This window comes from Clinocottus analis, unplaced genomic scaffold, assembly GCF_023055335.1.
Source record: "Clinocottus analis isolate CAN_PGR_092001 unplaced genomic scaffold, fCliAna1.0.p SCAF_10, whole genome shotgun sequence".
In the NCBI taxonomy this organism is placed as follows: Eukaryota; Metazoa; Chordata; class Actinopteri; order Perciformes; family Cottidae; genus Clinocottus; species Clinocottus analis.
In genome coordinates, this window is record NW_027175821.1 from 5,529,811 (window position 1) to 5,673,989 (window position 144,179).

The window sequence follows — 144,179 nt, forward strand, 5'->3', positions numbered from 1 at the left end:
TATATACAAGATTTGGGGAAAAGAGAAGTTTAAAGACAAACACAGAGCGCTGTGAGACCGTGTGTATATATGAATCATTGCTATTGCACCCTAAAATATTTTCCATGTCAACATGCAGTAAACGTGGCGTTGTGAACAGGGCTTGGAGGTGAGGGAGGGAAATGAAGGATGCATTGGCTTCAAGGAGAATTGAACTTTGTCACAGTTTACCTAACAGGAGGCACAGACCGGACCAGGGTTTAGTTTTTTTCCAGCAGAATTAAGAATTAAGTCCAGAGATTCAGTCCTTTTCAGTCACGCTGTGAGGAGGTCCATCAGTTGGTGCACTGCTGTGGTCATGGCTGAAATATCTCAACAACTAGTGGATGCTTTGTCTTGTAAAAAGTGAATCATGAAGGAACATGCTTGGAAAATTATACATCAGGGTTGTCCTTTTATTTCGGCACTTCAGTTATTGCCTCTGATGATGTGTGTGTATCGCTCCCCAGTTTAAACCTGGCTGTCCAGATAAAAACAAAAAAGAGGAAATGTAATGTAAAATGTAAAAAAAAAGGGACTTCTTTTGGTCTTCTTCCCAGGAAGCATTGTCTGAAAATAATGAAAATCACTTCCAGCGAGTGAAGCCCGGCGGCCCATTGCATAGCAAGTCCTCTGCATTCCATCCGAATCACAGAGACTTTTACGAGGCTACGTTTTAGCATGCGGGGTGAAGGAAGGTATCTGTTCGGCAGGCAGCATGTGCACTAATGCACTCGCATTCATTTCCATTAACCAGCGCTGAAAGCGGAACAGACAGCACGGGCCAGACCCAAACTGTGTCCATTTAGAAGATAAATTGACTCAACTGAAAAACCAAACCAAAAAGGAGGAGGGGAAAACAAAACATTGGCTTGGTTTCCAGTCTGCAAATGTGGCCATTCACCTTCAGACATGGACTCCGACTGCAAATTCAGCCTCAGGCAGATGTCAACGGAAGGATTTTCCTTGCTCGGGCTTATTGTTGCTGATTTGGTTCAGAGCTGGAAGAAAGTTGTACATCGCGTCACCGCAAGATATTGATGCAGAGCTGTGGTGTCGGCGATGTAACCCACACCTCACTGTTTATTTAATTTAGTTTTCCATGTGGTTTCTTTTGTTTGTTTTAGTTTTTCGATCACTGATGCTTGTGGTGTTCATATAAACGGCTTAAGTGACAGCTTCCTCCTCCATTTGTTCAAGCATTAGTCAGTAATGCATGTGACACTGTACTTCTGACCAGATGGTTATCTACAGATTAAAAAAAAAAGCTTTTCTTAATACTGTACTTCATGCATGCTGCACATTTAAGGCGGGAGGAATCAATAACTTCTATAAAAATGGGTTTTAAGAAGTTATTTAAAAGAATTGCTTTAAATTGGTGTCGTCATTTTCAGTTTTTATTTTTATCATCTATTATGCAGTTCTTTTCTTCACACGTTTTTGTTTGTACATTTTATATTTCTTGGTTTTCTACTGTTCTTTTTGGCTATTTGTTTGGTTCGGTTGTGTTCAATGCTTCTATGGTATGGTCTTTTTTTGTTTGCCGCCATCTGTGTCGTGTTGATGCTTTGCATATCTGCGAAAGCACTTTGTAAACCCTGTTTTTTAAAAGTGCTACATAGATAACGTTATTATTATTTATTGGCTCAATCGGCCTCACACACACACGGAGAATTCAAAGCACCAAAATGCGTAGAGCTCAATGACTCTGCTTGAAACTCCTCACGCTCCATTATGTTGTAAACAAGCAGATAAGCTGCAGCGAAGGTAAGCGTCAACAACATCTTCTCACCTGGAGGCTTCCAGCAGCCGTCTGCACTGGAACCGGCCGAGGGAGAGAACATGGGTTTGTTTCGTGGCTGCATATCCAGCACACGTTTTTAATGCAACGTGTGAATAGCAAAGCATAGTGGACTCACAACTCCTGCCATGCATTGCGATTTCACAAGCAACACATGGCCACACGTGTCAGAAACAATACATCTCAGTGCAGAAGGCATCACGTTTAATAGAAAAGCTTTCAGTCTGGAGCCCTTCTGTGGGAGCCTGGAGGTCACCTCTGACGGATTAGATGTCACACCAACAGTAAACGTCTTGCTGAAACTGTCGGGCCTGTCATGGTTGGAGACATAGGACGTGGTAACGTCTTCCAAACCCTCATAAGCTGCGTGTTATGACACACTGCTGTGACTTCAGTGACAAAAACAAAGACCCTGGCTCCACTGGTTAGATGGGTCCCGATAGGGAATTCCCTATCGCTATTTAGAGTCTTTTTTTAAATTAAAAACGTTGAAAGTATATCTGCCCTTGATGCTCCAAAACTCAGTCGATAAGTTAGCAAGCCAGATGAAGATCTTGTTTGATACAATGAGAGATAATGCGGGTAATTTATTTAACGTCTGACGGCAGTTTGGCTCAGTTGGCAAATCATGAAATGAGTTTGACACAGATTTGATAGAGTGAGGGATTCTTCGTCCCCTTGTGCCATGAATGTTAACGTTCTTACGGATCGCGTTATGTGAGCTTGTTGGCTCGATATGTTTGATATATGTTTTGTGTATCCTATTCTATTTCGTTCGTATATTTTGCATTTTTATACTTAATATTGCTTTCTTGTATGTAAAAATGCTGCAGTAGCAAAACAATTTCCTCTTGCGGGACTAATAAAGTATCTATATATATATCTATTATGTCTGTATGAGTGTGTGTTCTGTAGATTATGAGTCTGACAGATAGTGAGGTGTAGCGTTAAAAAAAAAATCTTACGCAAGCCCCTCAATAACTGTAGTTCTTTTCTCGCGGCAGATTATTTAATAACACCCAATTTATGACTGCAGGGAACTATATGGACCTGTCTCAGGGGCCAAAAAACTAATATCTTGATACGGCTATTAGACGAAAGAGTTGTCAGGGAGCGGTTTATTGCCGACAGTAAATAGTTTGGAAGGATGCGGTGGTCGGTAGATCAGTTAAACTCCCCTGTGAGAAAACGTTTTTTTTTCTTCTATAATCCTGGTTTCTGTGAATGATTGGTGCACTTCCAGTGCTTTGCTCCAGCTCTGCTAAGCCTGTGGGTGTTGCACAACAGTACCAGACAGTTAGGGTACTGCAAATCCAAGCTACTTGTCTTTCCATGAGTGTGGTGCAACCTGCCCTGGAGTAACATGTAGGAACAGGTATCTTAAAAGGAAAGTCTGCTTGGTGGTCATTGAACCGTTACAGTTTACACAGAGCAAGTATACATATGCACTTATACAGTGGTGCAAGTGGGTGTGTGTTCATCATGTCATATTACCATAATGAAGACACAAAAGCTAGCATTTCTCTTTAAATATATAGTTTTTGTGTGGTTTTTGCACATGACTGAACTGGTAAAATACTCAATGTACTAGAAGACTGGACCATAAACACATGCAAGCTGGGGTTTTTTTTGGTACACTTTTGCAGTTTTGCGCTGGAAGATTGAATAATTGATTGCAGGCGTTTGGACCGGAGACGCAGGATTTGACTTTGAGCTTGAGCTGATTGATTTGAAAGTGAATTCCCAGCCAGCACCTGTGACTGCGACGGTGGACCTCAATGAGCATCACGTACACGACCATGCTGCACACGTCTGCATTACCAACACGGCAACCTGCACTGCCATCAGCATACACACACTTTCACGCCGGCTCATTTCCATATAGATAAGGCCCAGATTGAAATTTAGGCATCGTAGGGGAGGGCAGGCAGGAGGCCTAACGAACGTGGGCGGTGGACAGCGACTTACCCTCGAATGTTCGATAAGGCGCTTCGGAAAAGGAAATGTGGAGTCGGGGGCTCACGGAAAATAGAAAGGCAAACTCGATTTAAATACGAGAGAATCTGTATGGAAACAAAAGTAACTGGAGTGTGACCCCGCTCAGAAAACACCAGAGAATCTCCAAGAGCAATCATTAAAACAGAATAGATTTTCCTCCGAGAAGTCCAGTGCCCGCCGAAGGAGCGAGCCAGCCACTCTGCAAATAGAAATTCCCATCTGTCAGAGCGGACGCCGCCGAGAAAGTGGCTGCATCCATGTTGTTCATTTATTAGTCAGGTCTCATTTGCAGAGAGAAGACAACACAAATGATATAGGTCTGACAATAAATTGAGAGTGAAAGCTGCGAGTTGAGATTTCCTCACAGCGAAACCCAATCAAACCACATACGTGAATAGCCGTGAGAAAATAAGACTAGAAGTTAATCTCTGAAAAGCTTGTACACATTGTTCATGTATTGAAGTGTAATGCGTCGCGCATATGACATGTAATTTAAATAATTCAGCACATTGATGGGGGAGAACCGCGGTGCGGGGGAATTTATTTGTTCACGGCTTTATATAGGCGCCCATTCATCTCCATGCAAATGAGTTTGTGGCCGCAAAAAAAAAAGAGGACGAGAGCCGCGACGGCGACTGTGTGAGCTTTAACAGCCATAACCCAGTAATTGGATATGTGGCTGAAATTCCCTCAAAAGCCATTACACACATCCAAGAAACAACTGTGTGGCTAATTAATCGCACTGCAGTGCTATTCCTGACGTTTGTCCGGGCCCGGGCGCACCGGCGTGGCCTCCTGAACCTTCATCCCCCCCGCTGGGCTTTTCTCCTGTCCCTGAGTAAATCAACTGGTGCATGCTAATTGCTGTGTCTTCTGCCCTGTGGCAAAAGCAGGACCAGTATGTGTGTGCATGCATGTGCGTAAGTGTGTGTGTGTGTGTGTGTGTGTGGGGTTGGTGGGGGGGGGTAGTGAAGTCTTTAGTTTGACAGCTCACATCAGCACATCACACACGCGCACACCATATTCTTCCTGACGTGGATATGCTCAAACAAAATGCTTTTTCTCAAATACTCCCTATAAGGATGCGTTTGAAAATGACAGTATCGCACATTAGTTTAGGCAGGATTTTACTTTTTTTTTTTTTTTTAAATTGTATTTCATCAATTATTCACCAACGTTGCAGGAGGAGCTGTGCTTGTCTGTAGACACGAGTAACCATCTTTTAGTGGCGCTGAATAGTGTTTGGAGGCAGCGACATTACGCAGTTGTTGGGGTTTTAGGGTCAAATGAGCGTCACGTGCAGCAACCCATGAGTTATTACTGACCTCTGGGTGGTGTCACTTGTGATTCAAGCTGTTATCAGTCACTACATCTGTATCGGGTGAGCGGCTGGATTGAAAGTCAAGTGAAGCCATCACGGGAATCAAGAGGCCACAGACCTGGGCTTTCCCTCACAAACCGAGAAGAGTGCGTCAGCGGCCATGTTTGCCATTCAACTAGGCGAGCTGTTCCTCCCCTCCCCCCGTTTTCAGTCTCTGTGCAAAGCTAACGCCCTGTGTGTGTGTCTCGCATTTTACAGATAGATTGACATCAGATCTTGATCGTGGTGGAATCGCCACAAAATTAAAACAACCCTGCTTACAATTTATAATCATATGGCAACCCCAAAAGTAGACTTTCCACACATACGCAACATGAAGACACAGAATACAGAGCGGCCCTCTCGGCATTATTTCCTTTGCCCGGCGGAGGTGGCAGGATGAAGGTGACAAGTTCCCTGTTCACCTCTCCCTCCCGTGGAATTAAATGAGATGTCACCCCCAGGTCCAGACGATAACCACTCCTGACACTCCACTCATCTGAATTTCAAGTAAAAGGCAAAAGGGACAGGACTTGCTTCGGGGAGAACGAGTTATTCTGGAAGGAGAGAACACGGATCAGTAGACTGATTTGACAAAGGTGAGAAGTGCCACGTTAAACAAAATACAGTCAGGAAATTACACTTCAGATCTAAATGGAGGTCTGATGAAAAGGCAATTGGTGGAGAGGAAATTGGACATAATCAACGTTACAGTATAGGGGGAAGAATGAATACAAATAAGCACGATATCAACGGACATTTGAAGCACAAACTGAGAGTGTTTACACCCGTTGACTTGTCCTTTTTTCCTGGTTGCTGTCCGGCTTAAGGCTGATTAGATGACCTGAATCTGTGCGAGATCTCGGGGGGGATCCACAAGGCTGGTTGATGGATTCACACTTCGGTTACTCGATAAATACAGACCGGAGCACTCAGAGGAAGGGACATAACCTTTCACTTGACTGTCAAAAGCATGGCTGACTGATAGATGGACGGAGGCAACGGAGAAGAGGAGAGACAGAGACGGAGTGAGAAAGGAAGCTTTAAAGAGAGGTAACTGTGTTATATCTTGTTTGATTTATCCGTGCAAAAAAAAAAAAAAAAGAAAAGAAGCTTGGTGAAAATGTGACACACATTGACATTTCACAGGTTTTCCTGCATGTAAATTGGCGATGTGATGTTTTTGCACTTGTTTTGTTAATAGGAGAGTATTAGAGGTGCAGAAAGGTGAATTATAAAAACTTTGTCCAGAGCCAGGATGGCTGTTTCCAGTAGCCTTTTTATGTTAAGCTAACAATCTGCTAGCGGCAGCGTCATAGTTATCATATAGAAATAAGTGAGTCAATATTAAGAGAAAGAGTAATTTAATTGACCTTTAAAGAGAGTCGTCATGGATCGCACAGAGAAGAGGCAGAGTGGAAACAGGAAGAAGAATACAGCCAGTGACAGGAAGTCAGTGTTGGTGATGAGCTGGACTCCGCAGCATGGCTACTAAGGATGCAACTGGATTTCCTGAAGCGCCTGTATGTCTCCAGGAGGCTCGACCACCATCCTCGCACCATCTCATCTTCTACCCCTTTCCCTCCACGCGACATCCACCTGCAGTTCACGCGTCCCACTGGCGCCTTGTAGCTTAGCATTCGCACGCACACAGTTGCATCCTTGGGTTCCGTCATTCCACCGGGCTGACAGACGAGATTTATGGATTGAATGAAAGATTGAAAACTGCAGCCTGAGTGGCGCTGGAATGCTCAGATCCCAACAAGTGTCGGGCTAGTTTGATATAGTTTAGGGAAAAACACAGAAGTCCCACAGCGAGGGGAAGGTAGAACTGTGATTTCTGGTGTTATAGGACTTTCCTTCCAGGTAGGTCTTTGTAAATCCTGTTTACAGAGAGGAGCTTTCAGTCTTTTCTGCTGCTGACAGCCCTAATAAGAGCCTGAGTGGACCTGAGGGCACAGCGGGAGCTGCGTGACCAGGGGAATGTGGCACAAACTGTTTTTTTTACTAGCTGAACATTTCCGTTGGCCAAAAATGAGTGCAGTGTGAATTAATATATTACGGTGTAAAATCCCTGTTATTATTGTATCAACACAGAATTTGCCTATTACAGAATGTGAGTTTATCCCTGAGGATAAAGGGATGAATGTTAGTTTGATAAAAAAAAAATAATAAGATTGGAGACAGATGGGTAATGGTGTGTTATTATCTGTGATTAAAAGTCTGTTAAAATCATGCAAATTTTATCAGCCCTACTAGCTACATCTTGGATCAAAGAGTCAGCGACTCACTCACTCACTCAGGTAGATGTCTGACTTGTCCTAGAATCACAGTGTCAGTTTGCCCTTTCCGAAGATTATTATCTCACATCATTGGCTACAAAAGCAAACCATAAAATTAGCCGTGGTCGTTGAGTTCTCAGGATGCAACGATGTCTTCCAATTTGAGGGATACAAGGGTTTAGAGCTTGAATAACCTCCCATCCATGACAAGCGGCGGCCGGCTAAAGACAGAAAATAAGATGTTAACGTCTAGGGAGTAAGCAGCTTATTTCTCACAGGATTATTATATTTTTCACCTCCGCTGGGCTTCGGTACAAATTCTAAAGTACTCATGGGAAAGCGTTTTTTTATTTTTTTAGAAAAAACGACACCCAAGAATGACTGGCGTGTGGCTCTGACCGTTGTTTTTTACTCCACATTTTCGGCTCTACTTAATAGGTAACTTTTCAGTATGAATCCTGCTTCTAATATTACAGTAAGTAAAACAATGTTCATACAAGACATGAGAGAAAAAACATCAGGTGAGCTTTTATTAATCGACTCACAAGATTATTTGTCATTTTGCTGAATTATAGAGACGGTGAATGTTACCTGGAGCTATTAATGTATTAAGTGATGTGCAAGATTGCAGACTAATTCTTCCATAATAGCTTGTTTAAATGTTGGACTAATCAATTCAAACCACCAGGGGCCTTGTGAAACCTTCCTGAAAACCCAAGAAATTACAATCCGACCGGTTCTCTCGACAAAGCAGCCGATGAGATTTTTCCTCTGGATTTTGGATTGTTGCAGAACATAATGTTTCACGATACGTTTTGTTCAGCAAGACAATCTTCAGTCCTGACCAAGCGGCTGCACGAGACAACCTGGGAATGAGAACGGGTTGGTTGTGTCTAATCCTCTGAGGTTGTGTACTTTTAATAAGCTTTTTCACTGACGCACCAAATTCATTTGTGGTTAGTAGTCCTGCAGGTGGGCTTCTGCTCCCGGTCCCAAACAGAATGTGGTGCCATGCTCTGTGAACACCGTCTTCAAAGCATTTTAATTATACTTTTGAGAATACACTGTTCTTGAGGGACCATGCAGCTAATGTCACACGTAAAAAAAACTTCCCCAAAACTTTGACTGCAAAGGGATTATGCGGAAATATAGGGGACGATAACGAGACCGCCTGACGGGAACTTCAAACGCTACAGTGAGATAGAACGGAGATAGGACTGAAACCAGTTGATACTTTGGGATCAACAAGTGGAATGACAGGAGTAAAAAAGGAAAGTGAAAAGGAGAACGGCCTAAAGCTCTGCCTCAGATAAAGCCGAGGGCATAGAGACGGAGTAAGTAGACCTTCTGGGAAACAAAGAGTTGAGAGAGGAGCGCTGGATTACCGCTCCGTGCTCATTTTCTTCTGAATTAAGACAACAGAAAACACTTCACTTTATCGCAACAGTCACGAGGGAGTCAAGATGGCTCAGAGCGGAGGCTAGCGCACAGGGCCGAGACACGACGTCACATTAATTCATACGCCTTCCTCCTGGACATGGCAGCCGTCACAGTCATTTAGGGGAGATTTATCACTGTCCGTCTCATGAGCACTCCTGTGACATTTCCATTTGTCACATGACAGCGAATCTACGGGCCAGAGCGTGGGCCGCGGACACGGCCGTGGCGTGACGCGCTGTGTCTTAAAAATGCCTTTTCTTCCTTTATGATAGAGCGAGAGGCAAGGACAAGAGAAACAGAAACTGAGATGGAGACAGCGGGCCGGAGAGTTTCAGGGAAAGACGGTTACGCAACAGGGGGATTGATGGGAAAGCAACCAAAGTGTAGCACTAAGTGTTCTTGACTGGACAGAAGATGTGAGAGGAGGACGTGTGCATGCGAGGGTGAATGAATCGATACATGGATGGATGGATGAATCGATGAATGGGTGGATGGATGGATGAGAGAGCAAACTGAGTGACACAGAACGAGGAAGTCTGACTGCTGTCAACACATTCAGCGGAGAGCTGGTAGCCCCGGATAACTGATTGCATTTCAAATGAAAAATGAAATTAAGGGGGTGATCAAAAGGGACCCGTTACTGATATGTGGACCTTAATGAGCGAGGCGGAGACTGGAAGGCTCTCGCCCCGCCGTGCAGCATTATGCACGCATAAACAAGCCCACGCATTAGATGCAGAAGCGCGCGTCCTACGCAAATGATGATTCTAACGCTGCGGATCGGGCCCTTCATGAAACCACTAGGTTTTAATCAATGCATTTTGATCAACCGACCGGCGACAGTTGTGGCTGAGCTCGTGCCTCGTTAGCTTTTGGCACGAGCGGGCTAAGGAAAGAATTAAAGAAATGTGGACAGATATGTAGGATCTCACGGGCATTGAAGCAGTGAGACAAAAAGATAAAAAATTTTTTAAAAAAAGATATCACAGACAGATGTTGAAATGCAGGCAGGTAGGTGTGGTTAGAGGAGGCCGGCAGCTGGATGCTGACTAACATTGAGTTGTCTGCCACTCCGACGTCGCTGGTCCGACCATAATTATTCATTAGGCCCCTAACACACAGATCTGACATCCTCCCCCTCAGGTGCTTCTCAAACGTCTCCATTTGTTTCTGTCACTGTCAGAGACTGTGACTGTGAGTGTGTGTGTGTGTGTGCGCATATTCTGATTTACATTGCGGACGCAAATCAGTCTATGCTATGTTCATTCCACAGCACTCCTCACTAGTATCACTCAATGTACAAGAATTCAACCACCAGAGTGTGAAATTAAGAATAATAAGAGATTTCCCCAGTGAGGCGCTGATGCGCTTAATGGCCAGGAACATTTGAGGTTGTGAGCCTCCAGTTAACATGAGGAACACGCACATCAGTGCTGAGGAACGCGGGCTGAAGAAAGCAATAGTTTGCAGCGGGTCGATGGCGTGGGTTGAAAATCCTATCAGGCGCCATTAGGCTGAATACCCTCAAGGCCGCCTCACACACGCTGGGACTCCTCACCGACGGGGCCCTCCGAGGTCAGGCTTTATAATCAGAGATGAAACCCGGTGAATGGCGAGCACGTACAGATAAATCACACCGCGTCGACCCAGGCTGGAGCTGAGCGATTGACCGTCGGGCGCGAAAAACAAGTGCTTTGGCGTCTGTATGGGCTGCCGGGGACCGCCGGGTGCGGATAAGTCATCACCATTAGCGCCGTAATCACGAATGCCCGGGATTCTGCTCCTGGTTATTACTTGTAGAAACATCAAGAGGGATGTGCACAGCGGCCGATATTGTAGCGAGGGGTCGAAAAGGGGGGGGTCGCTTAAGCGGGGCGAAGAAGACAGAGATACCGTTTAATGAGGCAAATAGGGAAAAAGTAGTCGTGAACAGTCTTTTTTTATATCACACGGGAGCCACGTGGGCCGGAGCTGAGAGGAAACGAACTGGGACGATGACACTGATGCGAGGGAACAGAGTCGGAGGTGAGGAGGGAGCGAGGGCACGAGGGAACGAGACGGAGGAGAGCTTTGAAGCCCAGAAGGAGGTGCGGTGTCAGTGTATATTGGAGGGGAGGGAGGTAGAGACAGATTAAGGGCCCAAAAGAATACGAATGTGTGGGAGGAGGAGAGCTGAGGGAGGGAAAAGAAGTGATATGGCGGATCACTCTGGATGTTAATGTGTGCGCGTACAGTACATGCGTGTGTGTGTGTGTGTGTGTATGTGTGTGTGCATCTGTGTGCAGAGGGCAGTGAAAAATAAGGAGAGAGTTGCAGCACAAATGAGAGGGTGAGTGGCAAAAACGGAGAGAGGAGGAGAGAGAGAGAGAGAGAGAGAGAGAGAGAGAGAGAGAGAGAGAGAAGGAGGGGGTGCACAGAGGTGCATGTGGGGGGATGAATCCAGCTGTGCAGAGAGACAGAAGGGAGATGCACAAACAACAAAACAAGCAGCACTAGCCCACACACACCAGGACCAAATGATTGAGGCAACCGAGGTTCGTCTTTTAGGTCGCAGAAACGCCGGGATTTAAATTGATAACCGGAGGAGGGAAATCTCAGCCACTCACAACATTTGGGACAGAGTGGGGGAGGAAATAAAGAGAATTGGAGTGACCTGAGGTGGAGAGAAGAAACCAGAAGACGGAAACAGGTAGGAGAAACAGATCAAAGATAAGAATGAGAAAATATATATATATATATTTAGCAATACTTTATTGAAAGATTAAAAAAAAAACATTCTCTGGATGTTCACAGACTGCGGTAGACTGAGATAAAGAGAGGAAATGAATGAATTAATATATTACTCCATAGTGAGTCAATACATGCCTGAAGGGAAAGAGATGATGGGAAGTGTGGACTAAAAGAGTAATGAGAGAAGAGAGTGATGAATAAACCAACACAAATAATCGTCTGAAGCCGTGAAATGATAACAAGAAAATGAAAGACAAATATGGTGGCAGAAATTCATCAACAACTTGCGTGTGGAGAAAAACAACCCTAATGACGGTGTACGGCTCTTTAACTTCCATCCCGGTCATTAGAAAAGCGAAAATCGGGGCATCCGTCACAATGGTGGCGCTGTGTAAATAATACATTGCAATTTCAGTGCTGATTTTCAGCGGGGATTTAATGGGAATGTCTGGAAACACAAACACACAAGTGAGAGAATTCTGGTTATTAAATTAAAGTCAGACGCAAGCAGGGCTAAAGTCTACCGCTAGTCTATCGGGGAATCCTTGATGAGTTACGAGACAGAATTTGTTATAAGAGAGAGAGGGAGGGGTGGGGGAGGAGGGCTCTGTGAATAAACCATGAGGTCGCAACCACATAAATCAGCAGGTGACAGACTATAACACACACACACACACACACACACACACACACTTGGGTGCAACAAGTACACACACGCAAGCATGTTAACAGGTAGGTAGTCTTACGCCTGATGCTGCTGTGACTTCATGTACTTGGATATTGTAGCAATGCATAGTGCACTTTATACACTGAGCAATACTGTTATCATATGTGTGCGCCTTATTTTTGTGCAATATTGTTACTATATGTTGTGCCTTTTTTATTTTTTTTAAATTTTTTTTTACCTTAAGTGTATTGTAATTATGTGTGTTAGGAGGACACAGCAAAATAAGCTTTTCATTGTACAGAGTAACTCTGTTATCTGTGCATATGACAATAACAATATCTTGAATCTCTTGAATCTAAATACTACCTTCTTGTCTTTTTCTATTCTATAAGCTGCTATAGTAATGAATTCATGTAACAGAGAGAGGAAGGAGGAGGAGGAGGAGGAGATCGATAGGTGGTTGCCCCCCCCTACTACAGTTTCACAAGTAGGAGGCACCGTTTTAACACACCAAAGGGCGAGAATGGACATCTGCTGTGCTGCTACATTCCCCCCTGAGGGTTGGGAGCACGGTCGGTGAAGTGCTGCCCCCCCGTGGTGAAACGGTGCCGTCCCCCTGATATGTGATGTGATGTGATCTAACATGTCCACTTCTTTTCTTCTTCTTCTTCTTTTTTTCTCTCCGTTTGTCACAAGTCTCCCGCCGATCCACAATGTCTGTCCAGCTGCACACGCTGCTGACCTTCTGCCTGACCTTCACGCAGAGGTGAGAGACCTGAGGGGCGAAAGAAAAAACAATAAAACCTCCTCAAGCGCAGCGTTGAGAAGACATTGATATTTTTATGGATTGAAAATGCAATTCCCGCAGCTCGTGTTCTGCTCCGACTTGCATGGTTCCCTTTTCTGTCCCTCTTTGTTTTCCTCAGTGATTGTATGTACTCGAACAACCACTGGGGAGAATGGAACGACTCTCAGCTGCAGCCCACCATTCAGAAGCTGATGAAAGGATACAACCGGTACCTGAGACCCAATTTCAACGGTAGGCGGGAGCTGGATGCGCGAGCGTTTCGTTTCGTTAGAGTGGATGCAAATCCGTTAAATGTGTAGGCCCGTGGCTGAAAACAAACTTCATTCCCTCCCGTGTGTCTCCGTTTTTTGATAGAGGGCCCTGTGGAAATTGGAATGAGTCTCGACATCGCCAGCATCGATGCCATCTCTGAAATCAATATGGTACTCCACTCTTTTGACTGTGTTTTGTGTGAGCGGGTGACCAAGTGGGTGATGACAGAGATCAATGAATTTAAAATACATCTTCTTTCCATCAATATTTTAGGACTACACGGCAACCATCTTCCTCCGGCAGCGCTGGCGGGACTCGAGGCTCGTGTTCCCCGGGAACGAGAGCGTCAGCGTGGACGGCCGCCTCGTGTCACTGCTGTGGATCCCCGACACCTTCATCCCCGACTCCAAGCGCTCCTTCCTGCATGACGTCACGGTGGAAAACCGCCTCATACGCATTTTCAGCAACGGGACGGTGCTCTACGCCCTACGGTACAGCGTTCACCGATCATTCGATACGCGTGCAAGTTATCTTTGTGCGGAGGACAAAACTCAAAGTGTGGCTCGAACAGAAAGAAACAAAAAAAGGATGAAAAGAGTGAGAAGAGGACGTTTTTTTTTTGAAATCCCATGCGCTTTTCATGATTGTCGTGGTAATCAAGCATGAATTGGCCTTGGGTTGTACTAAAAAAAGAAAAGAAAAAAGGCACTTATGTATCATCACTCAGTCATGTAACTTGAGGGAAAAACACTGAATTTCGGGATTTTTCATGGCCTTCAAACTATTCAGCCTGTGTTAGGGACGATTCCTCTGGAGTCCCCTGTGGCCACAGTACGATCTGCCATGTCGCAATGATGCAGAACTTTATTATGACCGGGACGCTTTGTTGAGGACACAAAGGGCATTGTTGAGCAGGATACTCCCTGTTCAGTTTGAATAAAGTGTCTCTTTTCATGAAGCTTATTCTATAAATAGTTAAGTTTTACGGTAATATCCCAGTTGTCTTGGATTATCACTCAGAAATCTGCCCCGTTTCTTATGTTTTCTTAAGTATTTAGCATGTTTTGCGAGAACTACACGCAGACATAAAACCCTATGATATCTTGACGTGATTGCAACACCTTATACGCAATTAATGCACGTCTATGTTCTGATCGTTATTACCCGCCCGGTCGTCCATTGGTTTCTCACGATCTCGTTGTGATTACACAACAGCATCACGGCCACGATTGCCTGCAACATGGACCTGACCAAGTACCCCATGGACAGACAGGTGTGCACCCTGCAGCTGGAGAGCTGTGAGTACCTGTGAGCTCCATCGAGTGTGGACATTCATCACCATCATGTCATCCTATCACCACCATTTCCATCACCATCAGTGTAGTGAGTATCACACTGAAGAGACAATGTTAACATTAGCGAGTTAGATTCCTCCAACCTTAATTAGTGTGTGTGTTTGTGTGTGTGTGTGTGTGTGTGTGTGGCCAGGGGGCTACAACCTGCAGGATGTGGTGTTCTACTGGACCCGAGGGAACGATTCAGTGAAGGGTCTGGACATTCTGCGGCTGGCTCAGTACAGCGTAGAGAGCTACTACACGTCAGTGTCGGAGGCCGTGTACGAGACAGGTGGGACACTTCGACTCCCAGGATCCACCTCTGCACGTGGAGCTCCAATACACAGAATCTAATACACCACCTTTGAAATCTGGTCCGTTCCCGCAGGACAATACCCCAAGCTGGTGTTGCATTTCGCACTGCGTAGGAACGTGCTGTTCTTCATCTTGGAGACGTACGTTCCCTCCATCCTGCTGGTGGTTCTCTCCTGGGTCTCGTTCTGGATCAGTCAGTCCTCGGTCCCAGCGAGGACCTGCATCGGTCAGTACCAGCTCCCTCACTGTGATGCGCTGTAGATCAAAGTGTTACGACGTTGGTACTTTGGAGTGAATCTATTTGAATTAGCATCATGAAGAAGCTTCATTAAATATTGATTTGCTGTATGGCTTTATGTATGTCTCTATGACAGACTGATGCACGGACGTAACATGGTCAGACAGAAATGCACAAAGCAGATAAAAAGGATCTAATCTAAACATAATCCAGCAGTATGAAACACAAAACCAATATATTTTAAACATTGAATTGTATCAGTAGCTTAAAGCATTCCCTAAACAAAAATACATTAAAACAACATATTACATTTGATTTGTATAGAGGTAAAAGCTCAAATAAGACACATGTTGTGTTAACAGTATCTTAATTTAATATGAAAAACTTGACACCGATATAAAGTGTGAGCAAAGGAAAAAACTATTACAATACCAATACATGGATTTAGAGCAGAGGTTCTTAAATGTGGGTATGTGAAGGCCCTCCAGGGGGACACATTAATAGGAACACATAAAAAAATCCTTTGAAAACTGTTATTAAAAACATATTCAATCCAATATAAGTGGAAGGATCCAAGGGGATTAGAGGCTCCATCGCTATCTTACCTCACCAACCAGCAATGATGTACTTTCCAGGAGTAACGACGGTCCTGACGATGACCACACTGATGATGGGCGCCCGCACCTCCCTGCCCAATGCCAACTGCTTCATCAAGGCCATAGACGTGTACCTGGGAATCTGCTTCACCTTCATCTTTGGCGCCCTGGTGGAGTACGCCTGCGCTCACTTCTACACCATGAAGCACCACACCATCGAGGACCTACACAGGGTGAGGGGAAACGTTGCAGGGAACTCATTTGAAAACATGTTATGTGATTAGAAATAAAACATTGTGATCCGTCTCGTCTACCAGGAGCTTCAGAGGGAGTTCAATGAATCCAACGGGAACGGCTCCATCCCCATGTTCAGATCCACACAACCCCACCGGTCCGCGGAGATCGCCTCCACCGCGGAGGAGCCCGGCGAGCAGCCGGCCGGCAGCGACACCAGGAACAATGCCGGAGCCCTGGAGAAGGTGTCGGGGCGGGGCTGCGGCCTGTCTGCGGTGAAGGACGCGTCGCGCCGGGTGGTGTCCGTCTTCACTGTGGAAAACCCGCACGACATCGACCGCCGCGCTCGCACCGTTTTCCCCACGGCCTTCCTCTTTGTAAATATCCTCTACTGGCTTTACTATCTCTTTTTCTGAGCGCCGAGCGAAGCTGCTACACCTCCTCGTTTGAGACCCAGTACCGGTTGCCACTGCCAAAATCTAAACTGATCAGAAAAAGCGTTTTTGCAATTACAGAAATAAAAACCTCTTTGTCTCACAGACAGGGTGACGAAGCGCAAAGCAGTCGAGTTAGGAATTAGAAATAGTTCTTTGCCGCACACTGTACTGAAACCTCGAATTGATCATGTATGAATGGATGGCTTCCAACATTACAAACATGTAGGAGGCCTGTATCCGTCTATTTAATTACAGTTCCCCAGAACAAATGAGGACGAGTTAACTAGTTGTAAAGCATAGGCTGCCTGACCTGCGTTGAATTGCTGCTGTAGATGTGTGTTTTCCTTTTCCTTGTTTTGGCTGTCATACATTGTTTGTATGAAACCATATACTCTATATTTACTTCACAGCATATCATGTGAAAATTAAAGTAATAAGTCAGTGACGGAGAATGCAAAGTAGGTCTGTGATGTAACAATTGATTAAAGATCACCTGTGTGAGAATAAGACACGTTTATTATTCCCTTATCCAGGTAGGAGAACAGTAAAGTGCACTAGTCAACCACAGGTACGGCAGAAGAGTTGATCAAAAGGACGTGCGGTGGAGAGAAAGGTTGGTTCGTCTCACCGAGTAGCTCCACCCTGTGCTGCACCTTGTTAAGACACTCAATCATCTCCAGCAGGAGTATTTATTTTGTACGTGTGCTAAAAAGAGTCAAGTGGATGTAGGATTATACAGCAGATTTTTTTTGGGGATTTTTTTTTTCGTAGTGTAGCACAGCTTTAACCTGGGTGGAGAAGCTAATAAGTGCTTACACGTGATAACACACTCCATGGCACATAACTGAATACCTCTGACAGGTATGACTAATGATGATGATGAGAAACAAACATATAAAAGTATAAAACGTAGTAACAGTAGTCATTTCTCACTCTGTACAGGCAGAAGAAAAAAACAATACTATATCAAAAGGCACATTGTGGCTTAAATCTCCATCCATTATTTCTCGAACACATCACATTTCTCACACGGCACCTTAACAATCAAACATTTCACCTCATGCAACAGTTCCCTTGTTGCCTTTCCATTGCAACGACATGCAATGTGCTTTTCAATACATCTTTCTTGCGTCTTTCTTGCACAAATTATCTGCTCTTTCCTGTTTGCCACATTTTAATAAGTGTCAGAGACAATGGGAATACTTGGCAGACAGTGAGCAGTCCTTCCTCACGTTTGCCAAAGTCCTTTTTTTAGGAACAGAAGAGTAAATATTCAGTGAGCTGTACCTCCACCTAGTGGCTGATTCTTGTCATTACAGTAGAAGTCTGTGCTCTGGGATGTGATGGGATGTTTTCTTGGGTCGGGGCTGAATGTCACAATAGTCAGACGTCCATTCAATGTCCAGTCCTCTCCGTGACGCTGCTCTTAGGTCTCTTTCTTTGACTCCCATTCCTGTGAATTGTGGAACAGATGTAGGTGATTTGGTAACACGGTGGAAATAAGGTCTTTATTCCAAGAAATGTATCCGATATGATCGCAGGTGAAACGTGTGCGAGGATTCCCCAAAAAAAAGAAGATATATTTCAATTTGAAAGCAATAATGACAAATATTTTCCACAACTGGAGCAATATGTTGGACTGTCCAGCTATCAGTGCTTCATTGTGTTGATCAATCATTTTTTTTAAACTAATAAAATACAAATAAATCAAAATGAATTAGTAAATTTGGTTATGGCTGAATGGCTGTAGCACTGCAAGTTACTGTTATTGTCACTAACTTCATAAAAAAAAAAATACAGATTAGCCAATGATCAGAACATGGAACACTTCTATAAACTCTTTTTTTTACAGCTTCATCTCAAACAAACAATTTCTTTCTATTTATCTTCACTCATTTCCTAAAATCACAAATGCTGTTAAAGGCTACTAACTTCTTAAGACAATGTAAGTCTTGGTGGTCCAGTAGTGTACCAAACCTGCTTCTTTTACCTCAAAGTAAATCAATAACAAAGTGAAGGTGCATAAAAAGCAGTAAAATCTCCCTGAAAATGACAAACTCTGCATGCATGTTGTACTCATCGCCTTGCCCTAGCGGTATTATACGGACAAAAATGTTGTGAAAGGAGAAGTAGCTGACGAAAGTGATGTCAAACATCCTCGTGTCGCGACCAAATCCCATTTGATCATCACGTCCAACATGTGCCGGCACGTACCAGGCACGTCATTGTGAATGTCCAAAGTGACTGAGACGATATCGCCTGCTGTGATCCCATCAACCCCCGAAAAGCCTGAGAGAGAGAGCAATGTGTCCGTAATGGCGGGCAATCACAGCAAGCGTCTGCGAGGGTTACCTTCGCCTTCCTCATGACAGTTCCTGAAGAGGCGTAGACAGACAGAGGTCTCCGCCGCATCTCTGCCGCGCAGTTGACTGGTAAAGACTCACTGTAGATGTTCTGCGTCTTTTTGCTGGAGGCCTGCACGAAAAAGAAGAATAAGAAAGCAGATTAGCGACGTGTCCGAGGGCAGCCGTGCGTGTAAACACGCATCGGCGCAGCGCGTCTTTCCACGGCGAGCAACGAAGCGCACCTTCGCCGGGGCCTCAACAGGCGCGCCCAGCGCTCCACCGGCCAGACTGATCTTGAGGTTTTCTTGGACCCGAGTCAGCCGGAGCTCCAGGTCCACCCGCTCCGCCTCTTTGGCTCGACAGGCGTCCTCCAGCTGGGACACGCGCTTGTTCAGGGAGAACGTCCTCCTCTCTGAAACACAGAAACACACACACACACACACCACAATGAGACCAACAAGAAACAACAACTGAAAGGTTGATTTTGTATTTTCCAATTTTTTTTTTTACGATAATATATGAAGACTTTTAGTACTTTTACTTGACTATTTCAGAAAGACTATTGTACTTTTTTCTCTCCTCAAGCTATACATACTACTAACTTAAATTCAAACTTTAAATAAAAACCTGTGATGACTTCATAAATTGTAATGTATTGTTATAGATTAAACTAAACAATAGTTATGGAAGATAATCTAATTATTTGCTCCATGCTCCCCCTTAAGGCCTGATGAGCACTTGTGATACATTTTTCTGCCTCTACTTTTACAGTTTTAACTTGAAATGGAGTGTGTTTGCAATCTGGTGTGCTACTTTTCCTCTTCCACCTCAGCTAGCAGCATACTGTGTGAACCCTTATGGAAATAAATCCTATTCAGAAGGAATTTTCAGAACCATGTTTTGGGTTTTAATAATAAAAGCAATTAGATGTTATATTCGTCCCTGTGGGGATGTTGTCTCGTCACACGGCCCTCTAATGATGGAGGTCAGAGTGCAGGGTCACACACAGAGCAGCAAGACACAACAAACACTTGTGTATTGCTCAACAGATGCTCAACCATCAAGCTGGTGAAATAGGACATTCTAACTCATGGAAGTTACTCAACATGATCGTTAATCAAGGTGCCTACAGTCGTGTATCCTGGCTATGCGGATCATTTTGAGACAACAGTGACAAGTTTCACTTTCCGGATATTGCCGTCTGTCTGTCTGGCTCTGCGTCTCCTTACCGGAGGCCGTCTTCAGCTCCTCCTTCAGCTCCCTCTTCTCCTTCCGGAGGGTCACGAGTGTGTTTCGTATGCCGTCCCTCTCTTGTTCCAGCTCCTCCTTCTCGCTCAAGTAGCGCTTGGCGTCCTCCTCAGCTCGCGTTTTCCCATACCTTCCATATTGGTTGGCGTCTGGTTGGAGTTGAGGGCAAAGGTGAGTAGGGGGTCAAATGTGCAGGGGTCACGGGACGGAGACAAAACATCTCACGGTCATCTCGCCGTCCGTCCTCGTGAATGTCCCGAAAGGAGCAGGACGCCACTTCTACAACCTACACGACAGCGTGGCACGCCATTTTTTTAATCCTTTCATTCATAATTCAGAGAAAGAAATGATGGGAGAAAACCATGAATAAAATATAAACACACACACACACACACACACACACACTTCTGCAGAGGGAGAGGTCAGGAGGCAAGACAGCGGATCTAATGTGAGTGTCCAATAAATCTCAAGTTACATCCTGAAGCTCTCAGCCACGGAGAGCGCTGCCTCTTTGATGTGTCACAACGTCACAGTGACGGCCTGTGAAACAGCACCCAGACAGCCCGACACGCCGATATCACGTTCCTCTTACTCGGGACGCTCATCTCCTCTTTTTTCAAGAGATTATGGACCGAAAGGGAGAAGACGACGGAGAGGAAGAAGGGAAATATTGAGCCAGATAAAAGCTGCGTGTTAGCTACAGCCGACATTAAGCTTTGCAATCCAACTCCTATGTGACACACAACTATATTAAGAGATGCCATCTGTATTTTTTCTCATTTCCCTCGAAGGGCAGCAGGCTGCTCCCCTTATTCTTTATGTATCTTATTCTTGAGAGACAGATGGAAAGCGTGACGCTGAAAAGTTACTTCTAAAAAAATATTTGGCCCGACTGTGCATATAAATCTCAGCTGTCTGGTCTCGTTGAGCGTCATATTGTGAATATTTTAGTAACAATGTACATCTGATCATAACGCCTTCGACGCAGTACGGCTCATTGACGTGTCTCACACACACACACGTGTGTGTTCATAAACACTGTATCCTTTTGTGTGTAAGGAGCACTGATTCTACAATGCACAATAACCTTCTGAAGTATCACGATTGCTTTAAGAAATGCGTAGAATGAAGACCATCCCGGCAGAAACAGGCTCTTCATTTCTCTGCTCCCCTCTGTTTCCCACAGTTTGTCTCCATCCTTGAAACACCAGTTGATTGTGAATGATTTACTTGATAACCTCGCCCTTGCCATCGCTCAGTTGTCTCTTAAAAAAAGAGCGCCTGTTTGCATTGTGTAAATAAAGAGTTAAATCAATCCATCAGTATAGCATCTCATGAGAATAGGCTCACTGGGGGAACGACAATGCTACTTTGGCGAACACACTTACTAGAGCCCGTTCGTTTGAGGGAGACTGAAGGCTTGGTTCTGTCAGAGTCGCTGCTGGAGAAACTTGAGCGCCGCTTCCCTTGATTCCCAGACTGCTGCCTGCGGTTCTCCGCGGACTGGGTGGAGTAGAGAGGGGTGAGAGGGGACATGGCAGATGTGGGAGGAGGGGGGGAAAAAAGAAAGCAAAGTTTGTATATTAGGCTAAGCGATGGACTGATCTTCAAATGCATTGGTTTGAGACGTCTGAGGTGTGACATGTTTGTGGCTCTAGGTGCTAAGAGGCATGTGTTTAAGTGCATGTCAGTGGGGTTAAGAAAGGAGTTTACAGGCTGTAAAACTGCCATGACCTCTTGCCTTCCTGTCACCAGTTTGATCGCTTTGTCTTTTTTTGTTTTTTTGTCTTCTCTTCTCTCCCGTGCCCACACACTGCTATTTCTCTGGCCGGCAAAAAGCCGTCATTGATCGGCAAGTAACAGAGCACTGTCTGTCTGCCCGGGTGACTGATATGGAGTGTCATATTCAGACAGCGACAGTCCCCAACAGCTGAACACACACACAGACAACATCAACATAAAAAGGCACAACACATACGGTGTAACTGAATATAAAAACGTGTGCGAGCACAAGCATCCCACCTGCATGTCCTCATTGGGGACCTCATCATATGTTCTGGAGTCTGCGTAGGTACCGCTGGAGGATGTGGCCCACCTAGGACCCGAGAAGAAGGAGACATGAAATCTGCATCATGGCATTGCTTTGACCTCGTCTCCGTACTCCAACCCCTCCCCTCCGTCTCCGTCTCACTCACAGGAAGGAATGGCGCGCAGCGTCGCGGATGTTAGCGATGGTGTCCACGTCCACGTAGTCGTAATGCAGGGACTCTGGATCGGTCGCGGAGCCCGTCTCTGCCAGGAGGACGCCGAGCCACCTCCCGAGTTCCTCGGAGCTGCTGGCCTAAAAAGAGACATTTGCACATCAACTTCTCAATTACACGCGATCCATCTTGACCCATTGTTAAAAATAACAACGCGATTCGTGTTGTTTTAAAAACAGGGGACGCATTCTTCGTCGCTCACCTCCAGAGCGGCCACGGCGGCGCTGTTCCGGAGGATCCGGAAGGCAAAGGGATGTTTGGGTCCCAGCCCCGGGACCACCTCGCAGCCGTGGAGAGGGAGCGAAGAGAGGAAGGTCCGAGCGTCTCCTTTGTCGTGGTAGAAGTGCAGCGAGCCTCGGCTCACGCAGCACCAATGCTCCCGCCACACCTGATTCACCAGCACCGACACGTAGCCTGCACGGCGGGAAGGGACAATAGGCGAAGAATGAAGTGTCTGGAGATTTGAGAGAGTCGAGAGACCGAAGGATAGGTGGGTGGGGTTTGGACCTTGACGAGGGTTGGTGTAGGAAGTCCGGGGGTCTCCAGGCCGAGGGGGCTTCTTCTTGGAGAAGCTGATGATACGTGTGATTTTACGGCCCGCGGCGAAAGCCCCACGTTTCACCTTGCCTGCATCAGAAGAGGAAGGATTAGACAGTTAAGATATGCAACAAAACATTTCACTGCACAACTGGAAGTCACGCATGATGACATTTGGACAAATTTGTCTTGTGATGATGAGAAAAGTCATATTTGTATTCAACAAGCTGCTGTGTTGATTTGAGGCTGTCCCCCCCCCACCCCCTCCGTCTTACCATTTTCTCGGCAGTTCTCAAAGGTTGACACACCCACACTGTCCGAGTCCGACGTGTTCCTCTCTGCCGAAAGCCTCTGAGGAAGAAGCACAAAAACACACAGGTTCAACAGTGGAAGTTAAGTCCTACACAGGATCCGTCTGCCAGGATCAAACCACGGCTAATTTGTCTCAATTAATAGCTAAAGAACTATAATTGAGGGAATTGTTATTAAGCTTCCATGTAACTGCTTCTGCTTTCACATAATGGCGTAATGAGACAAATAGGCTGATCCTCTGCCTTTTTCTCCTCACAACGCTATAATGACTCCTTTCTCTTTCACCAGTGTTTTCCTTCCTTCATTTTGCAGTTTATGTTCTGACAGGTTGGTCGGCGTTAAAGAGGACGTGCCAGCTGCAACACTGAGTCACCACCACCCCTTATCATTGGTGCCGTAACACCCAATTACACAGCACATTTCCTCTTTGTTCTGCAAAGCAAACACAGGTATTACCGTGCACTGCGTCTCGCCAAGCAATTGTTTAGGATGAATTGATAGTGACAACACAATTGCCGCATGCCACCAACTTGTCCTCACCTCAGCTGTAAAGATTAATTATGTCTCGAGGCTAAAAAAAAAACAACTGAAAAAACCTGACAGGAGCGTTCCAACGCAAACATCCTCTCCTGATGCACTTACCTTGTCGAGTTCAATTTTTCTCGGAATGATGGGAGATGCAGATTCCTCGGGCCCGGCGCTCTGACCGCTCACCTCTCTCACAACCTGCGTGGGAGGTATTTTACATGTGTCACTCAGTACGTACGCTTCCTTCGTCAAACACGCTTCCGGCAGCTTTTTTTTTAAAAAGATTAATGGCTGTGTTGCGATGCGAGTCTGTGTCTCTGCATGCAAACATGCAATTTGCAAGTATCGCTCACCCTGAGCCACCTGTGGGCCTGCTCCTTGCTTTGCACAGCCAGCACCAGTGCATCTCCATTGGGTAGGGTGAAACGGAGTTCATGGTGCTTCCTCTTGCTGTCTTTGGGCGCGTACACCACGGTGCATTGGGGCAGGAGCAGGTCCACATAGGGGTTGGTGTCCTTCGAACTCTTATAGCACTGCAGAAAGGAGGAAAAGCAGGATATTGTCAGTTAAAGAAGGGAAGACGACGTTTTGCGCTTTCCTCAGGATTTGGTTTGGATGTTCGGCACCTTACCTGGAGTCGGTTCTCCCGTATGACCGTGAGCTGTTTCGCCCACTGGCCGAAGCGTTTCTTGCGCAGCAGGAAGGCACAGATGCGACAGTCCCTGGCGGGAGGCATGGAGCTCTCATCCGAGGGCCACTGGTGAGTGAGTCGGACGCCGGGGCTCCTCTCTTCCTCGTCCTCCTCGTAGGACTCGTAGGAACTGCTCAGAGCATCAGAGTCGTTGTCTGACGGAGAAGATAAAGTGCGTTATTTGTTGTAAAAATATAGCATGTTCAATCCTTTCATATCATTGATTTGGGTGGTAACAATGTTCTCAACTCACATGAGTTTTTGCGGTGCGTGTTTATGGAGGTAGTGGGGTAGTTGTTTTCAGCGTCTTCATACCCATCCTCTATGGAGTTGGGAGGGCTCGGCCTGACTGAAAATGAAAAGAAGAAGAAAAGAAATCCTAATGACTCCTTATGTTCCATCGTGCAACTTGAATGTTACTTGTGCTTTGTAATTACAGACTTGGGAGGTTGTTGACAGCTAAATGACACTAAGGAGGACAAGTTCAGCAGAAGGCGGGAAGATGCTGACCTCGTGTGATGATGTACTCGGGCAACTTGCCAGGACTGAGGGGCACTGCCTCCTCGTAATAGTCCTCGGGAGGAGGTGTTGTGGGCAGAGGGGGAGGAAAGTCTGCCGAGCGCGGGGCTGACGAGTCTGCACAGTTCTGCTCAGGGAAACACACAAACACAGCTCTCAGATTTCCCTCACAACCATAACACATTTATGTTTTCCCCACAGCCTATGAACTACACCATCAAAGAGATACTGAGTAAAACCCTCAAAATGATATACATAAAGTAGACACATGGGCTCTGGGCAGGCCCGTATACATCCCAACTCCTCCAGCAGCTTGCAGACTGATGAGCATGTGTGCACGGTAAAACCCCACAACATGGAGTACAAGCTCTCAATTCTCTTTGCTTTGTCATGAAGAGGTGCATCAGGCCTCTGCAAAGTTGGATTTGGATGGGGAGAACTGAAAAGAAGCAAACAGCATGCATCCCACTCACTGATATTTCTGTTAGGGACTGACTCTCGGCCACTTGCCTGTTTTAAAGTGTCAGTCTGCGTGTTCTTGTCTTCTTTCAGGTCATCTGTCACATCCTTTAGGTCTCCAAGCTCGCAGTCTTTAATGAACAACATTTAAACGGATAGTTATATACTGTATATGTAGAGAAAAGGACATTTGCAGCTCGGCTGCGGCTACGTGTTGGAGCTCAAACTCACCAAATGTCTCAAAGAGGGACTCTACGAAGCTGGTGCCATTTCTGTACACGGCTGAGTTCATGTAGATGTAGTCTGTCCCTGAAACTGGAGGCGAGGAAAGAGACACTTTTAGATGTCGAGTGTATTGCACGTTGTAAAAATCCCCCGGAGAGTCTACATTGAAGCCAGACAAAACAAGAGAATGAAAATAAAAAACAGACAGACAAGTCCTCTTTCCTCCTCCTCACTGACCTGCAGGCTGTATCTGCTGCAGGAGGTTCCACACGGAGGTCTTCTTCTCCTCCGTGGAGGAGCTGAGGCTCTCCTGGTCCAGCATCTTGAGCAGGACGCCCAGCTCACTCACCAACACCTCCATCGCTGCACAGAGCGGGGCATAGGTCAGGGGTGCACGGCTTCAGTTTATCAGTAGAGGGTAAAGGTCAGACGGACAAGTCTAAACAAACCAAAGGGCTAAATGTCACAGAGCCTCTCTCTCTCTCTCTCTCTCTCTCTCTCTCTCTCTCTCTCTCTCTCTCTCTCTCTCTGATTTGCTTTCTCTGCGTCTTTCTTTCATTTTCTGTCACTTTGCCTCGCAGTTCGTCAATGTCAATCTTCCACCTTATCACCTGGCCTCCCTCCTCTCCTGCCCGCCCCGGTCACAAGCCAGACGAAACAAGAGCAAAGGCCGGCTGTGACAGGAAACATGTTTGCTAATTGGTCATTAACCCAGAAAAAAAGGGGAAGTGAAGCTACACCCAAAATAACCAATCTTACACAGAATAAGAACAAACATCCTCTGACGCAGCTCTGAAATGTTGCTGCCTCGGGCTGATTTGGCACAAACCCAAACTTCAATCAACCGATGATAAGAAGGTAAATGAAGTGCCCTGCAAAGATTGTGCAGACGTCGGCAGGAATATGAGATTCTGACGAGACGAACTGCAGCACCTCTTTACGGAGACCAAAGCAGGCCAAATGTACCAGCAAGCAGAATCTCAGAGCACCTGATCTTTATCTAACAGAGGGGAGATTTAAAGTCCGGGCCTCACAAAAGCTCAAGGAGGCCTCAGGCAGGCCGACCTCCTGCGATCATACGCATTCTTCCCGGGGATCTCCAGGTTCTGGAACACTTTAAGGACTCGACATATAGGAATATATGATCCACATCCACATGTTGATCTGGTCCACTCCCTGTTTTCAGAACCAAAGTTAAATAAACCGTTCCACTCCCCCGGCTACTGGATGTCCTGGGAACAGGTCTGCAACCTGCTGATGGTGTGTGTGTGTGTGTGTGTGTGTGTGTGCATGCATGTCTGTCTTCTCCTGACTTTCTACCAGACACAAGCAAATGGTCAGCCAAAAATGTCCCCCCCCCCCCTCCCTTCTTTCTACAGTCTTCATAGATTATTTACTATTCCTTCTCTCTGCATTGTATCCTAACACACTTCTCTTCCCCACTCCCTCCTTCTCTTCCTCTCACCCTCATTCCACCCCCCCGCCCCCACTTCCACTCTCCACCACATTTTCACAGTTCAGACGCATTAGACCTGCTGAACCGTGCATCTTGCTGGGGTCATCCACGGGACAGCTGCTGAGCCAGAAAAGTCTTTTGTTCAGCGGGCGGTCATATGGCAGCACGTAAACACAAAATACACACACACACACACACACATATAGGCATGCTCGTATGATGTGTATTCAGTGGGGCGCGTTAAAAGCTGAACTTTGCTGCACCTGTCAACAAGTTTGAGCGGCATGTGATTTAGTTGAGGCAGAATGTTGCAATCCTGTACGTGATCACCAGTCGAGGTCTTGATCGTCTGGCAGATGGACGAGTTCGTAACTGAAGTTTGTTCTACATTTCAGACTGCTCCCATCCCTAAAGACAGACATACTTTCCTGAGGTGGGTCTTCCTATGGGCTTCGCAGTGCTCTGCCAAGGTTACAGTCAAGCGCAAACAGGGCCGGCCACAGTAGGTGTGTATGTGTGTGTGTGTGTGTGTGTGTGTGTGTTTGCCTGTGTCCTCTTTACTAGCGTGGTTTCCTTCTATTGTTACAAAACGCCCGCTCGCGCTCGGAGAAGTGGGCACGAGGATTTAATTCACGCGAGGGGGAAATGGAACGCCTCCTCATTAAGATCGGATTCACCCCGAGGGAAACGAGGAAGTGTGGGTCGCGGGACGGGAGGGGAAACTTATAAGAGTGGGATGTTTTGGCCCGGCGAGCGTCGTCCCTCCGCCAGAGGTTCCAGCTGTTTAGAATCTGTCCGGAGCGCACCGCTGGAGCTTCCTCTGACCCAGTGGAGGACTTATCCATAGCATGACTCATTCACCGCAGAGAGAAACTGAAATTCACACCAGTCAGCATTAAATCAACTCGAACTCCGAAAATCAAGGCGTCGCTTTCAAGGAGTTGGCGTGAAGCGGAGATCACAACACTCATGAACACTTCATTTTTATTGCATCCAATTTGACGATTACGGTATTTCGCTCGTGCCAGAACGAGCGAAGAGGAATTACCGCAGAGTATTTGGTGTGTGTGAGACCCATAAGACCACCCTTCAATCCTCAGCCATGCCTTGATAGTTGACACCACACTACTCAAGAGTGCTCGCACATCTAAAACAGCACATGATCCTTTAAATCTCTGCTGCAGCTCTGTGTGTGTGTGTGTGTGTGTGTGTGTGTGATGTGTGTCTTTGATGTCTTTAGAAGTCAGATAAAACAGATTGGGAGCCGAGCACCTGAGGGAAACTACACTACACAAGCTCGAATAAGATAATAACACCACATGAAAACGGGTTTATGCTTCAGGTGGAATTGGAATTTTGTGCGGCTACAAGCACATTACTTTACTTTTTCCATTCGTCAGTGAAAATGTAACGACATTTGAGACAACGCAAATGATGGGTGCGGGCGGCGCGCCGTGCGGGGAAGTGGCGGGGCGCTCAAAGCGCAAACATTCACCTCCTCGCACCAATCCGACAATTGCCGTTAAAGACTGGGCACATTCCTCACCTTGTTAATAGTGCGAGGCTGTGCAAAAATGTCTTTGTGCGAGGGGTGCAAATGTAGCGAGGCCGAGACAGAAGTTTGTTTCACAGTGCAGGCTCAGACTTTTGAAAAAGGGGCTTGCGTTAGCAGACCTTCTGTACAATCTGATGGAGGGAGCGAGGGAGAAGGGGAGGGGGCGAGGGAGAAGGGGGGCGGCGGTGGTGAGTAATGTCAGCGAGTTGAGCACCTGTGCCAACACGTCCGACTTAGCCCTGATATGAAGAATAATGTGACCTCAATCGGGAGCACAGGTTTGTTTTACTCCCTCTTTTTAATGCCGAGGGCTTTCTACATGCTGAGCTCACTTATCTTGTCTCACACACACACAAATAACTTCACAGTATGCAAAAAACAAAAGAGACAAAATACACTTATTCGGCAGGAACTCTGTTTCACAATGTCGTTGTAGGCAGACATTCCAGCTTATCACACAATTTGCATCCCACAAAGAGTCTCAAGTGACTTCATAAAAAAATAAAATAAAAATGCAACGTTTCTCTTTTGAGTGTGGGTGGCAGACTGCTGCTTTCAACATCTCAATTCAACATCGCTGCCTTTCTCGGAAATTCCAGCAAGCTTGCACAATGGCTTAAGGCACGGTGAAAACATCACCCGGCGGCTCCTCGCAGTCACACTCAGGTTTACGACACCTTTGACGCGCGCGTCCTGGCATTGTTTCCGTAATATTCACGCATCTTTGCAAATCCGTGGAGGTGCAAAGGCTCTCTCGCGCCTTCAACACTCACCCTCGACAGCAGTGGATGAGAGTCCCACCATTCTCCAGGGCTGTCGAAAGGAGACGAACCGGTGTGTCGGAGGTATTCCGGTGCTTGGTCCTCAGTCTTTGTGTTGAAGGTGAGCAGTAGTCCTGCCTACTGCTGAATTCACACTTCTTTGACCTCTCCCTTCCTCCCTCTGATCGGTTATCTCCTTTTACCTCCCTCCCACTCTGCCTGCCCTCCTCTCTTGTCTTTATTTTATGTGTGGGGGGGTGGGGTCGGCAGACTGTGGTGGTGGTGCTCTGTGTGTGTGTGTGTGTGTGTGTGTGTGTGTGTGTGTGTGTGTGTGTGTGTGTGTGTGTGTAAAGCCCCCTCCGCTGTAATCCTGAGGATCGTGTAGCACCTGGGAAAGGCTTGCTGTGTAAACACACACATGTCGACTAATGGCTAACCCGCATTCTTTATTCTTTCGCATTCTTTCCCTCGATACTTTATTAACCTTTAACTAGTTGCACATAAAGGCTGCCATCCAGATGATGCCAGTGAACCCATTCACATGGCAGACACAGCGAGGCATTGTACTTCCACTCTACATTAGAGTACAGGGTACATCTTTAACGGGGTTGCTTTCTCGTGAAGATGTCAGGAAATTGTTTTGTGGTGCAAGTAAACTTGATATTTCAAATGCATTGGTTTGAAAAAAATGTTAGTCAAAGACCCAGGAGGTTGAGTAAAAGCTTTGGAGTGGAGGTGGAGGCAAGTTGAGACTTTTCGGAGTTACACGAGGTTGACTTGTTGCCTCGAGGCGGACTCATGCGCCCCGACACGATGCGACACGCTGCCTTCAATCACAAGGGCACCAACGCCAACGCTGCACAAACAAAGCCATGAGCCCACGCAGACAGGTACGCGACCGTATGCACAGCGAGGCAGGAGCCCACACGCACAGACAAAACCACACCACAGCGAAGTGGAGGCTTTCACCGGAGATCAGCTGGAGAATGAAAACAGTGTCAGCTGGCCTGGTGCACAACATCGCACTGTGTCAGAGTAACACAGACAATGTAACGTATATGGAGAGAGTTGGGTGAGAAGATCAATGCCACTGTTTTAATGACTGCATTTCTTACAAAACAACTGTATTAACCCTTGTATGGTGTTCATTTTTTTTGTTATTCAGAAGGTGTTGTGGGTCTGTTGTATTTTGGGGTTTTTTAATGGGGCGGTCGATGACATTTTTGTCTGATATATGTTCGTCGCAGAACATGAGCCAAGGCCAATAAGTCTGAGTTTGTAAAAATAATGAATCATATTGTTTTTGCTTTGTTGAAAAAAAAACAACCATACACCATACAAGGGTTAAATACAGTATTTATAGATTAAGCATTAACATTTCCACAACCCATTTTTCAATTTTTTTCCCCCTCCATTTGACACAAGAAGCAAATATTCTCAAATGATGAATGTAACCAGAACACAAGCGAAGATCTGAAGGGAAAGATTTGGATTTAAATCAGATTAAAGACAAAGAAAACAAGATCACAAATAGGACTATGAGATTCATTTTCAGTCTTGGTACTTAAAGTCATAGTTGATGCATTTTGGTCACTGGCAAAAACTTGTTGAGGTTAGACACCCCATTGCCACATAACCTTCAAAAATGTGTAGAAAAGGTGACAGTGATGAAAAAAAAAGGGATGCCAATAGAGCTGAGATCTTGATGAGGCACACTGCCGAAATACCATTCAGACTATGAATGACGAATGAGTGAGTCATACCCTGCACACATACAGAGGATTATAAAACATCAAGTCAAAAAATAGAGAAGTAATTGCTTAACGGCGCAGACAGGAAGTGCCCCCGACCGTCTAATTTGATGCACAGGCCAGAAACATTCCCTGAGGCATCTCTAGCGTTCCCCAACTTTTTCCAAAATCCTCTCTTGCTGCGACAAATGCCCCGACTCACCGTGCTAGACTTAGTTATGGCCCGACAAACCCCTCCTCGCTGTGACTAAATGCGACCTCTGACCTCTTTGGTAAAGCTGTGAACTCACACTGGAAGGCCACGGATGCCGGAGGAGGAGGGACGGGAAAGCACACTGCGTTGTGAGAAACGTCCCCCATTCATTCACTTGATGACTGGGTACAACAGTGGGAGTGCGTTGGAGTAAAAGTGATGCGTTTAAGGACAGACATATTCAGGTGACGGCTAAAATACAATACAATATTAATCCGGGATCAGCAGTAATCAAGCCCACGACACAAATATATTAGTTTAAAGCACAAAAGGCGGTGAGGCCTGCTGGACAAAGCCGCTGTGAGGAAGTCAAAACGACTGTACCATCTGCGACTCCACGAGAGATCAGTATCTCATGAAAACTGCTGCGCTTTTCTTGGAAGTCTCCCCTTCCTTATTGTCTTTGGACATGTTGGATATACAGCCATTTCCCCAACCTGATCTGACATGAAAGAGACCTGCAGGTTGAGAACTTTAAGGTGTCCACACACACACACACACACACGCACACGCACACACACACACACACACACACACACACAGTGTGGGAGTCTTTCTTCAGGCCGGCTGAACAATATGACCCAGCAACTTTTGAAAGGAAATGAAAAACTTGTTTAGTATTTTTTTTTTTTGTGGTGAAAGAACAGAACTTTGTCTCATGTCAAGTGACTCAAAGAGGTTTTTTAGTTCAGAGACAGCACGGTTTGAATGTTACCTTCATGGCATGCGAAGGTTATCTATACATACCTCCATCCAAGCTGGGACGTGTGTCTTTGAATTAAAAAAAAAAAAAGAAGCTCAACATTTAGAAGACAGATGATCAGAATAAAATGGATGTCACATCTGTCTTATCCCGCACGTAAGCTCTACATAAATCACGAGGCGTGTGTAGACATCACATGCTAACAAAGGTGAGGTAAGCCAGATGACCAGATGTGCTTGAGGTTTTTTTTTTGTTTTAATTACATCAAGAGGTGTGCCAACAGTGTCGTATCCCACCGGCTTGTGCCCCATCATGAAGAAACCTCCTCGCACTCTGTGCTCCTCAGATTCCAGGCATTTCCCAAGTCTGACGCTTCTCCTCTCCCCGGCACCAAACAAGTCTGGGCATTGGCGAGCCGAGATCACCGGAGCTCACGACAGGTAAACAGAGACAGCACTGGTTTTATCGGGAAGATATCGCTGAGACGTGACCTGAGTCTTTTTGCTACCATTTGGCCAGCGCATTTGTCATTTCGGGAAAGATTTGAGGTGGATGAGCGCAGCCTGATACAAATTTGAGTTTACACTTCTAATTGGCGTAGATTTGAGAGTGATAATGTTGATCTGTATCTGCTGGATGTGTAAATAGTGAACTGTCTGCTAGCAAGTTATACGAAGGCCATGAGAGAGCGATTTGGATCTTATTCCGTATGAAGCCAACAAAACACGTTTCCTGTCCTACATCGGTGAATGGGCTGGCCAACTGCATGGGGATGCCCGACAAGCTCCCCATAGAGATGGACTTCCTCCCTCCTCTGATGACATCACTTATCACCTCCGGCCTTCTGTTTCCCGTTCCTGTCAGCTGACCCGCTCCCCCTTTTACTGTACTGTCTCTGGTGACCCCATTCTCAATGCACCGTCTAGATCCTCGGCCAGATAGAATACAACTGTATTTCAAAAGGGATGACAATATAATGGAGCTTTCAAATGGGCCATTATGACAAACCTTCATTTTTTTCCCGCTGCAGGTAGCCCCCTAGAGGGTGCGAATTCCTTTCACATGGCTTTGGCATGTACATTTATCATGTGGGTGGACATTTTGAGACGGACAAACAATGATAAACATACATACCAAACGCACAATGCAAAACCAAAAGTCGAGCAGCAGGTGAGGTGAGCATGTGGGAACACTTATTTGGTTTGGAGGAGTCGTAAAGGTGGACAAATTAAGGGGAGAAACATGTTCTCCCCACTGTTTTTAATGGCGCACGGGAAGATGCTCCGGGTTATCATAAAACACAGCGGGAAGCCCATCCACACCCCATGATACACAAGTGTAACGCACAATAAATACACTAGCGATGGAAACAGTCCAAGGAAATGGGCGCTTTTGAATTTCTTTGTTGGCACGTTTGGCAGTATTCTGTCCTCGTTGTTTGTTTTTACTTCAGAGAGAGTTGGCTGGTACTTTGACTTACCGACTGGCTGTAAGTCAAAGTACCAGCTGATTGCTGACTTGAAAACACCACTTCATAATCTTAAATTGGGCACAACCTAAAGCATTTGGAGCGCGCATTCCACAGCACAATTACTTCCAGGCTTACATCTAGTTTAAATCTTCCTAAAGTGAAGCAAGCTAAAGATTAAATTAACCCTAGCTTTGCACATATTTGCAGGCATCATTAAAGGGAGGGGTTGTGTGCACGTGTATCAAATGTCTACAACAAATTTCTAGCTTGAACGTGCATCCTCCCTCTCTCTCTCAGGCCCCTCTAATGAGCTCGTCACAGAGAGAGAAATGGACTCAAAGTCATTAGGCCATCTCCATGGAGATGGAGGGGGGAGAATTATGGGTTGTTGCACTCCCACTCACCTGTTTGAGCAATAACTGGCTTCTGAAGGGCAGCAGTGGAGCACAGAAGCTTTTGATGTTTAGATACACACACATACACACACACATTCACACGCACACACACACACACACACACGTGTGAGATAGCAGCAGCGAGAGAGTCAAGGGCCCCAGTTTACAGGTCAGGTTAGCGAAGCAATACTGCTCATTTTCCCACCTAACACCCACTATGTTTATTCACTGTGCTTTTGCATGATCTTAGAAGGCTTTAACATGGGATTACATGTTATTAGCCCAATAATGGTCAAATCTGACACACAAAGTTGTGAGCAACCTCCATTGTGTGTAGTGTAACACAGAGAACAGCAACAATGAGGAATATTTTACAGTGCATAACAACCTAACACATAACACATTGTTGTTCAATGCGGGACAGTGTTCCCTCCTCCTCTCAACAACATAGTTAAAGTCAGATTCATCCCTCCTGTAGTCTTTTACTCACCACTATAGTCTCAAATCTACTGTATCATCAAATGTGTGTGTTTTTTTAGCACTGTGATAACCATGTAACAGTCAGAAGGGAATTTCCCTGTCTTTTACAAATGCATTATGGGATACAAGCCAATCTCCCCAGCGACCATGAACAGAAGAAGTGCAGGTGTAGAAAGTGGACAGATGGGTAGAAGTCATACAACAGCAGCTATGGCCATGTGGTAACAGATGCATCTGGGTATTTCTCAATATGGACTCAGGTCAAAGGTCACAGAGCTGACCACGATGTAGGGGACGTCTGTCTGCTCAGCCTCCTTCCCCTCGTTCTCATTTCTTCATCTTCTGCTGCCTGATTTATTCAGGTCTGAGATGGCACAGAGGGCTTGACTCAGCCTGCTGCCAGACAAAGACCCCACAGTGCAGTGAGTACTCTGCAGATCCCAGATCTGCCCAGAGTCCTATGAGATCACCACAATGCTATGTCTCCCTCACACAGAAGTATTCACACACTGAGAAAGATGCTATTCGGCAAGTGGAAGCACTGCTTTACTGATGTTGCACAGACAAGGGTAATATACACAAAGCGCACATGCATGCCCGCACACACACACACACACACACACACACACACACACACACACACACGGGGAAAAGGAGCTGCTTTGTCTCCAGTTGGGACTTTTCGTGTTAATGTGATTTGGAGCGGGTCTTCAGTTGTTCACTAGAAAATGTGGACCCACTCAGTGGATTTCTTGCTGTTGACTGAATTTTATGAAACATTTTGCTCGGATTTTTTGAATTCCAGTGATTATGAAAACAAGTTCTGGGAAAAAGTTTAGATGGATTGTTTTTTACTTCCCCGGTAAGAGAGCAGACGATATATTATAACATATAAATATTACAATTATATACCTGTATATGACTCATATTTCAGTGCTAAATTATGGCGGTTCTTAAGTAACATTTAGTAAACCGAACTGACAACAGGTAAAGTAACTATTGAGTATCTTGAGTACCTGAGTATCTTGCTTGTACCTGTATGCACACACACCGCAGGCAGAGTCACTTTTCACCCGACGCATCAGGAGGAAACAGCATATTTCTAAGTGACACACACTCAACAGTCACCTGCTGTACTGTTGTGCAGCATATCTCCATGGAAACCCTATATAAACAGCTATGCAGAGAATGACCATTGCCTTTGCACAATGCACACAGACAGACACACACACACACATACACACACACACACACACGCGCACGCACACAGCACATCTCTCAGACATATGAATCATAGTGATCTCCTCATCACCCAAGGGTTAAAGAGGGGAATTCCACTTCTTATAGGGCTGGTCCTATCATTCATGATTTACAGCTCATGCATGATGGGGCATATCATACTCCTTATGTAATATAATGTATGTATAAGTGTTGCACACTAATTGCATGGCAAAAATAAACCTTGATCAAGTTTGATAGGGCAAACAAAACGAGGGAAAAACGTACATGGAAGGGAGATTCCCTCTCCTTTTATCTCCCTATTATTATAGCTGCTGTTTCTATTGTCAGCCAATTGTCAAGTCCAATCAAAAGACGTCCTTTGGATATTTAAATGAAGGTGAACATCGATGCCCAAACAATCTGTAACCTACTCAAAAGTACAGCGATGAAATCAAACTCAACCACAGGAAGAGCTTCCATTGTTGTGGCGGCGGCTGTTTGTTTTCAACTGAGCTTTTGAAAGTGTTATATTTTAGTTACATTAGTGTTACAGAGTAATGAGCAACATGAATGCCGACGCAGTGAGGTCACTGACCACTGGCTGGATGACGACAGCAGACTGCCTTTTAATTGTGCTCCGTGACCCTGCTAACCTGGAACCCCTGACGCCATGTTTTAATTAAACTTTTAACAATTCACATCCCTGTTGACTCCCAAAACACATTCTCCACAACTTCAACAAGCCTGAAGACTTAGATTTGTGTTATGAAAAAATGAATTGTGACAAATGTGAGAGGGGATACGGATTCCTATTGGCGTGCACACACACACACACACACACACACACACACACACACACACACACACACACACACACACTGACACAACACACAGGTTCTCTTTTCATAGATTTCTCAGTGGAATGTGAACATGCGTAGCAAACCATCTCATTAGAGGAACGACATGGACGGAGCAGAGGGACCTCATGCACATGCAGCAGACTTGTGCTTGCGTGAGCAGTTTTAGATTTATATGCATCATTGTGGGGGAGAATAGCGGATCACGGTTGGGTCCACAAGTTCTTCCATATGCTCCGAGACAACCTGACAATAGCCACGATTCATCAGGACTGCTGGGCTACATCACAGACAATCCCACCCCTGCAATGCATCCCTGTGGGGACGGCCTCTCCCCTCTCACACCCACCTGGTGCTGTGCCGAGGCGACCGTGGAAACAAAACCTTTATTACACTGCTGCTCCAGCTGGCCTGGAGAGCTCATGTCAAGAAGCTCCAACTATTCAAGCTTCAACCTGCCTCTCATCAATTGTACCAAGCTTCAATTCTGAATGAATTCTGAGCTCCACGCAGCAAGCTTTGAAGGATGAAACCCCCACGACTAAAACAAGCATTGAGAGTTGACTGATTAATTAAAAGCTGCGCTAATCAATAGTTTTGCATCAACAATGACTCATTTATATAAATGTTTAGACTGAACAATCAATTGGGAAAATGTTGTAGCCTTTATTTAGGACAACTGAAGGAAAAGTGATTGAGCAGAAGCCGATCCGGGGATTCAAAGACCTTGTAAACAGTAGAGTGCTCCCCAGGGGTCACCAGCCGTCACCGTGTGTTTTCTCCTGTGGTGTTTACACAAACACAAAGCTCAGATAGAAAGGCAGTCGAGCAAAAATTCCTGTGTGTTTGTACATGTGCGTGGTGTGTGTGTGCCTGTGTGTTGAGAGAGAAACACACACACACACAAAAAAAAACAAACAAATAAACAGGCAAGAATTTCTCCCAACCTGACCTAAAAATACTTCCTACTTTGGATTCTCTGTGACGCTATGCTAAGGCAAAGAGGCTGGTACAAGGTAGTGGGAATAACATTAAGGTGCCCTGTATCCAATTTGTCCCATTTCCTTTCACCTCTGGTTAGTTGAGTAAATATGTCCATTAAGTTTGATGTTCTAATCACTCTCTCGTGTTTACCTGCCTGGCGACTGGCAACAGGTTTGTGGAAAGCACGCTTTAAAGCCTCTACAGCTCTAAAAACAGTTACACGATACAGAAATATATCAAACTAACTTAAAGCAACAAACTGAAACCCTGACTTCATATTTGAAACCCTGGGTTGGGTCACCTTGCAACACAGCACACAGACAGGGGGTAAGTGTATTTGTTTTTAGTTACAATGTGGAAAAATGCTGTACTGTGCAGGGGGCCAACGGCACCGCTCCCAGAAAAACAACCACACACACGGGGTGGAAACACATGGTGCATTTCTTGCTATTCAACACAAAAGCACTGGTCCACTCCAAAGGTTTCCATGAAGAAGTCATGAAGTAATGCTGGGGGTGTCCAATATCAAACAATGACAGCCATGATCACTTAATCTCCAAGTATCTCATCTCCACGTCCAGATATTAGCCTCGACACAGGATGAGCGAGCTTCTCTTTCTATAAAAACAATCAAACTTTAGATGAGCCACTTGGTTCTCTGCCTGTGCAAGCAGAACAAAGCAACACTATTTATATGTTTAGAGTGCACTACCATTATGTATTAGATGTACAGGAGGGTGGGTGTCACACAGAAAGAAACAGAAATGGGCCGTGAGAACAAATTTAGTGCAAATGGGACATTTTATAAAAATCTCACAATGAGATGTAAACTTTTTCCAGCAAGTGTCTCATATGACCACAGTGAAGCGTTAGAAAGCTGCGGTCATAGAAGTGTGTGTGTGTGTGTGTGTGTGTGTGTGTGTCTCCCAATCTGGACCTAAAAATACTTCCTCCTTTGGAGGAAGTGTGTGTGCCGCTTTGACAGCCACAAAGAGGAGCAGTCAACACATAATAAAGAACATGCATGTATACAAGAGTTACCTTTGCAAACCGCACGAAGAAACGCAGACAAGTACTGAATACTTTGAGTGTGTGAGTTTTCTTTTGTGAGTACTGCATACTTTGAGTGCGCAAACTTACATTTGGTGCCGTTTGTTTCCATTCCTCGTTTGCCGCCGTCCATGTGAGACTGGGTTGTTGGTATTTAGTGCAGGCCCATGAGTGACTGACTGCCTTCCCTGACAGATACAGTCGGTTCACCACCGGCCCGCTTGTCGGGAGCTCGAGGCAGCTTCTCTGCTGGGTCCTAGCGCCAGCTCCCGCAGTGACGGGCCGCTGAAACTATTCTTGATTTTAATTAAGAGTATGCTTATTCGCTCCCATGCCGCTGGGAAGGGTACCATTTTACCGTCTGTAGAGTAAATTAGCAAATTAGCAAACTGTAGCTATCAGCCGGTTAGCTTAAAACATACTGAAACAACGAGGACGAGGCTCCGACCAAAGCAAAACGAAACGCGCTTAACAGCTTTTCATAAAGCTCTCCACTTGGCACGTCTCATCTAGTTAACTTAATTTATAGTCTACAAACATGACAAGTGATGTAAAAACTGGGCAATGCCCTGGTTTACGGGGGTTTCGTTCGGGATTCGTGATCCTGGCTGCAGTCTCTCTCCACTGGTTTTGTAGGCCGAAAAATGGCCGAAGTTCGTCAACTCTTTACGCTTCGGTTGTTTTCGTTTATCGGTGCTGGGCTAGCTTCCCCCTTCAACACAATACGCGTCGTGTTACTCGCAAAATGTCGAACAATTCCTTTAAAAAAAGATTCACAAGTGGTTCCTTACCACACATTATTATTATTATTGTAATAAAGAGACTGCATTTGTTTCAAGTTTAATTTTTAGTGACAAAATGAACAGTATTCAAAGGAAGTAAAGTCTTCAACAACCCTGGATCTTCACCAGTTTGTGTTAAATACCTTGCAGAGTGTTTCATTGTGAGTGAATATAATCTCTGTAGCTACAAAATTATTGGATTATCATTCTAAAAGAGAATCAATAAATGTCAGTAAATGTACGGATGACGAGTCCTTTTCCTAAAACATGTAGTCATCTTTCTATTGCAATGAGCTGGAACACATGGAGCAGAAGGAATCATGTGCGTCCGTTATCTATTTAATCTACTGAATTGCACATCCTTTTTACGAGACAGCTGCACAGTAAACTGCATCTATCGGTGACCTTTAACTATTTAACCAGAACATTACATGGAAGTGATCTGCTAATCTGTATATCTGCATTCTCACTTTGGTTTTAATTTGCACACAAATCAGCAAGGTCACGCATACAATTGGGAAAAAAAAAAGAAAAACAAGTTGTGTCCACCTCCGATTGTTACATGTTTTGTTCTATATGGGTGTAAACCAGAGGGAGATGGTATTTCAGGTGCCAGAGCAAAAACAGGGAACAGGTAAACAAAATGCATCCTTATAAACCAAAGCAAAGTGATGCTGTATGCTCACTCACTCATTTTTCTCATCTAATCATTCCCACTGATAAAGTGTCATAAATGATATACAGTATCTACATTCTACTCATTCAGATTGCTGGTGCTGCACACTCATAACTAAGAGAGCATAACAAATAAGGCAAAGCCAAAATTCTCCTCTTTATGTTTTAGTGCTGCGGCTCTGGTCACGGTCATCCCCACATGATGCCTTCCTCCGTCCGTCAGGCTTAAGAACAGCACATCACTAATGTACTACACTCTCTATTGCTTACACATCACTCCAGCAAACTGCCACAGTTGCACTGACAGCCACAGTTCTTCTGTCCATCTGTGCATAACGTCTGTGTGGCCTTTCCCTCTGTATCTCTGGTGGGACCAGAATTTGGTTCGTCATATGAGGAGATCTCAAACAGGTTCTCAGCCATGGCAGTGAAACGGAGCAGAAGTCTTAAGATCTCTTTCTTCACTTCCTACAGGTCTCTCGTTCCGTTGATGGTCGTTTTCAACGAACGTCCGTAAGTTACTAAAACAGTCGGGCCTGCTTCTTGAGGTCATTTCTCTTCCACAGAGCCAGCCGGTCAAAATCCTCCACAGTCATGCCAAACACTTGCAGGAACTCCTCTGGGGACAAGTGACGCTGAGAACAGAAGGACATAGAGATGACACACAGTTACCACTTTATACCTGTCATTTTTAAAGTGCCCATTCAACTAATTCCTATAATGTACTATTCTTTATAACTTGGCCTTAACTGCCATTGAGGACATCACGGGTATATTGACAAGAAGACATTCATTTTTAAACAAAAGTATTTTTTTTTAGGCAAAAAACACCTATATGAATAAATTTAAAAGAATGCATTTTGAAACAGAAATACACAACCGATACAATTGACACAAATTTTAAGTAAACATTTCAATTAATATATTGTTTAAAATCCTGAGAATAGATTTGCTCGTGTTTCACAGAGTCTCTTCTGCTGCATGCCCACCGCCACACACGCCTGTTTTTTAACTAGACCAGAGGCAACTTATTCCCAGCACAGCTGTCCTTATGGCCCATTCATAACTCACCTCCAGTCTGGCTCTGTCTGCATCTTTGGGCAGCCTGTTGCGACCCCTAGTGGTGACAATGAGCGCCTCATAGGGGTAAATCTGCAGAGGGCAAGAGGCAGCATGTGTCATCAAACTTTGGACGCTTAGTTTACAATAACTCTGGGATTATTCAACACACAGGCTAGCTCACATGGAGCAAATTATTCAAGTGATTTATTTAAAACCTTACCTTGTATTCTGCTGAGAGGGAAGAAATGAATGTAAGTCAGTGAAATAGAAAAAAAACAACAACATTAAAATGAATTGCTTCACTCTAATAAGTGGTCGGTGTTTTGCATTAAATTACCTCTGCTTCCCCAATTGACCTCACTGCCACTGTCATACTGATACTGGTAGCAGTCGGCACTCTGAGGCTGCAGGTGACGAGAGGAACAGCGACTTAAACATATAAAGATACTGGCATAGATTAAGTCTGAGACATGGACACAGTCCTGACCAAACTCAATTCCAGTGCCTCAAAGTTACTGTTAATTTTATAATTGTCAACAGATGCCTTATCAGATGTCAGACCCGTCAGACCCGTCCAAGATAAGCTAAATAATACAGCTAATCACAATGTTGTTCACTGTGGTCTCACCCTCTGGATGCCGTTGCGTCCGTATCCTGGTAGCGAGGCGGACTTACAAACAAAATCTAAAACAAAGAAAGCAGTAAAAAAAAATATTACTGTAGTTAAGCCAAACAGTTTCTTCAATTTCCTATTATTTTCTTCTTTTTATTTGAAACTTTGGAAGGGTACGATCGGTGCCAGGTCAGTGCCAGAAGATGGCGCTCCTGACTAACCACAAAGCAATCGTACAGTTCCAGATGTGTGCCCATAATACTGGAGCTTTGTTGCTGTAAGGTCACTGAATGCAGCGCAAACACATCATTTATGATCCATTGCAAATATTAATTCAAAATCTACATTCAAAAAAAACAACACTACTTTTTAAAAACCCAGAACTGAGGTGGTGTTGTTATTGAAAAACTCACCGTTATCAGCACTGTATTGAGATCTTGGAGCTGGGAACAAAAGAGATCACACAGTTACAAGGTGTCTCTATTATTGCACACAAAACGCTAATGCTGCAGCATGAATGTTGATTATTCTTCTCAAAAATATTCAGGGGGAATTGCTCTTGAGATTTGACAGCTATCTGTCTAGTTAGAGTTACAACATAAAAAAAAAGAGAAAAGGAGCAAGTTGGGTACCAATCAAGCCCTGGAAAGAACACACAACATCAAAGGGGCAATAAGGCAGAAATAGGCCAGGCAGGACTGGTTCCAAGAAGAAGGGGATAAATAAAAAATGTAAAAACAACATACGAGCACAAAGACACGCCGCACGCTTCACCGTCTAATCGCGAAACACAGCTTGTATGGTTACAAGCCTTTTGTTGCCTTTCAACCGGAGCCAGCAGAGTCCCGTTCAGTTGTGTCCCCTCCCATCGGAGAAAACGCTTTAATGAGAGATTTTACTGCTCATAAATAAACCAGGCTATGGGACACCAGCTGTGAGAGCGAGAGGCTGAGGGAGACACACGGAGAGATGGACCGATAGAGGGGTGGAGAGTTATGGAGAGTGATGGAGACAGACTGGTGTCTGAATGTCCCAATGCGCTGTGCGACCAGCAGAGCTAAAACAAACTCTTCCGGTCGCTTCAGATCCGGCTTTGTCACATCTGTCGCACCTGGTTGAACACTCGTCTCCCGGTAGCTTCAAATGTACAGGCTCGGTGCGATCAGGTATCCTCACAACAGTGACAGGCCACATCTGCTGAACCTGTGGCAGGCCGGCAGCAGCTGTTCCGTTATCTTTTCATCTCTGTATAACGCCTGCAGCAGCCATGACCCTCTCTGACCTGCAGCCGCAACCTCACTGCCGTCACTCCAAACCCAGATGACAGCGGATATCGAGGGCTCATAAAAAAAAAAAGCCGCCGCGGCAGCGCACACGGTAACGCTGGGAGGGACAAAGACGTGGCGTGCACAGGCTTGAACTTGCAGGAACAGAGAGACAAAGAGGGGGATGCATAGGGGTGTGTGAGGTGTTGGAGGGATGGGTGGGTGGGGTGTGGGGGGGCAGGGTGGATCCTTACATCCGTTGACAGTGTTGTTGTACGCCGTGGTGCCGTAGCCTGTAGTGTTGAGTGTTTCCTTGCTCCCACTACGAGAATTCCTCGCACTGCCCCAGGGGTCGTTGTCATAGGAACCAGATCTTGCTTTCATCTCCTCCTTTAGGATCAACCTCCCGATGCCACTCCCGATCTGAGGGGGAGCAACCAAAGAGTCAGGGGGGGGGGGGAAGAGGCGTCAGAGAAAACTGCTAATTTAATGTACAGTGAATGAAGCAAGTGAATAACAGGAGGACAGTGAACAGGCACCATACCATAAGAAGAGCATTATTCATGGGTGTTTCGTGAGGAGGAGACTTTCTTCAACCAAATGTTGAAGAAAGAGAGAAAGAAAAATAACGAAGCTCTTACTCTTTGAAGACCGGGACTCCAACTCTCTTCATCTCCTCCTGTCGAGAAGCGTCTTCTCGGTACCCGATAGGCTGCGAGACAAAAACAGATAAAAGAGATTCCCCTTACGTGTATAAAGAGCTCATTGTGGAGCGAAGTGGGTGAGTGAATAAATATGACAACACGGTTACCAAAGGAACCGCACTTCTATGTCTGTGTTTGGTCCAGCGGAAAAAAAATCAAAACAATGCAGCTTACTACGCCGCTTGCCATTCTGAACTCAGTGAAATGACAGCGTGCCGTACCCCTGGGGGAGCTGGTGTAAGGGTAGTAGTCAGCCTCGGACTGGCTGTATGGCTCAGGGGAGTAGGTGGACAGTCTGGAGGATCTGAGGATGTCCTCGCTGGTCCTGCTTTTGGTGGCTGCGTCCACATGATTGTCTGTGAAGGAATGGATCGGTTAGGAGAGAGAAAAACAGAACCACAGTAGGTGGTCTATATGTTAAAAGAAATAGTTTGACGTTTTGGGAAATAGGTTGATGACCCTTTTAATGCTGAGCCTATAGCGAAGTTAACCGTCTCCTGGCTCCAGCTTCAAATTGAATACAGGTTTTGAGAGTGGTGTCTCATTTTGACAAGACTGTGAGTAAACTATTTCCCAAAATGTTAAACTATCCCTTCAAGGTAGGAAAATGTCAACGAATGAATGGATAACACGAGGATTTACAGCCTGTGCACTTCACATTCGAGGTCATCATATCCTGCATCCCTGTCAGAGGAGATCCATATCCAGCATAAAATAACCAGCATTCAAGTGAGTTCAGTTACTGCTCAGCCTGCGGCACACAGCCGCTTCATTCATGGCGTGAGGCCATGATATCGATGCCACTCTGCACTAAGGCACAGTCAATGGGAGTCAATGGATGTGACATGCAGTGTAATGTCGGATACATCGCTCTTCACTCAGTTTGTCATTAGCCGTGCCGGCCCAGATCCATGATCCATTGAATTCCTATACACATGATGCATGTGACACTGATGGCAGACGTTCTCATCTTTTGGACACACACTTCCAGCTCCACGACACACACACACACACACACACACACACACGCACCCCCCCCCCCCCCCCCCCGCAGATTTGACCTTCTGTCAGAGGAAGTCTGGCTGTACAGAATTGACATGGGAGCACCAATACATGAAGACAGGAACTGGACACACACGACAGACATAATGCACTATCTATCTACCGACAGTGAGTGAAAGAGCGAGTGGAGAGTGGTACTTACAGTGGCAAGGTCACCGGGGAAAAGTGAAGCAGAAGGGTGGAGGGAAGTGAATAAAAAGGATTGGATGCAATAAAAAAAAAGAGGTGAAAGGAAAAGGGAAACATTATTGGAGGATCCCCATCGGAGGGAGGTGTGACAATGTGAGAGCTTTGCTAGCAATGTGGAGAACAGGCACAATGCCAAAAAACAGGGATCGTATATTTATATATATATATATATATATATATATATAGGTAGTACTGAGTAGTACATAACAGGCTTTTGATGCGCACAGCAACATCACATGTGTCTGTTGTGGCTATGAATATACGTCAATCCTGTTAAGTGCTGAAACAAGAGAGAATAATAATCAATAGCTGTTAAGGAAGACATAAAGTAGGAAAAGGATCAATGTGACAGATGAGTGTGCAGATTCTTCTGTATTCTAACAAGGCAAGCTTTACGTTTTTTTTTTCCTTTCTCTATCGGCAAACATGTGTTGTGGAAACATCATGGCCTGCGATGTACTGATTACGACTGAGAAACATAGAAGGGGGAAAGTGTCTAAACACGCAGGGGTCGACACAGTTTACTACGGATACCACCACACACAGTACGGAAGAACATGCAGGACGAAAAAGATCATCTATCCTCCATCAGGAGGTCTTAAGTCTTGTGATCGTCAGCTGAAAAGCATTTTCCAATGTGACGTGTGAAGGATGGCTGTCGTGCATTTCAGCGTAATGACTTGTAATAAAAGGCAAAAATAGCATCTTGAGCTAACCGCGTTGCTGCGTGACTTGATTGAATGACAACATTGAGCCACACTATTAAGAAATCAGACCTCCCTCTCACATACTCGTTGAGTTTTTCCACCATAAAAACAGCTGTCCTTGTATTCAACCCGTTTACAATTACAGCAACGCCTACTTAAATCACACACTGACCACCGGTTAACTAGGCCAGTCTGGGTCTCCGTGACAAATATAAATGAGTTATAATACAGTTTTTTTTCCTCTCTCTGTGCTTTATTCCATTGTTCCCTTCTATTCTGGTGACTTGTGTGTCCTCAGAGTCCCATGTACTCAACACTTGTCACGCCTGAGCAACCTTCACTTCATTCAGGGTCTATTCCAGCCCCTTAGCCGACAAGAACCAGTCGTGCTGCAGGAGCTGGCACGTGTTAGCGGCATGCACATGGAAAAACGTTGCTCTTCTGCTCTTCTGCATTCAGCCAATTACAAATGCAATGAGTCTAATTTTGAAAAAAAAAGAGCTATACAAGTCAAACTCTATTTCCGTTTGTGCATTTTGAAGCTCAGAGTCAATCTTTGTGTTACTGGTGGCTTTGTTCTGCGTGACGACCGGAGCATCAATATTAATCACTCATTAATAACATCAATACGTCAGCAAAAACATCTACATCGAGTACTCAAACACAGCAGGACTAAACTGACAGGAGGACAGGCAGGCTAAGGCGTGGCTAACTGCACTGTACCCGTTCTCGTATAGATGGGAGGCTTCTTGTAGAGGTTGGGGTCCCCTGTGGCTGAGGAGAGAAAGAGGAGATGGAGAGGTGAAACGTAGGGGAGTGAAGGAGGCGAGGATGTGAGTCCCTATCGGGGTGATCGGCGGGGACGAGGTGGAAGTACAAGGGGTGTTTTTTTTTTCAAATTGGTTACAAAATACGACTTGGGTCACATTTTCCACAAAATCTGGTCGGTGAACTTAAAATGAAGGACTTGCATCGGTGAGTAAAAGCTGATGAAATCTTCCCCCCGCGGAGTAAAACATCTATGAGATTGTGAGTAGTGCAATGAGGAGATGGGGAATCCTACCTGGTACATGAAAATGTTTAGGGGGCTGGTTTGTGGTGGGTGTGCTTGACCGCTCCTCTTGGCCGTAATAAGGTGAACTCCTGCCACTCTCAGAGCCTGCAGCCAGCCACAGCCAATCACAGCAAAGGAAACGTGAGAATGAAGGAAGGCCTCAACGCAAGTCTCATCCATGCAGAGGAAAACCAAACGGCGTTCATTCAAGTTACAAAGTGACATTGGATAACCATTCCACTTGTGTAATGACAAAGGTTATTGACTTGTCGTCCTATGACAGTAATTACAGTGTCAATGCACATGTGTAAGAGTTGAATGAAATGACAGCCAAGGAGCAACTGCAGCGTATGAGATAGTCAAACAACTATGCTGGAGTGAAGTGAAAGAGATTCTGCCCTAAGGCGGTGAATCTGTTTATCTTTTGACACCAGAAGTCGGTTAGCTTAACTTAGCCGTCGCTCCCTGAAGCTCCACTCATTACGCAGTGCTAAGCTAGGCTAACTGGCCGTTGACTGTGTCGACACGCTGGACCGACGCGCATGAGCGCGGCCTCGATCCTCTCGTATACTACTCCTTTAAACGAGATAACTTCAGGAGAATCCTACCCAAATGTTAAAAAACAAACAAACAGCATACTGATATCAAACTCTGAGTTTATAAGCAGACGACTAGGAGTGAATAGCATCTGACTCACCATAGCCATAGTGCTGCGGAGAGCGAGGCATGATGGGTGACATGCCTTGGCGACTGTACGTTGGCGAGTCAATATAACCTGGACTGGAGCACCGCCTCTGCTTTATATCCAGGCTGTCGTAGTCCTGAAAAGAGAGAGGGGATACGAGGTAGAGGTGAACAAAAAGAGCGAGGGGTCAACGAGGAGACAAGCAACTCAAAACGAGGACAGTCAACCTTTTTTTTAAACTGTTAAGTGCTCTGCTAGGAAGAGCGCTTACCTGAGAATAGGGAGAGAGTGTCCCGAGTGACTGGAGAATCAGTGGAGAGAGAAGAGTGAGCATTTATATTGTTGAAACCAGAACAAGATATCGTATATCATGTATTTGCAGGACCACACGTTCTCAAGTTCAATCTATGTGCTGTGTTTCATCCTACATGGGTGACTGGTGGGGGTTTCTGCATGGGACAAAGTGATGACCATTATTATTTATTACATTTCAATGTCAATTAAAGGAATAGTTTTAGGCATTTTTTGGATCTGAGCTTATTTGTATTCCTGTGACGTCGGATAAGAAGATGGATACCACTCTTGTGTCTGTTTAAAGCTCACTAATGAACTATTCATACATCTGTTGTTTTATTCATACACCAGCCGAAATGTAAAAATGTCAAGCTGTGGTTTGTCGGAACTAATTCTTGGTTTGGCTTGGTGAGTGAGCTTTATACGTGCTGTGAGGTTGATTGAATAAACTTTGGAAAGAGCCAGGCAAGTTGTAAAATATACCATAACTTCAAATAAGATGCTACAAACAAATACATTTTAATCAAATTTCACTGAACATTTCCAAGATTTTTAAAAGTTTGGTCCAAAAATATATTTTTTATCGTCATCTCAAAAAAAGAAACTGTTCTTCTAAGTAAAAAAAAGAAAGGAAAACCTAAATTCCAATGTTCAACTACAATTTCCAATTTCTGAATCACACTTTACCAAATAAAATTCATTTTTGGTGGTAAAAACGAGAAAAAAAAATATTGATGCCTATAAATAAATACTATATAAGTGCAATGAAGACATTTCTTATCAGCAAAGCTCAATTTAAAAGTGTTTCTCCTGAAAACAGACCGACGATGAGGCCAAAGCTAAGTTTGGCCCGGAGTGTGTGGCAGTAGTACCTCCCCATAGCTGTAAGTTTCTAGCCTGTCATCAGAGGTGTATCTGTGGTACGGCTGGTAAGAGGAGGATATGAGGTCTGGCTGTTGGACCTCGTATATGGCCTTGACCTTTGGCAGGGCAGCTAGGTCCTTATAATGTAGGAACTGATTCTCCACTCTGGCCTGGAGAGAGGACACACACACATACACCCACCAAAGACAGAGACAACAGCAACAAGACCCAACATCAACCACATGGACAAACGCACAGTTACAAAGTAGAATGGAAACTGCACCAGTGACGCACCAGTGAGCCGATCATGCAGGGGTGAGGTGGGTGAAAAAGAGCTGATGAAGCACACACATGCATGCACGCGCGCGCTCGCACGCGTGTGCACGCTCATCAAAAGCACACATGTACACTGCAGGACCTGACAGCGGTGTAAGTTGTTGACCTTCAGGAGCTCAGCATGTGAAAGAAAAAGAGAAGAGGGAGCAAGGACAGCTAGAGAGAGAGAGAGAAAGAGAGAGAGAGGAGACAGTATGGACGACAAGCGTGCTTACACTGCACTTCTCCCTCATCCATCACCTTAAACAGAAAGGTCATTGATTATGAGACGAGTGCAGGGCTTAGCAGAGAGAGCGGTGACTCTTGCTTGCATGCAGACATGTCTCGACATGCGAATACTACGGATATGCAGCAGCACCCGGCAGACTGCCATTCTCCACATAAACCTGGTAGGTCCACCAACTCGTCTCTCTCGCTCTATATAGCATAGAGGGAAGACTGATTTGGCGCATTCAAACCTGTGTTCAGTTCAAAACTGGGATGAATTTGCTTGAAATATATTCAATTATTTTAAATGCCTCGGTTACATTTAAGCATTTCTTTAACGTGGCTTGAGTTTTTGAGAATTTCCTTCCCTTTCTTGTGGACAATATTCTGCCTACAAGTGACTTGCTAAGCAACCTAGAGAGTCCACATGCTCGTGGCTCTGTGAGGTACATATAGGCACAGTACTGAGGTCAAATTTCCTGGTCATTTATCAAATAGTAGTTGTTTTGATATTTCAGTAAAACATATTGACCTCCTGTAGGCTCTGCAGAAAAGTTGGGAAATCACAATGTGACAGGATACATTATCTCGGGACCAGTCGTCTTCATAAAAATTGGACCCAATCCATCTTATTAATATATTTCACTTGATGTTTGATAACTAAATAGCTCTTGAGAATTAGATTTTGGACCAAAGTGCCGGATCACCTGACACTGCCGTCGCTGTGGTCACATGGCTGGGAAAGCAAAAAGTTTTTGGGGGTTTTCATTCAAATTCATCCCTGTTTGGACCTACTGAGCTTATTTCCTCTCTTCTTTTTTTTTTAAACTTCTGCCACATCACGAGGACACACACAAGCGAACAGGCCAAGGGAGTGAGCAGCCTCTCAGGTTGACGCTTAACCATTCAAGCCTGTGGGTATAGTGCTTGTGCTTCTAGTGTGTAAATTGTGCTTTCAGGGTAAGCTCGGGGGCGTTGGCAGCTGTAAAAGACTTAAAGCTTCAAAGTTTTAGGCTACTCACACATATAACCCTACTGGGAGAGCCTATGGAGGAGCCCGGTGGAGAGATGGAGGCCTCCGACAGACGTCTATGCTGTGAGTTACAAACAGACAAAGAACACACAAAAAAGGAGAAGTTGAGGAAATGGCAGTTTTCATTTCATCTTCACATTTCCATTTCAAACTCGGTCTCACCCTGAGTCTCCTCTCTGCCCTCGCTGCCTGCTTGCATAATGGGTGCCACACCTGACCTCCTGCAGAAGAGGGAGAGAAGAAGAAGAGAAGACAGATTGGCGCCGGGATGCTCCCGTACGCCACGCGGGGCAAGCGCTCCCCATGTGTCGGCATCGAGTTTCACCTGTCAGGTACATTTCCTCTCCCTCTTTGAACATCGTGTTACAGCGGGAGCATCGAGCGCAGGTCGGATGATAGTGCTTCCCTCCAGCCTGTGAGAGGGCGAGGAGGACAGGGAAGAAGAAGAAGAAGAAGAAGAAGAAGAAGAAGAAGAAGAAGAAGAAGAAGAAGAAGAAGAAGAAGAGGTGTGACTGGACATAAATGATCACCATAAGCGTTTCACGGCGCGAGGGCTAATCGATGAATGAGCAGGTCATTATCGCCATATGTTTTCTCCTGTACGTCACCCGACCACCAATATACCGCCATCATAATGTGCTGAGACATGGTAGCATAGCCTGCAGTTCATCATCAGCGTACACATCTCACATGATAGCCACCACCCATCATCCTCCATGCCATAATTAGAACAAAGATCCCTGTAGGTTAGTCACATGAAGTGTTGGAGTGTGTGTGTGTGTGTGTGTGTGTGTGTGTGTGTGTGTGTGTGTGAGCGAGACAGAGACACAGAGGGAAGTAGGTGGCCATGTAAGTGAAGGACATAAGAGTGGGATACATGTCCTTGGACGTAGAAAGCGCCCCGAGGGAAAACATCCCAACGTGGACACCTGAAAATGATGCAGTGTGATGTCACCGTGCCGTCTCCGTCCCTGACCATCAGGCCAGTTCACGGTCCTGATGGTCATCAAATGTGTCTCCACAGGGCCGACGGCCGAGGTGTGGCCCCCGTCCCGTCCCCTCTGACACACCGTTAAGAGCATTTCTATTTATAGAAGCACCCCTGACATGTGGCCGGTGTCGAGGAGACCTGGACTGTTTCATCGGAGCTCACCCAGCGTGTGTGGGTATTATGTCATTTTCTGCTGGATCGACTGCCCCCCCCCCCCCCCCACCCCCTCTTTTCAGTCTACTGATCGTATCTCAGAGGCGTTTTAACCAATCTCTGCTCTCCTTGTCTGTCTCAAGTTACTCTGAAAGGAAAGCCAGGAGACGATGCAGCATCGAGGTCCCGTGCTTTCCGAGCAACGGGGCGCTCACTGCCTCTGGTCGTACGGTATCAATTTAGAAACTGCTGTTTCCATTTCGAATGAGGCCCCCATTCTCTCCGGTGGCATTTACAGGCTGCTATATTTATTGGCAAACCGAAACACAGAGGACGGAAGGAAAAGGAAAGCGGTGAAACCAAAGAAAGGAGGTTTTATGTTCCTCTTTCTTCCGCTTCCTGTCTTTTTTTTCTTCCCTTCTCCATCTATTCTAAACGACTCATTAAAAGTAACAACCACTGGCTGTGGGAAGTGGGACTGAGAAGGGCTCTGTGGAACCAGCCTGATCTCAAAGATCCCTCAGACTCCAGCAACATTATAATGAAATGTTACTTTACTTACAGGTAAGTAGATCACTTATTGTTTCATGTCCAACGTTACTTTTCGTAGACGAGAACTAGAACCCTAACAAAAACCAGACAAAACATTGGGAGACCATTCACGGTGCGTATAACATTATTGGGGAAGAATTAAAAACTAAAATGAACATTACTGTTTAAATGTAAAGTCTTATTCAAACGTATCCGCATGCTAATTTCTGGCTTTTCCTTCAGTTGGATTCAGAGTCAAGCTTTCGATTTAATTCGTCTCCATCCATAGAGTCGCAGTGGCCACATTTTTGGTAAAAAAAAACCGGCTACCCCATTTTCCTTTAACATTTTCTTGACTTTTCCCCCCTTTAACTAACACTTTTCAAGATTTTGACTTAAATCATAATCTCGTGCGTTGGATTTTTGACTTTTTAACTGATCCTCCCGCTGGCTCCCCACAAGGATGTGTGGTTTTCCCCCTTTTATTCATCCTCTACACAAATATGTGTCAGAGCGGGTATGATAATAGGACCATTTTAAAGTACGCAGAGGATTCTGTTATTGTGAGTTGGCTCCAGGACAATGAGACCAGCCACGGTCCGGTCATCCGTGACATCTGTGAAGTGGCGTGAGGAGTCATATCTGCAACTAAACATATCTAAAACCAAAGACGTGATCATTGATTTTAGAATAGAAAACATGCACGCACACATGAAACATCTCCATTAAGGGTCAGACAGTAGAATGTGTGCAATCTTACAAATATCTCCAGACAATTATCGACTCAAAACTGAACTTTGAAGCAAACTGAAGCCGCCTGTGTGCAAGAAGGGTTTGTTTTTGCCAGAGTTTGTTTTGTTTAAGGAAACTGTCCTACTTCCACATGACCTTATTTTATCGTGCGTTTTTATTTAATCAATTTTATCTATTTCTTTGGTGTCATGGTTTGGAAATCCGCCTTTAAAGAACAGAAACTCTCTGCATCAGATTGTTAAATGGTCTAGCAGGCTGATTGATGAGTCACAGCCCAAAGTCCCTGCACCAAACAGTTACAACGGATAACCGGCTCCATTTTAAAGGGCGACTCCCATCCTTTGCACGGGGAGTTTCAGTTTCTCCCTTCGACAGAAGTATTTAGCGCCGCGGTGTAGAACAAAGCTTTGTTCCAGCAGCCATCACGCAGGTGAACAAATTATAATTACAACAATGCACCGATCTGTAGCTTTGTGTGTGATTATCATCATGTTTGTCTCGTTGTCTGCGTTGTGGTAATGTGTGTCGAGATGGATGCTTTCCTCCGGGTACAAGTAAAGTAGCCTAACCTTTTGTTTCAAAAACTAAAACACCATTTAAATTAGGGGCCACACTGACAGACAACCAGATGAAAAGCATCTGTAATTGGTGTCCTAAATAAAAAAAAAAACGGTTGCGTTTGGGGAGTTACTTCTTGGATCTGTGATTCTATATTATATGAGTCTAATCATTTCTTAATGAAGCAAATCATTAAGAAATCAAAATTTGACAGGAATGAATGTCATGCGTGCAGGCTGATCGAGCGGAGAGAGAGAGAGAGAGAGAGAGAGAGACAGAGAGAGAGAGACAGAGAGAGAGACTCACAGATAAAGGCTGACATGTCCCCGTGTCTATAAATAGCTCAGAGAGGCTGACAGTCAGGAACAAAACACTTTACACCAGCCAAACTGACAAGCAAAGGAGCACAGGGACAACAACGCCCCGTGTGTGTGTGTGTGTGTGTGTGTGCGTGTGTGTGTGTGTGTGTGTGCATTTGTCCGACAAAGTCTTGCTCCCTTTCCTTAGGTCCCGACAGACAAGAGACGCCCCCCGGAGACTCCAAAACCCTTAATTAGCATGTGCACATGATCACTTTCATTATTTTCCCATCACCTCTGTCTTGCTCTGTCCGCCTCGGCTCCTTCTCCTCTGCTCTTCTTTCCTTTCGCCCCGGTTGACTCCTTCCTGCATCTCTTTTGAAAAGTGCTCCAGCGTATAAGAGCGTGCGAAGCCCACATTTCTATCACTGCTGAATTTGCTGTCTGGGTCTTTCCTCCTCACCTCTTTTCACCTTCACTCTTTACCCTCTGATCTTTTTATGACTCCCTTTTTCTCTCTCAACGCCTGACACGTAGCTCACGACTCAATCGAGATTGTTGCTTCCCGTTAGCGCAGGTAGGCTTCCATAAGTAAACGTGAGAAAAGTGGATGTGCGCCGATGTTTGACCACGCTCACGCACTGCAGCTGAATTTGTTTTGGCTGAGGAGAGCAGCACAACATCGTTTATCACCCGCCGATCTTAAGTCGCTCACTCCCTAAAGCACAGCGGGGCTTAAACGGAGACGAGGATGAAATGCAACTGCTCGACTCTGATAACGCTCCCAATTTGGATTTCTATGTCACTGAAGAATTCTGCGCAAAAATCCCGCAATTCTGCCTCGACTCGCCGAACAACTGTGAACAACGTCCCGCGCTTGATCCTGGTCCCGTTCTCACCTCCAGAACCCTTCCGCTGATGTAGCGGCTGCAGGTCTCGCATTTCACCCCGTACTGGGCGTGGTAATCCGCCTCACAGTACGGCACTCCGTCCCTGCAACAGAAAGAGGATGAGAAAGGCAAACCCGCTGGAGAGTGTTAAATGCACAGTTTTGCCGCGAGAGATGCGAAAGAGCCAGCGTGTCCACTCGTATGTCTCAAAGCACAGGAATCACACGCTCAGGAGATCTTGAGGCTCTCTTCACACACACTCACTTGCTGATGTACTCTCCCGTGAGGACCATGTTGCAGGTCCGACATCTGAAGCAGCTGACGTGCCACTGTTTCTCCAAAGCCAGGAGGGACTGACCCTGCTTGATCTCGGCTCTACACCCAGCGCAGTCTGGAGAAGGGTAGTGTGTGAGAGTGGGGAAAAGGAGGAAGCAGACAGGAGGAAAGAAGTGGAGAGAGGGAGAGAGAGAGAGAGAGAGAGAGAGAGAGAGAGGAGAAGAATTAAAAGGAAGAGATAAAAGGAGCCACGGTTTAATTGCACGTCTTTAAACACACACTGTGCTCACGAGTGTATTTCTCTGCCCCTTTTTGCACAGCCACCTTCTTAATCAATAGCCGTATAAAAGGGTTATTGCGGAGCTCTGAGGCTTGTTCTCTCAACCGTAAGCACTGTTAAACATGATTGAATGCAGGAAGGCAGGAAGCAAGACTCACTGAAGTAGCCTCGGGGCCAAAACAGGTGCATAAACCACCCCCCTCACACAAGACATGTCTGTCCGTTTCTCCCTCTCACGCCAACACCGGCACACTGTGTGCCCGCAGACTGTAATATTGCAGTTAGGACTCCACAGCCAGTGGGTTTGACCACTGCTAACAGGGCGAGAGAGAAGCAGGGCAGCGCCGAGGATACAAACGACGCATTGGTTGCAGAGTGACAAAAAGCTGGAGGAAAAAAAAAGGTCAGCGCTCCATTTGTTTCCATTTGGAAGACGTTTGGCCAAGGGTAACTTTTTCTGACCCCGGTCTGCTGCCCCCCCCCCTCACCCGTCTATCCCTCCTCCCATGAGAGGAGTCAGGAGTCACATGGGAACCGCCCCACTCGGCCCTGTCAGCCAAGACAAACTGTGTTTCGCAGTCCCAAAAAAAAACTGCAGTGTATTGAGTTAGGATTCTGCAGTCCAAATTAATCTCGACTGTCATTAGGTGGCGACGGTGCCGAGTCCATACAGGGCCAGGAATCCAAACCCAGACAGTGACTGTGCACAGCTGAGTCATGATTCAGCTTTTCTTTCTATAGCCAAAGAATGAAATTGGTATTAAACGTCTAAAAATATAGGCACCGGAGCTTGTGACATGAAATCGTTATAGATTTAGAAATTCACCCTGAGTGACGGGTAAAGAAAACGGCCTCTTCACTGTTAATGCATTTCTGCAGTTTTTTTTGTGAAACAACTTTTACTTTCCATGTTTTAACGTCTTGGGGACTATAACTCACACTCTTTTATGATTCTATCTCACGGTCTGTAAATAGCTATTCAACAATTTGGGTGGCATCCTTCCTCTCCCTTTTCTACTCTCCTGAAATACTCCACACCTAAGTACTCCCTCTCTCTCAGTCACGGCACTCGTCGTTTTTCAGGTGATTTATTGTGAACGGCCGTGCATAACAAACAGCGCCAGCGATGACGCGGCTGTTCTCAGAGGCTGCAGATTCATGAGTCGCACATACAGTCGGTCCAACATTTGATCGTGCGGTCAGTTATAGTTGACAAATGTAGGTAAACTTACAACTCAACCCTCCACCCTTATGCCTGGAATCGGCCACAACGTTGCTTTCTGAGCATTTTTTTTCTCCTAAAATAACCATTGTGTCCTCTCTAAATGGATTTTTACCACTTTGGCACACGGAGCATATATTTGCATTTCTTAAATATCAAACTGATGGAGGAACAGGCTGTAAAAGGCAGTGCGTTACATTTAGTGCCTGCACTCTGTGTCCCGTCTCGTAGCCTGCCGCCTCATAAGACGGAGTGATGAACACGTACCTGGGGAGCCGTTTGGATTTCATTCTCCTGAATGGAGCGATGTGGGGAGGACAGTTATTCACTGCCTCTCCACCATCTGTTATTACTGCACAGCTAGAGAGCGGCAGCCTGCTGTCTGCGTGCCACACTTAACAAATGATTCACTATCAATCACTATTGCTCTGATGTGGCATCATAAGTTATCGTCTTTCCTGCTTCATTTTGAAAGGGTGAGGGCCATGCACTCCTCCCACATATACTGCTCTGACACCACGTGGAATCGGCACATTAAATGCTTATGTGGGAATGTGTGCCAAGTGCATGGTGACTGTAACATGAAATCCGCTATTCTCCGCCCGTTCAGCGTTGACAGTAATGAATGAATGATGTGTCTGTTTGTGTTGCATAATTCTCAGCTGGCGGATCAGCGCGACAGGTCGGACCACTGATTTGACAGATACTTGATTAGCTAAATGGGCTAAATGGGCCTCGTGGACACATCGCATTAGAGTCAGCGCTGAGCAGGGCCTGGTGGCCCCTAAACAGATCGGACAGAGCGAGGCGGACGCCGGACTTACGGCTGGGCCCGTGGATCTTGATCGGTTCATTTGGCTTGACGAGTGTGCGGGAGCACTGCTGGCACACGCAGTCCTTCCCGCTGAACGTCACTCTGTCTCCGATGGGGAAGGGTTTACTTCGAAGAGAGAGAGAGAGAGAGAATTAGAAAACAAGCACACAATAGGAGATGCAAATGCCTGCAGTGATTCTGTGTGTTTTACATTACACCCAAGAGCACGCCGGGGAAATAACAAATGAGTGTTGGCAGAGGCCTGATTGGGTGACAGACAGGCCGCAATCCCGCTGACGCGAGCGAAATACAGTCCGACATCCTCGATGAACCCGACAATACATTTCCCAACTGTTGAGGCGACGGGGTTAATAGGACGTTGATTGTTGCATGAGCACCTGGCTGCTCTGTGAATAAAGAGGCGCTAATGTGACGCTGCCACAGGCTTCTAAAGGGGAAACTGTCTCTCTCAGGGAGAATGAAAACTTATTAGGGGGACTGTGTGGAGTGCATACTGATCCCCACCGCCTCTTTCTCTCTCAAACTGTCCGCCCCGTTTGCGCTCTGCCTCGCTCCCTCCCTACACAGCTGGTGCCGCCAGGTCACAGTTTATTTCCACGCTTCAGCGCTAAACGGAGATTTGGAAGAGCGAATACAGGCAGGAGCAAACGAGCGGGGTACACGACAGCAAAGCAGCGTCTTGAAATGAAATTTACCACATCGTGATAGAGCTCTTTTCTTTTCCTCTCTCTTTTTCCTCCTATGTGGCATTTTTGTGGAGACAGATTGATTTCGTTATGACTGGAGAGGATATGAGGATGAATGGGGGGCTAAAAGGCTTAGGGAAGGCTGTTTAAAAGACATAGACGGCAGTAATCCTTTTACTCCCCCGCCGAAGCCTGGAGCTGGGGCCAAGACCCAGAGGGGAGGCTGGAGTCTCCACCCGAGCTCACACACACACACACACGCACACACACGCACACACACATCCAGAGTGTAGTACATCCATGTACGCACTTAGAGCTGTACAGAGCCAAGCATGTATTAATGCTTGTGCAACATGTACACACCGCTGTTGAGGATGTGAGCCCCAGAAAGTGTGGGAGCTATTTTACAATTGTAGCGGTCTAAATGTAAGTGTGTGTGTGTGTGTGAGAGAATACGGACAGAGGAGTTTGTATTTGGCACATGAAGCCGGTGTTCCATGTTTGTGTCTGTATCCACTTTCAAGTGCGACGGGCTAACTCGTGCATGTGTGTTAGATATGCCAGTCTACAGTCAAAGAAACGCAGCGATTGTGCAGTAGAGTGTGTAACTCTGTAGTTGACCTTGTCTTTACCTGTGAGTTGCTCTCAGTCCCTCAAGACACTCTTGCCTTGTCAGCCTTTCTCCGCGCTTTAAAAATGTACTCTGTTTACATATTTAATGCATGTTTTTTTTTTTCCTTCTCTTTTTTTCCCCCTAAAATTGGCCACAGAAGTAAAGCTATTTCTGGCTTTAGCAATATGCCCTCCGGCTTTGATCACGGCTGCTTTTTAAAAAAACATCAGGACGGAGCAGGGCAACTTGTAATCTGCCTTCATTAGCGCAGGGGCCGGGATGACCAAGAGAAAAGAGAGGGATAATGATGACGACATAAGGGAAGACGACGTGATAAGTATGGTGATTTAGAGCATGAAGATGAGGAGGAGGAGGAAGATGAGGAAGAGGAGAAGGAGGAGGAGGGGAAATGAGAAGGTACGAGAAAGAATTGTGAGCAATGTGACAGAGGGCAGACGGAGCAGGAAAGAAGAGAGTCACCCTTCGGCATCTTTCTGTCTCTTCCAGTTTACTCCAGTTGTACACACACACACACACACACACACACACACACACACACACACACACACACACACACATATTCCCGTCACTGCCAGAACTGCTCCACTGACTGTCTCCGGCCAGTTGGTGTCAGTTCAGTTGTGTTTTTTTTCCGCCCAGGGCTGCTGGGCATGACCGCATGTTGATCAGCCAATGTCAAGCAGATACACAACAACTGTCAAACACGACTCTCCTGGAGGGAGGTGGAGGAAGATCACACTTATGTAAGCATTGTAACGGAGCAAAATAGAGCAAAACAAACCATGAGAAGGGACTTTTTTAAGAATGGGGCATGGGAGAGCAAGAGAAAGGGAGAGGGACTGCGAAGAGTGAAACGGTGAAATAAAAAGGAGGAGAGTTACTTTGTTCTGGAGGAAGCTTGACACAAACGCTGATGGAGGTCAGACGAGAGATGACCTATTTTTACTTGAAACACCGGGTCAGCTTTTCGTGTCTCGACTACGCAAAACACAAGTCCGCTGGAGCTTTCCAATCAGACATTTATTGACATTCAGCAGCCGAGATACAACTGAATCATGAGCTGAATGGTATTAATCATAGCCCCCATAAAGAATTGAGTTACCTTATTATTTTATTATCGCGAAAGAGGCAACTTGTGTAGCACCTTTTAGGACAGATTGCATGGTCATAAGGCAGAAAACAGTCATACTTTTCCTGGAGTAACATGGGTAAATGAGTACTAGCAGTTAGCAATAAGGTCCTTTATCATACATCGTAATATCAATACGTATTGTGATGTCATCATTCTTTTGGAAAATATCACCGTGTCGGTTAATGGAGAAAATCACCAGATTTTTGTTTTTATAATCCTGCATCCTGAAGCTTTACTAATTGATAATGATGTAATAATGACGGATGGAATTACTGTATGATGTTTTGCATGTCATAAGAAAACAAACAGAATAATGAATCAACTCAGTGGAGCTTTTTGTTTTTACTTTTTTCAGCTCATTGTTCTGGATGTACGGTCTGTATTTTTACTCTCTCACTCTGTTTTAAGCACAACGCTCTAAAAAAACCCAGTTTGGCACCAAACTGCAGACAGACTAAGTTAACAAATTGCTGCTGAACACAGTGGTACATTTAGCAGCTAACGAGACATTCACTTTCCATGAGAAGTTGATGGAAATCTCAACAGAAGTATACGGAGAGTGAAAACTACACTTATACATTTGCTGGATGGCCATAGAAATGCTTAGGTTGCCAGATGGAAAAACAAACCAATTTTTTGCTTCCACATTCAACGATTCATTTCCCAAGTTGATAATATGAATAAAGTATTTAAAGCTCAGTACCATAAAGCAAAGATAGCTAATATCGCTTGACAAGTTCATATGGATTCATACTGACAGACAGCAGCTTTTTGGTGAACGTAGATGTTTTATGGATGGGGTTGGTGGAGACCAAAACAAAGCTAAACGTAGAATGAATATTAGACTTACTTTTGCCAGAAACACAACTCCAGGGCAATACTGTAGCTGTACTAAGTACGACTGTAAGCGTGTATACACAGCGTGTGGGCGGTGGTGTCCGCATGCGAGCGTGCATCTACCTGCAGACACTGCAGACAAAGCACTTGGGGTGGTACGTGCGTCCCAGAGCGGAGACCACCTCGCCGGTGATGAAGCTGTCGCAGCGGTCGCAGCGAGTGCCGTACAGACGCTGATAGTCTGCCGTGCAGATGTACTCGCCCTTCTTCTGGAAGAAGCCGGATCGTGCCAGATCACAGTTACACACTGTGGAGAGAGAGAGAGAGAGAGGGGGAAAATCAACACACTCAAAAGCACTATTGCATATCCACTAAGGTGTGGATGTCATGGGCTCTTTAGATCAGATGTTCAAACAAATGTTTCACAAGCGCTACTTGTCTATGTTTTTCCTTGTTTGTTTTTTTTTTGCGTTATATTCGATCACAATGAGAATGTGGTTCACTCCAAGCGACCCTCCTTTCTACCTGTTTGTGTGAGCATCTGTGCTCGTTTGTGGCCCGTGTATGTTTGTCTTCACACATGACTGCTCGGGAAGTTATTCCGCTCCAGACAGTGGTGAGCCAATTTGCTCTGATGGGAATATAATGATATAATCAGCTGAAAAGTCATTTTGTGCTAAACAACGTGAAGACGGAGACCAGGCTCGAGACCGCAAGCTCCTGGCATCATTAGAACTACTGCAGACTCATTAAATACCAATAGGGAAGGCACCGAAATCATTTGCTGTGTATGCACGAGGTGAGTGCTCAGTTTGCGTATGTGTGTATGTAAGTAGACAATGTAAGCTGCCATGTAAGTGAGAGTGAATTCCAGCGGATGTAATAGTATAGCTGAAAGGCGTTTTCTCAGATCAGTGGCTGTGGTCATGGTCTCTGGTTTCTCTTCTATGCGGTTCACCAACAGGAAGAGTTGCCGGTTATTGTAACCTCGAGCTGGGGGGAAAAAACTATGACCTGACATGGCCCTGATCAAGGTCATATACAAACAAATCCAGATTTACTCATGCATGATGTACTTACATTCTAAAAAATATAAGAAATCACCATTTTCAAAAAATTTTGTCATAAAAATTACCTGAAACTTACATCAAGATAATGTTGAGAGTGGTATCATCATGATGAGAGTGGTATCATCTCATCTAACGGCTGTAAGTGAGCTACCTGTGAGGTACCTGGTGAGCTATCTGGTGAGCAATCTGGTGAGCAACATTGTGCGCTACCTGGTGCGCTACCTAGTGAGCTAACTGGTGAGCTATCTGGGTGCTCTAAGCACCAAAGCTGAGTCCTTACTCCTACAGAAGGTCTGCTACAGGACAGTAGGAGGTCAAACACAATACTCTGTACCTGAATGGACTTCCTAAGACATGAGGAACAGATACAGGAAGTGTAGAAACAGCTGTCTAAGAAGTCTGCAGCTCATGGGAAACGGGTCATGAATTGGAAACAAGATTAGGGGCTTTAAGCACCAACTACTGGGAGACGCTCAAGACATTAAAAGCCAGACAGCAGAGAGAGGCGACTAACCTGGACACAGCCTCAACTACTGTTTGACCAAAATTATATGTATTTAAAAATATCTCAAATGCTTTGATCAAGTTCTTTCCTGAAATGTGCACTCGATTTGACTGTAGTAGGCTTTTTTTCTGTGGAAGAAATCCTATTTATTACCCATGAAGTCATGCTTTTTTTAGCCAAACCTTGACCATTATCACAGCATGAAAAAATTGAAAATGAATCCATGTGGAAAAACTGCAAATCGTGAGGTTGACGATATCAGGTCCAACTGACAATGCTGAAAACAGCTTGCAGCACAATGCCAGTGAATACAGATGGACTGTGCTGCAGTAAATAAAGCAGTTAACGCTGTAAACTCAACAAAGCATCACTGAATGAATTGCCTTGAATACCAACAGCATGCTGCTAATAAATGGCTAAATCTTAGCCATACCAGAGAGACGATAGCTGATACAGGCTAAATGTGGCTCCATATAGCCACCAGTTGTCAGTGTGTGCTGGCAGGCTGAAAGTTCACAGACACACACACGTGCACATAAACCCTTCAAAGGGGTTCATTTAATCTCAAGCTCTTTATGAGTGGAGCGTATTGACTTAATGGTGTAATAAAAGATCAATGGGCCCTCACTTAAAAACAAAACAATCTCGGCTCCCACAGGAGGATGGAAACACATAAATCCATCCCCGATGAGATGGCACCGTGCGTATGCCGTGATAGGATGATGAAATGGGACAATGTGTATTGGTGAGATAGGATGATGGATCTTTATCATTGCGACAGGCCATTGGTATGAAGGTAAGGCGTCCGCAGAAGTGCAGAGGAAGGGAGGAAAGGATGAAGGAAGGGGATGCATGGGCCAAACCAGAGCTACGTTTTTGAATAACCTGGTAAAACTATAAGTGTGTGAGTGTGTGTGTGTGTTTTGCATGTGCATGTGCAAACCACATTTCCAGAACCACTGAACAAGGCCTTCAAAAAGTAAACCAGACTTACCAGAAACCCAAATCACAGGCTATCTGATGCCTTCATGGAAAAGAGGGGAATGGGGGAGAAAATATTTCCACTCAATCGACTCAACTCTTCGCCGCGGAAAACATATCATTGTGTCTCGAAAATGGTCCATATTTTGAATCTTCTAAAATGAAATTGTAGTTAGGTTCAATGGCACTATTTTCTCTTTTTTTTTCTCCCTCCCTCCAGCTCTCTTTCAAAATGATTTGCTTTTCAATCTGCACCCGGATTGATTTTCAAACGACTGGAATTGGCTCAATTAGCCTAATGCACTACATTAGCATATGGACGCCTGACCAAATCACAGCCGGCAGACTGAATCTGCTCCGACTGGATTGGACGGTTCACCTGCTCCGGCTAATCATATTGTTTTCTTCTGACTGGACGATTGGCTGGATGCCTCGCAGAGGACATCCCCCTTCCTCAGTTGCCATAGGAGACGTAAACCTTCCACAGTTGCCCTAGAGACAGCTAGGTCCCCGAGTCTGAATGATGTGGTACTGGTGGTGGTGGCACATTTGTTTTTGTTGTGGTTGAACTGGTGGCTGCGAATGCCAAATGCTTTCAGTGACGATAACCTCAAATCAGTTTGAAAAACCTCCTGTGCTGGCGAAAAAATACTGACACATTACAAACAAGTTTTTGCTTAAACTTGACAAAAACGAAATGATTAAAGGCACCATACGTAAATAATAAAAGGATGTTAGTTCACATTCAGATTGTTGCTTTAACTACTGTCTTCCCTTCAATGGATCGTTCATACACACACACCTGTTTACAGGCACCTCGATGGACTCAAAGGAAAACGCAACTTTTAGACGTTGGACCATTTTTCAAACCACCGTATTAGAGCCTCCATGTTTACAGCCCACTTGACTGGCAGGCAGTCCCTTTACTTTTTGCGAGCTCTCTCATTTTATCCCTCAGTTTAACTGCTTGCATGTTGTAGTTGCCAGCACAGTGGGTGGAGTAAAGGCCAGAGCTTGGTGTCTCTGCTGCCGCAGAGACGTGGCTCAGCTTGGCTTTGGGGAAGAAAGGCTTTTGGTTACAAGCTCCACATGGTGGGGACACCAACCCATAAAATTAACAGCCCAACACAACCAACGCAGAAGCACCCTGGTCTGTCTCACTGTCCTACGAGTGGCCTTTGTGAACTCATACTGTTGCTACTTGTGGGAAAGCGCACGCACTGTGAGTGGAAAATCATAATCATGTCGAATTCCCGATTCCCAAGTGAATAAAACATTTTGTTCGTATGAAAACTTTGTATTATTTTACGGAGACACAGTCAGGTTTCTCATCAAACAGCTTCCTAAGCCAAACATAATCAGCTTTGCAAGACGACATCAAAGACTTAATTTCATCTAGTTGCCCATTTTATGATCTTTCCCTGAGTGGCGCTCTAATGAGGAAAAACCCAAAGATGCTGCTTCTCTCCATATTTCTCTTTTTGGCAATGCAGGAGGGTAGCATTCTAGATCATAAGTCTAGTGATTAGAGGCTAGCGTGTAGGCCGGCGTCTGCAGCTGTGGTCATTAGAACCACGCTGATTAGGCACCCACAGGGGGTCCGCGTGATTGGGTATTTATCTCCAGCCAACAGACGCAATTAAAATTCCCTTCTCAAAGTCGGCCCGGGCCGGAACCCGAAAATAGTGCCGACAACCCTGCCTCTTCCCCTCCTCTTTCTCCGTCTTTCTGTTTAAAGACTGCTTCCAAAGCTTTGTGGCACTGAGCACAAGGTCTCCACTTCATCTCAATTTGCACCCTCTTTTTCTCGCTACAGAACGACATGCACCCTTCCCTTTGTTTCACAGAGTCTCTCTTCTTTCCCTACTCCCCCCAAATTCTCTCACTGTGACTCTTCCCTGAGCTCATGATACTACTGTTAGGTCTTTATTATGTGCTATTATTAAAATGGACATGCCTTGAAAGTAGACACGCTGCACATTCAAATTGTTTTAGCTGTCAATTATGCTAAAATATGTTTTTTTTTCTTCTCCAAAATAGGACAGCAAAAGTGAAGCAGAGAGGCATATATGCAATGGGGCAGCTAGTGACAAGTTGGGAAGGGAGGTACTCACATATTCTCCCCCACATCTGTGCTACCAACGTGGGCCCCGGGCTCCTCTGCCCCTCTGACAGGAGGAAACACTTCAAGAGTAAATAACGCGTTTTTCTTAAGTTGTGCCAAATCCCAGGGTGGGAGAGGAGGCAGTCGGACGGACAGGAAGCAGAGTGAAACAAAAGTCGACAAACACACTAGCAGCTTTGTGAGGCTGTGCTCTGGCATAGCGCTTTCATCACAATGCCCACAATGATAATGTTAACCTCCTGGAGTTTACCATGGCACTATTTTATATTAGCAACCTAATGATGGCACAAGATGAAGAGTCAGGAGATGACAAAAGCGAGTATAATTGATCCTCTGGGGGCACATGAATGTCTGTACGAAAGACATTTCACTCCAGACCAAATGTCAACTTGCTGATGGTACTAGAAAAAAAGGTCAGGGATCACTAAAGAAAAGAAGTCAATCCAACAAGTTGATATATTTCACTGAATTAGAGAAATCATATACAGTAGCTGCTATAGTATCTGTACCAGATGACATGGCAGCCCACTTCACTGTTAGGATATTTCACCCATGACTGAAAATGTCAACCCCATGATGGCGCTAGAAGAAAAGTGAGGCCATCGCCAAAGTCAGTGGGCGTTATGCTGTGGGGACCACGAGTGTCTGTACACAATGTGATGGCTGTCCATCCAGTAGTCGCCGAGATCGCTCAGGCTGGACCAAAGTGGCCGACTGGCAGACTGACAAACTGACATTGCTATCCCAAAAGCCGCTAGCGTGGCTATAAAAAAAAGACAACCGGGTAACAGAAAACAGACGGCGATGTGGTCGTAGAGGAGGGCGAGAGGAGCAAGAGAGAGAGAGGCAGCTTAAGGCTAAAGCAGAAAGAAATCGTGCATGAATGACAGGGCCGCCCGAGCATTTGGCTGCGGTGGTTGATGGAGACAGATGGTTGCCCAGCGGAGTCCCTTCATACCAGCAGACCAGTCCCGCTGCTGAGGCCTTCAGCTTTTAACCCTCTGAGGGCTGATAAGACACTCAGCGGAGGGGAAAACAGGCGTGAACGAGATCTCTCTCACACACGCGTACACAAACTCAGCGATAACCAAACTGCTGCGAGAGATGGGGCCTTGTGACAAGCAATAAAATACTCTCAAGCTACAGCTCTGTGTATGTGTGTTTAGCGTGTGTGTGTCTGTGTGTGTGTGTGTGTGTGTGTGTGTGTGTGTGTGTGTGTGTGTGTAGGGTTTGTCGCCGAATGATCCTCTTTATTGTTCGGAAATCCCACTATCACTAAGCCAGACACTTGTACACTTGAGCAGCTCCACCTCACACATACACACACACACACACACACACACACACACACACACACACACACACACACACACGTAAAGACAATAGGCAGGGCATCAGTGTGTTAAAACCCCTCAGGACCAAAACGCTTGAGAGAGACAAGCGGGAGGAATAATCTCCGTCATCTATCCCAGATCCTGGAGAGTCAGAGGGGAGGAAGCGTTCCCGTCTCTCTCTCCGCCGGAATCTCTCCCTAGCAACCAGGCATTGGCGTGGTGATTGGACCAGCGTACCAGCGGTTGCTATAGCTACAGGAAGCTCCCCTTCCCTGTAACCCCCTACTTTTTTTTTCCCAGTGCTGTGTGTCTCTTTATCTATAACCTCTCTTTCTATTTCTCTTTTTGCTGTTTGTCTTCTCTCTCTCTCTCCTTGCCCTCGGCTCTGCTTCCCTCTATCTCGGCCTGTCCCTCGCCGTCAGAAAACAGAACGGAGGTACAGTCCAGTCGGTCGACGTTATTAACACCGGGGTTGAGTGATGAGGGGCTAGTGGCATCCAAAGCTCAACTCGACTGAACGAAAAGGGTCTGCCGAGAAAAAGACAAAGATGCTGCAATTTCACCACAGCCCTGGTGAGAATGCCAGCTACAAATGGAGCATTAGCAAAGCAGTCAAGTATTTATCTGACCTGTCTGTGTAAATCTGCTATTCCCTTTGGCGCTGTTTTATGAGAACAATCTGTTTTGTCTCTGAAAATAAACAACCACCGGGAGCAGCCCAGCGGTTTATGTTAGAATGTGTCTGTGTTTGCGTCGGTCTCTGTCTGCCGTTGTATATTTGTTTCTGTGCCTTCTGTTAGCACGTGAGTGGGCTGCGCGTCTTGCCATCGCGTGTGATTTATGTGTGTGTTTGCGTTGCGCCCGTGCCACTGACAGGCCCCGTTGTTACTGTTGGAATCCAAGAGTGACGATTATGCTTCAGAGGCAGAATAAATGTGGTCACTATGTCATTAGGCCAATATGCACCAGTCAGCCCGTCTGCCTGTAACACAACACCACATTATCCAATACTGTACAGCCCGCTGCCACATTGAGAAGTGCCACAGACACACACACACACACACACACACTCACACACTTATATGTCTGGAGTTGATGCATCAATCTGTGAGCAGGCTTCTGTCTTCAGCATTTTCCACAGACGTTTTTTTTTTTTCCTGAGCTGATTGCGTGGCGGCTTCTTTGCGCTATAATCAAAAGCTGTATAATGGATTTATAAAAGAGGTTAAACGCTCATGATTAGAGATCTTTTCTTCTTCTGGCTAATGCTTGAGCGAGGAATTATGATGATGTGTCATAAGCACGGTAATGTGGCTTAATAACATGTGGGGGAAAGATAAAATGATAGACAGGATGGATGTGTGTGTGTGAGTGTGCTCACAAGTCAGTGAAGAGTGTGTCTGTTTAACGCTGCGTTATCGTCATCTATTCACCGGGGCAGAGTCAGCCCATTCGAGAAAAAAGGAGACAAAAAACTAAAATTGGCTTTAAAATAAACAGCAGGAAAAAAACTCAGGTTTATATCATGAATTTACAGTGTAAATAAATGGACTAACGCAAATACAATATCATTGGTCAAGGTCAATACCCCAAGAACACAAGTTCACAATCTGCTCTGGGTCGAAACAATGAAATGAAATGTTTGAACAAACCCCAGTCAACGAGTTCATAAACACGTCCCACAGATCAGGCAATTTGGCAGCACGCAGTGGATTGTTACTCCGGCACAATGGCGTAATACAGTTTAGCCATTAGCCTCCGAATTGCTCGCCCCGCATGCCAATGTCATCCTGTCCCAAGATGAGGAGTTGATTTCATGCCTGGGTGACTGTCATCAGGAGAAAAAGGGAGAATACAAGAGAAAGAAACAGAGGGAGAGGGAGGAAAACGGAGGAAAAAAGGGCGACCGAGAGGTGGAAGGAAATATAGAAATGCGATCTTAAATCCCGCGTCTGCATTCACACTCATTCAGCCTCGGAAAGTATACAGCGGAACTAATGACAAGCAGAGAGCAGACGCACAAACAATAGGGAATTGAGTTTGTGAAGTTCAAAAGAACATGCAACATGTTTGTGTGTGAGCGGGGGGGATAGATAGTGAACAATAACTGCTTTAGAAAACTGCTGGCTCGGCAGAGGCCCATACAGGAGAGTATATTATAGACAGGGATGTGGTGGAGTCTGGGAGCACAATAGTGCCCCATTGCCTCATGGGATGAGGAGAGCTCTCTGGAACATGAGAGGGTAGGGCTGTCTGATGGGTGTATTTAACATGATGCTCATCAGTGACAGTTTTCCATTATTGCACCGCTGCTGCTAGAGAGGGGAATGAAAAGGAAGAAGAGAATCAGATTGGTATTACACTCAAGTGATGATGTAATGTTTAGGCGACACACACAGCACCCCCATCCCCCCTCTTTCTCTCTTTTTTTTTTTCTTCCCCTGCTTGCTTCCTGTGTTCACCCCCCTTTTTCTCTGGGGCACAGAATGGAGCCTTCCGATTGGTTGATAGCACCATAGAGATGCTGAGAATATCCACCAACCAGGGGCCGGGTGCCCCTTCACACCGTTACCACAGCAACCCCTCACAACCACCGCGAGCGTGCATGCACGTATGAGTGCATGTGTGCACGGTATAGTTCATATGTTTTTTGTGTATGTGTGTGTGTGTGTGTGTGAAGGCTACACATTGTGAACATGTAACAACAGCCCTCCAATGAATAGCCTGCAGTGAGTTTATCTCCTGGAACGGCTCTGGGCTGAACAAACAGTAGAGTGCAGCTCAAAGAGTGATGAACACAACTTACTCGGCTTCTTCGCCTGAAACTGAAAAGTCAGAAAAACTGCCGGTCTTGAGGACATATTTCACTTCATTTGTGTATTTATGAAAATGGGATTGCACGATTAATTAAGACATGTGTATGGGTGAAAACGCTAAAAGATATGAAAGGAAGGACGACTCAGGTGACACAGAAAATGTAAAAAATATCTAGTGTACAAAGGGAATAATACTTAATAAATCTGTAGAAATAAATTTCTTAAACAAATTCATCTGAATTTGAAATATGGCAAGACACATTTGAAATTGTGACACTTTCTGGAAAAATTCAATCCTAAATAGCCTCAATAACTGGTAAATTATATCAAAATAGAGGATTAAAGCTTTCGAATTTGAATTTTAAGTCTGCTTGTTTTTTTGTGTGGAAACTTTCATAAAGTCAATAAATCGGAGATATAGATCTCGTGTATTTTTAGTAGTGGTTCCGCATATACTGATGCATTTTTCATAACATACTTACATTTAACATACTGCCAAGTTTGATGTAAATCTCATAACTAGAATGCTTTGGCCCAATTCAACTAAGCATAACTCAGGCAAGCCCATTTTAAACATAGTGGCTGGTCAACAAAGTGGGGAGATATTTGTGTCAGGTGATAATTATGCCATACTATGCCAAAATGATGGATTAGATGATAATCTATCTGCTTGCTTGTTTCCAATTCATCTGCAAATGACTGAACGTAACCATGACTGAATTTAAGGCTTTAGAAATGTTATTAAGAGAAAACTGAGCACACTTGCTGCAGTCTGTAACAGCAGCATGACAAATACAATTCCTTGGCTCTTTGAATTCAAATTTGCACACGCACAACACACTTGACTGTCATAAACCCGTTTAGAGAAGTTGTTTTTGCAGTCTTGCTGAGCCAAAGAAAACAAATCAGCCCCCTTTCTGCTCAACAGCTGCCAAAATGTTACACTTTCATGCTGTGAACATGTGAAAAAAAAGGACTTAAAAAATATATTTTCGCCTACATTCTTAAAGTAATAATTTGACTTTTTTTCTTTTATTTTCCAATTTTTTTTTAATACATTACAAAATATAAACAGATGCCACTCTATTGCTGATGATGGGGATGTAAGAGATCACAATGTTTCTTCTGGGGGTCACCAGGTCTCACCTGAAGCAAAGCTAGTTGATATAGCGCGGGAAATCCTCTCCAAGTTGGCGGCGCAATAGCTAGTTAGCTTAGCAGGAGTCTAACTCCCCTGCAAGGCACCTCTGATCTATTCCAATACCCACCATGGGCTAATAGTATAGCACTCAGCATGAATGCTGTGGGATGGACGAGTGAGTGCTAGTTTGTCAATGTGTGTGTGTGTGTGTGTGTGTGTGTGTGTGTGGAGCGTATGAATGTGACCAAGACAGATGTCTCTGCTTCTAGTGTAGCAGTACATCTCTTATTTATCTTTAACAACATTTATGACCAGCACAACCCACGCCTGGAGACTTTGTAAGACAATCGGGGTTTCTGTGATCCCCACAGCTGTTTGTCTCCTCTATGCCTTACCGGTGCAGGTGAAACACTTTACGTGGAAGTGGGTTTCTTGTACTCGCACCACCTCGCCTTTACATACTTCCCGACATCGCTGGCACCGGATTAGTCCAGAACTCCGCTCACTTGCCGCAGAGCTTTGGTGATAAGCTGTGGGAGACAAAAACACACACATTTAACGTTACATTTATGTTTATGTAGCGGACTAGTTAGCTGGATATGCTAAGGTTTGCAGCTGGCGTTAGAGGAGAAAAACACTCTCTTTTCCATTTTCTATACATTTGCGCTTGTGTTATGTGGGTTTTAAAGTTTACCAAAGAAGGAAAAAACACTGTTCCAACTCTCTATACATGGAGTATTGTTCACTTGAGCCCCATTTACCCCGCCTCAACGTGCAGAGGAATACAAGGCTTGCCATGCCTCGTTATCGTTGCTAAGCTATGATTGGACACAAAGAGCTTCATCTCATAGTTACTGGTCCAGAATGGAAACATAATTGGTTTTTCATGTAGCCTGAAACCAGTATAGCTTATTGCCACTAATGAAATTAGACAATGACATTGTCGATCACACAGAAAACAATAATCATGTTTTTTGTGTTTCCAGCCACAACAAATGTCCACTTTAATTGATATAATAACATTGTAATTCAGCAAAATCATGATAGATTTTTTTCAACTAAGGTTTTTTCCCTCACAATGTATCGATGCATCGCTGGAAGTGGGGCTCTGATTCTCCTCCACTAGACTGTACTGTGGGCAGTTCACATAATAAGATCAGTGTGTAGCTCTGTCAACACTTGTTCTGAAGAAGTGAGGTCTGACACCTATGTAAGCTGGGTAAGCTCCAGGCTTTCTCTCCCACTGTCTATTTCTCACACACTCATACGGGCTGACACACACACGCACGCGCACACACACACACACACACACACACACACACACACGCAGAGCCGCGTCAGGTTGGAAAGTGGATGGATCTCCTTTCCTCATTATGCATTCGCTTACATGTCAGGCTCCTGCAAGCCCAATAGCTACTTCCCAAGAAAGCAAGTTCTCACATACAGCCATAACAGTAATGGAATAAATGCTCTCACAAAAAAAAAAAAAAAAAGAAAAAAGAGAGAGATTCATTTCATCTTAAATGAGTGAGGAAAATTAATTTATCTAAGACCACTTCAGCTGTTAGAGGCTCTTTAAAGGTCCATCCTCCCCTCCGGGCTTTACAGAGATTCTCCTGCATCCACATGCAGAGACAACCAGCCCAAGACTGTGCCAGAACAGCTGGGTTCACAGTCTCTTATTTTGCTCCATCTTCCTGAAGGAGCATTTGAGTGGTCCTGCACTCGGTGTGAGAGGTATAATGGCAGGGTAACCAGCTGGCCTTAATGTCTACCTGAGTAGCTGACTGGAGGACTTTGCTGCTTCAGTCAGAGCAGCATCAGCATATGGGCCGGCGTGACAGAACTGTCTGATTGCATTTCACTGGATGTATCCCGAAAGACTCGCAGCACTTAAAAAGTCTGACAGTCCAGCACGCTTCCTGAGCACTCTTGGCACGCTGTAAGTTGGACGGCGGTATATGCATATAGTGTGTAGGCTAAAGCACGAGTGAGGAGATACATCCATCCATGTGTGCGAGACAGATTGAATGCGTGACTTGTAGTTTATTTTCCTGTTCAGGGCAGGAGTGTGGGCACTGGAAATATGCAATTTATGATTAATTCCCACTCCCGATCCCCCACACTCAAGTCTCTGTTAGTTCATTGTCTCCCTCACAATGCTGGCAGCACCACCGGGACTCACTACTCTGCCTGATAAATGTCTAATGTGTGTGTGTGTGTGTGTGTGTGTGTGTGTGTGTGTGTGTGTGTGTGTGTGTGTGTGTGTGTGTGCGTGAGAGAGAGACCAGGCACAACACCATATGAGCAATACTGATCCCATCAGGTGTAAATGAGAGACAATGGGAACTAATGGCTGTACATGTAAGCCTGTGCCAACACCTATTGGAAACACACAGGACATCCATTTGCAATGCCGGCCTTCTGGAATAAGGCCAGAACAAACCTCTACCACAGTATAACCTTCTCTGTTTTTCACAGCTCAGCCCAATGACGCCATGCACCGGCCTTACCGTTTGGCTGTGAAACACTACATGATATCTGGTGAAATGTTGAACTAAAAGACACAACATAGTGGAAAAACTGAGCAAGATGCTGAATGAAGACAATCAACACAACAGCCTAAAGGAAACTGGCAGAGGCGTGGCAAAATCCTTCAAATTATCAACAAGTATGTGTCAGTGAATGAGATGCTTACTAGTTGAATGTGCTTGCCAAAATAAAGCGCCACCCACGCAAGGAATCCAGGTACACAAACAGCTCAGGAGCCGCCGCATTGCGTAACTCTATCTAATTGTGTCAGGGCGTTCATTCTCATTGAACACCGGGCATCCTCTCCCCGTCTTAACCCATTATCGAGCTCTCAAACAACCCTTCATCCTCTCCCATGCTGAGGTGTTGAGTCATTCTTCTAATGATAGCCACAGGACTACAGGTGTAATCCACTGACTCCAAATCAGTGGCGAGCGCCCCCGGGAGAAAACAGCCCGCGGCCGACAGGTGATGAGAACAGGGACCGGGGTCAGGCAGGCCCGACAGCATCCCCCCGGGGACGGAGAGGCTGCTGCTATTTCCGCCCCTGACCTGACAGCCCCGGGGAGGAACACGCTGGGAGCTCAGTCACAAGGGATGCTGGGAGATCAGTGGTGACGAGTGAGTGGAATGAAGAGCGTGACGAAGGAATCAGAGAGATGCAAGACGGAGACCATGTGGATTCAAGATGAATTATTAACAGAAAAATGTGTTGTTTCGCTTTTTATAGCATGGCTTTGTAGTTCGTAACACACCCAGGTTTATCAGCTGTATTAGCGTATCAGGGGCAAGTACAACTCAGCAGGTCGTGTAAAGAGACCGGTCAGCTTTAAAAGAAATCTTATTCAACCACACTAAGCCACTTACATTTTAAGGAGTGATATACCTACCTGTAGATTAAATGTTCATTAGCTCAAATATAGTAATTCAGCTGCAAAGGCTATTAATATAATTCGAAAGATCTGACTTTTTGTGAGGACTGATTTGTTATAACCAGCACCATAACTTAAAATAAGTTGTGTGCTATGTAGGTCATTAGCGTATTGAACAAACCTTATTAACAAGTCGTAATTGGTTGAAGGTGTGTCTCGCTAAGACACAAGTCGGATGTTTGTATTTTAGGGTGACATAATCAGCATTGTAAAGTAACACCATGTCTTCCCTGTCTGTAATTTAATGCAGCCAACGATCAGGTGTCTCCCCGACACCCACCATCCCGTCTCTTATCTCCCTTCGGCTATAGGACCTCGACCGAGAGCATTCATCAGAACAATGATGGCGTCCAGAGATATCACAAACACACCGGTCACTCCATTGGGAGAGAGAGAGAGAGAGAGAGAGAGAGAGAGAGAGAGAGAGAGAGAGAGAGAGAGAGAAAAGAGAGAGAGGTCAGACTGCTACTGACAGGCTGAATGATCACTCAATCCCACCAGAGGCCAAGGTCATGGAGACAGAAACCTTGAGGCAGCAACATATTCGAGCCACAGTACTGTGGCCTTGAGCTGAATGAGTCTTCTTTATATTCCAGTCATTCAAATGAAATTAAAAAAACAGCTTTGAGTTGAAAGATAAAAAGGCAACTGGATGTTTCCATGCGGCGCAGTCTCCAGTGTCCTTTCCACAAAGGTTTTGACTGTTCTACACAAATCAAACTGAGTGCCAGTGGGGCAACAATGACTCGAAAATGAACGAGAAAAACATGTGCCTCATTATGTGTAGAGCAGTAAATACATAGCAGTTGTACGTGACTGCCGACTATGAATATTCACGTGCGCGTCCCGGCGTCTGTGTTCGTGGCTAACCATCTCTGTCTCCCACCTTTGTTCTTTGTGTTATTGAACTAAGGCGTCTGGCAGGAGGAGTGATGAATGGTGTTCGGCTCTGGTTTCGACTGCTCACCAGATGAGGCCGGAGTGCAGGAACCGTATATGATGTTGCTCCGTTCCCTGTCTAACCTTGTTCTGACTCATTCCTCTCATCAAACAGAAAACACTCATCTGACAAGAAGCATCTATCATTTAATCTTGTACTGTCCTGTGTATCTATACATTTATGTGTCTTTCCCCTTCTAGGAGTGGGGCCATGGGAGGACACTGTCTGTCAGTGGGTCATTGGAGCAGTATGTCCCTTCATACACTGAGGTACAGACCAGGTTCAACGTGGGTATAAACGGTTCCCAGAGGAACATTTCTCATGATTTTATGAACTCGCTGGTATTTTACCATCATCAAAACAATATTTCCCTTTGAACAACACTTTGATCCATGACAAGGTATCTGGAAAACGCTGGATTTCATCCAACTTGACAGGTCGGCGGAGGATTCCTGCACTCACAGTGATCCACTCTTTTCTATTCTGTTGCTTCCATCAGTCATTAGTTTAGCAGGTATTTTGGTCATTTACCAGAATTAGAGTGTAATGCTGAAGCTAGTCTGGATTCTTTGTCTGGTAACCAATAAATCCATGTACCCAATTTAGAGCCAATCAATCCGTTTTATATGATTGAACCTTTATTTAACAAGGATAGTCCTATTGGGATTTTGAGTGTTCTGGCCAAGATGCCAGCGAGGAAGTTTCACCGCATAAAAACACAGGCAACGGAAACAAAACAGCAAAAAGTGGAATGACATAAACAGTTTAAAAAAAATAAAACAATTAAAAGAATTTACATACACGACAGACTTCAAACTCAAACTATTGAGATATTTCAAAAGAAAAGGAAAACCTTTGACCAGTTGATGGCGCTGTATTAGAAGTCAGAGGACGATCAAAGTCATTAAGATTCATCCTGTGCAATGAATATCTGGAGCTAATGACAAACCATCCCACCGTTACTGAGATGTTTCCGTCTAGATCACGACGGTGGGGGTGACCAACATTGCCAGTCATTGAAAGACAATACATGACTCTACTTAAGTTTAGCAAAAAGGACAAATCTTCCACAGAGATTCCACCCATAGCTGCCGTTAAATCCCATACTTCTCATGCATTCAAACCATAAGCCTGAATTATTCGGTGTCATGAGACGCAGACACCCCTTTATGAAGTTTGAGATGCATTTTGTCTGCCACTTGAGAACTCTCTGCTATACAGAGAGAACGAGAGGGAAGGAAGTGCTGCCTGCGATGCATGGCTCTGCAGATCCCCCTCAGGTCCCTGAGCTCAATGATGAGTGTATTGATCAACGTGTGTTTCATCGCTCCGCTTAAACACACATATTGTACAACTTTACTCCGCGAGGTTACTTCTTAGCAGACACGAAGTATATCTTAAGTGAAACCAACGTTCTTTCGGCCTGAAACTGACCTGCTGCACTCACAGTCCTGCCTCAAATGCCAGCCGGGCAGAAAAAAAAGGAGTCTGACCAGACACACACACACACACACACACACACACACACACACACACACGCACACACAGCCCACTGACCAGAAGTGACAGAAGGCCGAGAAGATGAAGACAGACAGTCGGAGGCTGAGCTGTGTGTAATTACTCTGTGTGTGTTGTTGGCCTCTGGGTTATCACATGCAGCGGAAAAGAACAGCGCACACGGCACAGCCCAACAGGCCCATTTCACCCTCGAGTGTGCTGAGAGTCAGAGGGCAGCATATGTTTGACTGACTGGAAGGGTGGGAACTGTGCTGTGTCCCTGTGCCTAAAAGGCCGGAGTACAAACACGGAACAGCATACAGTCTGCCAGGTGTGCCAGTGCTGACACACACACACACACACACACCTACACACACACACACACACACACTCTCAGTCAGACGGTATAAGCACAGGTTTGTGTGCATTTCCTGTTAAAGCACATGCCTTTAAATCACAAGCGCTTGTGACAGCTCCCCACACGCTGCACTGCACGCCCTCCTCTTCCTCCTCCCCCCTCCTCCTCCTCCTCCTCCTCCTCCTCCTTCTCAGTGTCAGCTGAGAAAAAGCATTTTTTGAAGCTTAACAAAAGAATTCTACACATTCCCTCGCGGAGCGTGTAGCTGCGACACCACTCCCGGCACGCAGGGCACGAGGAACTGGCAGCGCAGGCGAGCCCCCGGTACCAGAGGGTTAAGAGCAGCAGATGAATAATGTAGTGCCACACAATGACAGGCTGGATTATGAATGATGCAGTAATGCCAGCTCCTCCTGAAAGACACAGAGGGGCAGGGGAAGGGAGGACAGGATGCACATGACACCGTCACTTAACGGAGTACCCGGTGTTCATTAACTTCATGTGGCCTTGCTGACGGCCAAGGGTCACGGGAGGGTGTGCATTTCCTTAAAGGTCTTCCCTCGGAGATCCACCCGCGGTAACTCGCACACAACAACGTGGAGGCAAGCCACACAGACAGTGCACATGCTCACACAGCTGACCAGCCAGCCCTACAGGGGGAAAGCCCTGATTCAGCTGACAGAGGATCAGGGTCACAGTCAGCTGATACAAGGTCAGCTTAGCATCATGGCAGGCCCCGGGCCGGTCCAGGGCGAGCGAGAACGAAGCCCCTCGGGCTGTCAAGACTTTGTTTGTGATGTGCTGCATCACAGCGAACTGAACTCCACGCGGCCAGGTGAGGAAGCTCCAGCTCGAGGGTTTCTGCGCTCCTGCAAGGAGTCGGTGGGCTTTCGCAAAAGAGGCAACAGCTGAAAAAGCCTGGGAGGGCTCCCACGAGAGGGCAAAGAGGACCAGGAAGGAGAGGAGGAGATGAGAGAGGGTTGACAGAGGAGTGGGGCAGCCATTGGGAGGGACCAAGCAACAGCTGTTGGGATGAAGAATCCCAAAGATGCTCCTCTATGGATGATGGATACTTTGACCTCCAGATATACTTAGCTCTTGTCCTCTCTAAACCAGGTCCAAGTGCATACTAGAGGATTTGAACACAACATGTGTTTCACATTAGTTTCTATAATGGCTAATTACAATGGCATTACACGGGTGGTATATTGAGGTGGAGTGGAATTGCATCGGGTGAGCTTTTCTTCAGTTGTCACTTTCTCTTCCATCTCTTCTAGACTCGTGTTTCATGGTATAGTTGTGCGCGCACATAGAGGTATTGTCCTCGCGCTTCAAGTGCCGAGATAAAGCGCGCAGGAATGGACTTACCGCTGGAACTCATGATGCCCACTGTTGTTCTGATTCAAAACAAAGCGCCTCCGTCGAGAATAATCCCATGAAGCGAGAGGAGACCTTCACGGGGCAGTTTACTCCTTCCCGAAATGTGTCTTTTGAAAGAAATTGAGCATCCAGTGAACGTAAATGAGGCTCCTCATGCAGCGCAACACCGCTTCCAGGCTAATTTCTGACAAGGTGGACACAGCCAGAAAGAAGGGTAAAAAAAATGTATGATAAAATAAACGGAGGTTATTTCCAGTGATTAAAAAAAAAAAAATCCCAAACAGAGCTCCTGTTCTTGCTGTGTCGCCTGTGTTGTGTGTTTTTGTTCTTCTTCTTCTTTTTGTTCTTCTTCTTCTTCTTCTTCACACAAACAGGCGTCAGTTGCAACACAATGCTGCTCAGTCGGATTCCACCTTCACATTTTCGCTCCTGGATGGATCCAGCTCCGCCGCGCTCTCCCTGGCGGTGTGCTGCTGCTGCTGCTGCTGCTGTCACCGCGCGCCTCTCACACAGCGCCCAGGCAGCCGCAGCACACGTGTTCCGGCCTTACCTTTCAAAATAAAATGAACAAGGGGAGTTTCACGGCGCTGACCCTTTCTGTGTGCAACCGTTTAAATTACAACAATGACATAAAATACTCTGAAAAGATTAGGTGGAAACAAACGCACATCTTTTTAGAAGACATTCATTATTGTTGTTGTTGTTGTTGATGTTGTTGTTGAATGAATAAAAAACTCAAATAAACCTCTTTAAACACCCAGTTCACATTTAGTAGATTCGAACAAATGAGGATGTGATACCTTTACACATCGTCAGTATAATTATTATTATTATAGTGGATTGTGAGTTTTCACTTATTTTTTTTACATTTCTACAAAATTAAACCCACTAAAAAAAGCTTTAATCTGAAAAACAGAATTATGTACATTTTCAGTTTATATAATTTGTAGTTTAAAGAATCTGGCTATTCATTCATTAATATTTGATGCTGTTATCATAGATAAAAACAAATGAAACACTCAATTTACATTTTGTAGATTCGAACAGATGAGGTTGATGTGATTCCTTTACAAATCATCAGTGTACATTGTTATTAAAGGGATTGAACATGTGAAATAATCTATTTGATGTTGACAGTCATATGTTTTTTTTCTACATTTAATACCAGCTGTCTCCATTGGACAAGATGTCATTATGTAATGTAATGCAATCTCATTGTGAAATATAGCTTTAAACACACATCAAAGAACTATCAACCTACATTAGCACAATTCAAATAAACTGTACTTTTGTGTACATGTATCATACGTCACTGTTCCTGTCTTGAGCTGCGTCCTTTAATAAAAGTAACAATAAGCAGCCTACTTGATTAGAGAAGTGTTTTTCAAATGGTTTTATTGTGAAAGTAAAGTAGCCTTATTTCCGGTATCACTCTGCCTCTCTTTTGGGTGACTTGACTGCTTTCTCTATATGCTGCGTTCAGCGACGTCACTCTGAACGCTTTGGGGACACTGGAGCCAGAATCCCACTGCAAGAAGTGTTAAGTGTTAAAAAAAAAAAAAGTCACTAGTCTGAGTTTTAAATCATGTTTACACACGAGGTGAGACAGATCTTCTTTATGTCTGAAGCGTTTTTACATTAATTTAATCATTTGCCAAGCCATGTGTCATCTGAATATGCTCGGGAACAATAAGACTCAGAAAAAAACATTTTAAAACAACTACACAGACGACCTGAAACACACTGATTTCAAGAGCCTTGGTGAAACGGAGACTTGTTGGTGTGTGGAGCAGACGCGGGCTGGGCTTTGTTGCTAAAACTGTCAAGACACCGCCCTCTCCTGGAAAGTTGACGTAAGCAAATTCGTTAATTGGATTATCCACAGTGGAGCTGCTGTCGAGGAGTCGAGGTTAATTGCGAAGCTGTTGACGGATTTAATCTGCTGTGTGTGTGGTGTGGTGTGTGTGTGTGTGTGTGTGTGTGTGTGTGTGTGTGTGTGTGTGTGTGTGTGTGTGTGTTTGTACAATCTCAGACTGACCTCCTTAAAACTATGCCACACATTAGGACTTTGACTCAGTGGTGTGTTTGCATGCATGGGCTTTCAATCAATGTGGAGAGAGATCTCCATCTAAAAGGTGAAACACCCATCCGCTGTTTCACAGACAGCCATTGGCCAAGTCATGTCCTGTTTAAAGGCAGTTTAAGTCAAATGCAACAAAAGTTTAGAAAAAAAATAGACCAAACAGCAATATTACAATTTGAAGCAGGTATAAAAACAGTTGGACAAACTTGAATACTCATGTAAATTATATATATATAAACATAAAGTGCCTTGTCCTTTGACCTGAGGAAGCCATGGTTCAGAATCCTTTAGGAAACTGGACAATGGGGGGATGTGAGAGGCGCCTGCCTCTCGCTCTCTCTCTCTCTCTCTCTCTCTCTCTCTCTCTCTCTCTCTCTCTCTCTCTCTCTCTCTCTCTCTCTCTCTCTCTCTCTCTGCTGCCCTGCACAGTCTCTTAGCTCGTTGGTTCTGGAGCTCAATGGTTGTACAAGATGTTCTCTCTTTGTCCTTTAATCTGCTTTACTCACTCACTCAGTTCCAACAGAGAGCTTTGTAAAGCTAAAGTGTGGATTTCCGTGAAAGACAAATTCCTTCATTATAGGGCGGCAAGGAGAGCAAAAGTCTGTATCAAGTAAATTTCTTCTCCCATCCAGTCACTGTCCAGCAAACCGATAATGTTGCATACCATATTTCACATTGATGTAATGAGTTCTTAATGTTGCTCAGATGGAGCCCAGTTATTTATGTATACATGTTATTTTAGCTTACTGTCAAAGCCGATTGAGATCAGTATGGATAATGATTTACTTAAATGAGCCATCTTAATCAGGGTGTATGTGTGTGTGTGTGGGTGTGACAGTGTGTCGGTGGGTGCACCGTGCGTCCTGACGTGTGCCGGGTGCGGACTGTGCTTGTGTGTCAATCCTGCGTTGGGCTTTTGTCCTCCACACTGACGGGGCAGAAAAACAGGAAGCTGGCCTTCCTGTGCACTGAAGGCAGCGGGGCAGGAGGCCGCGAAGGCGCCACTGCCCCCTGATCGACAGTAAAGGCAAACATCTCCTGATGTGTGTTGTTACTGGAATGAACCTGCGCACGGTTGACATGACTTCTGACGGAAACTGTTTCCTGACATGACAGGCGGAGTAAAAGGGCAACACTGAGCACACATTATTCTCTTTATGAGCCGTAAACACAGGACTGAGTACATGCTTTGGTTGCAGGCCTCATGAATTGATCTACTCTGTGTTTTTCTATTGGCAGTAACATGTCTTTTGTTCGACACATACACACACACACACACACACACACATACCATGTGTCCACTATCAGCACTGATCAGCACTACGCTGCATTCTTTACAAACCCCTCACAATCCTTGCACTTTGTCCAACCACATGGACAGGGGAAAGTACACACACACACACACACACACACGCACACGCACACGCACACCCACACATATTGCTTTGCTGATATCTACCCATTCCCGTTTATTTCTGGTTTGTTGCTAGTAAATACACAAACTCTCTCTCATTGCTTACACGCGCACCCACACACACACACACACACACACACACACACACTCTCTCTCTCTCACACACACACACTCACACACACACACACACACACACACACATGCACACACCATTTGCAAAAGGAGCAGAGTAAATGGTCTGTGTCCTGCAGCCTTGCATAGCCAATTGCATGATCACATGGGCAGTGCAGGGCTGATATTCTGTGTTCAGGGTGACTTTGTCATGCTACACTGGGGGTTGGGGATACACAATCAGTTTATATTTAACTAAGCAGGCGAAAAAAAAACCCAAAAGGAAACCAAAGCAACTCTGGTCCGGGGAATCATATCTTCCCACACACAGATAGGGACTGGCGTGACCCAGAAACGTGAAAATAATATAATCAGTGGTAGTTGGGAGAGGTCACTGGTGAATGCTTGACATTTCCAACCATCACAGTACACTCAGAGGAATGTTGGCACTGTGTGTGTGTGTGTGGCTTGTGACGGTGATGCACCTCTGGAATGAAGATGAGGTGTGGACGCAGTTTTGCAAACCAGCTGATTGTATGTGACACTAACCTGTTGTGTGTGCGTGCGTCGTCCCAAACTGGTGCGACTGGTGTCGCAGAATGAGGAAATGAACTATAAATGGGAAGTGGTGACACATAATAGCCAGGGTTTTAATAACTTCTAAGATTATTAAAATGCAATTATAAACTGACCTCTTTTCACTGGTTGAGTCTCCTTTCTGGGTTTCCAAACTTTGATTGAGAGAGAGAGAGAGAGAGAGAGAGAGAGAGAGAGAGAGAGAGAGAGAGAGAGAGAGAGAGAGAGAGAGTGTGTGTGTGGGTGTGGGTGTGTGTGGGGTGAGAGAGAGGGGGCTGTGTCCTTGTTGTCCCACAGAAATCATGGGAGGAGTTAACAGCAAAACTTCCTCAGTCAGTGACATGCCGTCTGGGATAGCGTCTGTAGCGCTCAGAGGCACACACACACACGCACACCCACACACAAACACACACACACTCGCAGCCTCACTGACTTACACGCTTATTTCTCTGTTTCCCACCTCTGGCAACGGAGAATGACAGCAGTTGCGGCAGCTGTCGTGAGACGCAACTCACCAGTTAAATGGTGAGACAACATACACAAAGGCATAGAGACACACACATTCCGCAACGCACATGAGGAATGAAATGAGAGGGGAGAGCTGGAAGCAGCAGAGAGGTAAGCGTTGTCTTCTTTTTCTACTTTTAATACGTCTTTCTGTGTGCTAAACTCTTCTGTTTAGGAGGTACGACACTGCTGCACTTTGCACTTGTACAATAAAGTCGCTGCCGGTCAGGTCGAGGCTGGACAATACAGCTGTCATGCAGTGATTGCAATTCCTTATTCTGTCTACTCTTGGTAATGAATGTAAAAGCTTCCAAATCTCTTCTTATGGACGTGACCAATCTGAGTCTTCTTATGTCTTCATTACATTAATCATATTGGGATTATACTCCCTTAATGTTTGTTTTAGTGTTGTTGAAATGCCGCTATGCAACAGTGTGGGAATCTCCCTGCAGGGCTCTGTCCTAGACACACAGGCATGTGAGTGAGCTAACAGGGGGTTAGTCTAAACTTAGAGTCCATAACCCCCGTCTCATATTCCTCTCCACTAACTCCTGTACCACATTTTCCGAATCTACAAACCCAGATTGTACACATCCGCAGTCACCAACACCTCAAACATCCCCTTTTCGTCCTGTGTTTGAACACAGCCAGGCGCTGCTGACACCATATGTTTCTTATTAGGTTGAAAGCTATTGTCACGGACTGCTGAGTGTCACAATTGCAATCCAGGCGTTTGATGTGGTTTCAGACTATAAGGTCATTTGTGTTGTGTGGTCATTGCACTCGGCAGCCCCTGTTATTGCAGGCAGTGAACACTTTGTAGCTTTAATCATATGTTCGCAGCTTGTATGAGGCTTTAGTAACACTGTCCACCGTGCGCAGTCATGGTGTTGGACAGGGGGAAGGCTTTTGGCCTTCCAGCTGACAGGAAACAATAGCTAGATCAACAGGTGTTCAGTATTACAGAGTATTGACGCTAATGCTGCACAGCATCACAATGTTCTCACTGACAAGTCTTTGTATGTTTTAGTGTGGATGTCACTGGAGACTACGGTTGCCCCCCCCCCCCTCCCGAGCAGCGTTTGGAGCAAACAAAAGCCTGGCATGTGACCGCACATATCGGCCTTGAGCAGCGTTTATTAGATTAGACAGGGTCTGTTGCTCGATGCAAAACAAGCAGCGGAGTCTAAAGAGTGTCAGGATATGCCCCGACACGCATTCGGCCTGTTTACAGCTTTCTGCCTCACAAGATGCACACGCACAGATTCAATCACGACCAGTCAGCCGCCACGTAAACAAGATGAAGAGGCCGGTCTCGGACAAGGATATCAGCCTCTCCGGCGTGTCAAGCAGCCGAATGATTTGGTCACAAGGGAGGGAAAAAACTGTATGCATTTGTTTTCCTTGATAATGAATTACATGCAATGACTGAACTCACATGATGCATCATGCACAGAGCGTGGGCTTGTGTCACTTGTTAAAAATGTCTCCATCAACCCAGCATCCATTTAATAGATTTAGCTTGTAGCGACTCAGAGATCTGTGAGTTTTGTCTTTGTTTGCGAAGCATGACACAAGTCTGGCCGGCCTGCGTTGAGAAAATGGTAGCGTTAGATGATAAAGCAAGGTGTAGAGTTTGAAAGATGTGGGAATTTTATTCGGCAGGGAGGGCCTCACAAAAGATGATACATAGTTGCATTATTGGAAGTTTTGGGCCTATGACTCATACAAGGTGCTTACAGTTCAGGACACTGCCTCTTCAATTTGGATTATTCTTTCTTTAATCTGTTTTACACCAGCCCCTCCAATTTCACAGAAGTGCAATAATAAATCCCTGAAGGTTGTTCAGCCGTCAGGTCACCATTGAGAGCCAGGAGTCGTCACAAAAAAACATAAATCTGAACCCTCAGTTTACATTTAGCTGCGCATGCAGCTACAGTCTGACGTCATCCGAACAGAAAGCATTGTGGGTGGATGAAATGCCATTAAAAATTATTGTTGTTTTGCGGTCACATTTTTATGTTGCTTTCGAGACATTTAGTGGCGTATTATGTTGTAGCAATTGTGTTCTTCCTTTCTTGCCGTAGTAGTTCGTCCCTTTAGTTTCTCTCTTATGAAAAATGCAGCAGCTAGGCTAGTTTTCACTATTCATAGTTGTAGTTACTTTCTCTTGTCATCAGTGAGTTTATGATATTCCCAGTATTATATCATTAAAGATGTTTGATTGATTGATATATCATTTCAACTGATTCTTCTCATTTTCATCTTCAAATAAATAGAAGGAGATTGGTTTTCCTGTTGGCTGTTGCAGGTTGTTATACTTATCATTGTGACACACCCTCAAAAGGAACACCACGCCCGACATATCTTTATGGTCTGGCACTATCGGGGCATTACATTACTGCCTGGGTGAACACACTGCCGCATCATTACAGGCCAATTATAGTTTACCTCCATCAAACAAGAGGCCCCCATCTACACTCGGTTTGCTGTTGAGAACATTATAATCACACTCTGAAGGAAGCCTCTATTTCCTCCTTAGATAGTAAAAGGTCACACGAGGTCAACGATTCGGATCTTTCCTACACTTTCCTTTCCCCGCCGCACTCCTGTCTTCTCATGTCTGCAACCCATCTGACGGCGGAGAGTTGTGTTGAACTGATCCTCGATCCATGGCACTATAGGCTCCTGCCCCCCGCCCTCCTCCCCCACCCCCACCCCTTTCATTGTGACCTTGCGGCCTGTCCCTGTGTGGCATTGCCTTACAGCGGCTCAGCAATACGCTCTCCCAGCAACACACACACACAACACACACACACACACATTGTCTCTGACAAACATTCTGTGCATATTTTCACTGACACACGTGGGGAACACACAGGGAAGCTCTCACTGAAGCCTGTCCCCCTCGCCCCCCCTCCCCCCACCCCCCAAAAAAACTAATACACACACACAAACACACACACTGATACCAATCGCAAAAAGTGCTTTGTGCATTCACAGACTTGACTGGGCAGCTACTGGAGAGAGAGAGAAAGAGAGAGAGAGGGCAAAAAGGGAGGGAGAAAGAGAGAGAGCGAGAGACTAGTGGGAGGAGGGAGATGGAGACAGCAAGAGCCAGAGGGATTACAAAAAGAAGCAGACCCAGACAGATAGAGAAGAAGAGGAGATAAGGCAGTTGGACAGAGGGGACACATCCAGTACACACTAACTGGCGGAGAAGACGGAGTGAACGGGACAGGATAGCTAACACAGAATTAGGAAGGGAAGCAGGGCTTGTCCAACAGAGAGGAAGAGAGTCGTTGTTAAAGGGGCTGCGGGGTGGGTGGTGGTGGTGGTGGTGGTGGTGGTGGTGGTGGTGGGAGGGCGGGCAAACTGATGGCATTGATCTCTGGGAGCTGCCAGCTCCTGGGCCAGATGGCGTCTTGTTGCTGCAGACCGCTGCTCAACTCCTGCTGCTGTGGACCGTTCCTCAAAGTCTGCCTCTCCTCCTTCACAGGTCTGTCCCAGCACGCTCTCTGCGCTGCTGCCGTGCCGTCATGAGCCGAACGGCTACATTCAGATAGGCAGGAGCACATAGCTCTACACACAACATGGGTGACACACTTAGCCAAGAAGGTAAAAAGGGCATGGCGCGTTTTCTGTACTGTAGCAGCATGACTGTGCTCGTGTCGACTCCAGCAGTCCCGCTGGTGCTAACTGTGCTCTGTGTTGTGGGACGGAAAAGAATAGGCTGTTGTCCTCTTCAGCCTATAATGTCGTGTTGCATTGTGTTACTAAGTTATGGCCCCATTGTCTTGTTGTGAATGCGTCGCCTCAAGATAATACTGTTCTGCTGTGTTCTTGCACTGACAAAGCATGTGGAAACAGAAGAAAAAAAAGCAGCATTTGAATCAAAATGATAACTTTTTTTTTTGGTTCCCCTATGGTTCACAGTATGTTTCTTGTTTTCATGTTAACTGGTGTGTGACTGTATGTCTGACACTGATGTGACCGCGCTGACATAAAAGTGGAGGAGTCAGCTGTGTGAGCCTGGGGGTTTTCCTGATGTCACTGCAGCTGTGTGTCTGTGCCGGTCCCGTGTGTGTTCAACATCATTGTACCCCCTCCTGTTTACCTCAAACCCCAGACAACCCCTCACACTAACCAAAGGCTTGAAACTTGTCGTTTCCAATATAAACAGCTGCAGACATGCAACACAAGCACCTCTACCTCCACTATCGCTCTTTTTGTTTGTTTAATCAGTAAAAAAAAATACAAAGCATTTAAATTACAATCTGTTTTGTGTTTTACGGACGCTCATTTGTCTCTTACTTGGCCAGGAGCAGGAACCTCCTGGAGTCTCCTCTGCTGGTTGCTTGGTGACTGCTCTCAGCCAAGAAATAGTCCCATACATGACTCCTGGAAAATACTGAATTGTTGTTTTTACACTTTGGTTTCCATAGTATGCGGTGTTTATTTGTGAGGTTGTTTGGACAGAGCTTGACGAGCTGTATAACACATTGTTTTCCAGCTCCATATGTACCATACAGACCTGACAATGGTATCAATCTTCATCCTTTTTCATCTTCATGTTTAGGTTCATGAATTGATCCGTTTTCCCTATTTACAGACATCTCTCCTGCTGAGCTGGATGCTCTTTGGAGGGAACCTCCGTATACTCTTGGCGGAGCAAATGAACACTTCTCCGGAAATGACATCATGACTCAAGGTAGACTGTTGTGTACCGGACATCTTAATCAATGTGTCTCGCATTAGTTTGGAGATCAAGCAAGAACGTGAGGCTCGTTTGATCCGGGCCGCTGCCTGTGCGGACACAAACACAGAGGAAGTGTTTGGGACATCCTCCCTGCACAATGGAACAAACCAGGGAAACCCCGCGTCACCACTGTACTTCAACAGAAGCTGTTATATTCAGATCCTGTTAATGTGTTGAGATAAAGATAACTTAGTCTAAATAAAGATAAAGATAACTTGGACTGGGATTCTTACCTTATAGTTTGCTAAGGTTCAAAACTTAAGGAAATGGATAAGTGGCTAAAACGTGCCATTCCAAGTACTTGAGTTTAAGACTAACTTGACAAAATTGACCTAAATTAACAGTTTAGTTGTATTACTCACTGTAATATCAACATACTTCTCTGTTATATGAACCCATGTGGCCTCTCAAGGCAAGGATGCTAACTGTTCAAACTCAACCTGGAGAGTCAGCATTTAGTTTAGTAGCTGGAACAAACACCAAGAGAATATTAGACCTTTGACCGGCATTAAATCCACATTAAAGAGCTTTATGTTCTGCACTGCCTTTGACTGAACCTTCAATATTCCCCATGACACATCTTGCCCTCCTATCCTGTATTTGTGTCTCTCTTCAAAACTTTTAAAAGGCTTCTATTGGCATAATGCTATAAAAGAAGCATTCATGGCTTCAGCCTACTGTACCACATGACTACATGCTGATGTGTTTTGTTAAATGACAAAATAGGCATCGCCATCTTGTGTCATATGGGAACATTTCCTGTTAAAGCTCCATTACAGTGTGGGGCTTACATTGTAATTGCAGTTTACTTTGAGCAACCCACTCTATAAAACATGTTTCTACTTACAACACACCCGTCTTTATGACACCCTAAAAACAATATGCTGTTGAGGATACACTGACAGAACTGACACAGCAGCTTTTCTCTTGACCTTTTGTTTCAGGTGAGGAGGATGACGTTCCAGTGGTGGAGTCAGGTGAAGGAGGGGTGGAGCCTGACAACTACTGGAAGAAAAAAGAGGCTTTAAGAGGAAGTACTATGTCACTGGGAGATAAATTCCCAACAGGTACATGTCATGACTCCTTGTTTCTACTTTAATTCTAGCTTTTACGTTGGTCTGAACTGTTTACATGTTACACGCGGAAGCATTTCCCAATGTATTACATGTATGCATACTGATCAGGCATATTTCCCTACTAATGTTTTACTCACTCAGCAGTTCAGCTGCATCCCTCACATTCCCCCAGGTTCTTCCTCTCAAATGGATTTAAATGGCCACACTGAGAGCCCAGTAAGAAGCCTAATAGCTTTGCTATTCCCCCGGTGAATAACTCTCGGAGCATTACGCTGGAAGATGAGCTCTTGTAGAAAATCTTTAATGAACTCCTGAAAGTTGTGTCTCTCCCAAGATATGTTCCCTTTTACTCAATGACTTCAGGTGGAAAAATATGTGATGAATTTGAAAAACATTATAAAGACATTAGTTGTTTACAGTAATCCTTTAATCCTGGCAGATGATAAATCCTCTCTCTCCTTCTCGGAGCAAATTTTTCACCCGAGCCTATTTACGATGGATTTGTTTGTATTCCATATTATTCAACCAGAAGAAACTTCCTCAGCCAAAAGTGATTAACCACAGCACTCCTCTTGTCTTTTGCCTAGAAATTGAGCTGCTGTTCACCGGGCGGAGGCGCTCCAGCGAGGAGCCGGACCGGGCCCTACAGGAGGCGCTGCGCACCCGACTCCGAGTGGTGGAGAGCAACAGCCAGGACGTCATCCAGCTCTTTAAGGTGAGTGACAGTCAGACTTGACAATGCATACATCACCTAAGCAATAATGCACTACTCAGACTTTCTCATAATGAAGACAAATGTGCTTTATGATACGATCAGAGCCCATATCATGCAATATGATACATTGTGTCGTAAATGTTTTGTGCACTTAATAGAAATGGATTCTGTTATTGAAACACAAGACTTTGTTTCTGCAGGACTTGTCTGCACGTCTGGTGTCCGTCCACGCTGAGAAGGATAGCTTCGTACTCACATTCAAGACCGTGGAGGAAGTCTGGAAGTTTTCTACTTACATAGCATTAGGTAAGCAGCTATGACCCTTTAACATCCCAAAGGCCCTGTTTTCTCAATCGGGTCCGACATTAACACAGCATTTGGTTTATTTGGTCGGAAAAGCTGATGCACATTTGTCACCAATAAGGATTTAGGAAACGTTCATGTCAGGATCCAATGGCAGTTGTGGCATTGTTTCGTTATGTTTCTAGGTCACAATCGCTCACATATGAACAAACCACACCCAAACACAGTCCATAAAATGTCAACTAGAAGATGATTAAAAAGAAAACACTGTTTTAAGGTGTTTCACAAACACACAAATGTCCCTTTGTTGTACTTCCCCGCCTATTTATGCATTCATTGTGGTACTTAGCGTCATCTAAAGGTCTTGTTGGTGAGCATGCAGTGATAGCAGCATCGATAACATCGGGAGCATTTGTAGATGAGTCGCATGTGCTCTGTCCTAGGTTACGTGGCTCGCTGCTTGGAGAACTTCCTGTGTGATCAGTCCTTCTGGCTGGACACAGAGCTGCTCAGTGACCTGCAGATCAATGTCACTGTGGACGAGGAACGACTGGCCACCCTCTACCTGGGACTGTTACTCCAGGAGGGTGAGTAACGTTGTGCTCTGGCCATGGAAGTCAGCGCTTTGTGAACAGTTGGATTGTTAAAGGGTGAAAAGTGAGGAATCAAATCTTTTCGCTAAAACCTACACTTTGGTAGTTTAACTTGTGCTCTAAGCTGAACTGTATATTTTGCCTCTTTGGCTATTAAATTATCCCTGAGAGTATTTCAAGTATTTTTTGTCAAAAGCCTCTTGAATCTTGTCACGGTACTTATGAATTAACCAACTTTGGCTGCCATTTGATCCAATTATTTTTAATCCATTTTCACTGACCCCAATTAACACTATGAAAGCCTCAGGAACATACTGCCACACATGACTTTGGACAAATTATAGCAATAGACTCTTCATTGTTATGTTCTGTGCCTCACTGTGTATGTCTTGAGTATAAAAGACTTTTTCGTAAAAGTCAGAATTAGCTGATTTCGATTTGCAACCGCACTTTTAGTTTAGTACAGATGAATTAAGATGAAGCTGGACATAAAATTCTGCAGTTCGTTAAATATCTTTGACGCATTACAAACTAAGCCATTGTTGTGCTCCAGCATAACCATTATACTACTCACTAAGAATGTATATTGATTTCCTCCTGCCTGGTCTCCGGAGCATTTCCCCAAGGCAAAAAGCTTTACGGAAATGTACAATTAAACTGCAGTGCTGGCAAATAGTGTTGAGAATTACATTAACTTAATAGGGGGAGGATATAAAACACCCATCATTTGCCAGTGACTGAACGAGGGCACACTGTAAGCTGGAGCACTTTTGCTGATTTTTCAACTCAAGTGTGTTAATTTTTATCGACACGAAAACACCCGACGGGCGGGCGGGTCATGCGTCTGGATTCTCTTTCGCTTCCGCAGGCTCCTTCTTTGCCAAGGCGCTGTTCACAAGAAATGATCAGGATGAGGACGACGAAGAGCAGCTGTCGTTCAAAAAGAATGATTTGCTGATGGTGAAGGACACGGGGCAGGACAGCATGTGGGAGGGCACCATGCTCTCCACGGGAAGCCACGGCCTGGTGCCAGTCAACGCCATGCAACCGCTGCCGTACCCCTTCTATCAGTGAGTCATCCTGTGTTTCCTCAAATGACTTCTTGTGACGACTGCCTGCATTTACAATGTCGGCGACAGTGTGATTAACTTGGTTCTCTCGTCGAGGCTTTTGGCTGAATGAGCAAAACCGCAATGCAGACGTTGGACACGAGTTAAACTCTACTTCCTGTTTGGTCAGGTGGTTTCTGAGGAACTACCCAGGCAATGCTGGATGCTCGCCAGCAGAAAAGGAAGCGTTTGAACATGCTATCGGTAAAAACATTCTGCACGTAACACATGTTAATACATAAAACACTACACAGTGTTACACTAACATACATCCTTTACTCGGGTGCAGATACTAAAAATGAAAACCCTCCTGTACTCAGACAAAGTTAGGGACCAGCTGATGAACATACTGGTGCCGGATATTTCCCTCAGGAGTTTCAGGAGACCAAATTAGAGCTAAATGAAAAGTCAATATTGGACTTAAATTCATCAGGTGGACACAAAGATGACACCAAATGAATGTTAGTGTTGCTTCATTTCTGCTTTGTAAAAAGGCAACTGATTGGGAACATGTTGGCCATACAGCATTTATAGGGTGACACAATGTAAATGTTGCCTTTACAATGTGTCGCCCACATGTGGCCAGTGGTATTTGTGGTTGGGATTTCACTACTTATATAAAGTCAGGCCGACTTATGGAAGCCTTTTGTGTGTCTGCACGCAGTCTAATCATACATATGTATTATTGACGATCAGCTTAAGTTGTTTAATTCCTGGATTTCAAATAGAGTTCAGGAAATACATTGTGGCTAAAGTCTGAATGCGTAGTGTAATTTAATTTTTTTTTTTTTTAAAAAAAAGCTCTCAATTTTTCAGGAGTTGAAAAAAAAGATCACAAAGGACTTATTTTAGCTCAAATTTTGTTCATAAATGTGTTTCAAATCTGTGTTATTGAGCACGTGCCTTTCACCTGACAGCTGTGGAAGTTGCTGATTAATTACAGTAATTATCACACAGGTGTGCAATGGGCCGGTCACGTTGGAAGACCACTCCCACAATGTGCAGGTTTTATCGCTCAACACAATGCTACGGATGTTGCGGTGTGTCATTTGGCATGGCAGAGCACACCTGTCTGATCAGCATCTTGATGTCCCACACCTGTCAGGTGGATCGATTTAAAAGTTTGAGAGAAATATAAGTATTTTGTGAGAAAATAAAGCAAAAATAAAAGAGTTGCAATATATATTTGTTCGGTGTATATACGTTTAAGTTTTGTATTGTGTTTGTGAAGTCAGCAATTTTACTGTTTAGGATTAGGATAGGCTAATATCAAACCCACTTCCTATTTACTGGAATACAAAGCAGTGCACAGCCACTGTGGATCAATATTAATATGTTTATGCATATAGTAGTAGCGCCAACCTGTATGCTCTTGTGAAAGGCATCCTAACTTAATTGTTTTATATCCTCACAATTCTTTGCAGAATATAAAAAATACATATACAGACACTGTTCTTCCATATTGACCTCAAAACCTCTCAAGTCTGCTGCTTATGCTAACCCTGTTCTCCTCATCCAACACCTCAGTGACCGGTTCCTGTGTGGCCGTGGTCGACTACAGTCCAGTGGGCCCGGATGAACTTCAGCTGAGTCAAGGTGACATTGTGGAGATCCAGGGTCTACTAGTCCGAGGCCTGGATGTGTTCATAGCGACACACTCTTCCACAGGCCACACTGGGTTCATACACAAGGTCCATATCAAGCCTCAGGACACCGTACCCCTGTAAGATCATCCATTCTCGTTCGTTGTATAATGCTTGGCGCGCCTTACATTGACTGGTCTGATGATGTTGTGCGTCATTCGAAGCACTTTATCTTAAATCAGCATGACTTTCCCCTTGTTTATAGTCTTGTGCTGATCTATTCTGAAATCCTGTCTAGTGGCTCTGCAGTCTGGAGGGGGTGGGTGGGATAGGGTGAGGAGGCTGCACGGACAGCAGAAGTCATAATGCTGTCTTTGTTCCCCTCACACAGAGACAGACGGTTAGTCTTTCTGACTGAGGAGGAGCGGGCCAGCCTCGCTCAGGTCAACCCCTGCAGCTCTGAGCCAAGTGACAGCGGCCTGCTGGAGAGGCTCTTCTCGTCCGACATCAGCTCTGTGTACAGGCTAGGTAAAAGGAATCAACAAATACTGTACCTTTCTTGTTGAGTGGGGGTGGGGCCATAACTGACAGATTGATCTCGTTTGGTTTGATGCGCAGCTCCTGTTTTGTTTCCTTAAGCTGTTTCCATCTCTATGCCCATCTGGAAAATTGACGCTTGTATTGATTTACCTCATGTGTTTTCAGACAGACTGGATGAGACGGACTTCCTGTACATCAGAAACCGGCCAAAGCATGGTAGTGCTTCACAGTTTATAGTGGAAACCCGCTGTTCATCAGCCTAATGAACTAAAACAACTCATGTATTATGTAAATTATACCAGTATCTGTCCTCTTCCCAGACCATAAGGTTCCTGCAAGCACCCGTCAGAGCGTCATGTCAGAGAAAAGTGGAGGGACTCCTCCCTACCAGTCCTCTCCTCGCACTTCTCTCTCTTACTCCTCCCCTCGCCTGTCCCTCTATCAGTCCCACAATCCTCTGCCACGCGAGGGAGAGCGCCTGTCCTTCACTCTGGACGACACCTTCAGAGAAATGGACGAGTTCCAGGAAGACCCACCTCTCTTCTTGGAGGAGAACAGCTGGGAGGGGGAGGACTCTGAGTTCAGTGACCCCACACTGACCCTGCTCAACCATGAACACTTCCAGGTCTGCAGGTCTTAATCACTGATGAATGTTTGACAGGGCCACGGACAGAAGCAAAGTAACAGACATCAGGCGTTCTTGTTTCTGTCTCATTTTCTATTTTATGTCTGTGGCAGCTAATAGAAGCAATGTCAAGGTTCAGCTCTATAAAACAGTCTACATCTGGTGGTAAAAAAAAGCAAAAAAAAAGGAACTAAATAGTAAATACATCAACAACAACTAGTTTAAGAAATCATGTGGTCATGTCAGTTGAAGGATGTAGCTCATCAACACGATTCTAATAGCGCTAATAGCATTTGGCTATGTACATATGTACATTAATGTTTTCAGCACATGCAGCCAGTCAAGAGGCGGCTCTTCTTCATTCCTTTGTTTATTTGTTCTAGGAAGACTTCTTGCCGCTGTACGACCTGCAGTATTCCTTCCTCTGGGTGACCTTCAGTGGTAAGACTGAGGACGAGCTATTGGGGCACCTAGAGAGTGTCAGGGAGAGCGCCAAGAGGACGGGCTTGAACTGGGCACATCGACGGGCATGCTTCCTCCTGGGAAGACTCTGTGCCCGGAAGATAAAGTTCTCCCAGGTTTGTGCTTCTTTTCCAGCATTGATATGTGTGTTGTGGATACATCAATATGCTTCATTCCTCCTGAAAGAGACCCACAAAATACACAACATTTTCGGCTGTATTTTCATACATATAAATACATTTATATATCCTCAGGCCCGTGTGTACTATGAGGAGGCCCTCAGTGTTCGTGTGGACAGTTTCTCTGACACGCCGCTCCTCATCGCTCTCTACACAAACCTCACCGCTGTCTACCTGAAGCAGCGTATGACGGACAAGCTGCCCCAGACCCTGGAGAAGGCCAGTGCCCTGCTCCTCTGCCTCCCCTGCCACACCTTCACCTCCACGGACGAGGTGGAACTGTTGCAGCTGCTCCTGAGGAGATCGGTGGTGCTGGGGGACAAACACCTGGAGGCTCGCGTCTGCTACCTCCTCTCCAGCCTCTTCCTGCTGCGCAGAAAGACCGACGACGCCCTCCCCTTCGTTGAGCGACTGCAGTTCCTCTCGGCGACGCTCTCTGCCGCCGAGGGGCGTCCCATCGTTCCTTTGGACCTCAACTGGCTCTTGAGCTGGCTCTATCATCGTAAATACATGCCTTACTTAGCGCTGGCCTCTCTGAGCCTGGACTCAAGGCAGGACCACTCACTTCACGACACTTTCCAGGGGATCGAGTTGTTTATCAGGAACTCTGTTCGCCTGAACCCGTGCTGGAAGGAAGGCACCTCCCTGCTTCCTGCCCAGATTGTGATTTACCTTCAGCAGGCCCTGATTACAGCAGAGCAAGGGGAGGACTTGAAGACCCAGAGGGACCTGTGTCAGGGCTTGGCCACAGTCTACCTGCAGTACGACGCTCTCGATAAGGCGGTGCTTTGTGCTCAACAAGCTGTGGAGACTGGAAGCCACATCAACGAGGAGGAGGGCTTCGAGGCCTCTGTGCTGCTTGGCTGGCTGCTGGTGTTGACGGGCGAGGCGGAGAGAGCCCAAAGTGTCCTGCAGCCACTGCTCACATCACTCCAGGTACAGCAAACAACTCTATCAACCTGGATGAATGTTGTAGAAGCACTTGTTAGTTTCCCTCCAATCTCGTGTGTAATCTCTCCAGGGCACAGACAGTCCCACGCAGCGAGGGGTGATCCACAACCTCTTGGCTCTGTGTCTGAGGCAGCAGGGTTGCATCCGGGAGGCAGGCTGGCATCTCCACTCCGCCTTGGTGATCTCAAGGGAAAGTGGAAACCAGAGGAACCAGGCCCTGGCACTGGCCAACCTGGGCTGTCTGGCATTGGATGTGGGGGCGCCTTTGGTGGCTGAACGCTTCTTGGTCAGGTCAGACATCAGTGTTTTGTTTTTTTTCCCCCCAGGGAACACAACAGAGTTTGCAAAGAGGTATTTATTGTGCTGGTGGTTGCGTTCCCAGATCCCTGTGTCTTTTTATGGAGCTCTGGGAAAGTCCCATCGACGAGGAGCATGTTCAGACCTACCTTTGGTTGGGGCGGAGCTACAAAGACAGGAGGAAGAGTCTGGACAGCAGGGCCTGTTATGAAATGGGACTACTAATTGCACTCCATGCCAGAAACTTACACAGTGAGTACAAATTAACATGTTAAAGAAATAGTTTTACATGTTCACTTTCTTGCCAAAAGTTGGGATTTAATTGTGAAAGGTTTCCTTTATTTAGATTTAAAGGTATATTAAAAGTTTGCTGCCTTTGTTCAGTCTGAGGAGCCTCTTTGTTGTTGGACACTGTACGTTTTGAACCTTCCACACAACTTAGCCTTTACATGAGGTGCTTTTTTTTTTATTCCTCTAGGTAATATTCACATTTTGTGTGAATGCACTCACGACAAAAACAACTGCTGTTGTGTAAAGGTCTTAGCTCATTTCCCAAAATACTGAACTATTCCTTTAATTACTATAAAATCTATCTTTGCATAGATATGGACTCTTTTTAACTAAGAGTATAACCTTGAGGATGACTTTTGGATCACTGATGTTGATATTTATTTTGCGACTCTAACAAAACAATAAGGAACTTATTTGCTTCGACATTTGTCTTGCTAAAAGAGAGACTTTTTTGTTGTTGTTAAAACTACATTTTTTATCAACCCTGGTGGAGACAATATGTAAAGGAAAAACCGTTTGAAAACGATCCCAAACGCATAATGTGTGTCCTGTGATTTCTTCCATCTAAATGTATCTGTGATGAGCTAAAGTTGGCTCATCATATCAGCTGTGTCAACTGTGTAGTAAAGGTCAAACTCAATATAGTTCTTATTCAGTGTCACATACGTTTCAATGTATTTGGTGTCAGCAGCGGCAGCTAACACACTTGCTGTATTTAAAGGTCGGATGGTGGTGGCCAAGGTGCTGAGTCGTGTGTATGCTGACATGCTGCTGTACAGCCAGAGTATCGTCTACTATGAGCACTGTGTGTCGGTGTGCAGAGAGCTGAAGGACAAGAGACTGGAGGGAGAGTATCTGGAAATCCTCAGCAGCCTCTACCTCTCACTTAACACCGAAAGGTTGACTTTCTGACTCTCCTTCCCCATCGCTCCTATTCTCTAATTTTTTCCCGCAATTTTCCACAATAGCTTTGGTTTCCCGACCAAAACAGTCTCAATTCCTGATTGCAGATCATCTCGTAAATCTCTGGACTACACCAAGCAGAGCCTGAGGATTTCTATTGATTTGGGCAAGCGAGAGGAAGAGTCAGAGACCTGGCTGCAGGTGGGACGCATCTATTACCTCATCCACGAGGACGAACTAGCCGACATGTACCTGCAGGTGAGCTGAACATTTCTTCAGTCACCGATTTTAGATTTTGCTCTTGGATGTTTGTGAACGCACCACGTCCCTAAACATCGTTTAGTTTGACATTGTAACGTTCAATCGACTTTGATCGGCAATATGATTTGATCAATAGGCAGCAGTGAAGACGGCCCTGAGGATGAATGATCATCACTTCGTCATGAGCATCTACGAGGAGGCGGGAGACGTCTACTTTAAAGGCTCCAGGAACCGAATGGCTTCGATGACTTTCTACAGGGTGAGATGCGAAACAAAGCAGCAATGTCATGGTGCCGCATTTCCCAATGACGCAGTCTGACATGATTTATTTTTATTGCATTATATGTTTGTTTTTTAAATCGGTGGAACCGCTGATCTCATTTGATGCAAATTCTTTGTGTTTGGTTGCAGGATGGCGGTCTGCCATTCGCACGCAGCATCAAGGACGTCCATTCAGAGTTCCGTTTGTTGAGTAAACTGACCGAGCTGTTGATGAACCAGGGTTTGCTGGAAGAGGCTCTGCAGTACGCGACACTGGCTGTTCAGATCGCTGGCAAAACAGGTCGGCAAGAGGTTCAGCGTGGCTAAGAATCTGTGCCTCGTGTCGACGATGCGAAACGACTTTGTCAACACAGACCGTCGTTGTTTTTCCCTCAGGTGTGGATGTGAATGAGAGGACAGCCTACCACCGGCTGGCTACAGTCTACTACAACCAGCAGCAGTACGAGTTGGCAGAAAACTACTACCTCAAGTCACTCTCCCTCTGTCCGCCCGCCCTGCAGGAGCCCGCGGAGGCTCGCTACTACACCAAGGTGTACTGCAGACTGGGCAACCTCACGCTGCACAAACTGAAGGTACAGGAGCCCAGTATATGTCTGTGTCTGCATGTGCATGAGCAAACATAATGAAAACCAGCGTGTTTCTGAAATAAACATTATTCTGAATAAATTAGAGCGACGGTAGTGATGTTTGTGACGTGTTTTCCGTACTTGTTGTTTGCATTTGACATATTTTAACATAACTTACATATTCTCAGCCCAATGGGGATGTTTTTCCTGACCCTAACTAAGTGGCTTTCCTTGGTGTAAAATGACATGCCGAAACAATGAATGAATACATTTTTACGAGAGAAAAAAAAGTATTTGTCAAAAACTAAGGAAATCCCTTAAAGATAAGCAATTGTTTTATTACAATAATAACATACTAACAAGATTTTTTTTTTAACCTAAAGTTCCTCTGGCTACAAGTGAAAGTCCAGCGAGGGTCTTAATAGAAGAGGCGTTGGATGTTTCAGAGTAACAGTAGACTTTATCTGGTGTCCTTTTTACAGTATAGGACGCCAATCAAAATCCAGCCGACAAAAAAGATTCAAATAATTAAAGATTTAATGAATGAGACCTCTGCTCTGTGCGCTCCCTAGGACTCCTTTGACGCGGTGGGCTACTTCCATTTGGCTCTGGCAGCGGCCCTGGAGGACCAAACTAACCCCGAGGCTCTGTATGTGGTGTACATGAAGCTGGCGGAGATCCACGGCCACCACATGCCCGATGCGCAGCTGTGCCGAGAATACAGAGACAGGGCCCAGAGTCTGAAGAGAGTTCTGGCTGGAGAGGAAGCTGCTGCTTTTGGAGAGGAGAACATGAAGGACACAGAGACAGAAAATGAAAAATGTGAAGATAACTTGCTTCCGAGAAGTATAACGCACGGAGACACAGATGAGATAGGTACAGACGCTAATATTGTAGATAGTCACATGCTTCTGGATGCAGATGGCCCTCTTGTGGACACCTTTGGGTCTGAGACTGAACTCATCGCCACATCAAACAGTGATAGCATTTTGACCGAGTCCTTTGATACAGCCAAGGAGCAGATCTCAGACTCCAGCAGCTCCTCTGACACTTTACAAACTCGGCAGAATCAAACAGATGGGCAAGACTTTGACACTGACTGTCACGGGCCCGGTCAGTTACCTGATAATGAAATAAGTGACATCACAAATGGCACAGATTCCGATCATCGCGATGAACAACAACACCCACCCTGAAGAAATGGACGTGCATGCAGATCTGATTCAAAAAGATGTCAGTCTTGATGAGGGCAATCGGTCTGATACTGACCAACCAGAGACTGTTAGCAGAGACACTGAAGAAGCTGTAAGTGTGGACGACTACGCAGAGAACATGTGACACACAGAGTGAATAGGCGGACTTTGACACACATTATGTTCTTCACTAACATTTCCTGTGTCTGGTCACATGTGTCGTGACCAAGCACACTGACTCCAACGTTCCAGCCACATAGCACTTATTGTAGGAAAGATGATACTGTTATGTTTTCAGAGGATCGGTGACTCTAAAGCATGTGCCTTTTTGTATAATACATTCTGCGGTTATTGCAGTTCCCTGCGCCTGTTGTGTATGTTTTTCTAAATGTACGTTTTTGTATGTGTGGAAGATATGACTCAAACATAAAGAACGTTATTTCGATGGCCGAGTTTGTTTGTGCTTTTGTCTATTCAAATGTGAAATACGTGGCACAACAAATACATGAGCTACATTAATGAAGGGACTAGAACTTCGACAGAACAAATTACACACTTCAACTCAATTTCTCCTCTGGACGGCTGTGTGTGCATTGGGAGACGGTGATTTTAATGGAAGAAAAGGGAGCGGTAGCTCTGTTTGGACATTAACGCTGTGCCTTGAAAGCGCCACAAGAGAGAGCTATTAGGTTGATTTTGGGCTTCGCCGTAAAACGCAGGCTCACTCGTTGTCCTTCCTCAGTTTAGCCAGAGGTGGGCAGTGAAAGACAGTTCTACAGCAGCTGCAGCCTATGTTGTATCAACGGCTGCAACCCCTTTTAACAGGTGAGAGAGACATGAGGGGGAAAAAAGAGAGATTTACGTCATCTGCTTGGCGATGGCAGTAATCCAAGGTGAGCACAATGGAAAGTGTCCTCTGTCACATTTTAGAATGGGTTCACTTAGTCCAACAGTGATGTCTATTTGTGCGGGAATGTCCTTGTAAGACACTGAAACATGAGGTGTGGATTATATGACAGTATGAGTTTAAAATACAGGACGCTGCATGAATTTAATCATTTGTGAAGATGGCGTGCCGAATGTCTTGAACTATAATAAAAAAAAAAAAGTAGCCTCCAATTTATGGAACTGGACCAGTGCAAAAGGAAAGAAAAGCAATCAAGTAACTTGGAGTGAGAGTTGAGGCAAGGCCAAACAAAGAGAAACTGTGAAGGGATTAGGTCCTAAAGCAATGAGCCAAATGGAAGAACGTTTGCGTACATGGTCCGCATGCTGAATACTGTTGCAGGGCTTCTTCCTTCACAGGCATGAGATTGTGCCAATACAAGCAATGAATTGTTCAACCGGAATTGTTCTTTCTTTCTCAGTATTCCTGTACTTTTAAAAGAATTTGAGAGACTTTTGCTTTACAGGTTTTATACTCTTCATTTCATTAACTGCTAATGTGGAAATTAAAGTTCTGAAGCAGTTAAAAGTGAAAGTGAGTGCCAAAAAACGATTGTCTTCATTTTTGCATATTAACTTGGAAATCACAAGAACTCGTGAACTAACACTTATAAGAACTTATTTTGAGTTAAACTGAATTGAAATGAGAAGTCAGTTTAACTGGTTGAAAAGTAATATGATTTAGTCCAGAACGAAAGAATAATTTTCAAAAAGATTCGGAGAAAAGACATGGAAACTAAAAGAGAATAAACTGTTGAATTTGTTCAATAATGTATGTAGCTAACTGAATAATAGAGGGCTTTAGTGGTACAAGAAGAATAAAAAACATACTTATGCTGTACATTCTGTCCATATACTAACAACATAACATATGATAGATAGATAGATAGATAGATAGATAGATAGATAGATAGATAGATAGATAGATAGATAGACAAAACAGCAGAGTGTATTAATTTAGGAAATTAAACAATAAAGAAAGTGCAAAAATGCACTGCAAGTGTATGCAGTGTATATATGTAAGTATGTCCTCTGACTAACAACAATAGCAGTAAAAAAGACTATTGATGTTTATGTGGAATCAATCTGGATCTGGCTATAACTTATTGAAAAGTCTCATGGCAGTGAGCAGGAACAACTGGCCACAACATCTGGCAGAACATCTCCTCCATCATATCGGTGTCAATGGACTACTTTAAGGTACTTGCAGGTAAACAACAGCAACACAAATAGCAATTGAGGACCTATTGACTATTTTTTTGGATTAATAACCATTTGAGAACGTTGTGTTTTTTCTGTATCCGTTTGTAAAAATGACCAGAAAGCATGTCAGAAAAGAGTCAGCCCTAAATGTCAACCAAGCCTTCAGGGCAACCAAGAAGTTGCCCTTTTAAGGAACGTTGGCCCCGCTTGTGTCAGAGTCATGGTCACACTACTGGCGTCAAAACGTCCGGGATTTTTTTGAAGGAAATGATCCAGAACAGAATTTAAAGTCTGAAAAAAGTCAAGATAGAACTTCCTTTGATCTTTGTTTACGTTAACATCCGTGATCATTATTTGTCTTGTTCACACATTATGAAGACTGTTGGACGCCTTCTGTTTTATTTTTTTTTACATTGCAGTTCCTAATGGACTTTAGCAATTATGTGTTAGTTTGTCATAAAATGAAGGAAAACACACTTTGTTTATTGGGTAGTCAATGTAAACATGTATGCCTGACATATTCGAAAGAAACAATTTAGAAGTCAATCGTCTTGCAACAACACAAGTGCTCCCACAACATCTCTGCAATCCTGTTATGGATTTATAGCCCCATGGTAGCACGTTCGTATTCTGGTTTAAGGTAAATGCCAATTGTCAAAGTTGATATATGCAGCAAAGAAAGAGAGGACCCAAACGCAGACTCAAAGTGGCAGTAAAGATAGTTTAACAAAGAAATTGAAAAAAAAAAAGCTTAAAGGAAATCAAAAGTCCATTCAGCAATGAAGACAAACTGACGAAGGAACTGGTTACTAGAACATGAGAGTGACTTCTTCCAGGGGGAGTGGGAACAGGTATGGCGAGCAGGAGGCCTGGTGACTGCAGGGTTGACGACGGACAGTTGAAACTAATCAGGGCGGGGCGGACAACCAAAACTGGCGGGAGAACACACAAAGGCAGGAAGTGAAGTGATCTGAAAAGAGAGAAGTGGTGAGTGACATGGTGAAACACGACACACACACAGGAAAAAAAAAAAAGAGACATATTGAGAGTTAAATGTCATTGGGAATATACACTTCACCAGATTTGGTCACAGTTCAATGTCGTTGCCATTAGAACGTGTCCGGTTTGCTGTACAGTTCAGGAAACACAAAAACACTCTGCCCTCCTGCATCTATACAATGATAGCTATTCCTCCGGCAGCATCATCCTACACTGTTTGGAAAAGATGGAGAGTATGAGGTGTGTTTCCTCATGAGAGACATAGGTCAAGCAGCTCCAGAGGAAAGTCCATAAACTGGGTCACACCACTGGTTGTGACCCAGCTATGCAGTTGCCTGGAAACAGGTTTTTCAAGTTCCTTGCGCTTGAGCTGGTTTGAACCTATGGTTGTGTCACCTGCAAGTTGTTAATCCTTTTTATTATATTGACAATTTGGTTATTAAGGCAAGTTACATTTAATGGTATGGCTTTATATATTAAGTTCGGGAAACGGTTGATCTTAAACAGTCCCGTGTGTCCGTTCCCTTGATAAAGCTGCAGCAACTGATATTCAATAAAAGAAATTACCCGTGATTATTATAAATATTGGCCTGAGATGTGTTTGAAATACAATTCATAGCAACCATTTCCAATGTTGAATCGGGGTTTACTCTTGAATACATGCTAGCTGCCGGACATTATTAAACATGATGCCACACAAACAAAGCGTACACACACTTGTTGGCATTTCTCCATATCTTCTAGCACCTTATTACAGGTCAGTATGTCCTTAAAACACTCAGTATGTCTGGGAAAGCTGGGGGATATCACTCTGATGTCAAAGAGACGAAGGTACTACTGCTAGTGACGAGGTTCGGAACAAGGAATTTCCACTCTTGGTCGGACACTGCAAACGTGACAATCGTTCCTTCCTGTGTTTGTGTTTCTTTCGGATGATTTAAAAACTGAGATTTCCAGTTTCCAGTAAAAAAAGAGGAACATTTCCTGGTTGGAGCCACTCGTGTACGCTCATCCACCAAGAAGTGACAGCCTGCATTGCGTCAAACTGTCAAGCTGCCATGTATCAATATTTCAAAAGTCAGGTACTGGCTGGTATTTATATGTATATGTACTTCCAAAGTCAATTCCTGAAGCTTAGACCACACTAATCGATGCTTCTCATCACCCTCGAAAACTTTGGATTCAAACCAAACATAACTATTCTACGGCATTGCGAAAGGCATCGAGTGATGCCTAACAAAGCCACCAACAAACATAATTGCTTACGATTAAGAATACAATATACTGGAGCCAACTCACAGTCCAATTGATTACTTGGAAGCAAATTATATTTTTCCCCAGATAATTGAGCCATTGGGAGAGAAAGAAGGGTATTATTACTCTGCATCCTCCTTGGCCTGTGTCATTGTGCTAATTCAACCCAATCTCCACTAGAAGTCATCCACCAGCAGCACCGAGGTGAAAAAAACATGGCTGACATTTGAAATAAAGTTGTACAACACTCCCTACTGACAGTAAGCAGGTAAGGTACTGTGTGTGACCGCGCATACAATCAGTTAGAAAACCTTCTTGACCTCGTGCAAACTAAAAACTGGAATGCATTTTTCATTCAAATCAAGCACAAACAGATATATGCAGTTCTGCACATATACTGACACGACCAAAGCAGCATCTGTGTCCGTGTTCTTGTCTCTGGGAAAAGAAGAAAACGAGGAGCAACTTGATTCTTGTTGTCATTTACTCACAAAGAGTAAAGCAGCAGACCCATGAACATAAGAGGGAGGATAACAGGAGGAATCTGGAGATTAGAGGCACCACAACCAAAGTTATTTTAGTGAAATCAGTGAATTCACTTGACGTTTTCACAACGTTGTGCTATTGGACAATAGAAAGTTAGTTGAAATATGTTTGTTTGACAACATGTGTCCCGTTGCAAGCTGGTAAGCTCAGCTTCCTTTGATAATTCGTTATTGAATTAAATGATGTACAAAAACAATTTACTCTTATTAAACAGATTATTCATCAACCGTCTCATGTTTTGAGCTTAAAATGGCTGCAGATTGGAACCAAACATTAGTGTGACACAGTAACCCACGAGGGAATTTACAATATGACCACACTCAGAGATGAAGAGCAAACATACTCGCGGAATACCATGTTTGAGAAGTAAAATATTTTTTTGACGTTTTATTGCGTTTTTATTGACCTTGAAAACAAACTTCTTTTTTTTTTTAAGTTCATGTTTGCTTTCACAACCTCAGGTCGGGTGGAGCTAATCTTTCAGATGCCGACAAGCTATGATTTGAGATGCGCTTATGCACGCACACACATCCCCACGCTCTCGAATGCACACGCATGCAAAGTCCTTGGGAGTGAGGGCACTGCAGACATTGTGGTGCCACCAAAGTGCCGAGGGACTTATCGATCCATCAGAGAACGTTTTCACATGTTCACATCCTCTCTCACTGCCGTGATTAACATATCAGAGAAAACAGTCATCTTGTACCAAAACAAATTGTTTCCAGAGAGTTTCCCTTCTACAGTGCTTTAAAAAAAAAAACAACTTAAAAAACATGGTTGGTTTAGATATGGGAAATTGCCTTCTTTTTATCTTGCTCTTAATGATTTGAGTCATTGAAGCCTGATGATATGCATTACCATTCAAAGACTTATATCAGAAAGGCGAAGCAGACTGTTTGTTGACAAAATACGTTGGGTTTGTTTTCTTCAAGTTTCTTATCGGTATTGAAAATTGGCCATGAGGCTCTATAGGGAGCGCTTGGCATATCTCCAGACAAACGTCTGCACGCATCCCTGCGGATCGCCCACAGTTCACATCGAAAAACACGGAGCGTTGGACACGACTTAAACTCAAATTGCAATGTGCTGCTGCAGGGAAACTTAAAGGATTAGAGGGCGACAGGTTTGTGAATAAATTTACACTGAAGAGGCCTCGGTATAAGTGAAATTAATATGGAAGAGGAGTAGATCAATAGCTTTATGACTGATTATACGATCATAAGTGGGGTCAAAGGTGTCATTTACATGTTTTGACATGCTCTCTCAAACCATCTCATCATTATATCAGCCTCATCAGCCACCACCAGTGTCTGGACTCCATGAGGGGGATTTATCTTGCTGCTGCTCAGGACAGACGCACAATTTAGGCGCCTAATACTTTTTCAAGATCACATATCATCTGTTAAGAATAAACACTTATCTTTTCTTCATCTGACATGTCTTTCATGATTAAACTGTTGCTAGTAGGTTTCATCAGCTATAGCCAGCTAGTTAATTAAGCAAACATCAGCTCCGAGAGTTGGATTTTGCAGCAGGTTTTGTTATGTTTCTAGCTGAATATTAAAAAAAAAAAACTTGATAAAAGCATCATTGAAATGGACAGGATGGCCAAATATGTGGTACTGTGCATGAATACTGCTAAAGTTAAAAGTCCCCATCCTCAACAGTTGATGGTCAGTGTAGAAGGAGATGAAGAACAGCACAGTTTTTGTGAGCTAGATATAAGTAAGGAAAAGAAAACTCATTAATACTCACTTTAGGTTGAAAGCCAGAGACTCATTTTTCCACTCTTGTCAGAAAAAATCCTAAAAATCGTAAAGAGAACGAAAGTGTGACAGATAAAGAGGCAGAGAGGGTTAAATATTTAACAAAGGACATGTTCCATGAAGTATTACTTGTTATAGAGAGTATATGTTGTTAGAAGTGAGGGTCCGATGCCATTGTTATCCAGGAAATCCTGATGTATTAAAACAAGTTGCTCTGCTAATGGATTTTTTTTTTTTAGTTTTCTAAACTTCTTTCAGCAGATGAACATGTTTTAAGTTTTTTGCTTCATGTTTTAGCTTAAACTTACTTAAAAAAAACCCTTTGCACTCTAAGTAAGTGTCCAATTCAAGACATTTTACGGCTCTGTACATCTCTTTGGGGGGATTTTTGACATATAATGAAATGCTTCAATATTGGAGGAGACACACAGTTTCAAAAGGAGAGTGGAAACATTTCCGTAATATCCCGATCGCCTTCCTGTCCATCATTCCATCTGGATCACATGCTGATGACTGGTTTCCCCATACTGAAATAGATTTAACTGCTGTCAGTGTGCAGGCCTGATGCATGAAGACTTATTCTTTAAGTTCTTTGTATTGCAGAGATAGACTCACTACCAATTATCATAGAGGACACATCACTGAGGACAGTACATGCAACATGTACATAATTTATTTCAATACAAATGTTACAGCACATACACTTTCATAAATACCACAGGACACCACATGTCGTAACAGGCTCCATTACCTAAACAAACAGTGACAAAAACGTGTGCAAAAACATTTAGTAAACATTCAGCTGAGTGACGCCTCGGGGGAACAAAAACGTTCACATGTAAGAGGTTTGTTTTTCATATGACGCTGAAGCAATATGTTTTTAATAGAGGAATCACATTCATAAATCCATCTGGACAGTCAAGTCAGTCAACATCTGGGCCGAGGCAGTTTCTCATGACTCTCGCTCTTTCAGTTGCAAACAGGAAGGAGGACTTCCACAAAAATATTATGGCACAAGTGAACTCAAGCCAGTAATTGTTTATAGTTCCCAAACTTAAATTAAAAACTTAATTGTTAAAACAACTCTGCAAATTGGAGTGCTGCTTTAAGTGAGTGAACTGATCTAAATCGAGCTATCCATGGGGGATAATGTGACTTTTCTAAAATAGGGACAACCATAGATCAGTGAGGATAGCATTAGCCCACCTGAGCATTGACCACATTAAAACATAGAAAAGACTAAAGTTATACATGCCACATTATAATATATTATTTAAGACTTGTCTGTAACCCAGAATCCACTATTAAAATAACCTTTTATGTATGCAGAGTTGGTACCAGTGGATATGAAGAGTGATCATGGGTCAAACTTCACTGAATGTTAATTGTATGCATCAGTAGACAAACCATCGGCGGTACTTGGAATGTTCTAGCGTCAATTAATGATTCAAGACTCATTGGAAATAACTGAGGAGAAGACATGAATTACATCCCCTATTATACAGGCGTATTAATGAAACAATAACCATTAATACCTCTGAGACAGCTGAGGTGCAAGGAGAAGCCACTGCCAGGAGGGAGCAGTGTGGACGTATAGTTCACAATCTACTCCTCTTGGACTTAAACAGACCACTCTAAAAGGAAGTGCCACCAAAGTCCATAAACACATTACCACAGACATACACACACCCATATATATATATATATATATATATATATATATATATATATATATATATATATATATATATATATATATATATATATATATATAGCAGACATGCAAACCATCACATGCAAAGTGCATCTTAAAATGACAGACATTTTAACCTTTTTTTTTTCAAATCCAGCAGTGACTCATCAATATCGATGCGTCAAGTGAGTAACCACAAGTCATATTGGAAAAATCTTGGTCTAGAATCTTTTTTTCTGTTTTGTGCTTTGTGCATCCTCTACAGTGAAAACGCTGAAGAAAAACAACAACAACCTGGAGAACCTTTGTTATGACATTCAACCCCTGCATTTACTTTGCTGTAAATCCACGAAAAAGAAAAACAGCAAATGAGATCAACAGAGGGGAAAACTTGTTTTTCACATGGCAATCACTGACGTAAGTTGGCAACATATTTGCTTCTATTCCTAAGGTCAGGGACAACAGCGCTGACCAAACCTGGCCAAAAGATACATATGGATTCCTCTGATGGAACAAAGTCCACAATTTTGACGCGAGTCAGCTGACCAGAGGCAACGCAACGTGCACTAAACACAGATCACTAACACCGATTTAGACTGGCAAAGAGTCCCTGCTCCCCCCCTCTTGTCTTCTATAGCCACATTTAGAATGCTGTCACTTTGATCAGGACGTAGGCAACACCAAACTGACAGGGGAAAAGGGCTTACACCTGTCACTGAGTGTGGGAAAAGAGTGTGGGCAAATTCAAGCACCTTCATGTGACGCGCTAATGTTCCATTATTGTTTGCCAATGCCAAAAAGTCCCATGAGCTCATGATTTATAAGACGTGAGATATAAGAGAGTCTCATTTCAGGTTGGCCCTTTGGATCTCATCAAATATCATCATGCAGATTGGGAACTGTATGTTTTATAATGTACTAATCTATTCCAGTGTTCCCTCAGAGGGAGATATCTGATTCTCCAGCTAAATGATTGCGATAATGGATTTTATTTGTGTTTATCGTGCTGGGCTCAGCTGGATGGGGAGCATTTCCTGGAGACTGTGCACCAAGCAGTGGCAATAGTGGACTGAAACTAACTGAAATAATAACTGGAACAGCTGAGCCACTGCTCATATATGCAAATGTTAGACAGATTTCACGAAGCTCCAGACATCCGTTTACAGTGAGGAGACTCTGGGAAATATCAGGGAGCGGAGACAAAGGTACACTACTCGGCACTGTTTTTCTCATCTCCGTTTATTGGCCTCTGAATAGTCAAGACTATCGTCTCTGGCCTGGGACGCTGTTATCACTCGGCTATTTTGAAGCACTGTTTATTATTGTGTGTGGTTTGTACCCTTCCTTGTGCCACGACTAAGGAAACAGCTTCTCTGATTTCAGTAAACACTGTATGTACTGAAACACAGCAACCACATATTTTAATCAACAAACAGGCCAGCTAAAAGGAGTGTTACTGTTGTTTTCCTTACACTGAAGTAATGGCTTTATCATTTATCAAATACATGGTTTACATGTTACATGAATGAACCAGTAAACTGAATGCAGCATCTGACTGGTTGTGCAGTAGAAAACCTTTTTAAACACTGCATTTATTTGTATAACAGGTGCAAGCTCTAAAGGTCAATACCCAGGATTAACCATGTTAAAGATACTCTTTATCTTTAGGGCACACAATGGAATCTGGCTGACACCACGTATACAATCCTCTTTTTCAAGGATGGCCCCAAGCGTTTCTCAGCTTACACCAGTTAGATATAGATAACGTAATATCTCTGGTGCAATCTGCTGGCAACAGGAACACCCATGCAAAAGGCTGTAAAACACTAGAGCAAGAAGCAAGGCCTCACAACATTGCTGAGCAGTGAGGTGAGAGAGAGACACAGCGAGAGAGAGAGAGAGAGAGAGAGAGAGAGAGAGAGAGAGAGAGAGAGAGAGAGAGAGAGAGAGAGAGAGAGAGAGAGAGAGAGAGAGATTCTGTCTTCCACACCTGTTCATCATCATTGTCTTTCACACTAAACAATCAATCCCCCCCTTCCCAAAAAAAGAATAGGGTAGAAATAGGGTTGAAAACTAAAACAATTATGAAATACAGCCAAATTATGATTTTGATTGACTTGGAATGTAAACAAAGCACCAAAGCGGCATTACATTTAATACTTCCATGTTCCTCATAAATTCTCTGATGGAAAGAATTACTCGCTATTCGTGCCAAATTGGCATGTCCGATGGGACATTTACAGCCTCCAACAACACTCACTTAGAATTTCAAAAACATTTTCATGCTAATAAATTGTGGGACATTTTGCCAAGAATTCTGAGACAAGAAACATGCCCACAAATTTAATCTGAGCCAGATAATTAGCAATCGTATAATGCACAGATCATTTAGTAGAGTGAATAAACAGCTGAGATGCTGCCTCATTGTAACTCCTGTGGACAGTGTATTGTGAAATAGTCAGTTACGAAACATAAAAAAGATGAGGTAGATGAAAGTTAAACATGGGAAATGTAACAAAAGGAAAAGGTCTCTACCTACAGTATTCATCTCTTTTCATATCAAAGAGAAATACTTTCCTCCGCATTTGAATTACAGTTTCCGTAAAGCAGTCTCTACCAGCCATCTTGACTGGCCTTACCTTCATTAGTTAAAAAGTTTAGGACAGCAGTGTAAACATGTCTGGATCTTCCTGTTGACAGAAGTCTCAGGGCTCCAGGTTTAAAGGACGGTCGTCACAGTCGATAAGCCTTTGTTGCAGTTCCCGTTGGGGTCCACTGCTCCGTCCACAATGCGGCAGACCCCCGCTGCTTTCCCCAGACAACCTTCATTAGTGTCACTGTCTTCCAAGCTGCCCTTACTTCTCCCATGCTGCTCGCTCTGCCAGCTGTGCCTGCTGTAGACGTATCCGTTCACAGGCCCCGGGTTGCTGAGGCGGTTCCTCTTCATGCAGAGGATTTCCTTGAAGGCGTACCTGAACTCAGGACTCCGACAGTAAATGAGCGGGTTGAAGGCTGAGTTTGCGTAACCTATCCAGTTGAGTATCCTGAAGGTGAGTTCAATGCCCTCCACCTTCCATATGGCCACCACCACATTGAGCAGAAAGAAGGGCAACCAGCAAAGAGTAAAGATCCCCATGATGATGCCCAGCGTCTTCAAGGCTTTGTGTTCCCGCAGGCAAAACTTGGCCTTCTTGTTGCCACGCCCGTTGTTGGCCTCCAGAGATGTCAGGTTGCTGTTGTCGGTGTTTTGAAAGCGTCCAACGCTTTGGTCGATCTTCTTCAGTTGCCGCCTGGCCTCCTGGAAAACGCGGCTGTAGACAAAGACCATGATGACCACGGGGATGTAGAAGGAGACGATAGAGGAGGTGATGGCGTAGGCCATGTTGGTGTAGAACTCGCAGCAGTTACTGTCCGCCAGGCAATCCTTCGTTTCCTGATCCTCTGACGTCCACCATTTCATGTGGATGGGCAGGAAGGAGATCAAGGCGGCAATCACCCACACCAGCACAACCACAATGCGAGCTTTGCACTTGGTCAACATTGACTGGTAGCGGAAGGGAGAGGTGATGGCCAAATAACGGTCAATAGCTATGACACACAGGGTTTCGATGCTTGCAGTCACGCAGAGGACATCAGTCGCAGTCCAGAACTCACACCAGAAACTGCCAAAGTGCCAGGTCTTAAAGATGATGTAGCAGCCACCGAAAGGAACCACAACGAGACCCATGACCAGGTCGGCACAGGCCAGGGATGTGATGAAACAGTTAGTGACATTTTGGAGACGCTGGAAGCGGGCGATCGCTATTATGACCAGGATATTGCCGAAGACAATGACCAGGACGAGTAAGGACATGACCATGCCCAGAAGGATCATGGTCGCCTCACTGTAACCCTCCTCCTTGTTAGCTGGGTCGGATGACGAGTTGGTCATCACAGCACTCACATTATGGTCCACTTGGAGGGTTGTACTTTCCATCTGAATAGACCATATGTAGATAAAACACACACACAGACACACACGCACACACACACACGTAAAGATCACAATTTAAATGTAAATGCGTCAAAAGAACTAGCACAAAAAATGATCTGTTGGGTTTGTTGTTGGTTGTATTTCCACAAAAAAAGAGGAACAGAAAAAAAATTCACCACAGCATGCTAAACAAGTCAAGCAGAAATAAAAGTACAAACCTCCACAGGTTGTTGTCTGGTTTCCTGCCTCCCATACAAAGTAGAAATGTCCCTGTTCAGCTCCTTTACTGTCACATGTCCTTCCTTCCACTGTCTGTTTTTCTTAATCTCCGTGTGTTTCACTTACTCAGTCCCTCAGTTGAGCAGTGTTTCTTCTAATGTGTCTCACAGGCTATTTGTCAGAGCCCTTATAACGTGCAGTGGTGACATCACGGTCAGGGCTCAGCCAATCAGACAGCCAGCCTGCGGAGGGTGCTGAGAGCACCCGAGAGTTTGAACACATTGTCCCTGCAGCCGCCGCTGCTGCTGGTTCATGAGACAAAAGCTGCAAACACATACACAGATCTGGTATGGCTTTTTGTTTGAACTAGCAATCTTTTAACCATGTGCACACTATATATTTTATAATGCAAATATAGAATTTAAAGTTTAGAAAAAAACAGGTAGTCAGATTCACATTTCAAGCACAGAGGTTCTACAGCTTTTGTCCGTTGGTCTGGATCTTATAAAAAACAGGTGGAGCTTTCTTTAACTCTTTGTCGGAGAAAGTTGGATACATGAGTGGTCCAACTGGCATGTTTAACTAGCTTCTCTGCACACTCTATCATTTATTGGGAGGTTTGACGATTACTTTTGTCTTTTCCTGACAAAACCTTGGTATTTTAGTGTTCTTCCTGTCATGATGCTTTGATGTAAAAATGGAGACCACCTGCATAACATTAAAAATAGAGTGGTTTAGTCCTTGCAGACACATTACACTGATGCTTTTATCTAAAGCGACTTACATTTTTGCTCTATACAACCCAATAAATCAAAAACATGCACTCATGTAATGCAACGTTAAAAGATATGTAAAGGTTAAACTGCAGAAAACTCCTAGTTCTGTTATCAATCTACTCCCACTGCCCTGGAGGAGTAGCCTGCAGGACAAGAACAAACACATGCGCTGTACTGCATGGAATATATTTAAAGACATTATCTAGGGCAAATTTGCATTTTTGTAAAGCATAAAAGGTCCATGCAAAGACATTGGGCTATTCATTGAAAGGTTTCTGTGTCTGGAACACGATTCAGATTCTGTGACAGAAACAACTGCATAATCTATGTATTAGCTGCATCAGCTAAACAAACAGATAAAGGTGGAGAGAGAGGAGATTAGATCATTGGGGTGTAAATACTTTTCCTCTGCTTCAGTTAATGTCTCAGCCCTGCTTCTCAGTGTGCATTAGCTTCCACTAAATAGCACTATAAGTATGTATACACACACATGATTGTATATGAGAATAAGTGTGTGTTTGAAAAGTTGGCATGTTAAGAACTATGTCATCCTATTTAAAGTGAGAGCCTGGATAAATTACCATTTGGACTCGAGGAGGCACTGGAGACCCAAACTGCCTGCGTTCAGGTCCCACACCACACCCAAGAGGTTTTCATTGTGTGAATAAAGAATACGTGTCCTGACACCATCCCAGTATGTGCTGTACATGGAGAGTTTTCCAGTCAATATTTACTGCATTTCTGTCTTCGGTTTTGCCGCTAACTGCAGTAAAGTGACCAATTCTCTTTCAGACACCCGTCATAAATAGGTGTCAATAATACAAAAAAAATGCCAGGTTTGTTGTGCCATGATTTTGCTGCAGTTCTCTCTAATATTCATGAGCAGAAGCAATTTAGTTCTTCTTTGTGGGGCTTGCAGGTGTGTTTGTGTGAGCACGCAACCCAAAACACTAGCGCTCAGATGCATGCGTTACCACCTGCTATGATTTCTCATATTGCTTTTGAGCCTTAAAATTGTTTACCCTATGCTGCTCACCTGCTGGTCCATCCATTTAGCTTTTTAATCCATGACAGAATCTCACACATTTCAAGACAGATGACCATAAAATGCACTAAAGATATTAATTGCAGTGATTACGGGACCCTGTGACCTTTTGCCAAGCTAAACACTCCTTTGCTGCGTATCTTGGCAGGCTTCCACGAACATGGATATTCATGATCTCAGAATTAATTCAAATGTTTTAATGACCTCCTTACCTTTCTTCGAGCGCTGCCATCGGGCCGACATTTCCATTTGTAATATAAGATGCTTTGCCCTGAAGCTCACACATCTCCCTTCATTTAACAAGAGACCCCTTTTAATTTCAAACGCCCCTTGAGCTTGAGTCTTGCATCAATACGGCACAAATGTCATCTAGGATTAACGTCATTGGTCCCACGTTAATCAGCTAACATGACTTCAGTGTCACACGTGGCCTTATCTCTTGATTAACCGACAGGACAAACCCAACATGTTCATCACACCCGTGATAAGGTCAGTATGGTGTCTGTAACCCTCTGCTTGTATGGACTGTGGGGTATATTGAACACTGGGACCTTTGTGGACTCAGTCTGCTTATATGTAAAAGCTGACTTTTTCTTGTCTGACCTGTTTGATCAACTTGTTATTTGTTTTGTTGAACGTTGTGTATGTATCTCAATGTAATGCAAATCCGATTTCTATTTTGGAAAGTGTGAGTCTGCATGTTCGATTAATCATGACTGGTTTCCTCAGTCTGTCTTCCTGTATCCTGTCACTCCCAGGCAGAGCTAGGATCCGGTTCCCAGTTATATATTGTACACCGCTCTGTTTCGTCAAACACTGTGAGAATAAAGATATCTCCACACCGTCTTCTATTAGATCCTCATCGCTATCCTTCCTTCAGAGAAAGTTTTGATGCCGACCTCATGACCCAGCACGCACATCCCAACTCTCACACTCTATTTTTCTTGTAATCTGTGAGGAACAATACCTGGAGGCATTGCTCCTCTAGGGAAAGCACTCGGGAGTATAAGAGGAAATGAGAGAGCCTCAATATTTTCGCCCACTTGTTTTGTTAAATGTCATTTGACTTTACTGGTATTACACTTGCCTTGTTTGTATAAAAAAATACACAACCAAAGAAAAGCTTATCTAGTTTCTTGCTGGGAGTTAGATGAGGAAATTACTACTGCTCTGTTGATCATATCACAGCAACACTAAACAAGAAGCAGAATTTATTGTATAAATATCAGCTAATTATTACTTTCTAAAATGTAAAACTGTGACAACCAGCAGAGGTAAATAAATACTTTGACACAGTGCTGCGCCAGAGCCATATTATATGAGTAAACAATTTGATTAAATATCAAAATTGACGTCTAGCTCTGCTGCTTCGATCAACAGCATTTTCGAAAAAAAGGTTTGATCAAAGTAATGTAGCACATGAATTTTAAAATATATTTGTAAGGTGCAAAGCACAGATACAATTCTCTCTGTTACACCCACCTTCAAACACACATACACAGTCGTGTTGTCATGACCTTTGGCGACATTACATGGACTTACATTCATATCCTGGAGACTTTTCCCAACCCTAACCTTAAACCAAGCATACATAATGAGGATGTGTATTATGTCCCCGTGAGGAAGGTGAGTCCCCACAATGTCAGTGTGTAAACAGTTGTGTGTCCTCACAAGTCATGAAAACATACCAACAAATAGGCACACATATTCTTTTGTCCTGAAACTCAGTGTTTTATTTTAATACACGATGTGAATATAAAACGTGTTTTCAAAAGTCCTCTACCTTCAGGCAATGCCTTTACTAATTGGTGCATGTTTCATAAGGCCTTATTTTCTCTCTAGATTTCTCATAGGTGAGAAATGAGAACATAAAAAAATACTTCGAACTAAATGCAACGATGCAAAAAAAAAAAAAAAAATAGAATCTGTGCTGCGGACTGTCCAACCGTGTCTAATACATTCATTCTCTGTATGATTTAAGGAATTATTGTGAGGCCAATCACAATGCCCTTCTTTAATTTACTGGAAAATCCCCCCTTGGGATTATTCCAGAGCCTGAAACGCTAATTGGGTCTGAAGTAAAGGCCCCTGGGGTACTGCGGGTGAGGTCCACCCAAAAACAAATGAGTGTATTACACATCAAAGACCAGAACTTCAACACTGTTTGCACTGCCATGCATCTACAGACGCAGAGTGTGTTATTGATGCTGGGGGAAAGTATCCAAGTTGGTGTTTTTCAGATAAACAGAAACAGTAAAACAAAACTGTTTGTATGTTTGGAAGCATCAGACCATATATAGACGAAGCAGTTACTAACCCTGAGTCATTGTACACTCAGTTCAGACGGAGGAAGAGGTTGTAAAAACACTTTACTGTACTATTCAACAACCTTTGGGCTGTGGCTTCCAGACAGAGTTCAACACGTACAAAAGACAGTTGCCCTGGCTGGCTTGCATTTGACAAGGGACAGCTAACTCGACTGCAGTCAATGGAAGAGGACAGAATGGCATCCCCAAAGTCTTTTTTTTGCATTGCAGAACATTTTACAGACAGAGTCTTTGACTTATTATAAGACATGTTCATAAAGGTTAAAGGTTAAATTCTGAGATTGACCCCATAACCAATTCAGTTAACTGGAATTTTCGGTTGGTAAATTAGCAAATCCTGCTTTGGTTCTGGGTTTTAGAGGAGGATTTATGATGCAAATTAGGCAGTCAAGGCCTGAACGGGAATTGTAACCTTTGTTTTATGTGTTACTGTCCTTGTGAGGATCTAATTAGTGTGCAAAAATCTGTACCAATCAGCGAAAAGGTCCCCGTAGATCTCCGGTTTAGCACAGAGGGAAATTACAATTCATCTTTTCCAGAAGAACAAGCTTCTTTAATGCACATAACAATAACAATAAATCCTTCCTTTCTCTAATAGTTTACGACATTTCTAACATACTAAAATGTTTATATACTCTTAGGTTTTTTGCCATTTGAAGCCCGACTTTTGTGCTGCCTCTTTTACTGGTATGGTTATAGGCAACGGTGAATGTCAGTCGATGGTAGTAGAGTAGATAGAGATATAAATAAATGAACAGCTACCATTTAATCTCTCAAACTGATTGAGAGAAAGCCGCAGAAAGGAGCATCCCAGGACCCATCCTGGAGCTGCCGAGGATATTAATCATTAACTTTTTTACACCAGTTAGTATTCATGGAATGGGAATAAGGATGCAAGCCCTTTTCTCTTCACACCTTTAGACTATACTGCCTTTTCACATATTTTGAGCCCATGTGTGCTTTATCCCTGACCCTACACAAAATACATTTATATTTCCACAACAGTTGTAAACCAACATGTGTAACTTTTCAACACATAATTTTAGTCAATTTGCTCTGCTAAATCAAGAACCCTATCGTCAAGAATGTATATATCTGCATAACTGAGACAGCTGGGATGGGGCTGAACCAAGGCATTGGTCCTTTTTGTTCCTCTTCCACAATGATTAATGTGAGAATACATTTGTCCTCTAACAACTCGCTGACTGTTTGTTCCCTGTTACTTTCTACAGTGATTGATTGAAGGAAAAAGTCAACTTCTGACCGTTTCACTCCAAGTGACCATGAGATGTGTAACCAACAGCCTTCTTTGGTATGGTTTTTCGCCACAACTTTGGCAGATATTTAACTTGCATAAACATTTGGAGTCTTGAAGGGTTTCTGTTCGTTGAGTTAGGAATGAGATATTCACAAGAGGCCTTCGCTGTGAAAGAGAGAGAGTCAGAGCGAAGCGGTTGTGATGGGATCTTAACGGTTCAATGATAATACTTCAGAGGTCGGCTTACCATTCCTTTGGCAGTGTGAACTGAAAACAGATGAATGGAATCACACAACACGAGCTCAACCAATCATGTATCACTCATTAATTGCTCTGTTAGAATGTGCCACCCTTCCAAACACACACACACACACACACACACACACACACACACACACACACACACACACACACACACACACACACACTTGGAATTTAACTAAGATGCCACCATCAGCCACTCTCTCCATGCCAGGCTTTTGTTTACAGCCTTAAATGATTAAAACTGACAGACCACACCAACCCCAGAAAATGTGACGAGTAAAAAAGCCCCATTGAAATGAACTTTGAGAGGTTTTATAAAACCCCTTCACATGACCCAGCATGATCTTTTCATGCTGCTTTTGGTGTGTGTGTGTGTGTGTGTGTGTGTGGGGGGGGGTGTCATGACTTGTGGCTACATGTTTACAGATATTATAAGGACCGAATGCACATCCTCCTATTGAGAATCATTAATGTGGACTTTTTTTTTTTTAAGGGTTAGAGTAAGATAAGATAAGTATCTAGGAAATGAATTAAAGTAAATGTAATGTCCCCAAAAGTCATGCCTGTGTGTGTATATCTGTGTGATTGAATCTTGCAGCTGCAAAAATGTTGGTATTTTGCTTTATCCTTACAAGTTTTACGTCCTCTGGCAGTGCAACCACTCTTATTAGATTCAGATATAAGAGATATGAACAAGCTAACTGAGGTTACATTGGAACATTTAGTTACAACTTTATGCATATCTGATATGCACAGACTTACAGCTTTTGGCAATTGCTAAACCACATTTCTGAAACTAGGGCCCTCTGTGTCAAACACTACATTTCTTATCTATCATAACAGATCTTGCAAAAGCAAACACATAATGAAAAACTACATAAACTCTTCTAAACATTCTTTTTTTTACCTTCAATATATATATTAGGACTTTTTCAAACACTATTATCTAGCGCGTTAGAGATTTGCATCTGTAATAATCTAAATAAACACTTTAAACACAAAGGCAGTGGAGAAAAATGCAAATGCATTTATAATCAATACTGATATACTCATAACAATATCAGACGGAATTACTCTAACTGAATTGTATTGTACTGACAACAAATGACAAAATATTGCAGTTGTGATTATCTAACTCTTACAGTTAGGTTACAGATCTACAAAGATATATACTAGCTAACTGCAGTATACACAGGATGCTGACTGCTTCAACTGCATCCTATACGGCAAGTCCACCAAAATCTTCAACAAACTATACAATACATCCAAAACTGTATTGTTTCTGTCTTTGACTACCTTTTAAAGCGCTGTACAAATAAACTGTATTATTGTTATTATTTTATATGAACTTAAAATATATCTGATACATACAAACTGAATCTATGGGCTGCATTTGGTCTCCGTTAGCAAGAAGTACATCTGAAATCTTTCCTTCAGCAGGCCCCGTTATCAAGATTATCTGCAGCCACGGTTCATGTTGCAGCCACATGTTTGGGAGCAAAGCAAACTGGCGAAAGCGCGATAGCTTAAAACATTTTGAAGCTTCACTCAAAGTCGAGGACAGACAGTCTCTCCCTTAGGCCCGGGCGGCTGTCGAATTGAATATGATTTATCTTGTCTCTGTCATACTTTCTAATTTCTGTGATCTACCGTGCATCACTCGGATCTTCATTTCTGGACAAGATTGCAGTCAAGTTGAGGCGCGTATTTGCTTAAATATGAAGACCAGATGGACTGTGAAGTGAAGTTATGCATGCAGCATTCATGCGATGTGAATGTAGTTTTTGTTGTTTCGGATGTTTAAGATTAGTATGCCTAAACAGTTTTGTAGAGCTATCCCTGATTAATGATCCAATGTTAAAGACTTTAACTTTAACATTTAAAAAGTTGGGATTTGTTCATGAAAATGTTTTCCTTCCCTTGTTATATCACAAAATGGTGGATCGCTTGTGTGTCTGTAACCAAGCCCCAAGGGCACTGTTGCAGCTTCTGTTGGTCATATGGAAATGCAATTGCAATGGACCATTATTTTGCCGGAGACGTTCAATGTCCTTTTTCTGCAGTAAGAGTACCTTATATATGACGTTCATCACTGTGAAGCATGAAATTGGCCACAGACTTTAGGCAATGCACTCACTTCTTTCAAATGAAGAGTAATGTGCCAAAAGAAGTGTCCAATTCTTGCTAATGTGAAATCAAAAGAATAAATTGAGAGATTATATAATAAGCATAATGGATTGTGAGATTTATTCTCGATGGGCCATAATCATCTACATATGTAGCATGCAAATGATGACATTAATTACATTAATTAGGTGTCTCTGACACTTGTTTTATGCACATTTCTTACTTTAATGGGTCTGAGAGAACCATACGCACGTTTTCTGGCATTTCAAGAAGAAACTGAAGAGGAAAACACATGTGATCTTCCTGGAGCATCATCAGTCGTTAACCCCCTGATACTTCAATGATTCATTGTGCGCATGTATTAGATAAAGCGGATTCCAGCAGCTGTAGTGACAGTTGTTGGCATGCTAACACAGCCGTCGAGGATCAGTTGTAACATTATGCATGCACGAAAAGTGCAATAAGAATTTAAAATGGGATCAACACTGGCAACAAAGTGTGAAATTAACATCACTGGTACAGTTTGTCACTGGTTTTTTTTTTCCTCGGTTTGGTGGTTTGTCAACTGTGAATCCATAGTGAACCCAGAATAATCATCCTAACATATCATTTGAGCATCATGTTATATAATGATGCTTTCTAGTGTTGGAATGCAAAATGAAAGTGTCATCTACTAACAATCCTCTGTCTGTGTTTGTGCAGCCCGCTGTGTTCATCCCGCAGATGTGAGTGAGAATGTATTTGCCTCTGGGTATTGTTTCTGCAGTGTTGATTCCTATAGGAGGCTCGTGTGCACCAAGTCAGCTGCGACCGGCTGACCTGGTGCACACGAGCACACACCCTGACCCTGACTTTGCAGGTCAACAATAAACAATCCCCAGTCAGTCCCCCTTAACTGACCCTGTCCGAGTAACATCACGGAGATAACTGTAACGCAGCTGCTCTCCGTGTGATGCACCTCTGGGTGGCCTGGGAAGAATGGGATAAACCTCCAGGATGAGGCTAATTAAAAGGTCATCATTACACTAAAGACTTCAGGTCACAATAAAACAACCTTGTACAAGAAATACAAGTTAAACAGGACAGGGCTTTTGTCGTTTGATCTTCTTGTTAAACAGAGTGCAGTCGGGCCATTCTGGTGGATTTATGTGACAGAAATATTTCAGGGAGTGCTCAGCCTCGCTGCTTAATAAATGGAGAAGAGCAACAGATAGATAGAATTGAAGAGGCAGTGAATACTGAACACTGAATCATGAACAAGATTGTAAAGCGATCCCGCTTTTTCTGTAGACATTCATTTAAAAGGTGCCTAAGAGAAATTTAGTGGCTAACAAAAGTTCTGGAAGGATGAGACATATATTTTTGTAGGCCAACCCAGGAAGTTCAAATTGCACTAGAATAGAAGGGAAAAAAGCTTCACGACAAACACGCTTATGATACTATTTTTTTTTCAGCGAGATAATCTTTGCAAAAGAACACCACGTTTATTGAAACTTGAGGCTATAAACAAACTACACCACAATCACATGAGCGTGAGTCCACACTGAGGCTGTGAAGGCGGATGACGTTTAGCAGACTCAGGAAGCCACTTGTTAGCAACATGACGAGAGAGATGTTTGGAACCAAAACCTCCATTGACTTTGAGTTGAGGGAACCAGCAGTCAAAAAACGCTGACTAATTTCTGGGTTTTCAGAACTCATTCCTCATTCCACAATATCAATTGACATGACAATGAAGATATCAGTTGATATACATTTTCAAAAGCTCATTGTATTACTGAGACAGAACAGGTATTCATCAGGAACATGTTGCGCAAGGTTCTTATCATACATCATAGAAGTAAAAAGATTCTATTGTTGTCTTGGAATTGTATTTTTTAGTTTGTCACAGACATATCAACAATAATAGTCAAGCTATTACCGACTGAACGTTTGCTAGCTTGAGCCACGCAGTGTGTGATCAAACGATTTGACATACACATTTTATAGTTACACACCTGAGTTTAAATTTTCTGACAAATGTACCTCACATGATGGAACAAACTGTGGTAAAAGCACATTCAGGAAGTGCTGATGGCTAATTTTAGCCATCTAAACAGTGCCACAGGCTGGTGTTTTTTTTTTTTTTCTGCTTTGCCTTCACTCTTAGTTCCTTTTTTTCTGCTGCCAGGAGACACACTGTTTACCACTTATCAGATACTAACCAGAGGAAGAAGTAAATTGATGTTGCATAATCACTTGGCGCCACGAATGAGGTCGGTGACCTGCGGTAGTATGCTTATAGACAATCAGTCATGTTCTGTTTCTTTCATAAAACAATGAATGATAACAGATGGGGTCGATGCATTACAAAAGTTAGAAATGTAATGGGTATGTGCACCGTGTTGGGCATTCTGGGCACCAGATGTATTGAGGTAAGTTTGAGTTTGCGGTCTTTCATGCTCTTTACCTCAAATAAATATGTCCGTTGTAACACGTTAATACCCACATGGGAGAAATTTGCCTTCTGGGCTTTCTACCAAAAAAAAAGGGTTGATTTTAACACAAACTACAATATTTTCCTAAATCTGACCAACGGGAGATTTCATGCAGAACGCCGTGAAAGCAAACTTCTCTCATGTGTCAGTAATACAATGAGCTCTCCAGCAGAACTCCAACTGGCGATACAAAACCAGTAAACACTGCAATTATACTTTTCACATTTCTAGAACATCAGATAACAATTTGCTAATACTTTTAACATGTTTAAATTGCCTGGTTTTCTGCGCAGCACGGGGTGCAGGATTCTTTTAATCTTCTCATGAGTATTTTCACCACTATGTGGAATGACCTTCAGATTCCCACCACACCGCGGTCCCAATATCCATCTGATTGATCAGTGGGTTTGATTGAGTTCATTCCCTAGTGCATTACCATGTTCTTCGTCAATAATGTTATTGAATGTCCTGTGCCACCTCTCCATAAAAGCCTTCCCTGACATCTAAAAATGTTGTTCCACTCAGTTGATCACATGAACACATCCTCTCCTGTGACGTCCATGGACAAAGCCCAAAGCCAGAGAGAAAACTGTGTGTGCATAACTGATGAAGATATCATGCGTTGCTTAAGGACCTCAAGCAGAATGAAATGAATGGACACTGTTACAAGGTTGGATTGACCCTCTCATGACCACAAGTCTTTTTTAAATTTTTTTTTAGATTTCCATTTTATCAATCAAATGACATTATACTGCACTTTCCCAAGTAAATGGACAGCAGTTTAAAGTGATGTACTGTTTCTCTCTGCACATTTACAGGAGGACAACGTCCTTAGAAGGGAATTGTTAAGAAGAGGATGAATTATTCTCTCTGCTGAAGAACACTGGGACAGATTGTTCATATTGTCAACAGCATGGAGGGCATTCAGGACAATGTGAAAGTCTAATATCACAAAAATAAGAGTCTATAGCCTCACTGGCAGCTTTGTGAGTTGTGCTTAGGCACAGTAGCTCTAATATTTACCATGTTAACATTTTCTAATCCGCGTTAAACACAGCTGGGGCCGATGACAATGTTATTAGTTTTGCATTTCAAGTATTGGAGAAATTAAAAATGTACTTGATAAAAAAGTCAGGGTTCACCAATGTTCTCACATTTGAAAGGGTAAAACAGTGTTAATTAATGGTATTACTTTCATTTTTGTATTTAAGTCTGGAACAAAGAGAAATAAAATATTATTAATAATAAATATTGACGTCAATAGTATGTGTTTTGATTGTTCTTTTGTCCCCAGTGATGCATTTACCAACCAAAACGGATGAGACAGAAGTATAAAGTAACAAGGAAGCATCAGATTGTGATAAGGAAGGATGAAGAATACATGTGAGTCAGCGTGCACGTCATACATTTTTCATCATTTTGTTCACTCTCAGACAACTTTTTAGTTTTTTTCCCACAGGTTCTTGGATTTCATAATCACACCAAGACTAATTATATCTAACAACTTTCCTCCTGACATAAACTCTTCCTCAGTGCCTTCCTGTTTCCTAGGCCCTTTATCACCACATCAGCACAGTGTATAGACTGAGTATGTGCCATTTGATTCCTGTTGGTAAGATTCTCATTTCCTTGTCTCGGTACTATTGCTTCTACAATTTTGCACAACTCGTCTGCCAGCCAGTCACGTCGCCTGGCTTGAGAAAACAGAACTAAGAAAACAGGAAATTCTTGTCTTTGGATGTAGCTGTAATGTATGCGTGCAAATGTGTTTGCGTGTGAAAAACACATTTTTGACAGTTGGAAGAGACCGAGGGACAAAAGAAAAGAATGGAGAGGTCACACAACCCATGTCAGGTTACAACAGGTAATAAAATATGCTCCTGCGCTTTTTTTGTCCATCACGATGTATTGATAGTTTGGTGTACTTCTTCAATCTGTAGTTCACACTTTTCTGGTTTGCACACTGACAGCATAGTGCATCATTCTCTTTGTTTGGAGAGAGTCAGGGTACAGCCTGAGCCCTGGATTAAACCTCCACTGCAGCCAACAGCCTGGGTAATTGGAAACCTCATTTAGCAGACGGGTGACGTGCAACAGTTAGTACAAACGCTGACGTGCCCAGGAGACGGAAATATTCACACATTGGCACGCATCCGCTGACACACACACACACACAGAGTTGTAAATCCTCACCCATGAAACACAGTTAGCTGCTAATGTTAGCTGTGGCGAGGCTGCGGAGAAGTGCATTCACAGGGGTCTGAAAGTGTTTTGAAAAAGGCAACTTTCCTTCAGCAAACAAGCAGAGCTTGTATTTAGCATAATTTGTCCCAAAGGAAATAAAAGGTGCTTCACAGAAAATCCAGATGAGAGAAACATTAGGCAAACAAGCATCTGCACTTCATTCACATTGGGTGAAAAGATATTTTGATGAGTCGCTAGAAAATGGTATCTTTTGATATTTTTACATCCCCGCATGACAACGTGGTTCAATAAGGAAGCGCCATGACAGGAAAGATGCATGCAGGACACAGTAACACAGCATGAAAACCATTGTGTGCTGCCATCACAGTATCAATAACCCGAGGATGAACTTTAAAAAAAAAGGAAGTTGTTTGAAAATAACTGAGCTATGTTGTACTTCATACAGCTGCCAATAATACAACAGCTCAAACTACTAGCAACTGTCAGATGACACTGTGTCATGTCATGTTACCGTTGCAACATAGTGAATTAAAGTAAAGCAGTAAAGTAAAACTGTATTGACACCCCTGTGTACACGGACATTAACTCACATGTTCAGTATGCTGTGTGTATGCAATGTGTTGCATACACTTGGATAATGAAGCAACCTATTCACTACAACTCCTCTTTACATAAGCAGTGCTGGTCCCGAGTGACATCCTGCTGACCTCAGAGAAAATCCTCTGTGATTTGGGTTTACAAAGAGAAATCCCTGTGCTATCACTGTGGACAAGGCCGCACAAACCGAGCTACAACTAATTACAAACACTCCTATTGTGACCTTCTCTGCGCTGCGTTTGCCCCCCCCTTACCTTCGTGTTTGATCAGCCATATTGAAGATTAGCCCACCAAAGGAACGATGGTACCCTCTAGTTTTACCCAGTGAGAGATGAACTATCATTATTTACATCCTACAGACATGATCAATACTGCTCTATGAGACAGAACTTTAATATAAATCCTAACCATGCATCAGACGCCGTGGCCTTTCATCCTCCCCTCTCCCATAACAAAACTCATCTTTCCTAATTACAGACAAGTGAATTCAGACTATTAAGTGATTGGTTAGACATTGATCTTAATTCATAATGACCCCAAGAGCTGTTTGCAAATGTGCAGCTGGTGTTCTTTGAGATGTGTATTAATAGTTACAACAGGTGCTTTACATGTGAGCACAAATATAAGAGGATAGGATATATACTTTATTCATCCCCAAGGGGAAAATTTGGTTGTGGCAGCAGCAATCCGAGTTACATACAAGACATTTATGAAAATGTAATAATAAAAAGTGCAAAAATGCAAAGAATATGAAGTGAGTAAATGTAAATATACATATGCATATGCACATATATTAATATGTCAGCGATAAAGACATGAGGATTGCCTAGATCAGTGCTACAATCCGTATTCTTGTCGCAAGTAAAGTTTACATTAGGAAATATAACTTCATGACATCACGGCTCACCCACATACAAATATGTGATCCGTGTCATTTTGAGTGACCTTTGTTGTTTTTTTCCCCCCTCATATCTGACAGGAAGTGATCTTAATTGCTGTCAAACCTGCGTGTTAATCTCCTGTGACTGTGACCATAATAGGCATCATTATGTTCATTTCTTGATGCCTCGTTGAGCAGAGTGACAAGGGTACTTCTCAAAGAGACAACTAGGAATGACTGAGTCAAAGTTTATCGCTACTGTTGGCTTACAGCAGCACTTTGATAAACATGTTTGACACACATTTTTGTCTACTGCTTTGTCAAAGCTGTCAACACTTCGGAAAAAAAAACTACTGCTGTAACCCATCATCAGTGTAACTGTTATAGTTTCATCAGTCGCGGACCGTGGATTTTCCACCTGCGCCCTCAGTGCCTCATTGGGCGCTATTTGAACAAGTTATTGTCAAACAACCCTGAATATCATTGTGAGTGCATTAATATCCCTAACCTTACATTTCATCACCTCAGTGGTGTTGTGTGTAGACGTTATAACTCTTAAAACATGATACACTAATGGTCAGACATTAATGTTTGGGTTGGCAACATGGAGAAATCTGTTAAGAGTATGCTGGATATAAAAAAAGACAACTCTTTTACAATTGAAGTGGCTAGAAGCCCTGGCTCCAAAAGTCACAAAACTAGTGATAAATGTGCCAAGTTGGCCCACTTGTGGTATTTGATTTATTGATTGAGGTCGGAATGTAAGGAGTATTTCAAAAATAGAAATATTTGTAAGATACACTACCCACCTTGAAGAGGTATGTCCTATTAAAGACAAATTTAGTTGAACTGGCTGTTCAGTTCAGTTCTCATCCCTTGGAACTGTCGATACACCATCTGTGCATTGTTTTTACATTTGTATTTTATTTTTGTACAATAAAATATGAGACTAAGAAGCCCGTCTTCTTCTTGAGAAATAATAAAATACACATCTGTCACTTTTAATGGAGGCTTCTTTTATAAAGAAAATCTGCCGCTTCTTCTGGAGGAGTTATTTTAAACAAATAAAAAAAACTGTCACATGGTGTATGCTCTATGTTTATTGCGTCTTGTACCACTTCATGTGGAAGGATTTCTGGTTCCAGGCTGGGATTTGGTGTAGTTGGCAAGCTTCGCTGTATTGTTCGTAGGCATCTCACTTCTCCAAACTCCTTTACCTCGGTGGTGGGAGCAGCTCCTTTGGGCCGTGGAGTCATCCTGTAAGATATGGTTTCATGGAGATGCCAGAGATTGAGGGTGACGTGTTGTCTGGTTGTCTGTGTTTGTGATAATGTATGTCAAGATGGATGTCTCGTTTTTCTACTGTTTTTCTGTTGTTTTCTACTACTGCAAACCACGTCTCCTGGTACTAATAAAGTAACCAAACCAAAAGAGCTGGTGCTAATGAAGGCCATTACCAAGCTTGAATACCTGGAGTGCACAAAACATCTCACGTAAAGCTTCAGAGACAGGTTTTCTCTTCCTCTGTGGTAGGTTCAGACTTTCGTCATATATTGAGCGACAATAATTACATTTCATTATCTTCTTGTGCCAATATAAATCATGCTCATTATCTTCAACTCAACCTTATGAATCAAAAAGACTAATTGTACTAAGGGATCAGGGAAGCAGCCTATGTGCACTGTACAATTTGTTTCAGATATCGTTAACCTTTTCTCGTGTTTCGCAGCAAATGTCACAGAGTAGCGATTCACAATGATGCGGGGAAACACTTTGTCAATACCTGGAGAGATGTAAAGCCTCTGAACCTTCTTCCACGGGAAGCAATCATTACAAGTAAAGATAAGTAGAAGTTTCTTATTATGATGTTGTAAGTATGGCTTATGTATATACTGTAGTGTTTTAATGTCACATTTTACACTTCATTTTGATGTGGTTGAGCATGTGATTATTACCCTGGATCATTCGTTTTGATGACTGATTTGACAGATCTCTCTGCTCTTTTGCTTTTTGAGCATGTGCGCATGTGTGGAAGAGGAATGAGCAACAGATGGTGCCCCATGGTTGGTCCGTTTAAAAGGATCGTTGCCTGCGGATTGGACAAGCTAGTTGCCTAATTCCCTTTAAACCAACCTGCCCACCGATATAACAGCTTCCTGACTTTGAACGGGACAATTGGTATAGACTTGTCTACGAATCCTGATTTCAAAATTTGATGAATAGTTAAGAAATATTCCACTGTAAATACGAAGCACTTATAGTAGCAGTTCAGTGGAAGTTGTTGAACATTTTTCTAGTGAAGGGATTTAGGTAAAAGGCATGTCATTTATTTAAAATGCCCTTTTTCTGGTAATTGTCTTTGTTGCTTTGGGCAATGATCCTCACTGAGGTTTAAAATAAAGTTTAATTCAAAGGCTGCTGTGCAGCCGGCCATTCTTGAGAGTGGGACGGATGAGAGAGTCACACAGCCTGTTATGTCTTGGTTTCTCCTCGTCATGCAGACAAACAATGTCTTGTATTGCCACAAACAGACCAAAAATAGGTAACATGATAGGACGTCAAAACATCTTGATAGGTACATGTTCTGTAATTTTCCATGTATGTTCAACATTTAAAGGGGGTAATTGTCGAAAAGGCAGTGATTAAACTGTAGCCTGGCTCTAGGATGTATTCAAGAAGAATATGATGCTTATAATAAGGGGGTATGGAATTGCAATTTGAAACAGTCTCTCAGTGAGCTAGAGGGTGGCACACATACCTCGACACATAGCGCATTCACACCGTTTCTGTGGGCTTTATCAAATTATATTGACCATTCACTGAGACCCACCTGCCAAGTTTGCATTCTAGTATGATTTAATTACAGTTTACAAACCCCTCAAATTGCCTAGTCAATTATGAAACAGTAGGCAATGGATTTAAATGTAGACTAAAAGGCTTCTCGCCTTTAGTCGTATTGTAGGAACTGTAGCAATCCGAGTTGATTGCCGTTTCTGGTTGAAATTATACATTTTTTATCGGAATCATATGACAAGAAAAAACAAGAAAAAGGATTTTCAACAATTCTTAAGTAACTCATAACTTGTGCTACAGTATTCGCTTCCCCTTTGGATTTCGGAAAAGTTAGCAAGCCAATGTCTGTGGCGTGCATTCAAGTGCACGGTTCGATCCATTCCTTACATCACTTTCAGGTATTTCAAACAGGTTTTTTTTGGAAACTAAAATGCTCATGATGAAGTAATAGACGGTAGAGTCCCTCACCCCGGTCCCTCTCTCTAACCTTATACTTTTTTTTTCCACAAGAGCCAAGAGGAAGCACGCCCACAAACCTTTCATCAAATGGAAACAACCTTTCCAGATTGTCCCCGCTGGAGATATAATTATCACACAAGCCCTGGCTGCGTGTGCAACTGGCCCCTGAATACCTTGCCAGATTTCTCTGTGACGATGGTTTGCCATGGCCGCCAATCATCAGCAGAACACACAAACCTTGGACAAGAATGAAAGGAAATATGACTCACATTCGTACAGTAAAGTTATGGTGTGTGGGGCTGATGGCAGGAGCATAAGGTATGCCGCTGATTAGGGTCTGATCGGAGTCGTGAATCACTCTATTCTACCGGTTTTCTTTGGTAATGCTGATTCCCCACTGTGTGTTGGTAAAAGAAAACAAGTAGACTAGTCTACGGATAGTAAAAGTTGCAATGTCCTATTTTCTGTTGCGACCATGGAGATGGACACTCAGTGTGCCAAGTAGCTGGTTAAAAGACAGATGGATGCGCAGCTTTCAATGATGCCTCTGGTCACAGGGGTCCTAAATGGGTTTTATTCAGGGATTTCATGGATACTGCATCTGAATGAGGGGTGAACGGGTCTGCTTTAGTGTGTGACAATTTCTTAGCTGAAGAGAGAAAGAAGCACTGTTAAGAGAGAGAAAAAAAACATTGAAGATTGGGAGAAGGAAAGAGATGCAGGAAGCGGGGTGCTACATTCATTTCCTGGAGGCAGAGTGAATTTTATGTGCCAATCAGCTGCTTAAAAGGAACGGGGCATTCTTCTTGTGTTGGGGAATTCATCTGGACAGTGCCAAAAGGCTGATAGATGCATGTTCCAGTTCAGTGCAGTTCTTAGGAATCAGGGGATGAGATTCATTAAATCAACCCCCAAAGAAAGTAACTCATGATAACCTGCAAGATAAGAATCACTGGCAGTGTTTTAATAGGATGTTTAATGGCGACTGATGCCTCTGGAGAAGTCAGTTTGCACCGATGGCTTAGGATCAAACGGAAAGAGAACACTATGTGCATTCAACGCATGCAAACATTTCACTTCCCCATTTAATCTGTCAGTATGCCGATTGTGTACATTCAAAGAAATCTTTCATCTAGGCCTACTGATACCAAATGACTTTAAAGCAAGAAGAAAGTGTGCATTCAGCTTTTGTGGTCACATGCTATTGCAAAACAGAGGCTTTGGAAATTCGAGACGAGGCACAAGACAAGTACTGCAAGTTAAGCTGGCTGAGAGTTTCAGTTAAATTCAGGGACACACAGCTGTGTGTGCCAGCTAATGCAAACTCGACACACATGCTTGGCTCCTGGTCGGGTGTTGCTATGTCTATGTTTCTGCGTGCCGGCATTTGAGTGGTGTATCGCGCCTTATCTCCCTGTTCCGGTGCACATGACAGCAGTGCATCACTGACAGTCCATATGCGTTTCGATGAATTAAACCTTGCCCCTATGAGTGTTCCTGATAGCTGGCAGCTCAGACTAGGATAGCACAAGGGCCCATATGACCTCCAGACTATTGGATTATTTATACATAGCCTACTTCCCCTTATCACATGACAGTACTTAAGAATTACAATCACTGAGATAAAAAGGTAGACATGCAGTACTCTGAGATTTTGTGATTTTTGCACTTAAGAGAAAATGTGATGTCCCTTTAGTAGCCTAATATATGTATGTTTAACATGATTTTAATAACAGAATGGCTGAAATGTATTTCCTCCTTTTAAATACATTTTCTAAAAAGGTATTTACTAATTCACTGTGACAAGAAAAGCAAGAATATGAAGGTCAAGAGATGTAAATAGAAATGTCTCAAAAAAGAAGCAGCCTCAAGTATTATTATGCCATTCTACAGCAGACGTGGTCTGACTTCAGCAGTCTTACATCAGTGTTATAATGACAAAAATATCCCAGTCAGTCACCACCATGGCTGCAGACTTCTCTCTAATATTGATGTACTAGAACACTATGTGAATAGCCAGCAGGCAGGAATAGAAAGGTGTGAACAAGTCTGGCTGGTTGGCCAAGTTCCCATTCCATGAGACTAAACTATGAACTACGACAACAATGCTTTTATGGCTCACGTTTCGACACATTCAACCGTCTGCACACGTTTCAATTGTCGAGCGGTCATGTGCAGCGGCTCATGTACATACCGTACATATTTAGCATGCCCCGTACAAACCCATATGATAATAATCAAGTGTCATAAAGCACAGCCACATCTGAGGTATGACTTTGAGTTTAAAGGATAGCTGCGTAAGGAAGGCGTCTTTTATGACAGCAGCTATAAACATACTGTATGCCTGAATGAAGCCCTCAAATTGGAGAGCGCCGAGGTAATTGCGTTAGAGAGATGCTCTTTTGCCACGATATCTTACTTCCTGCAGGTGTTGAGCAATGCCGCTTGAAGTTGCTCACAGTCTTTCGATAACAAGACGAGCCAAGAACTGTGACAACTACCAAAACAATGTCAACCTTTTTAAAACTTTGTCCAAGATATATTCATCTTTACTGATGCGAGTCATGAAAATAAAGTTGGTTGAAACAGTTTCACGATGGAAACATGCAGCCTCTTGCCGTTTCTTTTCTCTCCATGCATTATTATTGACACAGTACAAACAGCAAATAAACAAATGCAAACACAAATATCTTCTTTTGTCGTTAAAGCTACTGCAAGGACCTTTTAGTTTCTGTTGTATTTTGGCAATCCCCGTTGACAAAAAGTGTAGTGTTTCAGTCCCTTTAGAAAACCTCTACAGTCTGTTCTGCTCAGTCAGATTTTGTGGGGAATCGCACCCAATTAGGCATCGGCATTGCATTTAATTAAAAGTTACTTGTGGTAACTGTAATAAGACAAAGTATATAGGCAGTGTGAGGTTGTGTTAATTCTTTACTCGCACAAGTTACAATACAGTGCACTGATACCTTACGTGAGTACAATCATAATATTGTGTACAGTCATACATTGTGCCTTGTGAAAAGTCTCCTAAATGTGCATGTCAATGTGTATGTTTGCGGTGGAAAACAGGCTCTACAAGCTACAAGTTAGTTGGTTTGCACATTTGCTTGTGGATAAGGATGACTCACTTTTCTTTTTCGCTCACCTTTATTGCTGCTCAGACTGGTTGCCATGCACACAGAGACACAGCAGTGGGTTGGGGAAGGACAAGCTGTGGGGCTTGACGTTCTTCACTTAGGTTGGAAAAAGCTAAATTGCAAAAGGACAAAGGAGCAACAAATAAGGACTCCATTTGCAGAGAAAACACTCAGCAGAGAGTTCGAAAAAATAAGTGGACTTTTCTAAAAAGGAAAGCTGATATCCTTTAAAAATGCTGCCAGTAGTAGGAGGACAGGGGAGACAAAGTGATTCACCATCCTGCTCATTAACAACGTCCAGACTGTCTCTATGTAGAATTCTATACTGTGCCTGAAACAAGTTGTTCTGTGAAGGAGAAAAACAGTTAATAGACATTTATTTCCACCAAAGACGTCAACACCAAGACTTTCATCTCCGAGTAAAACATAGTAACAATTAACTCCCATTTTCCGAGCAGAAAAAGAACATTGGATATCTCGTAGATCACTGTGGAGTTCCTGTTGTGTCAATATAATCAAGACAATCAGAGGAGAAGCCAAAAAATACACCTGCCTACCAATCATGTACCAAACTACTCCTGAGGCACCAATATTACTCATCTATAATTGTACGCATTATACATATTTGAGTATTATCATCCTATTACATCACTTAACACATTTACCATGCATTGCATGTGCATTGCACTAGTACATTGCACAATCTTTGCAGGTTAAAGTTTTTTGTTATTTTTATGTATTTGAGGAAAACTATGCATTCATGAAATATTTAACCTCAGATTTGCTCTCAATAAATCAGTAATGTCCTTATATTTGTTGGAAGTTGTGGTTATAGTTGTCAGTGGACTATAGTACTTTGTGAAGAGTGTCTACCTGTAAAACCTATAGAATAACTATAACCATCAGAGCATATCACAAAGATAAGATTATGAAAAAGCAAAAAAATAAATAAATATATATATATATATATATATATATATATATATATATATATATATATATATATATATATATTCTCATGCATCATAGCAATAATATTGTTGTCTACAGCTTAACTTTAAATGCAAAGCAGGTAATTTAATTGCCAATCTGTAATTGGTAATGGCAAACACTAAAGAAACATGTCTCTCCAGAAGACAAAGTTTCCTTCTAGACAATGCTTCATATCATATCCCCAAAATAGTGATTATATTCTCATGTGGCGATGAATGCATGCAGATAACACATCAGCTCAGTTTTGGCACATCTTAGATTATCAGGCAGAATGCTCACAATTTCCAATGTACTATAAATACATACAATGGGGAAGTCCAATTTCTAGGGAAAGAAATATCCAAATTAAAGTTGACAGCTCCAGCGCAGCTTTTGCAAAGTGTGGTGACCTGGCCTCCAGGTGGCCATGCGAATAGAAATATGGAATCAGAGTTTTTTTCTGCAGTCTGCTATTAATGTCCCATTTTGACCTGTGCACTGAAGCTACTGATTTAGTTTTCTGTTGCATTGGTGTACACGGTACCTTCAGCTGCATCACATGATTTTTTTTCTGTGAATGTCTCCTTGCTTTCTGCCTTTCAGTTAAGCTAAGCCTTGACACAGCTTACGTACAGCAAAATGCAACAAAAGTAGTTTTTAGTGACATCATCATCTCTGGAAAACAATAGCTCACATTTATTTTGATATACATCGAATTCTGACCTCATTGAAAACTGACTAGAATTCTGATGCGGTAAGTGTTTCATCACCAAGGGCTTATTCATTTATCTATTAAAGTCTGGGCGCCGTCCAAATTTGTTTATTTTTTCTGTGCTTTGCAGTGCCACTTTTAAACACTCCATGCATGACACATAATTCCTATTAAGAGCTCTGACAAAGCTTGGTAAGTGGGACATTCACAGAAAGGCCATAATCTGTTTGATGTAGGCGTAATGACAACATTTAAAATGGTGCTTTAGTTTCAGTCTTTGTTTGATTTCCAATTCATGTGACACCCTCCAACACTGCACCGTCGATGAACTCGGTGGTTGTTTTAACTCTGTGGAGGATGCAGTGGATGGCAGTCATTCTTTTATGGCCTAATTTTGGCAGCAAAGCAAATAGCCTATGGGGGCTAGGTGCTGTAAATTTGTATCTAAATTGATTAATATGCAAACCCCTTTCTATGCCAACGAGTCTCACTGCAAAAACAGTCCAAATCACAAAGATCAGTGCAAATAGCCACATGCAGTTATGGTGAAAGTAAAGCGTCTTCAGAGAACTGGTGGTAACTGAAGCACAAGCGGCGCCACATCTAAATCTTCCACTGATCATAGCAGCAGTGATTGTAACCAGGATAGAGCAACTGATTTAGTTCAGGATGCAATGCCAGGTAAATTGAAGGAATAAACCTCCTCTATGTATCAATAATTCACGAGTGAAAAAAAAAAAAATATATATATATATTTCCCAAAAAAAAGGGCATATTGCCCTAGGGTGCAAAATGTGGTGGGCGTGATTTGGCTGCAATATCGTTCTTAAATTTAACTTTGAGATAGTATGAGCCTAACATATGATGAATACAGACAATAATTGCCCCTCCCCCCACTATTCAGGAGAGAAGCATGAGGTAGAAGGAGGCCAGAGGTGAGCGACAGAGACGGCAGGGTTCTGGTTTATGGTTCAGATAAGCACAGTCATGTGTTATTAACAATGAGCAGTCATTTCATTATACCGCCTGTCACGTTACATCAAATATGATCAATGTGACCTTGCTGCTTGGAACAGGTTTGTGCTGAGAGTGCTGTACGACATGCAACTGCACATCACCTAATGAAAATGCACTGAAATATCTTTCGCTCTTTTACTGCTAATGCCAAAGTTGCTTTTGATACATGAAGAGGAGTTCTCTGTACATGGTGACTTTAATCTGCCCTTGTACTTTCTGAAAAGAAAACACACTAATTGCCTCATTTGTGCTTAACAATCTTGACACTTTCCAATTTTGACTGTTTACAACCAATTGTTTCTCTCCAATTTATCCAAGTAAATATTATTAACTTCACCTGAAATCTTTGAAACTGAGCACTCGGTGTTGTCTTTGTGAAGATGTTTTCAACTCCCTTCTCCCCTGCCGTTCTATCGCTCACTTGCCTAATCAGTTAATTCAGCGCACCTGTTAGTCAGTCACACCCATCTAATCAGTTAATTCAGCGCACCTGTTCGTCAGTCACATCCATCTCATCAGCTCAATCAGTGCACCTGTTAGTCACACCCGTCTCTTCAGCTCTTTCACGCTCACCTGCCCACTCTGCTGAACCTACTCCCTTTATTGCCCTGACGGCTTGGCGTTCCACCCAGTGGGTCTCTCCGCATGAAGACCTGAGGCCGCTTGAGTGATGTAATCTCTGCCTTGAGTAAAGCTTTCAGCACTGAATCGTGGGGTGCAGCCCAAGTCTCTAAATTTTTTTCGTTTCCTCGCTCCTCACTTGAACCGGAAGTGCTTCTGCGCCGCCATATTGCTGGCCGTCCCAAAGCTCTTATTGTGGAGGAGCCATGATCGAGGAGCCAGGAGTGCAGGCTGACTTGAGACGCACCCACTGTGTCGGTCGTACTGCTTCTGGGTGTTTACCACACCAGTTACACTTCCTGTTGATTTGTAGAAAATTAGACCATTGCGCGGCCTTCACACAGTAGTGTGAAGGCGCCTTTACTGAAGGCGCCTTTACTTCACGTGCCTTTACTGAAGGCCTGAGGTAAGCTAACTTTAGCATAGCATTAGTGAACAGGTGCGACCTCAGGGTCAGCTGTTAGCTTGGATCATGTGAGTGTTTTTTTTTTTTTTTTTTTTTAACAAAAGTTGATTTCTCTGAACTTTTGCACTGCAAACAATGTCATCAACCAATCCCATTATTTTAAACGGCTTGTTTTGCACCTGCATGTAAGAAACAAGAAGAAACCTAAACACTAAACTTTACTATCTTAAATATATATATATATATATATATATATATATACACAATTTCCCAGTCTCACGTTCAAGAGGCCAAGTATTCTGATATTTCAGTATATTTTAAAGCCACTTTATTTCAGACAGATGGTTCATATTAAGCAATAAATGATAGGCCTTATCTTTTGTGCCAATATGGCAAGTGATGAATAATGCAGCTTTAATTCAGAATTCAACTGAAAGATGCATTAGCAGAATCTTTAATATTAGCGCTGTGTTTCAGAAGAAAGCTGCTATAATTATAGAATCTGATTCCTCTCCATCTCCACCATCCTCTCTGACGTGTTGTTTGTGAAATGGAAATCAAAGCAATAATGGACTGTTCACCTGCATATGAATGGGAATATTTAGCCGAGACAAAACTGCATCTAAAAGAAGCGGTGAGTGCAGAAAAAACAAAGAGGTGGAAGGTTAAAGGCCTCTCTCTCTTTTCCCCCACTCATCTTTTCATTATACCACAACTGAAGAAAATGGTTTCTTCGGATTAGTTATTACAATTTATAATTAGATTACAATTTCTGATTAGATTACAATTTAAAACAGTTGCTCACTGTTGAGGCTAATATCCCAAGTCCCAAAGGGTGTTTTTTGTTTTTTTTTACTACTTGAGCTGTGCTGTGTTGGGTGGAGGCAATAGTGAATATTACTGTAAATTACTGCTGATTTTCTTTGATGTTTTTTTGTTTTTGAAGCACAAATTACACAGGATGTACGCCACTCCCTGACAGCGGCTGCAGTTGCTATAGCAGCGAGATCCAAGACACAAGTATATCAGAGTTTGTATAAAATACAATCCAATTTGAAAAAAAAAACATACAGCAAGATTAAAGGACCACCGAGTGCAACAATGTATTGTATGCTTAAAAATAGTTGCCATTCTGCTTGACTAGGAGGTAAGACAAATTACCTTGTTTGGTATGTTGTTGGTCTTTAAGATGTTGGCCTGAATCTAGTCTGATGTGTTGGTGTTTCAGTGAAGCAGATCCTTGATTAAATAGAAAAGGGAAAATCTTTTTAAAAATCTTGATCTACTCATCACCTGTTTTTCCAAACAATGAACAAAGCTGTTGAGCTCTCAGCTGTGATAAATAAAGATGTATCTGAAAATGTCTGTGAAGCTTAAAACTGAGGTAATACACTCAACAGTACCAGTATGGTGCTGCCAAATCCTGAGATGAACTATGAATCAAAGACAGGAATCTACATTGAACAAAATACTAATACAACTGAGACAAAATATTATTTGAGATGGATGACTTATCTAAAGGAGTTTTTAAATCCTTGTTTTTTTTCTTCTCACTATAGCGTGAGTAAATGTTCACAGACATGATATAAAATAAATGTGACTGGTAGTTTATGGCCTTCAGCGCACCACCAAGTCTGAGGAGGGAGAATATGTTCCAATCTTGCTTAATGAGGCAAACATTCCAGTGTATGAGAACAGCCGATTAAAGTGCTTAGCCCAAGCACATCACACCAAATATGCACCATTATGAAATGGTTCATGATCAACACGAACCCACTTCATAAGACACATTTAATAAATACAAATAATTAGTTGTAACTGGCCACCAAGTATGCTGAAACTGATCAGTCAGACACTGCATGTTCTCAGCAAGTCTCCCAAATTTAACATATTGTATCACAACATTTTGACTCAAGGGACCTCTAAATGACACCTCCTGTGTACAAAGACCTATAAACGTCCAGGCCGTTAACTGGATGTAATGCAGGTTTTCTAAGAATGTGCAGGCAAGGGTCTTGGCTGAAAAAACATGTTGACATTTAAATACCTGTCTAAAATAGGGCTGTGTACAGAACCAGCTAAGACCAGACCATCGGTTACTATAACCGTGACTCGTATATCGACTACCCTGAGAGGGATATTCTGTTTGTAGGGAATGCTAACAGTGCATTGATCAGGGTGCTAAAGGCAGAGCATTGTTGGGGGGAACTCATTGGGGAAGTTTTATTAGAAGTATGACATAAAAGGCCCGTAGACATATTCTAACCTCCACTGAAGAAAGACACTTCTGAACATAGTGTGAGCTGGAGCTTTAAAAACTAAATGGGGAAGGGAAAGTGGTTAAAAGATATAAACAACGTGGAAATCAGCTGAAACAGCAAATAGCTGAGTGCATGTTTGGGGAGAAAACTTGCATGAGTTATGGCCATGGGAATATTTTTTCTTTGTTGTCTTATGACTTCATTGTCGCAAATTGTGAAAATGTATTGAAGTAAAACAAATATAAAAAACATACTGCAAGGTTGAGTCTGTAATGTGACAAAAACAGGCTGACTCTCCCCCCGGATGTTACTGGAATGCCTTCCTCCAGGAACAACGGGATGTTTCCAAGATGACGACTGCATAACGCCTGCACGTAGGGTTCAGTTCAGTCCTACTGAGGCTCTTGTAGGTGTGGCCAAAGTACAGAACAAAGAGGCATTGAAAGTCTTTCTACAGAGGTGTATCATGCTGAAACATCAAGCACTTAACCCTGTGTCTCGAAATTAGGTGTATATAGTGTTAATTTGTTGTGTGAGTTCTTTAACATAAGCATAAATAGCATCATATTTTTGCTTTAGTTTTGGATGAGCGGATATCACATTGAAAGAGACTTTGAACAAATTAAATTGGTCGATATTCCGCCACCTCTCAAAACAATGTTTTCCTTTTTGTTACTTCACTTGGGTGTTTAAACTTATTTGACCGTCTTCAAAATGTAAATAATATATAAAAATAATTTTTATAAGACTGATTGATCTACCGATTGCTCTCAGGTTTTTGAGTTTCTATCTGCTACATTACATTACATTACATTACATGTCATTGAGCTGACGCTTTTATCCAAAGCGACTTACAATAAGTGCTATTCCCCTGTATTTCATCTCGACGCCCTTTGCATTGTAAGCTTGAATGAAATGTTTTAAAAACATGTAATCGCCTCCCTGTCTTTCCTAACTTCCAATAAGCAAACTACACGTGTCAAGATGTCCAGTGGAGTTTAAGGGCATCGGTTTAATTACTTCTAATTCTTTAGAGGCCCTGAGTTGTCAGACAGTTTTGACCTGATCCGCAGCCCCTCGTCAAAAGGATTGAGAGTATTTCTCTCTCTCTCTCTCTCTCTCTCTCTCTCTCTCTCTCTCTCTCTCTCTCGCTCGTGTGGTTCATCAGCCAAGAAAGAGAAAACAATACCATGGTGTGACCCGGCCTTTGAAGAGGCAGCCTCGTTGGACATTTGACATTCCACTGGCACGGCATCACAGGTCTACTTCTCTGCATATCTCATATAACTTGTGCTGCTCAGATAAAACAATGTGACCGGACCAAAATAGACCATTACATTGATTGTGTTGGCCGGCACGACCACAAATTACACCTGCCTCTTTGATCCAAACTTACACCTGAATACATCTGAGATATGAAGTACTAGCTATAATCAAATGTACAGACACATGCCTGGCTGACATTGGATTAGCTGCAGTACCCAGTTCAGGTAATCATTGTTTCACAGTCAGGAACACTGTGAGAGGAATACATAAATACAAAGCAAGTGGTTTGACAGCACTAAGTGCTGTTTTAAGGACTCATCTAGACTCTTCGATCCTGCTAGTATACATAGTATCACGAAAAAGTATATCTTTTTGTATTGGAACAAACGCTGGTTGTGTATGTGTGTTGGTTGTTCGAAGCTTTGGTAGACCAGATGTTGTAAACCATCGCTTATGTTTTATTTCGACATGTCGTAACATCCATGTTCACAGGAGAGCAAAACAAGGAGGGATCAGAGCAGATTCAACTTTATTGTCATTGGACAAAGTACTGTGACAACGAAATGTAGTTTGCATCTGTCCAGAGTGCAAAAGAAGCAGTTAAGGTGCAGTGTGGTGGTTGATATGATATAGACAGTATCAACTGGTAATTACATTCTATGTATTTATGTGTATTATTTGTTGATTTCAGGTTACAGATAAGATTACCTTCAAGGTAACATTAGCCTTAGTAGAACAGGACGGGGCGTTCATGTTCTCATTGTCTCTCTGTCAGCCATCATTACCATGACTGCACATGCAAAACGTTTTTGACGTTGCTATTTTACATTGTGATGTACTGCTTTGCACACAGCGGGGCGGATTAACATGTTTGTCTGACATTTGTTTGGCATTGCTTCCAACTGAAAAGGACCGCATCCCAGAGGAGAGTCCGGACATTTTCCCTGTGCCACGAAAAGGACACCAAAATGTGAAGAAACATATTAATTACAGGAAAAAAAAGGAAAATGCAGCGACAGCTCATGTAGAGCTTGGCGCCGTGCCGAACACTTAGAGACGAGCCAACCCGAGCCAACCCAAAGGTTGAGTCATTTAAAAGAGATCAAGTCCATTTGGCCGGCTGAAGTCACTATTACGGGCAGTTTCTGAAAAATAAGACTTCAAGTGAAGTGATCAGGGAGTCAATAAGCTCATTTATCCTCTTTGGTTGTAAGCATACACGCTTTATGCACACACACACACACACACGCACACACACACACAGACACACACACACAAACACGCCCACTTTCAACAGTCTCTGACCTCATGAGACAGTCTGATGAAGTTGTCAGGCAGAAACAACATTGTGTGCTTGAACCAGCTTCTTTTTTTTAATATACCACCCACAGCGAGAGGCAAAAAAAAGAAAGATTTATCCCACACCCCATGAGCTCTTTGAAAGGAAAACTATCCTCCCTGGGAAAAGAGAAGGACATTCAGAGTTTGAATAAAATGTCCGAGCACATTTTTAATATCCAGTCGTAGCTAAACCAGTAATAATGCAAACTTTCGAGTAATTTAATGGGTCAATTATTACTACCTGCCATATGCATTCCCCTAAATACTAAACTCCTGCACACTGTCATCAGTTTGATTAACATAATTATGTGAAAGGGAGGACATTCACTAACTTTGTTCCCCTCTGTTCCGCACCCCTCCTCCTCAAACTAAGCCAACTCAAAAATACCAATTGTGATTATAGTATTTCATAAGATGTCAATCATGGGATAATGAAGACCTCTCCCATGTGTCGTTGCCACAAAGCTGCGAGGATCACTTCCCTGTCGTAATATCTTGCTTCTCAATGCACAATAGGAACATCAATGCCCTATACTGTGGTGTTATTGCTCCCTTCCTCCTCTCTTGTCAATTTAGATCAATCTTCTTTTCTTCTTAAGAATCCCGCTACAAAAAGAAGAAGAAAAAAAACTCTTTTTGTCAAACACAAAGGACCTCTTTGTTAGGCCAAATCAGCCGGCCATTTGCGGGACACTTTGATGACATTGATCTTTTACACGCTTCACCGATCCCCTTTACTTAAAAACAACATTTTTCTCTCTCATACGTTTTTTAGCGTTCCAAACTCAAATGAACTTTTTTTTCTCTTGAGTGTTAAAAAGAAACTTTGAAGGCAGTCTGTGAAAAAGTGATATAATGCCTCCACCTTCCCCTTCTCTTCAGCAGGTTACCCCTCACTGACCTTATTCTTCTGAGAGAGGACGATAAACGCTGCAGCACCAGCCTATGTTTCCCTGAGAGAGAACGATAGAGACTCTGGATTCATTAATATTAATAACTCTTGCGAAAGTCACATAAAAACTTAGTGAACTCTGTGAACTCTCTTATTTACGTTAACTAACTCAAGAGTTACTGATTGCAATGTGGATATGAACATCTTTCATGAAGATAAGGATAGTTTATTGAATAATCAACAGTCTGTGGAGGAAAATGGCATATTTCAGATAAGGAAGTCAAAAATATTGTGCGGAAGAGGACAAGACATTTTATGTTTGATTGTGGCCAGGTTGTTTATTCGCGCATCGTGTGAGTACGAGGAAGGACCTCTGGAGGAAGATTGTTCTTTCAAAACTCGGCTGGAGCTTGTCAGCTCCTTCAAATGCCTTGGCTTCTGGTTGGACTCATCTTTCTCATTTAACATACACATCAATAACCTTCTGGCTGAAGGCAAAGCTAGACTGGGTTACCTGTATCACACTCTGCCAAATTCAGTGAAACTGACCATCCTCCCTCTGTATGACAACGGCGATATCATTTATAAAATGGTATCAAAGACTCAGCAATCCGTTTTGCCACATGTGCACCCTTCCCCGCCCACCACTTGGATCTTTACAGACCGGTGGATTGGCCCTCGCTTCACACCAGGCGGCTACAACACTGGCTGCTCGTGGTTTTTCAAATCCATTTTAGGAACGACCCCTCCTCGCTATACCGCTCAAATCTTCTGCAGATTTCTGACGGCGTACTGTGTTTGGTCATAACGCCGCTGCAAAAGACTGTAACTCACTGCATAACAGCTCTGACCTCTCTCAACTTGTTCAAACAAAAGCTGCAACAAGTCATAGTCGACTGCTGTACTTCCTGACCAGCCCTCACTTCTCTCTCTCTCTCTCTCTCTCTCTCTCTCTCTCTCTCTCTCTCTGTCATTTTTCCACCTTTTTTTGTAGTGTTTATTCATTGTTTTTTAGCCATTTCCGCATGTGTTTGTCATACTGTATTGTATCTGTGCTGTTTGTGTCACTTGTGTGGACTGTGCTACTGCCTCTTGGCCAGGTCATCATTGTAAGTGAAAGTTGGTTCTTAATTGATTTTACCTTGTTAAATAAAGATTAAATTAAATTAAAAAAATAAAAAAATTAAACAAAACTAGTGACTGCATCACAATTCCGAAACTGCAATTCTGTCTCACAACTCAAGTCAAAAAGTTCAGACTCTTCCACAAAGCTGGAAATTCCTCACTTGACAGTTTGACTTCACTGTCACTAACACAGTAAATCTGGTGTTGGATTAACGAGCGGTTCTCTGCTGAGAGGAATGTTAACAGCAGGAACTGCAGTCAGTCAAATAACGTCCAATAACCTGTGAATCTGGATATGCAGTCTCTCTTTTTCCAACGCATATTTTATGAGATGCCGGAGAGAAATTGCGTAAACAAACACCTGCCAAGACAAATTAAAGGCCAGTGAGGTCTGTCCATGATGAAAAACAAATCTGTTGTTGCTCGGCACCACAAAGGGCCTTGTCAATAATAGAGGAGTCGTGAAACAGGGCGCAGAATCCACCACTTTATTTGACTTGACCTTTCTGTACGCTCGTCCACTCCATTCCTCATCTCGCCTTCTCACTCTGCCACATGCACGCACGCACACATTACATCATTACTGTCTTCTCGTCTTTCCTTTTGTTTCCCCACTTTCCATCCTTCACACACATGAGATCACCGTACTGATTTCAGTCCAGCTGTTACGGTTTGGGGGCATCTGGGAGACATTCCAGCCGAGCCCTCCTGCCCAGCCGTGTAATCGTCAACAGCTGCAGAGCGTGCAGCTACGACACTCGAGCAAGGACACCAGACCAACTGAATTAAGTCTGAATCTGTCCAAAGTCTATGTGCACATGTTCCACATTATTATCTGCAATAGTATTCCATGTGCGATGTAATACTAGTGTGTAGCTGATGACTGCATAAGTGATCATACAACAAGGCTCCAACCACGACTTTTCATTTTCAATAGAAATTCAACTTCAGGTTGTGCTCTCAACTGTAACTCTCTGGGGACATCTAGTGGTCAGACATGAACCCTCCATAGACGATATGACGTTTTGAAAACCTGTGGTTGAAATAAGATCAGATAAGATAACCCTTTATTAATTGTTTGGGTTCTCACAGACTCCACTGTAAAAATAGATATTCAATATGAGCCTCTTTCTTTTCTTCGGACATCATGAAACCAATATGGAGTGGTATTGTGAACCCAAACAGAATTGAAAAACAAATTTCCTGAAGATGTTATCAGTTCAAAATCATGTTCTTACATTTACACATATTACATTTTAATAAAGCAGCAAACATCTATTTGCTGTGTGAAGCTCTCCCTCTGTGTGTGTTGTTGTCAGAGCTTCTTCATACTTAGTTGACATAGCCGTGAGTTCACCAGCGGCACGCTCACATGCACTAACTTGTGCTAAAAGCAAGCTCGGCCATGGAAGGTACTACTACTACTACTACTACTACTACTACTACTACTAC

General features: G+C 43.7%; 5 protein-coding genes across 10 annotated transcripts; 2 read left to right on the forward strand and 3 right to left on the reverse strand.

The window, feature by feature from the left end:
• The first annotated feature begins 11,364 nt into the window (after window positions 1-11,364).
• gabrp (gamma-aminobutyric acid type A receptor subunit pi) lies at window positions 11,365-16,969 on the forward strand. Its single transcript, XM_068584081.1, has 10 exons — window positions 11,365-11,588; window positions 12,993-13,062; window positions 13,223-13,335; window positions 13,459-13,526; window positions 13,630-13,847; window positions 14,572-14,654; window positions 14,845-14,982; window positions 15,079-15,231; window positions 15,879-16,072; window positions 16,157-16,969. The coding sequence occupies exons 2-10, from the start codon at window positions 13,010-13,012 to the stop codon at window positions 16,487-16,489; spliced, it is 1,353 nt and encodes a 450-aa protein (XP_068440182.1). The 5' UTR covers window positions 11,365-11,588; window positions 12,993-13,009; the 3' UTR covers window positions 16,490-16,969.
• Window positions 16,970-17,008: 39 nt separating this feature from the next.
• On the reverse strand, window positions 17,009-39,181 carry afap1l1a (actin filament associated protein 1-like 1a). 2 transcript variants are annotated; one of them, XM_068584060.1, is made up of 19 exons: window positions 38,663-39,181; window positions 25,873-25,998; window positions 25,642-25,725; window positions 25,462-25,541; window positions 24,943-25,078; window positions 24,686-24,781; window positions 24,373-24,587; window positions 24,095-24,274; window positions 23,856-23,939; window positions 23,177-23,252; window positions 22,872-22,991; window positions 22,567-22,778; window positions 22,299-22,444; window positions 22,126-22,198; window positions 21,492-21,606; window positions 20,085-20,252; window positions 19,098-19,267; window positions 18,863-18,985; window positions 17,009-17,963 (listed from the first exon to the last, which is right to left on the reverse strand). In XM_068584060.1, exons 1-19 carry the CDS (start codon window positions 38,703-38,705, stop codon window positions 17,937-17,939), a joined length of 2,274 nt encoding a protein of 757 aa, XP_068440161.1. In that variant the 5' UTR covers window positions 38,706-39,181; the 3' UTR covers window positions 17,009-17,936. The 2 variants fall into 2 exon arrangements, with proteins under 2 accessions (XP_068440161.1, XP_068440170.1); XM_068584069.1 differs by lacking the exon at window positions 38,663-39,181 and adding an exon at window positions 35,477-35,567.
• A 249-nt stretch (window positions 39,182-39,430) lies between these two features.
• Window positions 39,431-78,246, reverse strand: ablim3 (actin binding LIM protein family, member 3). Of its 5 annotated transcripts, XM_068584123.1 has the most exons (23): window positions 77,781-78,246; window positions 70,549-70,683; window positions 60,305-60,488; window positions 56,882-56,997; window positions 54,544-54,670; window positions 54,289-54,382; window positions 50,430-50,517; window positions 50,267-50,325; window positions 50,094-50,165; window positions 48,537-48,698; window positions 47,642-47,671; window positions 47,383-47,506; window positions 46,695-46,790; window positions 46,355-46,405; window positions 43,895-44,011; window positions 43,611-43,681; window positions 43,224-43,392; window positions 42,118-42,147; window positions 41,720-41,775; window positions 41,429-41,495; window positions 41,312-41,322; window positions 41,101-41,181; window positions 39,431-40,664 (listed from the first exon to the last, which is right to left on the reverse strand). In XM_068584123.1, exons 1-23 carry the CDS (start codon window positions 77,791-77,793, stop codon window positions 40,551-40,553), a joined length of 2,067 nt encoding a protein of 688 aa, XP_068440224.1. In that variant the 5' UTR covers window positions 77,794-78,246; the 3' UTR covers window positions 39,431-40,550. The 5 variants fall into 5 exon arrangements, with proteins under 5 accessions (XP_068440224.1, XP_068440254.1, XP_068440239.1 ...); XM_068584153.1 differs by lacking the exon at window positions 48,537-48,698; XM_068584138.1 differs by lacking the exon at window positions 46,355-46,405.
• Window positions 78,247-88,223: 9,977 nt separating this feature from the next.
• Window positions 88,224-99,618, forward strand: sh3tc2 (SH3 domain and tetratricopeptide repeats 2). Its single transcript, XM_068595422.1, has 20 exons — window positions 88,224-88,309; window positions 88,906-89,033; window positions 89,234-89,339; window positions 89,780-89,923; window positions 90,798-90,999; window positions 91,169-91,242; window positions 92,566-92,761; window positions 93,013-93,149; window positions 93,327-93,377; window positions 93,482-93,786; window positions 94,170-94,364; window positions 94,503-95,363; window positions 95,449-95,669; window positions 95,761-95,927; window positions 96,688-96,865; window positions 96,977-97,127; window positions 97,267-97,389; window positions 97,542-97,692; window positions 97,788-97,984; window positions 98,551-99,618. The coding sequence occupies exons 1-20, from the start codon at window positions 88,282-88,284 to the stop codon at window positions 99,172-99,174; spliced, it is 4,239 nt and encodes a 1,412-aa protein (XP_068451523.1). The 5' UTR covers window positions 88,224-88,281; the 3' UTR covers window positions 99,175-99,618.
• Window positions 99,619-109,572: 9,954 nt separating this feature from the next.
• Window positions 109,573-111,900, reverse strand: adrb2a (adrenoceptor beta 2, surface a). Its single transcript, XM_068595791.1, has 2 exons — window positions 111,769-111,900; window positions 109,573-111,553 (listed from the first exon to the last, which is right to left on the reverse strand). Exon 2 carries the CDS (start codon window positions 111,551-111,553, stop codon window positions 110,297-110,299), a length of 1,257 nt encoding a protein of 418 aa, XP_068451892.1. The 5' UTR covers window positions 111,769-111,900; the 3' UTR covers window positions 109,573-110,296.
• Window positions 111,901-144,179: the final 32,279 nt, after the last annotated feature.

Coding starts and splice junctions, on each gene's coding strand:
- gabrp (XM_068584081.1), top strand. CDS start 13,010: ATGTCTGTCCAGCTGCACACGCTGCTGACCTTCTGCCTGACCTTCACG. Junction 13,063..13,222: donor TGCCTGACCTTCACGCAGAG/GTGAGAGACCTG, acceptor TGTTTTCCTCAG/TGATTGTATGTACTCGAACA. Junction 13,336..13,458: donor CCTGAGACCCAATTTCAACG/GTAGGCGGGAGC, acceptor GTTTTTTGATAG/AGGGCCCTGTGGAAATTGGA.
- sh3tc2 (XM_068595422.1), top strand. CDS start 88,282: ATGTCACTGGGAGATAAATTCCCAACAG. Junction 88,310..88,905: donor GGGAGATAAATTCCCAACAG/GTACATGTCATG, acceptor TCTTTTGCCTAG/AAATTGAGCTGCTGTTCACC. Junction 95,928..96,687: donor CCATGCCAGAAACTTACACA/GTGAGTACAAAT, acceptor CTGTATTTAAAG/GTCGGATGGTGGTGGCCAAG.
- adrb2a (XM_068595791.1), bottom strand. CDS start 111,553: ATGGAAAGTACAACCCTCCAAGTGGACCATAATGTGAGTGCTGTGATG.
- ablim3 (XM_068584123.1), bottom strand. Junction 46,791..47,382: donor TCCGCAGCACTATGGCTATG/GTGAGTCAGATG, acceptor GGCTGGCTGCAG/GCTCTGAGAGTGGCAGGAGT. Junction 41,776..42,117: donor TCAATACAGTGCTGATAACG/GTGAGTTTTTCA, acceptor TCTTTGTTTTAG/ATTTTGTTTGTAAGTCCGCC.
- afap1l1a (XM_068584060.1), bottom strand. CDS start 38,705: ATGGACGGCGGCAAACGAGGAATGGAAACAAACGGCACCAAAT. Junction 24,275..24,372: donor TACGGGAGAACCGACTCCAG/GTAAGGTGCCGA, acceptor TCCTTTCTGCAG/TGCTATAAGAGTTCGAAGGA. Junction 21,607..22,125: donor TCCCCAATGAGGACATGCAG/GTGGGATGCTTG, acceptor TACTCCACCCAG/TCCGCGGAGAACCGCAGGCA.